This window comes from Dreissena polymorpha, chromosome 16, assembly GCF_020536995.1.
Source record: "Dreissena polymorpha isolate Duluth1 chromosome 16, UMN_Dpol_1.0, whole genome shotgun sequence".
In the NCBI taxonomy this organism is placed as follows: Eukaryota; Metazoa; Mollusca; class Bivalvia; order Myida; family Dreissenidae; genus Dreissena; species Dreissena polymorpha.
This window is the reverse complement of record NC_068370.1, coordinates 48,099,548-48,227,925: the sequence shown is the minus strand read 5'-3', so window position 1 is coordinate 48,227,925 and position 128,378 is coordinate 48,099,548. Positions and strand designations below refer to the sequence as shown.

The 128,378-nt window shown below is 34.5% G+C and overlaps 4 protein-coding genes across 12 annotated transcripts in view; 2 read left to right on the top strand and 2 right to left on the bottom strand.

Moving 5' to 3' along the window:
* Window positions 1-10,865: 10,865 nt before the first annotated feature.
* Window positions 10,866-12,222, bottom strand: LOC127861580 (uncharacterized). The gene is made up of 3 exons (XM_052400191.1): window positions 12,064-12,222; window positions 11,546-11,637; window positions 10,866-11,130 (listed from the first exon to the last, which is right to left on the bottom strand). The coding sequence occupies exons 1-3, from the start codon at window positions 12,160-12,162 to the stop codon at window positions 10,917-10,919; spliced, it is 405 nt and encodes a 134-aa protein (XP_052256151.1). The 5' UTR covers window positions 12,163-12,222; the 3' UTR covers window positions 10,866-10,916.
* An 8,131-nt stretch (window positions 12,223-20,353) lies between these two features.
* Window positions 20,354-55,465, bottom strand: LOC127861579 (ceramide kinase-like). 7 transcript variants are annotated; one of them, XM_052400186.1, is made up of 14 exons: window positions 55,342-55,408; window positions 53,026-53,081; window positions 49,950-50,040; window positions 49,583-49,658; window positions 47,792-47,992; window positions 45,706-45,834; window positions 27,101-27,164; window positions 26,490-26,635; window positions 26,220-26,294; window positions 25,593-25,739; window positions 24,913-25,132; window positions 24,482-24,689; window positions 23,951-24,111; window positions 20,354-22,639 (listed from the first exon to the last, which is right to left on the bottom strand). In XM_052400186.1, the coding sequence occupies exons 3-14, from the start codon at window positions 50,019-50,021 to the stop codon at window positions 22,579-22,581; spliced, it is 1,560 nt and encodes a 519-aa protein (XP_052256146.1). In that variant the 5' UTR covers window positions 50,022-50,040; window positions 53,026-53,081; window positions 55,342-55,408; the 3' UTR covers window positions 20,354-22,578. The 7 variants fall into 7 exon arrangements, 6 of the variants coding, with proteins under 6 accessions (XP_052256146.1, XP_052256144.1, XP_052256147.1 ...); XR_008040274.1 differs by lacking the exons at window positions 20,354-22,639; window positions 23,951-24,111; window positions 24,482-24,689; ... (3 more) ...; window positions 26,490-26,635; window positions 53,026-53,081 and adding exons at window positions 31,143-31,265; window positions 31,654-31,814; window positions 32,455-32,653; ... (3 more) ...; window positions 34,201-34,346; window positions 34,821-34,884 and having other exon boundaries at window positions 27,146-27,164; window positions 55,342-55,465; XM_052400184.1 differs by lacking the exon at window positions 53,026-53,081 and having other exon boundaries at window positions 55,342-55,465.
* A 61,109-nt stretch (window positions 55,466-116,574) lies between these two features.
* Window positions 116,575-123,363, top strand: LOC127862881 (uncharacterized). Of its 2 annotated transcripts, none has more exons than XM_052402133.1 (6): window positions 116,575-116,734; window positions 120,114-120,278; window positions 121,036-121,095; window positions 121,759-121,862; window positions 122,325-122,435; window positions 122,925-123,363. In XM_052402133.1, exons 2-5 carry the CDS (start codon window positions 120,114-120,116, stop codon window positions 122,329-122,331), a joined length of 336 nt encoding a protein of 111 aa, XP_052258093.1. In that variant the 5' UTR covers window positions 116,575-116,734; the 3' UTR covers window positions 122,332-122,435; window positions 122,925-123,363. The 2 variants fall into 2 exon arrangements, with proteins under 2 accessions (XP_052258093.1, XP_052258092.1); XM_052402132.1 differs by having other exon boundaries at window positions 121,759-121,884.
* A 2,834-nt stretch (window positions 123,364-126,197) lies between these two features.
* LOC127862882 (uncharacterized) overlaps window positions 126,198-128,378 on the top strand; it is a 5,698-nt gene continuing 3,517 nt past the window's right edge. The window contains exon 1 of one of the 2 annotated variants that reach the window (XM_052402134.1): window positions 126,198-126,382. The gene's annotated coding sequence lies outside the window, so the exon portion shown is untranslated. The remainder of the gene's footprint in view (window positions 126,383-128,378) is intronic. The other variant, XM_052402135.1, reaches the window with a different exon arrangement.

Genomic DNA, 128,378 nt, shown 5'->3' with positions numbered 1-128,378 from the left:
CAGGTCTGTGAAATCCTGCATCGCACTGTTGTGCTCGGATGTTGCAGATAGGGCCCAAGGGGTTTGCATTTCCCCAGTCATTCCACTGCCGCGAGTTAGACCACATGTGCTATATAAAAACATCATCAATGTTTGCTCAATAACAAGATCAAGTCCTAGCCCAGCCCAGCACTGATGGCTCCTACAAACAATGTGAAAACCAATACCGAACTTTCGATAAACGCCCGGGTGCGTTTACTCTAGGTTGATTATTTGCTGCAGATATATGTAGTAATACGCAGATTGCAGGTAATGTATCCAGCAGCAGCAAAAATGGATAGCAAATTAGGCACAAAAAGTTTAACTATTGTTTTTTTTAACTTGTAAGTCGCATATTCACCGCATGAAATGTGTGTTATCATTGTCAAACCACACATTAGTATAAGTGAATAAACATTATACTGCGGGAGTGCACATCATATGTGTCCTCACATGCTTTATTATGTATATTTCTTCACTATCCAAATACAATGTATATCGAATGTTAATATATGATTTAAACGCAGTTTTCTTTCGAAACATTTAAATCACACTTTCATAGCCGCGTTATGCGAAAATGGGTCTCATGCGTTTCGGCAGCGTATCTTGAACCCAACATGTACATTTGCGCAGTCTGGTCAGAGGCGATGCTGTTCGCTATAAAATGACTCAATGTGTTATGGTCTAAGTATGTATCTCCTGACCAGACTGAGAGATGCTCAGGCTGAGTGGGCTATATATATAATGTGCGCATATGGAATAAGACCCATTTTCGCATGTCGAGGGTCATACAAAATCTCATTGCGAAATGTAAATGGCACAATGCTCTTCGATTCGATTCAAAATTGAATGGAAAATAGCAAACTTGTAAATAAGGGCAGCCTATCCATGTGTTCAGGAACGATTTTCAGACGAGCTGACCGAGTACGACAAACATTGTGGTTGGATAATTAAACAATTGTCCTCTTAATGTGACACTATACTATTTCGGTAATGTTTATTTTCTCACATTGAAAGCAAAATTGTGTTTATCGAGAGTTAATTAATTATTACCCGGGCGATTTTGTGAACGAGTACTTACCCTGAAATTCTGTGAGATGGATTTTAACGCGTAATTGTAACCGGGCCACAATTTGTGTAGTTTGAATATACAGAGAGTAGTCCGGAATTCCTTACACTGAACAGTGCTACATCCTTTGCGCTGAGCACAGACACAGTGATGTAGCCAAAGTTCAGAGGTTTCATCTCGAAATAACCTATGAAATATTCGAAAATATTCATGCGTGTCTGCTGGCGTTATGTTAAAGTCATTTACGGTGAAAAAGTGGGTTAAACAGCTGCGCCGAAAACGCGCATTAGTGCTCTATACCTATGTTAAGATCAGAGTTGTTAGCACCGTGTGAACTACTAGGGTAACAAGTAATGCATAAAGTACGGGTCAACAGGGCTGTCTTTATGACTAAATAATTCGTGTGTAAAAAGTATTGCTCGCATATTTATTGTTTATTTATTTTCATCAATTATCTTATTGTAAATTTTGAATTTGTGTATGGTGTCAAAAATTAAAAGTGTGTACAGGGAATTTTAATCATGAAATTATATTTCTAGTGAGATAGGTATTTGATATTCCAACAATATTCATTTAATATTATGGTGATTGCAAATTGTCCTCATATGCAGTTCTAATTACCATTTTCATCATACTTTCTATGCTTTCAGAACGTCCAAAAAGGGCCATGTTGTTGTTATTTTGTCTAAGTTATCTCATGAAATAAATAGGATGATAAAAAGTGCACAAAAATCTCGACCCGTGCGCTATGACACACTCTTTATAAATTTGAATGGCGTGTGTTTATTTCAAACTTGCGATTTATTGTGAAAAATGAGTTGCGTCTTAAATTGTGCAAAAGCAAAGCGAACAACTCCAGTGCCTTCAGCGCTTTGTTCTTTTGTTTGATTGTATTATATAAAAATTACGCAACAGAAGAGTATTTTGAACATGTCATTGTATAAGATTTGCAAATGCGGATTTGTTCTTACGATTGGTTTCAACTAAAATCTTAATTACAGTCAAATAGAGCTCTAAATCTAGTACGTTATATAGTGCATAACATAGCTGAATACGGCATACTGGTAAGCTGAATAAGTCGACTATTGTAAACATGTAATATCGAGCACATTAACTGCATACGCTCTCTTGCACATCCAACAAACATATCATATCGCCCCGATATGGGGATGTACGGCCCGACATAACCACCGCCATACTGCCGTCGTTCCAGTGCAATTTTAATCCATGATTCAAAAAGCTCGGCCAGATATCGCGCCAGTGTAAGCCCAATATAGGAGGTTTACATTGGCATGGGATTTGACCTGCAACACGGCCCGATATCGGCAAGACATCGACATCTGCTTTATTGTCAGAGATTTAATAAGCTCGACCTGACATCGCGCCGATGTAAGCTGTACATCGGCCTTATACATGAGGTTTTCATCGGCATGAGATCGACCCTGCAACACGGTGCGATGTCGGCCCGACTACGACACCGGCATACTTCCAATTATTCGAAAGCAATCATCCCGAGATTCACTATCTCGACCCTAAATCCTAATCATAGTCCGATTATAAACTGTAAAATGGCCAACTTTCAACAAATTGTTAACTTGTTCTTGTCTTTCCCTGATTGTGCATTCATCGTATCAGTTCAAAGATTATCCTCCATCGACAATTCGAGAAAAGGTATGCAATGATACTTTTAAGAAAATCCCTTTCGCCTTAATTTAGACACCCGCAGAAAACAGGGTTTCGACAGTGAAACGTCGACAAAAGCCCAGTGCCTTAATAATCGCAACACAAAACGTTCATCTTTCAACATAGTCCCAAAGGATATGCTCTGAAATGGTTCAGGCACACATGGGATACTGGGGGAAAAAAAATCAAAAGACTTGTTTGCGATTTCTAAACTAGTTTTATACAAGAAGAGAAAAAGGGACTGCCACGGAGAGATATACAGTTATTCATCGGAATGTGTCTTAAAGATTATATATTAACTGCCAACAATAATACACTGTTTTTAACAATATAGAGTCTTGCAAGTGATAACAACTGACGATAGAATTTGACAGTTTAAACTTTGGCCATCATAACCCTCGACAAATAGATGCAAATGGATTATGATCAAATTGAGGATATTCATTATTTTCGGTTTGTTATCGTTTTCAATTCACGAGTTTTCAGAAATGCGCCTATTTTTCACGAATACAAGATTATCATTTTGTTATATAAAATAATACGTGTAGTAAATACATCGTTTCTCGCGTAACTTGTTTTTGAGGTAATGGTAATTAGTTTATATTCCTTTTCAACTAAGCCCCAGTAATGAGTATCTCGATTGACGCCGCGCATATCATTAACAGTTGATAACATCATAATAGTCGCATAAATTAAGTATGTTCAATGATTGCATTATAACAAAACACATATTGTAATGACGAATGTTGACAAATTCCTTCGGTTGTTCACTTTAACCAAGCGCATGGAAATGAAGCATGTTTGCTTTACTTTAATTTACTCAAATCGATTTCACAGGGAATACTACGGTGGCATAGAGGGACATTCACTCCTCTTTTTTTTAAATTGCACTCGTTTTTATTTCTATCTCGCGTCCATGACTTACTATCTCGCGACCACGAGTTAGCTATGTCGTGGACTCATGTAACTAAGTCGAGGCCACGAGATACAAAAACGAGGAGTGCACAACTATATGAAAGAGGAGTGCAATTAAAAAAAGAGCGATGCAGTAAGTAAAGAAGGGTGCATTAAACAAAAAAGGAGAGAACTTTAGCTATCTCGTGGCCACGAGTTAGTCAGCCAATCAAATTTTGCGTAACATGTGCAAATATTCTGTACGCATATATATAGCTGGCCAACGCGGGCTTTTACTGTGATGAATACTTCCTTTTGTATAAAGATCACCGTGAACGACCATATGGAACAATTTGATTAGCTGACTAACTCGTGGCCACGAGTTAGCAAAGTCGGGATCTCGAGTTAGCTCAAATTCTCTCATCTTTTGTTGATGATTACTTCCTTTTGTATAAAGATCACCATGAACAACCATGTGGAACAATTTGATTGGCTGACTTACTCGTGACCACGAGTAAGCTAAGTCGGGATCCCGAGATAGATAAAACTATCTCCACTTTTATTTAATGTACCTCTTCCTATATTTACTGCACCGCTCTTTTTTTAATTGCACTACTCTTATTTAGTTTTGAATTCCTCTTATTTTCTATCTCTTGGTCACGAGATAGCAAACTCGTGGCCACGAGTTAGTAAGTCGTTGCCTCAAATTAGTAAGTGAGGCCACGAGAAAGAAAACAGATGAGTGCAATTTAAAAAAAAGAGTGAATGTCACCTCTATTCCACCGTAATGTACACTTATATATATATATAGTTATAGTATGAGAAGTCCTCGCTTAAAACAAGTCTCCAAAAGTTATCATGGTTTGAGAAAAATAACGCAATTGCATAGGTAGGACATTTTTCCTTTTTTTCGGTAATTATGTCTTCAAGCTCGAGATACAACAACCATTGAATTGGAAAAGTATTTAGAGATTTCTAGCGTGAAAAATCAATCACGAACATAATGTAGGGCCGTATCAAATAATAAGTAATAGAGTGAATATCGCGTTTTTAAATGGGTTGATAATTTATGTTTCTGTACATTTTTTAAATGAATTTATAATCACTGAATCGCACTACACTGTCCGATTTTGGAAGTAATACGAAATACAAATGTATGTTGAAAACAGCATATAATACCTAAACACCCTGTAAAATAATCCATGAAATTTCAAAACATCCGGGCCTGAGCGCCACCTCGGAAGTTGCATTTGCTCATGTATTAGTGTCTCAAAAAAGAGGTGGCGCGCGAGAAGTTGAGTTTTATGAAAATTGTAATAAGTTTAAGCCAGTTATACATAGAGGATAATCTAAAGATACAATAAAATGATACAATAATAAATTCTATTTTGAAAGATTTGCAATAGTTAATCGCCACTTTTACTGACATGAAAGCACGAGATATCAATAAATTGTGTAATGCACTTCATTATGAGTGCACTATTGCTAGTCGTGATAGCTCGTAGACAAAAAAAAAACAGAAACAAAAATGGCGATGCGTCAATTTGCATGTTGGGCTGTCATAGTTATATCGGGACCCGCGTAGCTTTCATGTCGTTCATTGTATTTATGTTGTAATTGCACTGACGGTGTTATCAATTATCACTTGAAGAAAAATAAACTGATATATTAACAAGGCATACGAGTTTGTCAACATTTCCGACAATCCCAATTGTTCGTGGTGAAACACACACGCTTATCTGGCCACGAATTGAAAAAAAGTGTTATCTTTCAAAACTGAAGCGTGAGGACATAAATATTTGTCTTTAATTATGTCGAAATAGCTGAAACTAAATATAAATGTATGTTGAATATCTTCATACTAAACGATTGCTTATCATATTTTTATGTCAACAGTTTTGCCAATTTCATCCATATTATCATGATACAAAGTCTCAAAATAATATATATGTAGATCATTAAAGAAACACAAACACTAAAAATGTTTTAGTATTTAATTTATTATACAAGTACATGTGCATATAAAACACTGCATTCATGCTTATTTTCTTTCTGCCATTATTAAAAAGTATTTCAGCCATATCTCGGCGGTCATTTTACAAATTGTTTTTGGTAAGCTGGTACCCGACAATTGTTCTACGTAAATCAGAGGAAGGGGGACCATGACCATAGACTTTTTTTATGACCAATCCCCACATATTACCTCCAATAAAAATGGCTTAGATACCCACACAAAACATACAAATGTACGGTCGGTCTTATTTGTTGAAAGAAACTACTTTTTGACGAGCATCGTCCAAGGTATCATAATCATGATTTTTTTTCACAATGGCGACCTATGTAAAAGACCGAGCCAGTCCGATTGAGATAATTCGATTTTTCTGTTACTTCCCTTTTGAAGGATAAATTCTCGATGTGAATGAAGGACTTTCTGGAATGTAACAGCTTGACACGGCAAAACTGGCATACTGGTATTTTTAGTTATCAATATAAGTCACATTGTGCTTTATAAATTGTATTCGAGCATTTTGCGACTTATTGAATGACTATGATACCCGATATCAACATTTCATCGGGTATTTGCAGATCACCAAGCCGTCATGAAATTCAACATTGATTTCAAACTTTTTACTGGTTTGTATACTCTTTCTTAGTGTTAGTACTTTTTATCATTTTAAAGTTAAATGAACTGTATCACAGTAAAAGAGACATTAAGGCGATTGTGGCCAGTTTGGATCTAGATCAGACTGCAGTCGCTTGAAAGCTGTTTGCTTAAAAGCGTTTTTCTGACAATAACAAATAATTTAATTGGATACTGATTTGACTGCGCTTTTCCTGTGACCTGGCTCAAATAATAGAATTGTCATTAATCAAATTATTTATTTCGAACATTAATCACTTGTTTTTCTTGTCCCTCGGGATCAATGACTCCAGCACTTTCCTGTTGAGAATGGAATACTGCTAAAGGCGATGCTAGGGGGCGTGAGAGATGTTGCACCTTCCAGTATCGCTCGATTGTTCATTGTCGGTTCGGGTACTACGTACATGTACCCGGGGTACTCTTAAGTATACTTACATGTATCCCGGGTATGGTAAATATACTAAAATGTACCCGGGAAATTTAACCCTAAATCAGTCGTTGTCGACTATTTTTTGTAATAATTATATATACACATCAGGGCTTAACACTAACTTTTTTCAACTAGCCCATTCGGGCTAGTAAATGCAGAACCTACTAGCCCTGACCAATCTTTTATGTGCCCTGACCCAAGTATTATAAAAACCTTTATATTTATCATTCAACTTGTATTTTCTTGTGCTTGGAGATGCGCAATTATGATTAAATCATTCTTATTAGCTTGCCTTACTAATGCTATTGAATTCAATATTCATCTATTTAAGACATCTATTTGTATTCTTCACGCCATTTCTGGAGAATTTTTCTTGCTTTTTTATTTCCTCATACTTTCTCTTACTTTCCTCCTTCCCTTTTCTTTTCGTATCCGAGGAACCCCCATCCCCACCCGTAAAGCCAAACTTAAACAACGACATGAACGTTAAAACCTTTTCTACATAGATTGCCGGGTTACCGTCTTACAAGAAATGGTAAGTGAATCTTAGCAAAATAACGTGTTACGGTAGTTGTAACAATTGTACAGGGTTAACTCTCTACTAAAAGCCGGGATCGACCATTAATATTAGTTTTGCTAATTGAATTGCGTAAAAAATATTGTCAAAACACTTCTAATCTAAATAAAGTCTCTATCTTCCTCTAAATGGATTTATTAATCGTCTTAGGGATGGAATAACTTTTCCATAATGACAACAAATTAAAATTATTTAAAATTGATAAATAACTATTAATTTTATAGTTAATTTGTGTTTATGTCGAGTTTTATACCTGCATCATTCCGGACGATCCTGGGCGATCCCGGCTTTTAGTTTCAAACGTATTTTCATTGAGAAAACACGTCACTTCGAGGAAACCAATCAAAAACCGTGTCTAGCGGCATTCCGTTTAAAAATAGGTACTGACGTGTTTTACCAGGAAAACCGCCGGGGATTTTCTGAATTGTCGGCCTCTTTTTTATTGCAATCAGGGGGTTCCGAATCTATTTCGAGATACAATCCGTTTGTTGTCTCCGAACTCACTCTGGGATTTAATTGTCATCTGATCGTACTGTATTAAGATTTTTGCATCTTTGAAAAGCTTATTTAAAACGCAGTTTATTGATATAGAACATATAATCCCGCCCAAAATACACACGACCGGTCGGGCATGTTCCTGGGACATTGGCTAGCCCGGACCAAGGTACAGGCAGTAAATGTCCTTCGGACGTGCCTTAGTGTTAAGCCCTGCACATTTATGTCAATTTTCTGTAGAATGGCCTCTATATTATCGGAACACATACTCAAAAAGCATGTTGATGCAGTGTTTTTTGAAGAGAAATGTGCTTAAGATAATCGGTTGGCGCGTTTTACGACATCGGATTTTGGGCGCGAATACAACTCGGGTACAGTCTAATATGGACCGAGTACAATTACGTTTATTTACCGTACCTGGGGTACATGTAAGTATACTTAGAGTACCCAGGGTACATGTAAGTATACTTAAGAGTACCCGGGGTACATCTTAGTAGTACCAGAGCCGACAATGACCAATCCAGCTCCATTATCTCTCATGAACCGACTCAAAAAACCGAGTCGGCAATATTTGACTTAATTTTTGGTTTGGTTGCTCTTGAGGGATCGAAAATTTCAGAATCTTCCTAAAAGCCCTACGGGTTTGATCCCCAGAAGCGACATTGAAAACTAGCATACTTTGTTATCTAAAAGGCTGCTAAACCTGATATACAATGATAATGTGAATTTTCTCTCACATGATGTTCATCAGTCATATTATATAAAAACTTACAGCATTAGTAAACAACTGGACAATAATTAATGAACGCATCTTTCATTTGTCTTTGACACTTTGATTTTGACATGGCCTAGATTTAAATATGTACCTGGACTTTACCAGCACTCTTGTAACAAAGCTAAAGTTTAAATGTACCATTGAAGATCACCTAAATCCAGACTTGTTATTATAGACGTGTGGAAAAATTTACGGGTGTGACAAGTAGGCAAAAATTGGTCATTACCCAGAGGCCACAACTGATCTATGACTGTATTAAAACAAGAAAAATCAGTGCTTGATTTAGATTTCCTTAGATAGTTCAATAAAAACTAATTTCATAAGCCTGGTAACAGTTTAACGGTAATGCTACCAATGTGTCACACCAGGGCCTTGAATTTGAAATCTAGGACATGCATGGTCATTTCTTCATGAAATCAGGACACAAAATTGTATTTTAAGTCCTTAATTGACCTGGCTATAGTTCTCAGATTATTATAAGCTCAATCAGTATATTTATATCATGATTTATGCTTTGTGTATTGTAAACATATACACAATCATGCAGTTACATGATAGCAATAAATAATATCAAAGCTACCCATACTATAAAGGTCATTGACAAAGCCTATGGTCCAAATGTGAACACATTGAGTGTAATCGCCCTCTCGTGCCAGCAAAAACAACACGTTGACAGGTTGTCATTTTTGACAGTTCTACTTTCACTTTCATTTTGTGATATCAAACAATTAACAATTATGTGGCTGAGAAAAATATCGCCATTGCTTTTTATGCCCCCGGTAGGGTGGCCTATATCAGTTGAACTGTCAGTCAGTCAGTCAGTGTGTCAGTCTGTCCGTCCGTCCGAAAATTTTAATGGCCATAACTTTTTTAATATTGAACATAGCAACTTGATATTTGGCATACATGTGCATCTCATGGAGCTGCACATTTTCAGTTGTGAAAGGTGAAGGTGAAGGTCATCCTTCAAGGTCAAATGTCAAATATAAAGCGTCTGTCTGTCTGTCCAAAAACTTTAACATTGGCCATAACTTTTTCAATATTGGCGTGCATGCGTATCTCATAGAGCTTCACATATTGATTGGTGAAAGGTCAAGGTCATCCTTCAAGGTTAAGGTCAAAGGTCAAATTTTGCAATATTGAAGATAGCAACTCCATATTCGACATGCATGTGTATGTCATGGAGCTGCACATTTTGAGTGGTGAAAGGTTAAGGTCATCCTTCAAGGTCAAAGGTAAAATATATGGATTCAAAGCTGCGCAGCAGGAGGCATTGTGTTTCACAAACACAGCTCTTGTTTAATATATTTTCTGCACATTTCTTCAAAAAACTTACATCAATACACGATTTTCTTCGTTAATTCAATCATTCCTGACAGACTTGTATACATATTTCGCTTACATTTTGACGCGCGTAGGTAGGACCGCATTACCGCTTCCGAAATGTGTATTCATACTATTGCCTTCGAGGAACTTATCTGATGTTTGACGGAAAGGGCCGAAAATGTGCGAGTGTGGGTCAAGTTCCCCACAGGTACTACTTTCCCGTTCCCCCAATTTTTTTCCGTACCTAAAATTTTTCGTACCCAATTTTTTTTTCGTACCCAATTTTTTTTTCATCCCCAATTTTTTGTTCGTACCCAAATTTTTTTCGGTCCCAATTTTTTTGTTCCCAAATATTTTTTCGTACCCAAATTTGTTTTCATACCCATTTTTTTTCGCAAAATTTTTGTACCAAATTTTCTTTTCGTACCAACATACACAATTGTGGTGATTGTGGTAATGTAGATAAACTTAACTTGATGCTTTTATATCCATCCTCTCAAAAGCATCGTCACACAAGTACTGTCAGTACTTTGATTAAGCATAATGTCTAGTTATTGTTTCCTAAAATGATTTCTGCATTACAAACTTGTTACGGTGGTCATGAACGTATTTTTGTTGTATAAAGATTTAGATTGTGTAGCAAAGGCTGACGTTTATTTTAAGATTTCTATTATATGGTAGGAACGTTGGGATGATTTTCGAAAATGACTGCATTATGTCATACGCTGTTATCTATACAATTAAGTTTCTACTGGTCTGTACTAGTTTAAAACATGAAAGTAAGCCATAATTCCGAAGATCCACAAAAGCAGCAGAAACACACGACATATGTTCATTCTTTCATGTTGAATTTTAACGTCTTGTGCACGCGAACATCATAATTATAAAGTCTATATATGACTGTGTGATTTCCACGTACACGCTGGTAATAACCAGTCGCATACAAGTGATCTACAATATTTCGAGTAAGAAACTTAATGAAGCATATATATCGACAAATACAAGTTATCAATTCTTCAACTTTGTGACAAAGGCCATAACAACGAGAGCTGTAAAAATCACGACGCTGCTGCTGGTTGCTATGGGAACACCGGAAGTTTGTTTTGACATCACGGCGCAGGTCTTCAGTGTGGTAGGAGATGCATTCGGAATGGTTGCGTCAAGGATAAAATCGCTGAACACGTTCGTCCAGAAGTTCTCCAGGTTTCTGGCGAGGGGAGCTCTGCAACAGACTTACAAGTTATTTTCAAAGCTATCGCTTAAAGTAATACTCCATTTTTACGGAACGGGCAATTTAATGATTCCACAGAACTCTCAGTTTCGTTACTATTTTACGCAGTTTATTGGTCGGTAAAGATTTATACAGTTTACACAAATATGCACTTCGATTTAATGCACATTGGAGTTTGATTATTAACATGAAGCTGAGATGATTATGATTAAAATGATGATGGTGGTGGTGGTGGTGGCGGCAGCAGCGTTGGCGGCGGCAGCGTTGGCGGCGGCGGCGGTGGTGGTAATGTCGAAGGAGAAAGTCGGCAGTGACGGTTGCGACGATTATGATTCTAAAAATCAAACAAGGGTTTAGAGGTTTCATAATATTTATTATACGGTTTTGTTCGAAGTATGAACTCTACCTGAGATAAAGATGGCCGCTGGCTGTAGATGGCGCTGTCCAATAGAAAGTGCGTTCGTGGATATGCTCGTTCGAGTAATGCGCTATGGCGCTCTGCAATCAATTATTCGATGTTTTCACAAAAGTACATTATACATTAACGTTACTTTAAATGCATTTTTTTATTGAAAACTTAATTTAATCGTAACTATGTCATCAGGTAGATTGGCCTCTTCTACATTTCCCATGAAATATTTCAAAAGGTGTATACCATTATAACGAACATTGACATGTCACGTTCTTTTACCAGATAACATGTTGAAAAGACAAGTCGAACGAGGCCATGATATATTTCTAATGTTTTCATGCAATTTGATGTGCAGTAAAACAATTAAAACATAGACGTTTTTACTTACTTTGTTTAATCACTCAGCAAATTGAGATCAACGCTCAACTCTAACAAGCAGTCTCATGTCAATACTAATAATTTCAATAAGACTTATTTTGATATTTGAACTTTTTTGTATTGATTAAACGTACCGCGGGTTTAGCGAAGCAGTCCATTGTTTTGAGGAAGTTGTCCCTCGTCGCAATAGAGAACGTTCCGACGGAAGTGTTCGCGCACGTGACGGGTCTCATCTGCACGAACAAGCCTTCCAGGAAGTAGTGCCCGTAGATCTCAGACGTGTTAAGGATCACTGGAATGAGGATCAAAGTAGTTGTAACACACGACAGTCAAAACGTGTCCGTTATTTAACGGGATGATATTAATTGACTGCACACTTCTAAATTATATAAGGCTCCGCCAAAAAGTTTTTAATCAATTGTCGCAGTTATTGAATAAGCTGGCACGCACAATAGGACACATATTAACAAATATATACTAGATTTGCACTGTCAGGGGGCATGCGTTTACGGGGGCCTACCGGGTTAAAGTGAGGTTAGTTGGAACTTACTTCCAAGATGGCGTCGTTTTCGGATTGTTCGTGAAGGAGTAGCGGATAGTTTCACCCGGTAAGCCACTTTATATTTATATTTCTATGATATGATTACGCCCTTTTGGCTCTATAGTGTGTGCGGTCCATCGCTTTTTTTTGCTTCAAGATCGTAGACATCGGGTTAAAAAGTTATTATGGAAAACCGTCCACAAATCGGTTGTCTACTTACGTTCGAGACATTTGATGTATAAATATCATCTTATCTTATAATACACAGTACTGACGCACGTTTCATCTCTTATAACTTATTTATTGCCAAAAATATTTTTTAACCCCCCTGTTTGGAACTGAATTCCTTTTAAGCACGTTTGTGGACATGACTTACGAATGACAAACAGCTCTTTCCTATGTTAAAGCGGGTATATACGATTTTTTATATGTGTTTAATTGTAATATATTGATAAAATATGTTACAATAACACAAAATAGGCAAGAAATATTATACATTAAAGCCGAATTTCATAAAATGCAGCAAAGACAAATTAGCGCCCCGAGCCGATAGTGACGTACATATTTTCCTACAATAACCGAAGCATTCGTCTTTGTATTATAAACCGTTAAACTACGAGGGGTGTTCCAGAAGTTCGTGGATTTTCGCTATGACGTATTAGTTTGCTGGTAAAAGTCAATGAAATTTACATATTGTACAAACCAATTATCACGGACTTTATATATAAGCTAAAAATGCATGAATTCCATAAAACGCGTTTGAAACGCGTTGCCATAGAGACCTCAGTAACGACATGCGGCGCACGCGTGTATTTTATTATAAGTATGAACGTTACGCGAATTTAAATTTGGTTTAAATGTCGTTGATAAACAGAATTTACGGCAAATTTCACGTAACAGCGCCTAAGTCCTCCTTACAGCCCGGATTTGGCCCCTATGGACTTCCGCGTCTTCCCAGAAGTTAAATCACAGTTGCGCGGTATTCGCTTTGCAAGTAAACAGGAACTTACAGTTGCAGCAAAGCGAATCGTGTCGTCTTTTGACGATGACTTGTATAGTAACACTTTTGAAAAGTGGATTTCCCGACACATAAAGTGCATTCGCGTTGGAGGTGATTATGTGGAAAAGATTTGACAGTTGTTAACTTCATAACGTCATTGACGTTGAAGAGAAACGTTACACGTGCGTCGGTGTGCGCATTGTGCACATGTTTAAATCTCTGATATATATTTATTGTTTTATGTATTTCCATGATATTTGGAGAGTATATTTGGAAAGGACGAAATATTCTTAACATGCTATTTGTTTGTCCATTTATGTTACCAAATGAAAGTTATAGCGAAAATCCACGAACTTCTGGAACACCCCTCGTAAGTTTATATGCACATCGTACATGTATGGTATACATGCTGGCGAATTCGGCTGTACAGCCGTTTTCAATTTCAGAATTAAATATCTGGCTTATTTCGCATATTTCGACACATGTTCTTCTTAACTTTTATTTTAATTTATATTGAAATATATATATAATAAGTTTTTTACACAGTTTATATAAATTCATAAATATTTGACAAAATCGTATATACCCGCTTTAAAAAGCTTGACACGAAATACCTAAAAATAATACTCGTAATTTTAGTTAGTGCACATCCGCTAATCCTTCACGTAAAACACGAATATCACGCCATCTTGGAAGTAAGTTCAAACTTATCTCACTTAAACCCGATAAGCTCCCGTTACACCCCCCCATACTGAAGGTCTCTATTTTAACATATCGTAGTTTTCATAGCAACCAAACTATGAACATTTTGAAGCCCGTTCTTAGAGTATTCTTAAACGTCCGCCAAATTTGAATCCAAGCTTGAATATACACATATTTACGATTGGAAAAAAGCTAAAATGTATGTTTAATGCTGCTTTAACATCATCGGTGGCATAAAACATCATAACGACAAAATAACGACGTCATTTCGCATCATAGCAGTAAAAATTATCGAAACCCAATGACATATTTCAGCTTATTAAGTGTATAATCACCGATATGTGCATACAACGCACATTAAAGCATAAAATAAAATATCGCAACAAGTACCTTTAATGACGTCACCCGGAGAATATCACGTAGCGTTGATGGTCATGGTGAACGGGGACGAGTCATTTCGGGCATCAGCTACGTGATCTAAAGGAAACATCTCCACGCAGGCCTCGATGGGCGGGCCCAGTGCGTAACCATGACAACAGACGAGCACCAACGCAAGCAAAATCAGCAACCGTTGCATCTTGTGTATCATGTCAGGTTTTGGTCTGAAATATAAAAATTAGCGGTTCAGAAAAGCAATACTGTGTCCTTAAGTCATTTCAATCAGGCAATCTATTTCTTGAAGCCAGAACAACAAAACCCCATTTTGCAAAACTTTTCAAGAGAGCAAAAAAAACGAGTACATTTTACCGACACTTTGATAATCAAAATCCTTTTTTATCGGTTGATGGTACATTGACTGTTCTATAAATATTTGGATGACTTGCTCAAAATCATGTGCAGATTGAAAGGTTTGTTTTACATGGTCTGGACCTTATGCTACTTCTTTTTTAGATTTCAGATTTTAATAATCAAAAGCTTTTGAAATGCCAAACCCACGTATCTAGATGTGTCGCACTAAGTTTGGTGTAAGAAAGGGGTTGTGAGCATGGTTTGCTTTCGTTATCAACGAGTTGTAGTTTTATATAAGATCCACGTATAATGATGAGTCTTATTCAAATTCAATGGTGACGCAACAAGAAAAGATCCCAACATGAAACATTTGAAAATGAATACAGAAACCACAGACGAAACAAGTAAAAATGCAATTTTCCAAGTAATACAAAGTAACAGAATGTCTAAGGAATAAGAGTAACATCAGTATTTTGTTAAGTGCAATTTTTCCCTGTAAAATCGCTTGCGTACATTTTTGACCCGTATTGTTCGTGCGGTATACAATCCGTTTGATAATGATACTGCGTATCGTTTGATTGGACTTTACCATCTTAATATATCAGCATGATGTATGAAGTTGAAATCTTGAACTCCTTCTTGTTATGATATACTATAAATATTTCTCCAGCTAACAGATGTTCATCCGCAAAAACGTGACCAGAAAATAGTGCTGTTTACTTTCCCAGATTTCATAGCGATCGGAATTCTGAAAAATCAGGTCATGTATTTACGTATCAACTCGCATGACGTTTAAAATTGTCTTTCTTACGGTGAGATAAGTTACGCAAAACTTTGTACAAAATGCAAAATACAAAATAATTAAATTCAGCGACCTTTATTCATAATCTTGCCGACTGAAGTAAATCCAGTATATACGTATATAAATAGATTTCAACTAAAATCTTAACCGGTCAAGGGATTGATGATGATAATGATGTTCTTTAAGTTCATATATGTATGTATGAAATATTTTCGTGTACATGTTGTAAACTTCTGATATTTGTGTTGTATAATTTTAAAAATATATGCGTTTTCTAAGCGTTCATATTTTTATGCAATATTTCCATATGTATGTTGTTAAATTTCATACAAATGTTCTAAAATTTGCATTAAATGAAATATTTTAAATGGGTATGACTAAAAGGCAAAGAAGGCTAATATCCGCACAAAGGGCTTTAAGTGGAAGGAAGGGTTCTCACAAATATAATAGCTGAACATTCTGTCATATAAGTCATTTATTTACATACTAATTACATAACTGTTGTTTCAATTCGAAAATATGCATACAAAAACATATGAAGCCATTTCCGTTTATACTAAATCCTGGGGAAATAAGGAACGTTTGTTATCTGATATATAACACATGTATGCCTTACTTATGTGACATTTGGTATTCTAGTATACTATAAACTATATGGTATACTTTATGCTCAACTTCGATTATATTTGGCATTATCGCTGGACAAAGCGCCCAACTGATAAATGGGTATTAAAAAGTAATTGAAGTTAAATAAAATAGACGTTTTTCAAACATAAACGTTTTAAATACATAACAGTAAATTTAGCTGCGAATGCTCTTTCTTATATTGCAAAAAAGTAATGTGTGCTGTATGTTCTCAAACGATACCAATCAGAACGGCACACAATTGTTAATTGTCTATAAAAACGAAAAATTAACAAATAATTATATTCTTAATAGATTTTACACATAGTTTTAAATGTAAAGATAAGTTTGTTTTGTAACACCACACTGGAGACGGAAAAAACTTGGTTAATAAACACTGGTAAATGTGTTTTGTCAATGAAGTAATCAATCACCTTCGAGTAAGAATCGAAATTTGAACCGCGCGACAGCCGTAGCCAGGGTTCCGAGTTCTTTATTCGAACTATGCATATTATATGAAGATTAGCAAAATAAAGCTAACATCTGTGATGCATGTTCTGCAATAAAACATGCAATGCTGATGTTGCAAAGACAAATTATTTCATTTCAGGTAATGAATGCATGTTCAAAATTTACATCTCTAAAATAACTTAGATATGAAACAACATGACATGATTAAACAAGAATGCACCCCCGCCCTACATTAGTTCATTTTAAACAAACATATCTCATTACAGTCGGGACGATATCTGCCAATCATCAAAAACCACCACAAGACAACGCCATCCTCTAGCCGACATCGGATTGATATAGGCATGTTTGCTGGGGTCGGACTGACGGACAAGAGCAAATCCATCTCTGAAAGTCTAAGCATAAAACCCCCACCACTGCCATGTTGTACTCAACATCACATTGACACAATATAAAAATATTGTATTCAAGTTATTAAATTTCTTTATAATTACACCTATTACTTAGACTTAAATAATACATTCGGTGACGTCGTATGACTATTCCGAAGAGCTGTGTGAAGTTACAATTGAATATCTGTAGTTTTACTGAGAATGTTCTTGTTAAATGCAAACGTAAACCTGAATTTCACCATGCAAGAAATCTTTCACCAGACCATAACCAGAGATGAAGCGGCCGCCGACATTTGAGTGAGTAGTATAGCCTGGACTATTCGATTAAGACTCGAGTTAATTGAGCTAATATAAGATGTATAATACAGTCTTTCCGATTTTAACGTAATTATAGGTTATTAGACGTTTCACTGTACAATACGGAGATATATTTGGACGAGCACACAGTTTGACGTCATATTGGACTCGCCTAACGGATCGTCCAATATGACTTCAAACTGTGTGCGAGTACGTATTGTACAGTTTAAAGTCTAATAAGCTTTTTATTCTGTATCCCTTTCTTCAGCTCTTTGTTTCATTTTAATTTTGATTTAAAAATGCTTTTATTGCATCTATGCTATTTTCAAGACAAGCGCCCGTGTGAGTCGATTATATTACATTTGGATACTTTTTCTCGATAACGGCTTTTATCGTTATAAAACAATTGCTTAGTGCACTTGTACTCAACTGTCCAATATGGAAAAAATACAGACTTTTTGGGTCCAATACCGGAATATATTGGACGCTCACGTGGTACATATGAAGAATGCCGATTGGATGAATTTATTGGATATAGAATAATGACTTTTATTTAACATCATTAAACATAAATATAATAATTGAATTTCAGAAAGTATTAATAGATGCTTAATTATAAAGAATATAATGTTGTAATAAAATAATAGAAATTCGTAGCAAATTATAATGTATAAATAAGGTAATTTTGGAAATTATAAATACATCTTTTACCATAATGTAACGTGATAAATATTATGGGTTGCTGCTATAGATAAATTATAATTATATATAAATACCCATTGAATATTAACAGAATACTTAAATGTTAGAAAATATTCTCCCAGAATATATACAACTATTATTACAAAATTAAGATAATTAAACAAAAGTGACGTACAATGGACAAACAAATGTTAGCGTGTGACTTACAATACCGGTAAATAAAATTGCTCCCGTCTCCATTTTATAACATAATTCTCATGAAAATATAAGAGTGAGCAATGAAATGTTAAGTGTTTGGGGGGGGGGCGGCGTTTTCCACCTCTTCTTCTCGTATAACGTACATTTATGAGTTTATGAACAGTCGTTGAAAAGTAAAAATTGTTAAGTAACAACAAATCTATCCTGTGCGAAGATGCAACTATTGGATGTTTGTATAATAAATAAATTGAAATCATACCTCTTTGTCAAATCCTACAACGGTGTTTGAAACAAATGTTAACGACGAGTCTTCATGTATTAAAACAAGCGATCAATAGCGAACACTTTCACCCACGAATAAATATCAGAGTCAACTGAACATTGGTGTTAGGAGAGGCGTTATTTTTTCCAGTGCACTTCTTTATTCATTTGATTTAAATCATCCCCCGTAGCAATACAGATTGCGTATACTGATGTACACAAATATTTAAAGGGACTTAAATGATATCAAAATGACTTTTTTCAAACTTTCTGCAACTGATTAAACAAAAAGAAAAACTGCACACAAGGGAGTGAAATTACACTAACGGCTCAGAATCACAATAATAAATCAGTTTTGTTTAAGAAATAATCGACGGGTAACCGTTGGTTATTGCAGTAATAACCAACGGTATAGAGTTCCGATGCGTAGGAATTAAACCACGAGGGCGTAGCCCGAGTGGTTTGATAATAAGCATCGGAACGACATACCGTTGGTTATTACCGCAATAACCAACGCTTACACGTCGATTATTTCGATTCTAACACGATTTCGTTAATAACTTATCCGCGATTAAAAGGTTATAAATGAGAATTATATTGACCGAACGTCCTCCACTTTTCCGCGAAAAGTGACGCCACCACAATAATGCCAATCAAATGACGTCGTCTTCATTCATAAACATTCGCGGTCAATCAAAATGACGTCATACTTATTTCTGTTGGTATATCGGGGTAATAACCCACGGTAGTTTTCCTTCTTTGTATATTGAAAACAAGACACGTGCCGTGGTAGAATTAAGAAATAATCCACGGGTAACCGTTGGTCATTGCGGTAATAACCAACGGTATGGAGTTCCGATGCGTAGGAATTAAACCACGAGGGCGTAGCCCGAGTGTTTTGATAACAAGCGTCGGAGCGACATACCGTTGGTTATTACCGCAATAATCAATGGTTAACCGTGGATTATTTCGATTCTAACACGTTTTCATTAAGAAGTTTTCCGCGATTTAAAGGTTATAAATGAGAATTATATTAACCGAACGTCCTCCACTTTTCCGCGAAAACGTGACGTCACCACAACAATTACAATCAAATGACGTCGTCTTCATTCATAAAATGTGCGCGGACAATTAAAGTGACGTCATTTTAAACAACCGTTGGTATATCGGGGTAATAACCAACAGTAGTTTTTCTTCTTTGTATATAGAAAACAAGTCACGTGCCGTGGTAGAATTAAGAAATGATCGACGGGCAACCGTTGGTTATTGCGGTTATAACCAACGGTATGGAGTTCCGATGCGTAGGAATTAAACCACGAGGGCGTAGCCCGAGTGGTTTGATAACAAGCATCGGAACGACATACCGTTGGTTATTACCGCAATAACCAACGGTTACCCGTCGATTATTTCGATTCTAACACGATTTCATTTATAAGTAATCCGCGATTTAAAGTTTATAAATAAGAATTATATTAACCGAATGTCCTCCACTTTTCCGCGAAAACGTGACGTCACCACAACAAATAAAATCAAATGACGTCGTCTTCATTCATAAATAGTGCGCGGACAATCAAAATGACGTCATTTTAAACAACCGTTGGTATATCGGGGTAATAACTAACAGTAGTTTTCCTTCTTTGTATATAGAAAACAAGTCACGTGCCGTGGTAGAATTATGATTAATAGGCGTTTGAAATTGATAAAATTATACAGAGTTGAAATAGCGAAGTGATTGAATGATTCTGAATATTTCTGTTTTGTTCGTTAAATTTTGTGAAAGCATGTGTATAAGCTGGATGAAGTATTAAAAACTAGTTTTCTTTCAGCCTTTAAATAGAAAATACATCGGCTACACAGTTTATTGATTAAATAATAAAATAAGGCATTAAAGGACACATTTCAAAAATTTCCAAAGCAGCGATTAAGTCACTTCAAGATCGGTCCCGGAACAATACATTAATTAAAATCGTTCGCAAGCTTTTGTGAAGAAACCTTTTCGCAGATTTGCAAGTTAACCAAGTTAACCATTTTCGTCATATGTACTTAATTCGTCATAGCGATGTATGTACTCCGCCATAGCATCGTTGCTAACCGCCATAGCGTCGTTTGTATTTCGTCATATTGTCGTAACTACCCCAATCCTACTTCGCCATAGCTTCGTTTGTACTTCGCCATAGCTTCGTTTATACTTCGTAATTGTGTCGTTTGCACTACGCCATACCGTCGCTGTACTCCGCAATAGCGTCGTTTGTACTACGCTATAGCGTCGCTAAACTCTGCATTAGTCGTTTGTATTTAGTCATAGTGTCGTTTGTACTTCGTCATAGCCTCGTTTGTACTACGCCATAGCGTCGCTGTACTATGCAATATCGTCGTTTGTACTACGCCATAGCGTCGCTGTACTCCGCAATAGTCGTTTGTAGTTAGTCATAGTGTCGTTTGTACTTCGTCATAGCGTAGTTTGTACTACGCCATAGCGTCGCTGTACCCCGCAATAGCGTCGTTTGTACTACGCAACAGTGTCGCTGTACTCCGCAAATGCGTCGTTTGTACTTCGAGATATCGTCGTAACTACTCTGCCATAGCGTCATTACTACTTTGTTATTGTGTCGTTAATACTCTGTAATAACGTCGTTGCTAAACCGTTTGAGCGTCGATACTACAACGTCATAGTGTAGTTACTAATCCGTCATTGTCCTCACTACTTTGTCACAACGTCGTGACTATTTTGTCATAGCGTCGTTTGTACTCCGCCTAAGCGTTGTAATTTGTTCAGCATAGCTTCGTTACTACTCTGTCATAGCGTCGTTGCTACCTCGTAATAGCATCGTTTGTATTGCGTCTAGGCATCTTTACTTCTTCAACAAAGCGTCGTCACTTCTCCGTAATAGCGGCGTTACTAGTTCGTCATAGCGTGGTTACTACTAAGACATAGCTTCGTTACTACTTCGTCTAAGCGTCGTTACTACTTCTTCATACCGTCGTTGCTACTTCGTCATAGCTTCGTCGTTTGTACTCTGTCATAGTGTCGCTACTACTCCGTCAAAGTTTCGTTTCTACTTCGACATAGCGTCGCCTGTACTCCGCAATAGCGTCGTTTAAATTCCGTCATCACGTCATTGCTACTCGGTCGTTACAACGTTTTAACTCCGTCATAACGTCGTTTGTAATCAGCCATATATAAACTGCAATACACTACATTAAAGCAGAAGAACAATTATTTTATATCTCAATTTTAGCAGAAAATAAATACTATTTAAGACTATACAGTTTTTTAAAATGGAAACGTTAATATCATTTAGGTAAAATTAAGCAAAATTAAACTTACGTGAAACATAGTAATCAGTAGAAAATTGCGAAATGGCTGTTCACTACATTGTTGTCTAAAAGCGATTTAAGAAACCGTGAAAAAGTGGACTAATTATTTACAAAAATAGTTTATGTATACAAAATTAGTTTTCTACTCTTAAAATGTAAGAGTAAAATGTATGGAAAACATTTGCTTGATGTAACTTAAATGTATACTTACAATAAAACACATATTTTGCATTACAACAGAGGAATTGGGTTACATCGCAGTATTTAAATGTATTGTCCAAAAGTTCCAAATTATATACGGCATTTGTTCTTTATATCTTCCTTCAAAGTATAAATAAAAACCTACACTTTATTAAGTGAGAAAAACATGCCTTTATATTCAATTAGGTAACTGTCAAAAAATAGTTATTTATGCTAAAATATACGTTTTGTATACTAATTTAGTAGTGTTAAAATGATTTGTAGAGGAAAGGTGCTTTTAATGAGAACCTAAACAGTTTAATTTAACATTTGTTAGATTAACCATCATGGTAGAACGGTGAAACATATAGACATCCCTTGATTTAATGTATACAACAACGGTAGTTTTAGTAATACACAGTAGTTTCAGTATCATGATCTTCCGGTGAAAGCCGGAATGTTGCAAAACATCGGGATCAGCTCTGGGATCAGTCTGCAATTACAAGACGAATAAAATCCTAAAACAAATAGATATACACATGTGAAGATTAATAAGAAAAATAAGACCACGATTTCTGAATATGTTTTTTTTTGTATTTTCCAACATACATTGTGTGTGCTGTGCGAAACAACTTGGTTCTACAACTTATACTTTTGGTTCTTATGCAACCCTTGTGCTTGTCAACAATGGTAGTTAAATACGTAGCATTCAATCTATTGCGAATTTTAGATGTATTGATATATATAAAGCTACTTAAAACCAAAAGCAAGAGGAATACCATAGAAAACATCCCAAAACAAGAGCTCCGCGGACCGATACAGAGGCCCCCCCCCCCAAAAAAAAGGGCCTTGACACAATTGTTTTTTTGCAACAAATCTGGCCATAAGAGTTAATCTTATCATATAAGTGTGACTCATTGATCGGAAACGATTTTCACTCTTATTGTGTGTATCAAGCCAATTGGTCAATCCGTTCACAAGTTATTGATCGGAAACGAGCTGGTCTACCGATAGACCGACCGACCAACCGACATCCAGAAAAAAAAAACAAACCCCCTCTTCTTCAAAGGGTGGCATGATAACCTTAAATAACAACGGCATGTTAAATTATTTAGATTGAAACCTTTGCCATTGTTAAAAGTATAAATAAAAATAACAAGCCATTAAAGAGATATCTGTCATATAATTCCAATATTTACAAAATATCATAGCAAGAGCACCGCATAACGGGTGCCACGCTCGGCTGCGGGTGCAGTTTTGAATAAATGAAAGATTGTCATTTTTTAGAGGTCACAGTGACCTTGACATTTGACCTAGTGATCCAAAAATGGGTGTGACATGTAGAACTCATCAAGGTGCAGCTTCATATGAAGTGTCAAAGTTGTAGGTTGAAGCATTTTGATTTTAGAGCCAATTTTCAAAACCTGAAGAAAATGCTAAGGTTTTAGCATTGCAGACGACACGACGGCGGACACAGACGAGATTGCTGTGACAATAACTCGGGTTTTCTCCGAAAACAGCCGAGCTATAAATCTGGTCCTGATACCTCCTAGTTTAATTTTGGCATCAAATGCATCGTTTATTTACTGTTTTCATTCATTGGACATGTTCTTGTCTGGTCACTCATAACTTATGCAATGAACTGCACCGCTTTTTTCAATAGTGTAATGTCTCTATGATAATTCTGAACAGTAACACATACCCCACACACGTTACCACATATTGTTTATTCATACGGAATTTATTTAACCTGAATTTCATTCGAATATTATCATACGTATGGAATGCACCTGTCATTACTTACTTAACATGAAACTCCGTCCGTTCGAGTAAGTGAATGTCCCCATCAATGTTCAGTATCCTCTCCTTTCTGCCTTGGTCCGATATTTCATCATGTGGGTCCATAAGTCGTATCTTCAACTCGTCAGCAGTCAACACAGTTAAGCAGGCAGGTATGTTACTTTCCTAATTAGGCAGTTCATACGTTAAACATGTGAAAAACTAATGCCTTTATACAAGACACTTTACTCAAAACACACATATAGAGTAAAACAGTTGGTATGATTTTGAAAAGAAGTTAAACGGTTCAAAGAGTACATCAATGATGTAGCGGTCTTTCAAAACATTAAGTCGGTAAAAATTTTAATAAACTATTGCAATGGTCACGGCGTTTATCCGAATCATGCAGAGCAGTGCGTTACGTTCTACCAAAATGTAAGACCTTGAAAAGAGACGAAATAATTTAATAAACGGAGTTCTGCAGCTTCAAGTAAAATATTTTTGACCGTAGAAAACTGGAAGGTTCAAAACTTCGAAATTTTCGATTTATACTCACTATTTCGGAATCCCGACTGTACATTTTGTAAAGAAGCTTCAAATACTGTAATTTTCCGCCTGGTTTGGATAAAAACACATGCGAGACATTAGTCACGCGGTCTTGTTCGTGAGGTTTTGACGGGTTACAGCTTAATGACATCATCTCTGCGAGCATTACGACGCCAGTAAATCTTCCTTCGATAGTACAGAACCCTGCCCTAAAAACACTTTAAACTTGATATCCTGTACGTTTACAAACGAAAGACAGAAAAATAAAATGTCATCACCATCAAAAGCATTAACCAAGACCATTAAGCAATAACAAGTGATGGCTAAATTTATTCTTCTAAAAATAATGATCAGTCTTACCAATAATTTAAGAACAAATCACATGCAGTTTTGTAATTTAAGCATTTTCAAATAAAAAAAACATTCATAAAATATATTTACTTGTAATTTTTGGTAGACTCGGAGTCAGCAACATTTGTCACGCTCCCAATATTGTCGACATCAGTTTCCTGGCCTTGTGGAGACTTGTTTTGTGTATTGGTGAGTTCTTTAATCCTGGCTAAATTAGCTGAATTACGTTGTGTAAATTCAGAAGGGGCCTTTATCTCTACGTTGAGACTTCGAGTCCGGGAAAGCATTAACATCATTGACATCACGGATGCTTGAAAGAAATGCTCGCACTGATAATTATTTCGCGTCACTCCAAAAGATAAATATTAAACGTTAGTCTTTATTGTTCACGTTGACATTCAATATAACGCTTTAATGACAACGAACATTATTGTAAACGTTATTTTATATATCATTTAAATAACTTAGCAAAATAATCTGATTTCGTTAAAACTTCACCACAATGGTGTTACATTTAACTTGAGACCATGCTTGCGACTTTTTTGACGTAACTTGTATGTGTCGCCTCTAGCTGCATCAATTTTACAAAAGCTCCAAACGGATAATTTCATGTAATTAAAAGGAGCATATCGGTAACATAAATTTGTGTTTTTAAGTTTATTATAACAAACAAATGTACGGGAAAGTGTGATATTCTGATACAACCACTTACTGCTTTCGGTGCCAATAAAGTTGCATTAAATTTTACTTTTATTTTTGTAGCGACCTACCTGGGTATCTCATAACACCCCAGTGCCTTCTTGTTTCGGACGTATAGATTATGTCACCCCATAAACCATAGCCGACGAGAAGAATGGAATAGGAAATGAGTTTCCCATTCGAGAATACACGGCTTATGTTCTTCTTAGAGCGAAATCCTGATAAATGAATCGAAGAAGTAACAAGAAGGGTGATTATTGTGCCACAAACATGTCATGTTTTCAACTCTACAAATCACACGGTTGTAGACAAATCTTTACATTACGGTGTATATACACGTACAGTGTTTTTTTAAACCAACAATACAATAGGATTATACGCCACAAACTGCATTTTGGTATGGTCGTTTTCGTTCCGAAAGTGGACATTTAGCTTGAAACAAGAGGTTATTAGCGTGTGGTAATGTAAATCAAACGCAAAAAAGATTCATATATGTGAGCACATATTGGAAAATGAACAGTTTAGCTAGAATTATCTGGTTAATAAACACGAACGAATTAATTGATGAATAGATCATTTAGTAAACAAGTGAATAAGGATTATCATGGTTATTTAGATGAAAACTGTATAGAACTAAAAGAAACATAACGAAAAAAGTATGTGATTTTATCAATGCATCATATTTACTGTTTGCTTACCCAGAACAGCTGCGTACACTGCAGTAGCGATGTCAAAGTTCCCCATTTGTTCCCTTGCAATTCCATTGCCAGTTCCTGTATAATTCAGTGTGCATTTATTCGAATAATATTAACAACGCGGTTATTTAATCATTGCAGAGAACGTCCATTCGTTAATTTATTTGTATGATTTGTATTTGTATATTCCCCTCCCCTGTGCTTTTAAGTTTGTGTTACATACATATGTAAAAAATATTGAGTAAATTATTTAAGAAATGCACTTCAACATACCACAGGGAATGATAGCGATTGGAACCGGAAACTCGTGGGGCCAAAAGTCGGGATCATTAACGTCGCTACCTGTATCAGCCGCCATTCGTCGAACCAAACCATTGGCAGCTTCGTGGTAAAGGCCGTCACCACCAACAATAGCGATCCTTTTTTTAACAAATAAACATTAAATTGTTGGTAAAATAATATTTGAACCGTAAACAGAGAAGTTTTTTGAAATGTTGGCAAAACATTTGGCACAACATTCATGTAGTCCATTGGCTTATAAACACAATCATATATCACAGAGACAACAGAAGGATGGAATTTTTCATAAGAATCCTTTAGTTCAGGTAAGAGACAAATTTTATGTACAGGAGTTGATAGTGTATTACTGTATATGGCAAAACAGCACACAACATAAACATGATTGAACTATGGTCTGGAAAAGCGCAAATACATCAACGAAATCAATTCCTTTAAAACTAACAGCTACCATTGATGACATGGATGAGGTTGATTTGTGTTGATATAACCGATAAGCTACGTTACATCGATTGTAAATTATCACAAAATACTTGTAAAAGTTTAAACAACGTCAATTGCTTGAAACAACGACTAAACCGACAAACCCGTCGATAGAGCTTAGGTCATATATGGCCAGGATTTCTTCGGTGTGATGTGCCCTAGACGTTACTGAAAGAAAAGCAATAAGATAATTATATTTTTGGCCTTTTTATAGTTTAAACTCATCTCCAGCAATAGTCTGAGGAGTAACGTTCAATTCGTTATAAAGCACACACACTTCAACGTTCACATCCTCTTTATGTGAAATATTAAAACCCTCAAACAGCTAATATTCCAGTGCAATTATTAGACGAAATAGTTGTGGAAAAGTTTTGGCTTTACCAAATGCATTCACAAACCACCCACAAGTTTTTAAAGCTGCTTCCGTTTTGATGAACTGTTTTGCATCCATGTACACAGGTCTACATTTTTATGAAGGAAAGAAATATAATCGTACGTTTTAAGAAACTAATTAAAACGCGTTTTTGAAAGTAATGGTGCTAAATGAATCAATATAAACCGTGTGACCTCGAAGGTTGTGGTGAGCCTGTATCCCAGAGGCATGATTTGCGAATACTTAATGATGTTACATATCGAATATACCACATGTGCACTTTGTGGTTTGAGAACAGTTATTTTACTTATAATGTAATTTAATATTAAAAGTTGAGGATACCAGTATAAAACAATTAACAACGTACTGGGGATATAAATAACATTTTTTAAGGTCTTATAAACACATGAGCGCCTGTCGGAATCATGGAATCTCAGTATATTGGTTACGATTTGACTAAGTTTGAGTTACTAAATTATGTCCACGTTTTAAAAAAAATTTATGCATGAGTAAAGCTGGTCGCATTATTTACTCATTTGATTCCCCGTGACTTTAACCTGTATTTACTTAACACTAGATATGTACTCGTTCGGGGCATTCAATGCTAAAAATGTTATTAAGGTTGTAAACTGGCAGATTTATGTAAGCTTTATACTCTTGGCAGCTTACTGTGCTATTTATGAAGATAACTTGAAGTAATAAACTCATGTGCTTAATTGAAGATATATTGCAAAGTGTAGTACTCATTTGGTCATGCCGTACATAATTTTTTAATGTAGTAAACTGTGCCGCGTTTTGCGCTATCTATTTCATTATTTCCTTAATTTGATGTGAGCCGGTCTCAGTGAAAACCGGGATAAATGTATTTGCGTTTAGAATTGTCCCAAACTAGCCAGTGCAGTTCGAACAATTTTATCTGGAACAACACACTCCACCTAGGCTGGGTTTTCGTTAATTGAATGTTTCTTTGAATAAAAAATGTATTAATTTTTAAGCATGCGCGGCCTTTAAGACTAATATGGGGGCAATGCTTTACGTAAATGCATTAAGTCCGGTTTTCTCAGCGTCTGGCTTACAAAAGCTTAAATTAGGTTAACCAATTAATGTATGCTTCAATCAACCTGACCGATTTATGTGTTCACCAACTGTCTTTAAAAATATATTAGTGCGGAAGATGATCAGATTTTATGCTCATCAATCATAGAGTGGTTAAAGTCTCCGACGGAAATTTGACGGATTGCGAGCGTACATCGTAACCATTCCCAACGTAGATCGTAACCATTCCCAACGTAGATCGTAACCATTCCCAACGTAGATCGTAACCATTCCCAACAACCATAGATCGTAGATCGTAACCATTCCCAACAACGTAATGATGGTCTATTGAAATAGTATTGTTACGTACACTTTTTAAATCGTATTTCTTTTAAATAAATAAGCTCTCTTTTCGGATTTTGATTAATAATTATCTGTTAACAACCCCATATATGTTTTACTTTTTCAACGTAAGGAGTGTTGTTTTGCTTGTTTGAATATAAGTATTCCTTCTGTTTTGAATCTATAACTTTTTGTTCGGAAAACAATCATTTCTTCAAAACTGTGAACACGACTGTTAAAGATCTATAGGTGACCCACACTTCTTTAGATTTACATATCAAAGGGATTGTTCAAACATATTCAACAAACGATGAGCGTGGACTTTTTTTAAAAAGAACTTGCCCGTGTATTGTTCATTATACATGGTTAATTTCTACAAATGTAAGGTAATAGTTCTGTGTGAAGACTATAGAGAATAAGTTGGTTCCTCGTTCTTTGCTACTTATTCAAATAAGTTAATGAACAGTTCCGTATTCCTTAATTCGTAGCAAACTTGAAATAAGGTTTTGAATAAACATAATACATACACTTCTTACGTAAAACAAAACAAAGTAACTAGACTACAGTTACTTTATGTTTTACGATACATGTTCATGTTTATTCTGCGCAGTTGCAAGTGATTTCTTGTTTAAACCGACTTCGAATAATAACTCAACGTCAACCGACTTAAAACCGACACAATTATTGTACATGTATGTAATTCAAAAATTCAGAGTTGTACCATGTATTCTCCTTATAAACCTTATATAATATAATATATTTTATGACCAAAAAGGAATTGTTCCTTATTTCTTATTGTAATAAGTAATTAAGAAAAAGGAATCAACTTACTCTTTAGGGATAGACGATTTAAGCTTTAAATGTTCTTAATAAATATGCGTCGGTAAAAATCATTGTATACTGGGACAAACCAACAGTCTTTCTGCTTGACAGTACCATTTCGCATACTTTTATAATACAGCAACCAAACGCATCATACTGGTGTTTTCTGTGTATATGAATCATGTGGATGGATGTTTTGTCCTTCCCGAAAACAACTATAATTGCATTCGTTTTGTTTTTACCAATTTGAAAATGCGCAACTATTAATAGCAGTCTATATTTTTAATACGAAATTGCACATGACAACTAGAATAGTATGACATTCAAATTTTATGTTCACCATAATAATACAACATTGTACTTGGAAAATAACACACGCCATTAACAAACATTAATAATTAGATGAAATATAAATATGTCGTGCTTAACAGAGTAAACGTGAATAGTACAAAAACTTCTTATCGTAATATGGCACATATGCTATTCTTATATTATCTATGGACTAAAATGTACCTTAACAATAAACACTAATACACAAATAAAACAAATACAAACAAGATAAACGAGGATAAATTGCTTAAACTGTTACTATTTTGTTTACATAACAAAAACTATGGCTTCCATACTACAGATCAAAAGATAGCCAAAATACAGTTTAAATCCATTCCGTAATACCCCATTTAAATACTTGTAATAATGAACGTTCTTAACACCACAACATTGTGTAAAGTTTCATGTATATCTTTAAAAATTAGTATTGTTGTGTTGTGTACTCAAGTTAGTGAACAATGCATGACAAAATATGTTCCGAATAAATATACAATAAATACATCCGGCTTTGATCTCGTACTCTAGCGAACTAAAAAGGTTAATAAAATGATCAAGTGATCCCTTTTTAAGACAAACCGTTGCATATTTCAGTGCACAACTTTAGTTAAAACAAAATGAAATTTCAGCTGCATCAAAATAAAGCAAAATATTGTGTCAAAACATAATAAATTCCAATTGATAAACACTAAATACACAAATACTTCATTATTAAAATAAGTGCGCACATGAAATGCGTGAAATGCTTTAACATAATTATATATGGTTATACTGTGGTTATAAATTATAACCTTTCTATGATTTGAATAATATGCTTATACCCTATAATAAAGGTCATTAACACTAGTGTTGCGATGCAAAGTGACTCCGTATTTTCTTCCCCATCAGGCATTACAATGAAATATGAATATGAAAATGAAATATTTCATGATTATTACACCATTTTCTCGGCATATGACACGAAAATGCCATTAATTATCAAGTACACTTACTCTGAAACACTAGTAGTGCGATGCAAAGTAACTCCGTATTTTTTTTCCCATCAGGCATTACATAAACATGTAATCGTGTATGATTATGACACTACTTTATCGGCATTTGACACGAAAATGTCATTTATTATAAAGTACACATACTATGAAATCAATTAATTTCCTTGAGGAGAAAAAATACAGTGAAAAAGCAACCACAACAACAACAACACATTTTATTATTATTTTAAAGAATATATAACTTTGAAACACAACCTCATGTTTGCTCCAAATAACAAGAATCACCCGTCAACGAATCTTCATTTTTGTCTTCCACTTTAATATCTACCAACGATGGCAGGGATATTGCAAAAAAGCGGGATTCGCTGTGGGAACATCCTGCAAATATGTACCATTAAGTTATCTACATGCAATCTTGAAAGAAGTTGGTAAAAAAGCTGCCATCTTTGAGCTTTGTAAGAACTTGAGACAGGTATAACGATTGCTAAAATATTTGTGCTCAATCTCAAAGATAAGTCCGACTTAAAACTAATGTATGTTTCGTGCTCAGCAACTTGAGAACGGTGTTAACACTCATCTAAAAATGAGCAAAAACTCCAAGTAGATTGAAAATATCGACTCCAATATGTTCGTGATACTAGGCCAAAGACACCTGATTAAATAAATCTGCCCAGAAGTAAAAAAAATCCACCCCTCCATATCAAATTATACCATAATAAGATAAATCTGTTAAAAATTGAGTACTCTCGTAATTCACTCAACTTACTTGATATGAATCTCTGATTGCTCAAGTCTGGTTATTTCTCCGTCAATATTTAAAATCAATTCCTTTCTCCCAGATTCGGATGTTGCCTCTTGCGGGTCCAATAATCTGAGTTTAAGCTCGTTGAAAAATATTTCCAAAAAGGGTTCTGCCGGTTTGTTGACCTGCAATTTCCATTCAAACCATTCAAACAAGTTACTGTTACTCTGTCGTAAAACGATGCATCCATTTTTAAACAAAGGTGACAACACGATAAGACTGATATAAAACCATTTTAAGAGCTTTATGTTATAACACTGAGTAATTTAGTGCATATTATCAAAACGGTGCATTTAAGCACAGGAGGGTAGCCCATATTATTGTTAATTTTTCCTGATATTTTTTAATTAGCTTTCGAAAACAACCGGTGTGTAGTTGATTCGTTAAAATGTGTTCGAGTTACAAGATTTATAGTAAAGATTGTGTAGTTTTACGGCAAATGAAGTTGCACTCCTTGTTTCTATTATAGCATTATATATATAATATGTATATAATACTATGGGCTTCCCTCCTGTGCATTTAAGTGGTATCGATTCATTTGTGTCAACACACAATAATCAAGATCTGACGACAACTAGTGTCGCTATGCAAACATAATGTAAAGCAGAACTCAGTTTAAATAAAGTCAATCATAAACAGCTTAAAATATTACTGAGATAATTTGTAAAAATTATGGACGTTTTAAGTACACCTGTTTACATGTTAAATAGTAAAGTCATCTCAATGCCGACATGCGCATGGAAAGAAAATAAAGCGATGACATACGATTTCCGATTTCAAGTCCAGAAGTTGAAAAGTAGATTTGAAGAACTTGAATTTTCTGCATGGTTTGGACATATAGATTTGTGTCACGTTTGTAACAGCTTCTTGTGTTGGATTTATGAACATGTTCACGAATGAGGAAAGCGGTTCAACAAACACAATAGCCCCGGTGAAATACCCTTCGTATGAAGTAAAGTTAGATCTGAAAACCAAAACGATATAAGATGTAAAGAGCAATCTAAACACCTTGTATAGACATGTTTAGATCTTGGTCGTATTAAAACGCCTACTCTATCCGATTAATGGCCCCTTGATACTGGTTAAATACAGAATAGGGCGGCTTTGCGTTGAAAAAACGACCAATTACGACTAACTAATACAATAGAACGTTAATTGCGTAACAAAAAACAAGATTTTTTTACTGTATTTAGTAGTAGTTAAATTAAGTTTCAAACAAAAAAACGGATGTCATCATCATCCTACCCTTGTTCAGACTCGTCCCTTTTCTTCGGCTCCGGTTCAGAGTCCTGACCAGGAGTGTCTATATCGGTCTCCTTGCCGTTATAATTAATACCAGACGCAGTGGGTTGTTCCAAACACGCCATAGTTGCTGAATTGCGCTCTAGAAACTCCAGTGGAGCTTTTATATCGATCTTTAGTTTGAGAGTTCGAAACCTCCCAAACAGCAACGACAAAAAGGATGCTGCAAATACATTAATATGTGGGAAAAGCATACGGAACGTTTTCTTTCCTGTTTTACGATTTTGGTAATTATTTTTACTTTAATGTCATAAAAGTGTGCCATTATCATCAAACGCATCGTTGATATAACACAAAACAAAAGAATCATACCTGGATATCGCAAAACTCCCAAATGTCTTTTTGTTTCAGCAGCATATATGATGTCGCCCCATACACCGTACCCGACTAGAAGAACGGAGTAAGAAAGCAATCTGCCCTCCGAGAACACGCTGCATATATTTGCCTTAGAACGAAACCCTGTGGGTATAAACAACAGTAATTTACCACGTATAGCTGTGTAAAATTGAACATTAAACGTAACTCACCGACAAATAAATATTCTAAAGATTCATCAGTCAAATTTTAATTTAAAAATGAATCGTACTTAACATGCCTTCTATAATATTAAATATTCATAAAACGAGAATTAAATTATGTTGAATAATATTATACGTATACAGATTCACTTTTCATGACTTTCACATAAAATAAATACTGGACAAATTGGACTGTTTATACATGTGATTCAAGTTGAATATGCCTGTGGCCATTCTTTTATTGTTGACAGATAATTATAGGTAAAAACTCATTACAACGTAACAAAGAGAAAAAAAAACGTTCGCATGTCTTTACCAATTACAATCGCATATGCAGCAGTTGAGATGTCATAGTTTCCAAGAAATTGCTTTGCGACTCCATTACCAGTTCCTGTTAAATATATTGAAATAACTATATTACAAAAATAAAATAGTGAAAAGCACAACACCGAAAAGTTATTAAACTTTTTTTTAAACTGTTGTATCATTTTTTTTTCAATCCTTGTAAACCTGAATAATAATATAAAATTAAATCAAAATTGAAGTTTTCAAACTGTCTAAAATATATGTATTGGCAAGTATTGTTTGGAAAAAATATTCCATTTTATGTAGCATGTGAACCAAACGAATATTTCGATCACAGACGTAAAAAAAAACAACGAAACTGACACATATATTAAGGATATTTTACCACAAGGAATCAAAGCCATTGGAATCGTAAATTCCATTGGTGAGAATTCGAGGTTCTTTATGTCGCTTCCGGTTTCAGCCGCCATACGCCTGACAATCCCATTCGCTGCCTCGTGGAACAGGCCGTCTCCGCCAACCAAGGTTATACTGTTTTGAAAAAAAGTATTATAATAAAAAAGAGGATATGCATTATTATTCTTTAACAGTGATATTCTTGTTTTTAAGACATTTAAATTTAGGAAAAATAAGAAAATTAAATAAGAGGTTTCCATACTAGGATTACAACGCATGGACCAGTCGCCTAAATTCATACTTAATTGATAGATTAAAATATAAGAAGGTTCAACGTATCTTGGTCAAAGGACGCTCATTATTATCATTTTATAAGGTTAAATCCCTAAAAGAAACGTCGCTTTATAGGAAAATCGGGATGTGATCAAACAATGGCAAATAATGAGCAACTCTTAAAAGAAGGAAATTTTGTACAGCAAATACAGTTTGATAAAGTCGATGGGACACAATATGTCGTTAAATAATACATTAATTAAAAATAGTGTTAATCCAACGGAACAACGAAGAATTGATTTGTATAAGCAAGTGAATGGTAAAAAAACAATCTACCCATCAATGGAGCTGAGGTCATAAGTAGACAGAATGTCTTCTGTGTGATGTGCTCTAGCGGTTACTGAAACAGAATCGCTATTTATCACATGCCATACCCTGTTTCCCATGTAATATAAGTTACTGATTTTTGTAACCTCTTGCATCCCTAAATATAACCATATATTTTATCTTACACATGTGTAATATACTCTTTAAGCGTTTTCATTGGCTTAGTTTTCGTTTATTGACCAATCGCATTTTGTAATTTTGCTGAAATGCCGCTGCAACGTCAAATGATGTCACGAAATGTAAACAGCATTCGGGATTTAATATTATGTTTGCATAAATATTTATTTAATTTGCTCATTTAAAAGCATGTCATAAAAAAGATTAGACACTCGTTGTCATATCATACCATATATTATCAAACTCGTCCAGGAAATTCGTTAGTAAGCTCTCCAAAAGCTCGCTTACTAACAAAATTCCTGAACTCGTTTAATAAAATATGGTATGATATGACAACTCGTGCCTGATCCTATATATATCCAGCTTACCAGTTACCATGGCCATTATTTCAATACATCAGCTGTTGCTTATTTTTTCGAAAGTGATTGTTTTTCTTTCTCATGTATATGTTGTACTTCAATGGCACCACAAACGTCTGATCTATGGGATAGCATGTTAATCTAAATAAGCGCCGTTTTTGGCAATTCATTTCTTTCGTAATCACATCGAGGCATCAAAATGCTAGGCGTGAATCGTCACCTCAAAACAAGATGACAGTGAATTTATGCCTTGAATAGTATAAATCAATTTGGGGATCGTTTCGAACATGATCTATTGCGTTCGATATCCGAATCATGTTTAAGCATATGAGGTCATTGTGATCCTACGACCTACGAGCTAGTAATGAGTCAATAAACGTAGAATGTAATTTGTATTTTCGGACACAAATCTTGCAAACTTGCCTGCATTTGATCACATATATGAAAATTCATTAATACATGACATGAAACAGTTTCCATCTTACAAATGCAAACTTAAATGGCAAGATCTCAATGTGAATCCGCACATATGCTTCACTTTAATTATCGTGATTATTCAGTCAAATGGCCGAAGAATAACACGCTCAATATATATGACGAAGGTGTGTGTGTGTGGATTTTCAGTTGTGACTACAATTTCAAGAAATCAGTCTGTTTCACGTAATTAATGTTCAGTTATCGTATATAAGCTTGTCGTATAGTAATATAATATTCATTGAATATTATGAACGAGCGAACGCACTGACTTATAGAAAGCACAGGCAAATGCGCTCCAAATTAAAAGATAACAAGATTTCCGATCCATAACCACTGTTAAGAATTTCCCCGCAAACACTTTCATTTATGCACGCTCTCCTTTTTCCCTTGCTGAATCGCTTAGAGCAGGACATCCTCGATTGAGCTCTGCTAGTTAATAGCATAATCATTATTAATGAGAACAGCGTCGTGCTTCCGACGCTGCCCGAAGCCAATCTCGCGTTTGCTCGTAAATGTTCGGATATCTTCGCGAACAATACAAATTGAATATATTGTCCCACAAAAAACAAACGAGCATTATGTATCTCGTTAGTATATATGCTACTAGACCATATCTAGCGTCGAAATATTTATCTTTGCTATAAGAAACACTGATTTATATATGTTTTAACTTGATTTCACTAAATGTTCGTTGATTTTGAGTGTTCATGTGGCTTTAAAGTAGAACTTGCGGTAAAATTTGCCTAAAGGATGTAAATATTGATAGGTTTTATTAAGTGAACGTTTACGTAGCCATAAGCATTATAAGTAAGGTGTTGTATGGTTTTGTATATACGTGCTGGATAAATTATAAAGCTAAGATGTTGTTGCGTAGCGTTTCACGTCTTAAAAATACACGCGAATGTACAACACTTTTGTATAATTTGCTGCAAAATGAAACATATGAAAACTATTACAATACGACTGGTAGATAGACTTCAAGGTGTCACATGTTTATAACGTATTGAGCTATATAGTCGTCAAAGTACTATGGCGAAAAAGTACACATCGTAATTCAGACTTGCTGCACATATGTATAGAATAATCAAGATTGACAAAAATAATACTACAAAGACGCACTATTATTTTATTTTTTAATCAAGTTTTGACCTTGCATTTAAAGATAACCCATGAAAGTGCAAGTATTTATATCCAATGGGGTCCTTTGGTTTTGCTGGAGAGGCAGCATGCAGATGAGACAGTATTGAGATACAAGGTATCCGGGTGCGATACCCTAGCTCTTTGCGCATAGATCCCTTGGTTCGTCTACGTGCTCAGGGTATAGCACCGATACACGCGAGAATCACCTGGGTTTCATACGATTACATCTCTAGATAGAAGGAAAACACTTGAAGCATTTCTGAAATTTCCAATGCCCCGGCCAGGCATTGAACCGGGGACCTCTGGAATGGTGTTCAGTATTCAACAGCACATTAGTCAACTGGCTTAAAGGCACACACCTTGAAATGACATACATGACATAGTATATTTCAGTATAAATAAGAAACATATTTTATCTATACCAATTAGAATATATCTGGTGGTTACTAGGTATAAATCTGCCTCTTTTGCAATTTACAACTTAACAAAAATCGAGTTTGTCGAAAATGGACGGATACGTCTAGAAATCCTACTTTCGGTTTTAAAAGCGGTACCGTTTAGAAAATAATAAATTACTTGCTAAGTAGGCTATAGATTTAATTTCATCTATCTCAATTAGAATATATCTGGTGGTTACAAGGTAGAAATCCGTCTTTTTTGCGCTTTAAAACTTAAATATAATCACGTTTGTCAAAATGGATGTTTACATATAGAAATCCCACTTTCGGTTTTAAAATTAAAAAAAAACATTACTTGCTTACTAGGATATAGATTTTATGACAATTTTGCACACTTTCAAATTGGATATATATGTATTGATTAACATGTACTTCATTTCAAGGTGTGTGTGACTTTAAATAAAATAAGGTGTGTGGCTTATATAAAATAAACGCCAAAGTGTTCAAAAGCGTGTAAAAAAGCTTGGATAAAAATCAAGTAGAAAAATCTACGTAAACGCAACAGCTATACCGATTACAACGAAAAACATCAACAGTTTGTATGTATATGTAGCAAGTAATTACACAAATAACATAATACAACGTGTACAGATGTAGAATCCATATTGTTACGAAAACATGAATAACATACTAGTATAAATCAGAGAAATATAACAAACGTGTTGATGGGATTTCAGTTACATGTTTAAAGTGCTACACACACTGCATGATGAGCAATTGCAACTTGTCAATCCAATACAGGAACTTTTATGTGTACAATATCGTTATTTTCATGTACGTTTATATATGGGGCCATTTATTCCCACAATCTATATATCACATAGCCTGGAGCGGAATAAAGTATACACTTCAGCCGACTCTTCCTGTCACGCCAGGGATGTTGCAAAAGATTGGAACTTTTCCGGGGTAATAACTGAAATAAACAGCAATATATGTACAATGTACACTCACTACGTTAAGTAACTATGCAAACAATGATTCATATTTAAATAAAATATGATACAAATATCCACTCTGAAAATCATATTTTGTACAACATAGCTGTATTTAATTTTACATAAAATAAAGATAAGTGAATGAAGAATGCATACAAAAACAGTTTCGTTACACCTTTATTGATGTCTACACCTACCGGGCGGTGAATTCTGGCTCCTTCAGGGTGAACATTTCTCCATCTATGGACAATGTTCGTTCGAGACGTCCCAAATAAGATTCAGCGTCGTTAGGGTTGTTGACATGGACTGAGAACTCGTTAACAAACAAGGACAAAGCGTACTCTGGCGGTTCGTCAGCCTACAATTTGATTAAGCCGTAAATTGTGCAAATGTACATTATTGTTCAAATGAAATTAAGTTTACACGACCTTCATCCCGGACCCGGCAACATGACTTGATTGTTGATTGGTCATCAGACCATATCTTCGGTCAGTCACCCTCTACCTCTGCGCCGAGTTTGGACGTTGTTATTTACTGCTATAGGTATGTACCAGCCTTTGTACTGGTAACCGGCTATCCCAAGAAAATGTGGCACAAAATCCAAACAAACACACAAACAAACCAACTTACTTAACATTTACTCGGTGCTTCACAATACGACTTAATATGGCACGCAAAAATGACTAGATAAAGAATTTGTATTAAACTAAATTCCAAGGCACAGAGATCCAAAGACAAGAGATGTGTGTAAAACAGGTATGCCCCTTTGTATATAGTTAAGAAAAATCATGGTATTAGTATTAGATTTATACTCATTAACTCAAAATGTTAAACAGCTAAAATCTTCTCTTTTATCGTTCAAATTTAGGTGTTTGTACTCATTTATACTAACATAATTTATTTAAAACAGCATGGATTTTGATTTAACTTGTTTCATGTGATATACTGGGCCAATATAAATTTGTTTGAGGCTTAATTGAAACACTTTCAATCCAAGATAAGTTGTTCTTAAGTTCTAAAGGGAGCTAATTAAAAGATGGCAAATGTGATTTGCCACTCAATAAGTATACGTTAAGTGACGTAAAATTCAATAGACGTCTTCCTTTTTCCCTCAAATGAACGTGCAGATCTATAATTTGTGTTATTTGGTTTCGTGCTCATAACAATGGTCTATTGAAATTATTAAAATAACATACAAATTGGCTTGTATTCAAGGCCATATTCCACATAGTTTTCAGCATCTCCCATTTGCTGCACGGCTTGTGAATTACGAGCTGTGAGGCGTCGCTTATCGGCTTATAATTGGGCATATGGAACGTGTCAACTAATGATGACACCATGACGTCCAGGTCAACAAGAGCAACAAAGGGTCCCCGAACCACTGTCAATGTTGCACTGGAAAACAAAGATGTATTTTCACCGACAGTCATAGTTCAAGAGCATAACACTTTTTATTTTTACAAAAACTTATTCGGGTATTTCTTATATTTGTAACGGCGAAAAGGTCATTATAATACACTAAATTTTACGGCTTCAAAATAATTGGTACCTATTATACTACAATTAATAAATTTCATGCCATAAATGGCCATTTTAAAGACACTTGAACTAAATAAAATAAACATTACAGTATCTATAAGATATAGTAAGACTAAAGAAAATAAGCGCCAACAGTCTGAAATATAAGATTAACAACATAGTTCAAACTTTAAACTTAGGAACCACACAAATAAATATCAGTAGACACGCTTATTCTACGTCGTTTTCATGCTTTGAGTGTCACCTATATATTCTCTCAAAATGTGCACATGACAAGAGCCAAACAAGACACATATTGTACACTTATTTTTATTTATTATCTCAAATCAATTTATTTTGTATGACATATCTCAAATATTTGCCAATTATGGTTTGTTAGTATTAATATTAAAATATCTTTTCGGAAATAAGCGTACCGTTTCATGCCATTACCAATGAATACGTTCATCTAAGATTTGAGAGTAATTGACAAAACAAATATAATAAATTAAGAAAGTTAAAGAATTTTAATTAAAAGGTGCTTCATACATACGCACACACATACGCATTAACTTACCTCTCCTGAGTGTTACTATCACTAGCCTCTTTTTCAGTATTTCTTGTGTACCGATGATCTCGCAAGAACCTTTGTAATGCCGTTTCATTCCGATCAGAAAAATCTTCCGCGGCTTTAAATTTTAAGGTTAAGTCTGCCACTCTCTGACTCTTGATTAAGAACTGCTGGATCGCCGACACTGAATATAATTCCAATTGTCTGTTTACAGTAAATAATGGTCAGTTATAATATCACATGCGTTAAACGTACGATACCAAATACAAACATGCTAAAATGTAAGGGAAAATGCTTGTAAATTAATCACAATCATTGAAAGCACTGATATAATGAGATGAGCATATTTGTAATCGCCACACAAATGGTACTCTTTATAATCATCTTTTTAGCCCAGAAACAACCCAAATTGATCCAATAGCATTATATTTTATTATTCATATTCATGCATTTTGACCTGTTTTTACTTTCTTTCAGGTGTGTGTTGCGCAAATTCTTATTTTATTATGTCATTTTTACACCTAAACATAAATGAAAGGTTCATAAATGATTTAACACAATGATTTTAATTTTTATACAAATAACGGTATAATGTTATTTAAGGTGTAATGCAAATACATGCTCAATGCGTAATCTTCTTACATGGTATTCTAATTTGACCCATGCTTCGCCGTCCTTCGCTGAGTGTCAGCAAGTCTGACCATATTCCACTGACCAACATGAATGCATACGCAATAAACTCATTGCCCGAATACACACTGAAAATATTATTCTTTGTTTTGAACCCTGCAACATAAGGCATAAAGTTAATATATCTTTTTTATAAAAATCTTTCATTTAAGTTAACAGAAGACCAGTAATGAAATTGATTATTCAAAATATTTACTTTTTCTACATTATAGTAGTAAAGTATATAATGTGTTTTATATAATAACGAAATCATATTGCACTGAGTGTATACACTTATGTGTATGACTAAATGTAAACAAAGAATACAACTGTTGGTTACCCAAAACTATAGCATATACTGCAGTTGCTACGTCAAAACATCCATTAGCTCCAAAAGCTATTCTGTTTCCACTGCCTTAAACAAAAATGAAAACATGGTTGTTATGACGTTTTCTTGGCTTATATTTTCGTTTTCGTAATTTAATAAGTCAACTGGTGATGTATATGAATTACTGGATTTCCATTAAATACAATATTGTCATCGAACTGCACAACACGTGAAAAATAGGAACTTAATTAACCTGTTTGAAAACATGTATCCCACTGTAAACTGTCAATAAACTGAATTATGCATTTAATTTACTTTTCGCAGTAATATATATTTAGTGGAAATATAATGTTCAGACACTTTTCTGGAACTAGGGAAGAATAATGTGCACTGCTATAAAATTCAACATAACATTAAACAAGGGACAAAATTGTCACAAAACCAGGTTTTCAGTGTGAAAAAAAATCTGATAAAGGGAGACAACTCAAACTGAACTTTTGAAATGAACAAACAAAATTAACCCCCTTTGTAAGTTTGTTTTAAAATAAATCTATTTTTAGTCGTGGCGACCTTGACATTGGAGATATTGACGTGATTCTTTCGTGCGACACACCGTCCCATGATGGTGAACAAATGTGCCAAATGATTTTAAAATATCATAATGAATGACATAGTTATAGCCCAGACAAGCTCATTTATGGCTATTTTTTACCTTTGAACTCAAAGTGTGACCTTGACCTTGGAGATATTGACGTAATTTTTTCGCGCGACACACCGTCTAATGATGGTTAACAAATGTGCAAAATGATTTTAAAATCTCACAATGAACGACAAAGTTATGGCCCAGACAAGCTTGTTCCGCCCGCCCGCCAGCCCGCCAGCCCGCCAGCCAGCCAGCCAGCCAGCCAGCCAGCCAGCCCGCCCGCATTCGCCAATCTAATAACCAGTTTTTTCCTTTGGAAAACCTGGTTAAAAATAATGTGCAAATAATCAATATCAATACTGTTATATTTAGCCTAAAAATTTCGTATTATGAGGGCATATAAGAAATTAACGGTTACCACATGGAATATGTCCAACAGACACAGTTAACTCTGGCGGTTCATAGTTTGGATCATTTAAATCCTTGCCCAATTCCATTGCCATTCTTTTGAAGAGGGCATTTAACAAGGTGTGGTACATACCATCGCCGCTAACAAAGATGATGCTGAAACAAATGACAATAATGTTATTAAAGTAAACAAGAGTTCCGCGGTCGGAGACACATTCTCCCCAAACAGGGCTTTGAACAAGTGACCCCAATTTCAAAAGCATAATTGTAACGCCTTGATGGCCTTATATTTAGCACACGGCCAAGACTTATTATTTGATCAGATTTCTTCAAGATTACCATTCTGACCAAGACCATCAAGATTGAGTCACAAATATGGTCTCTAGAGAGGTTATAAAGTTTTTCTAAGAGTGTATATAGTTTGTGGACGCCTTCCTCTTTGTAAGAAGACGCACATGACCCAGATCCGTTGTTTGTGAAGATTTTTTAAAGTAATCATTCTTACCTAGTTTAATCAAAATTGAGTAATAAATATGGCCTATTGAGTTATTACAACGATTTTTTTAAGTTTTAAACATGTGGCCTAGCTTTTTGGCAGACGTTGCACTGATTCCAACGAACAATAATCATTTTCCCAAGTTTCATCAATACTGAGTTATCAAGGAAACCTTTAGAATGGCACCAAGATGTTTTGTTTTATTTTACCTTGTTTTGGGATGCGCGTTACCCAGATTCGAACTTGGTCCGGATAAATATGTGACAAAGTTTCCTCTAGATCCGATGCAAAATTAGTCATCTTGAGCGATAACATGTCTACTTTAAACTTTTAACTGTACCCTTACACGAAAAATAAAACACTATCTAAATACTAAAGTTGGGCTAATAGGGAAAAACAGGTAGGACAAATCAACGTGAGCAATTTTGGAAGCATTGCAAATTTGATTCGTGTCGCAGACACAGAACCCAAATTACCAATCTACGAACTCACGTTAAATTCTGATCAGATAAATACAGCTACAGCACTAACAAGCCTTCAGTGTAGGTTACATAAACCCATATACTTTTTGATGGCTTTGTTTAAACAAGTGTACACATTATAACTTTCAGAAAGCATGTAACATGACGTTCTAGAGGTTTAACAATTACACGGTGTTTGCATTCCCGAAATAAAGAAAATTTGCTTCATTGCATTGGCGTACCAATAATTATCGCATGAAATCTAGGCCAAAAGTAGACTTAGACAAGTACGCCGAAATAACGGCTTTTTACGACAAACTTGGTTATGTCCAAAGTTCAAATGCCAGACATCACAGACAAAAAGACAGTTTGTGTGAACAATAATACTTTAACATACTTTATAAACCATTAAAACTAACCCGTTAATTGTCTGAAGATTATACCCATTGATGGCTTCCTTTGTGTGCCCAGCGCTCTGTGTGACTACAAGATTTGAAGATACATATATTACCGGTACATACTGTAAGTCAATAACATAAAAATACACATAAAAAAATACATGTTTAGTAAAATATTTTCTGACAAGACAGGTTAACTTGACTGATGGTAAAATTATTTTTGTCAGACAGGTCAAGGACTATTTCAATTTTTAAGTCAATTACATTACATATTTTTACAACTGAAATCAACATAATGTAATTATTCTGATAAAATAATCAATCCAAGTAGAAAATTTTAATTTGAAATCTCACCTTTACGTTTAATCAGTATTTTGTAGAAGCGAAGCTATAAGCTTTTAGAAAACAAAATAATCCGTAGACAAAAACAGTTTTACCTTTTTAAACATCATCAAGACGTCAATGGCAAAATAACGGCCAGTCGGACAAACTTTCCATACTGAAATCTTAAGCAAGGCGTATGACACAATGAGGTCATTTTATTCAATAAAATGACCTCATTGTATTTTAAATCAAATTTCAAGCATTCTCCGTCAGCATAGTCTTGAAACAAATACTCGAAATTAATAAACGGACATATTAAGGGCATCACGAAACCTGCCGCCATGTCAGCCAGTTTTGGAGCGAAAACAACTTTTTTTATTTTAAGATGCGCTGATGAGTATTATTTTGCGTAACTTCATGACGGTTTTGGTTTGATATGATTTGGATTTTAAGTTTTCAAGTGCTATGGACTTAACATAGGAACAAATAAAAGTTAAACGCGATGATTTCAATTATCTGCCAAACACACATTGTCTTCAATTTAAATTTCCGCCGTGATAACAGATTTCGCCATGGTACTGCTTTGCTACATGTTGAAGGCAATTAACAGTTGTGTTAAGCGCTTAACTTAAATTAGCCCATTCTGTTAAATGCATAGAAAATTGGGTTGGTGATGCTTAATAAAACTGTATTGAGTATGGCTTGAAAAACATATCCAGCTAAGAAAGTTTGAATTTAACAAATAGGTGTGTCTTAAAACATTAGTGTTTTCAAATAAATTAAAACTATTAAATTGCCAACAAAACATATGTAGCAACTTTTTCCATTAGTTTGTTTCCAAACTGGTTTTTGTTTAAAATACATTATCTTTTCTTGGAACAATATGTTCTACAAATATAAACTATATTTATATGCAACAATTCATAAATAGATAAGTGGATCGAAAGGGAAATACATTTCAGTATCTTCTTATCTGCACCCATCTTTATCAAAGGTAATTGGATGACAATGTAAACTCACTTGAGTGTCTCAGCAAGTTTGTGATAATTTGCCAAAAACATATGTGGCCTTTAGACCGAAATAAAACAAAGAAAGCTGGAGGAAAGACATTCAAAAGGCCTATATTGAGCTAAGTCGAGCTAAACTTATATGTTTACAAATAACTGTTCGCACAAAAATCTATCAGGTCAAATGATGTTTTATTAAATGGGCCATTACCAATATGGAAAAATATCTAAGAAATCTCCTTTACAAAATAACAACAATCATTGTTTAAAGAGTTGTATTAAAATTAATAACATATTTATACCTTTTCCCTGAATTTTAGTCTATTATTTGGTCGCAGGCTTACCACCAAGACTGTTGTTTTTTTTCAATTATATTAATATTGACTGCACAGGACTTAATTTAGTTGATTTCTCTATACCAACGCATGCCATGGTATGTTCACTGTATTCGAGTGAACAATATATATTTTAATGTATCTATAGAAATAAAAATATTAACATTGACAAAAATAGAACGGCACATACCTATGACATCAGTTTGAATGCCGGCTTCCTCAAAAATAGGGGCGCAAATGTTTTTGTAATTCTTCTCTCCTCTTGAAAACCCGGAGATAGGATTGATCAATACAAGGAGACGCTTTGGCCTGTCAGCACCTGGTTATGGAATATGGGTATCGAGGGTTAAGTTGGACACTATCCTATTTTATTCACAAATATTGTAATATGGGAATAACAGAAATATTATCAGGGAAGAAATTCCTTCCGGCAGTCTTTAGTTTAAGGCTAATGACAAATTGTTCATATACATAAGTATCATGCAATGCACTATGTATACTAGAATGTTAAACAAGTTGTGTCTAGCTCTAAGTCAGATGTCTTTCAAACTGACCAAATTTTATCAAGAATGAGTCATAAATGTGGCCCCCAGAGCGGTTGCAAGATTTTTCGAATTTTGACCTAGTGAGCTAGTTCCTGGACACGCCTGACCCAGATCCAAACTTAACCTTGATAGTGTTAAGATAAACATTATGATCAAGTTTCATAAAGCTTTAGTCAAACAGTTTACACAAAAATGGTAGAATGTTTTTAACCTGTTCATCTACTTTCTAAATGCAAATAACTCAGATTCAAATCATGGCTAATTAAGATTGAGTCACATGAGAATAACATATTTAGCTGCATCTTGGTCGAAAAAGATGTATTTGTTACTTGTTTCCCAAACATTTGGTATGAAAATTTTCATGTATAACTCAAAATAAATAAGCAAAATGTTAAAGCTGAAAGGAAATAAAATACAACCATTAATATTTAGATTGACATCTGCTACTTTCATATAACATAATTTAAGGAGGGGTTTATTTGATAAGTTCATGTTTAGTTAACGATATTTGACCTCAGTCTCAATAGTAACTAATTATATCAATATAAAATCAACCAGAAATATGTCCCTATGACACGAATGACGCGAATGTCTCCACTTAATGTCACTGAACACATTAATGAGTGTTTTGTGGCAGACATAATGTGAACAGTCAACACAGCTCGTGTGTACAAAAGTATTTGCAACTGCTACACATAAGGCCTTTGCCACTATTGTTGACAGTGACCTTTTAGCTAGCACTCTGACCTTAACAATACATATCACTATTATAAGGAGTATGCACAAACCTTACTTGTCCGATGTTACCTTGAAGCGAGCAACATGTTTTTTGCATGCTACAAGTCCTCTTGATATTTAATCATTTGGCCAATTATTTTAAAATCGCAAAGTCATGCATGTCAAAGTTATGGCTTGGACACGAGCATGCATTTACAGTTGTAAATGCAAAAGAAGCCCACTGCGACATTTACCTTGAAGCAAGCGTCAAGGTTGTTGCATGTGACATGTCTATTTATGAAAATCATTTTTGCGAATTTACTTTGAAATTCCATGAAGAATGACCAAGTAATTGACCGGACGCAAACATTTTTTTTGACTACAGCCATGGGGAATCTGCACTAACTCAAAATATCACCTTTGGATTACCAACATGGCTTTTGCATGCGGCATTTTGTCATGATATGATAACCCTTTGTGCAAATATATTTAGAAATTCCATCATGCAAACAAAATTTATGAGCTGGTCATTAACATCTACGAGTACATCCACTACATTCAATATAATAGATATGCAAAAACTACAAGTATCCACTGTGACCTTGATCTTGTAATGAGCAACATGGTTTTGAAAGCGACATGTCGTCTTGATACGATAATAATTGGGCAAATTGTAATTGAAATCTTATAATGCACACAAAAGTTATGCGCTGAATACGAAATGACAGACAAACACTATATGATCTTCCGCAATTTAATAAACAATGGCGGGGGCATAAAAACCTCTCAATATATATTGAGTGGTCTTCTAACATAATTATTGTTTTAGCATAATAAATAATTGATATGAATTATGTTGACAATACCTTTTTTTGTGATTCTTCATATCAGTTTTAACATACTAATCTCAGCGCCGTTTTGAGACAAATAACATAAATGCATTCTTATTACTTAATTGATTTAACATAAAAATATTGTCTCAATCAATCTAAGAACTGTGAATAAAATTCTCACATTGGTTAATTCCATCCTGGAGGGTTTTCGCCACTGCCAAGCACACGCTATTACTGCCACTAAATGACTCTTCACAGCGTTTCAAAACAAAATCCTTTTGCTGTTTCACGTAAACAACCGTCAAGACTGTAGAGTCTTTATTCTTCACATCCTCTTTTGTTTTGACTGCCACCAGGTCCCGACGACGTACAGAAAATGTACCTGATTGAATATAAAGATTGCATTGAACATAAATTACATTAAATGGACACCAACACATTCTTAGACTAACGTCAGAGAATAAAGCGTATTCTTAAAACTGTAATACATCTATTCAAACTCTAAAGTTCAATTTCTTGGGTCTTTGTGTATTATCTTAAGTATTAATTCTAAAAATGGATTGGTGAATAAGACCGTGTTGTGCTCTTTGTAAAGGTTTTTGTAATAACTGCTCTTTAAAGACGTCAACAAATACACATTTGAGATCTGCTTCTCAACAACCAATTAATTAAGGATTGTACCTTAATTATACTTAGTGTAAAGAAACAATAATGATATTAAACTAAAAGTATAACTTTGATGGTTAAACAAGAGATGAAGATACGAAAAAAAAGTGGTTATTTCAAACTTTGTACACTTCCATAAGTCAGCGATTTTGTTTTTGACCGATTGTGGAAAAAAGTTGTACCGCTCCGAAATGGGTAAAAATAAGCACAAAGCCCCTGAAAAACTTGCCGAACCAATGGGTCAAAATGTTCATAATTATAACTTGCTTAATACTACTACATGCAGCATAGGGGGATATTCTTCATTCAAGTGACAAGTTAGATATATGCCTGTATTTGTATAGTAAATTTGATCACATACAGCATTTTTAACACTAGGTATAAATCCGCAGGTCTTGTTAGATAGTGCTTGTTTGTTCCTCAAGTTGCATCCCTTTGTTAACTGTATTTAAGTTAGGTCGGTAAATGAGGGAAAGACCCCCGATAATATTGAAAAACTTCAGGTCTTACCCTTTTTCCATTACGCATGTATGGACCAATGTAAATATGTATACAATATCATTATTTGGAAATAAAATTTGTTTAAAGTAAAGTAAATAAGGTGTTTGTACATCATGTATTTGGTTACGTTTTATTTTTATCCTATTCAAAATTGCACTGCTCAAGACTGTACTATGTTCGGGTTTCTTCCATTAGCAATAAGGCATCTTTCAATTTTTTTCACAGGCAGTTGGTTTGGACGAACTGTGTGCGCATATTATGCAGCGCGATCTTAAAACTAACTTCAGAGGGGACTTCAAGCAGTTTATGTCAGCTTACAAACAGCAAAACATATGTTAGTATTTCTAAAGACAGTAACAAAACTTTCTATTAAATCAATGTGAATGTTTTGCATTGTTCCTCGATATTTCGTATTCAGACACAATGTTTGCTCGATGTAACACCATACTTGTTGAGACAAATATCCATGTGATCAATGGCGAAATATATTAGAACAAAACCACCCTTAAATAAAGACAAGTAAAAACAATGCCACCGGTACGCAGTCTTTCCGCTTTCATGTTTGAACTGCAATAACGGTTTATGAACGGCGCTTAGACTATCTGGCTACACTCTGTATTCTAAAAAACTCATAACATACACTAAACTAAAAAGAATTCATTTGAATTTCAAAAAAGTTTCAACATACAGACTTTTTTGTATTGTGTTTTTTGTAGGAATGCTTATACATTTCATTACTATATCATGCAAGGCAGGTCTGTGTCCTAAAAAATAATTAGTACGAAGCTGTTCAGTTAGCTTTTACCATTTTTCTTCTGGTCTTTAATTGTCCACGACAGTTCAGTTTGTGTCACTGTCAACTCACAGTCCTTCTGCTTCACCTAAAGAAAAAAAAAATGTACAGGGTAACTAACAAAAGGGGTGCAAGGATGTGGACAGCCAGACCAGTCTGATAACATTCTGTAATGTGATAAGCGAATTCAGTGATTTTCTACATCCAAGGAATGCTTACGTCTAATGCTGTTTTCTAGAGGTTGAAATATATTTTTTTCATTTCCTTCAAAATGTTAAAATTCTGAAACAAATTACAATGTATATATTTTGTGTTGACGTGGGGACAAGAAACTAGCATGATACAATAGCCATTTATTTCAGTCGAAGTCTGTCCGTACCTTAAGTTTCACCACTTCTGAATCAACAGATGACTCCCGTGTCGTGTTTATGCTTGAGCCACCTTCAGCCATATGTCATATATGCAGGGCTCTACAAAAAACGGAGAGTGTGTGTTTTGGTTGGCTGCTCTGTGACAGTTGTTGGGCTTCTTTTTCAGATTCTCTAAATTTTGTTTAAAAGATTCAATTTTACAGTATTGGATCTGAAAATATTCAAAATATGGAATTGAATATTGATTTTAACAGCAATATGTAAAATTGATAATATATTGTTTTTTAGTGCGTGTCCCTGTAAATTTTACCTTTATCTCCAAATCAAGAGGGGTCTCCTTCCCATATGCTTATCATTACACTACTAATTATTATTCCTTTGCTGTAGGTTGAATGTTAAGACGCAAAACGATCTTTGAAGAAAACATGTTTTATTTATTAGACTCTGTGATAATGACCGTTTATCTGTTAACCAATTTTATAAATGCAAGATAATATTGACATAACTATCACAAATAACATGTTAGACATGTTATAACTAGTCTATTCACGGCCGTTAATCACGCGCGCCACCTCTTTTTGAGATGCAATAATTAATGAGCCAATGCAACTTCCGAGGTGGCGCTCAGGCCCGGATGTTTTGAAATGTCATGGACAATTTAACAGAATGATTAGGTTTTATATCTTTTTTCAACATAATTCGCATTATTTTTAAAATCGGACAATGTAGTGCGATTCAGGGAAGATTGATTCGTCCAAAAAAGTACATTTTAAAATGTGAGAACCTTTATAAGATTTGGCATGGTGGATTTTTAAAAAGCATTTCGGTGAGTTTTTCCTGTGTGACGAGAAAATGTCCACCCAATTAAATCGCTAACGGCATCAAACGATTGAATACAACTTACATTACATGCTGCATGCACAGAAATATTGGCTTCTTGCCGACGTAGTAGATAATTTTGCATTTTTCCAAAAGAGATGGAGCCAATGCTTATGAGATGGCGCTAATGATAGGGGGTGGCGCCAATGCAGGATGTTTCAATTAACAGTCTCGCAATGACATTATCACATGACGTAGATTTAATAGATTATGTTATTTGTTATATTAAACTTATTTTTCAACTTTCATACGAAGTCTCAAATTTTTACAGAACATAAACACAATCTTTAATAAATAAGATGTAGTTTTTTAAATATATAAGTGATCAACTCAATTGAGAAGTCACCAACATGAATAAAACATATGGTACGATGTATATCGAAAATTTGTAATACTCAATCAAACCATTTACTAAATGTTCCACATTGACAAAATAATTCATCGACATCAATGTTTGTATACAGTATGGTAATTCACGTAGTAAGTATAAGATAACACTTCTTCTTGAAACTATGATTTGTGGCCGTTAATCCAAATGCTTAATTTACTAAAAGGCCAAGGTCAACGAATCTTAAATAGGCTCATTTATGTTGTTTTTCCCACTATCAACTCCAAAAAAAAAAGAAAATAGCTCGGTCTTTTTCCCTTAACATTTTTGTATAATACATGTTAAATGTTGTAATCTTACAAATACGAACGTTTAAATCCATCAATATATTATTAGAAAACTACTTTTTTCTTATTGAAAACGCACGCGACTCAAATGTGCTGAAGTAGACAACTTACAAAAAATAATGTAAGTCCTGTAAAAATAATAGAAACCATAACATAAAATATTATACTTTAACATGTGCATTGGCGCTACCTCCTAATCTGAGCGCCACCTCATTGGCATTGGCTCCATCTCTTTTTGAAAAATTCAAATTTATCTATTAGATCGGCTAGAAGCCGATGTTTTTGTGAACGCATGCACTTGTACAGGTTCAAAGCAATCGTTTTATGTAATTAGCGAGTTAATTTGCAAGGGATTTGCTCGTCACACAGGCAAAATACATCGATCTGCTTTTACGAATTCTAGCATGCCACAACTTATAAAGGTCCTCACATTTCCAAATGGGTTGTGAAAGTATGTTTCTGTACATTTTTAGATGAATTTATAATCGCTGAATCGCACTACATTGGACGATTTTTTTTTAATATTGCAAAATGTGTTAAAAAACATATTAAACATAATCACCCTGTAAAAGTATCCGTTAAATTTCAAAACATCCGGGCCTGAGCGCCACCTCGGAAGATGCATTGAATCATTTATTAATGCATCTCAAAAAAGAGGTGGCTCGCGTGATTAACGGCCGTGCTATTGTTTAAGTAAGATATGTTGATAAATCACGTACTTGTTGAAAATATTATGAACAGTTAAACATTTAGATTCTAACCAGAACATTCTGCGCCTAAAGCGTCTCATTTATAAGACTACCGCGGCGGGAGGTACACGTTCTTTCGTATCTTAGTTGGTTTGTTTGGATTGATAGCTATGATGACCTACTTGCACATTCCCAATGCACGTTAACCCGATCTATGAGGTAAACCATAAATGAAAATACGGAACGAATAAACGTGTGCAAGCAAAATGGAATAGCACACGTGATTAAAAGTTACCGAGCACTACTTGCATTCTCTCTGTAACAAATAAGAGACAAAATCAAATTCCCAATTATACTGTAGAGGATGGATACGTTAGCGATTGGATGCAACCGCAATTTTATTTCTCAGTTGCAGACAAACCAAGAGAAATAGAAATACTGGAAAACATGACTCATCAAGAGCGGTGTTTCGGATCAGTTCAATGTTTACTAGATCACATGAAAATATGCACCATTCATACCGTAGGGACATATTTTTAAGCATTTTTGTGTTGTTTTTTTCAATTGTTGAATTACAGCAATACTGAATTATGATGATAAACATAACAACTTTTTGGTCGAATTGAGAAATAAAAACAATAAAAGCATATATAAATATAACAAATATGACAATCAGAAATCAAATAACCATAGAGCATGCAGGTGATGTGAAATTATCCAATTAATATTAGGAGTTTATATATATTTATGTAACAATTTTGCTATTTCACAACCCAAAACCATATTTTGCGGAAAGAAAGTACGCATCATCATCCATTAAACAAACACCAATTTACAGTACCTTTCGCTTTTTGTTGCAAATTGACCAATTATCTCGAGTCTGGTTTCCTAAAATATCTCAGAATAAAAGAAAGTGCACTTAGAAAATTGAAAACTGTAAAAATGACACAAAGTGGTAACATGTTAGCTTGACATTTCATAATAACACTTATAAAGGAATAATTAAAGACGAAGAAGGCATTTTAATTTTAGAAATCAACAAATATGGTATGTGTAATTTATGTTTGTGATCTAAAACGATCCATAATCTGAAAGCCCTTAAATGCCTGTAAGCAGTCATTAAAAACTGCCATTTGAATCAGGAGCATAGAGAATCAAAACAAGATAGGCATTCAAATAATATCAAATAAGGTCTATGAAATTTATTAAAAAATAATGAAGTATCACTTAATTGGTCTAATATAAGAGCAGGATTTTATGGTGTCATGAAGAAAGCAATGTAACGAAGAGATGCAATTAGCCTTGGAAGGGATATATACAACTGCTACTACTGTTATATCGCGGTTCGCCGGCTCTGCAGATCCCGATCGCAATATATCCGACAGTCGATAAAACGGTTCAGGTCATTCACAAAAAACAGGAGTCAATGAACCCTTGATTGAAATTTGAGGAGTCAATTTGAAAATGCTTGGATCAATTTTGAATTGCAGAAATAGGTGTACTGAATTGTGTTTTTTGCAATAGTTTGGCAATATTCAAAAAGAATTTCCTAGTTTAAATCTAAACGAAAGATGATACAATTTTGCAAATAAATAAACAGTCCTGGTGAATTTCATGTAAATCCTTCTGACTGATTTAACCATGCAAACATTTGACCTCATAGAATATCAGTCTTCTACGGAATCCGGATTGTGCCATCTATAATCTCACCCTTCTTTCATCAAGGGCGACACTCGACACGTGAAACGAGACATGCTATTTTGCGCGACACATCAAGCGACACACGATATTTTGGGCGATACACAGAGCGACGCGCAAGAATGTACCACGAAATATCGCCCTTGCGTAGGTAGCCCAAAAGGTGATATATCGTGGTAAATATCACGAGTCACTTCGTGTATCGCGCAAAATATCGTGTGTTGGTTCGTGTATCGCGCAAAATATCGTGTGTCGATTTGAGCATTGCGCAAAATATCGTGTCTCGCGTACAAAGGCCGACACACGAAACACGAAGGGGAACACAATCGATACACGATATTTTATTATTCAAATATCGCCCATATTATCCGAATCTCGTGAATTGTAGTCTAATATCAGACCTTGACACACGACTCACAAAGCAATACTCGATATTTTGCACGATATAGGAAGCGACACGCGATATTTGTACTGTTCAAATATCGCTGTAATAATATCGCATTATCCCTTACTTTCATAGTATCGACCCTTCTCATATTATCTTGCTTTTAACGAAAAACCTTCAAGAAATGCGGGGAAAAAAATGTGTTTTTTTTCAATTTTTAGCAGTTGTAATTTATTTGATATGGTTATCCATGACTATTACTATTATTCTCACGATTTCCGGTGTTCATTGGAAAGTAGGTCGCGTTTATTCCAGGGTGATGCTATGATTTTTTAATTATGTAACACACACGTAGTTTGTTGATGGATTAATAGTAGCTTTATCAAATGTGTCATATGCCGCTTATTTTTCAATAAAATATAAAAATATTTTGAAAACAAAATTAGCAAGAGTTTTGTTTTTCCATTAAGATAATATTTTTAGAACAAGCACGTGCGCATAGTAACAAATCTTAACAACCAATCAGACAGGCCGATACTATGAGACAAGGTGTACATGAAACAGATTACTAAAGTAAGCTAAGTCTAGCCAGTATTGTGTCAAATCATTGCCGATTTGAATGTAGTTTTCATTGTTATGTTTAAGAATACACATTAAGTTATATATTGACATACAACACATGCCTGTTTTGTATTCGTTCACTTCCAAAGTTCGAATGTTTTCATTAAGAGGACTGATACTACGGAAAGACATGCTATTAGTTAAAGGCTATTTAAAGCCTGAACATCTTGAAGTTGGAACAGCCAATCAAACCATGCCTCAAGAAAGACCTTACTTTCAAGATGGCGGTTCGACACTATCAACACATTCGTTTATGTTGATGCTTAAAGACGTTAAATATTTGAAAAAGCACAAAATTTAAAAACGAAATGATCTCAAAAAAGTAGGGCCACGCCCATTCCGTCTGAAAAATACAACAGAAATATTTGTCGGCAAATAATTTTTTCATAAAGATCCTTTTGTGGGTGTGATGCAAATAATTACAAAAAAAAGAAAGTTTCAACACAGATTTACCTATTGCAAGCAGAAAGCTACAGAACGTCAATTCTCTATTGTTTACATAGGACTTTTTACTATGTATTTACAGTGTACTCGCACCGTTCATTTAAGCGGAACGTCGAATCATGGCTAAGTAAAATAATCTACCGGTATTTTTAGGCTACATACCACCCTTTTATAACAACCAATGCCAAATGGCCATAGAGAAGTTAAGAAATCGTTGTGCAAATGAGCACCACTTTGAGTGTTTAAATAATAGCGATATTAAAATTGAGTGTTTGTACAATTCAGGTATGATGCGCATGGCAACTAGACTTTTTAGGCTATTGTGAAAAAGTATAGCCTTGTGTGTTTCAGGTTAGCGACCATCATCACCGTAATAACCATGTCATCATAGGCAAATACTAGCTAGAGATACAAATATTGTATAAAATGTACTAAAGAGATATATTTTTACGAGGTATACTAGTGAGTTCGAAAAAAGTGATAAAATGAAATACATTCTTGAATTAGCGCGCCGGTAAAACAAGCAAGCTTTGTGTTGTTCTTTTGTACAGGCGCATGTTAAGCGTAATGCTTCGACATGTCTTAACAATATGGCAACAAATACCCTATTAATCATATCGAGGCGCTTTTAGCACAAAATAAATCTAATTTATTTATCAATTATGTGACTTTGATCTCAAATGTTTATGTGTAATATCCTAGGCATAAACATAACCCTCGAAACCGAACGAACGATATAACGAAAATTTGGGAAGGTGTGTTCTATCTGCTTAAAAAAATAGTGAATATTTAAAAAAAAATAGAATGAATATAGGCACATACAAGAATATATAATTATATTGTATTGACAAAGGCGAATACTAAAATCGGTTGATATGTTTGTTAAAATATTTTTAAAAAAGAAGACAAGATTAACAATAATAAGCCATGCTATTAATGCAAATATATACTTCGCATCGGCCGGACATCAACAACTAAAATAGTTATCGTTTTTCACTTTCGTATTGCAACACATGCGATGATTTGTTATAATGTATCATTTGTAACGATTTGCAATGTGAACGACCTTACAATATGCTAAAATTTAGTTTAGTAACGACGTTGAATATTAAATTGTCGTGAACAGGTTATGATTGAGGTATGTCTTAAAATGTAACAGCAAGTTCCGATCTTCTGTGGAATTGTATAATTTTCTTAAGTGCCTCTGTCTACAAAAAAAACAAAGTAAAATATTGACAGTATACAATCATTTTAGAACCAGAACAAGGAATTGTATACATGTTTATCTCCTCAATATGCGAAAATGTTTATTTAAATAAAGCATAAGTATAAAAGAACACACCAAAGGGACTAAATAAAGAAAAGTCTAGCTGTTCAAAGGAAAATAAAGATACAAAAACCCATCATTCTATAATTATAGTAATAAAGCTTTAAACTAGAACACATACTTGCTGTTAAAAATCTACTCCACTTTTCTACCCGATGCAGTCATTTTCGTGTATAAAGAAATAATATAAACGCAATTAAAAAATAATTTCGAAGTTTTCAACAATGAAGTTTTTTTTATTCATCATAATAAAGAAAAAAATCAAGACTGTCTAATTTTATCCTTTGATTTGTAAAACGGCGGTTTATTTGCTTTTTAAACAGCAATACTAATCATGATTGCACGAGGAATCACGAATCAAAAGCCTGGAATTCTCTTAAGGGACAGTCGAAAATAATAAGATACATGAAAATATATGGGCACAATACAACTTTCGCGGCATACATATTCATAAATAGCGAAATTTTCTTTTGAAAATTTATTTCTTCTGTTCTAAGATTAAAGTATACACAGAAACATTACATAAACGCTTATAAACCAGTTCCATTCTTTACACAGCTGTGTACTCGCACAGGACTTAGAAAATGTCGTGAAATTATAATTACCACAAATTGCAATCAAGGGAAAAACTAATGGGCCAATGATGAACTTAAAAAAAACTTATAATTATACTAATACATAAATGACAGCTACTGTTCAGTAATATTGTTTTCGTTCTGCATAAAGATAATTTTAAAAGTTGCACAAAAGCTTTGAATATAAGCACATTTGGAAAAAGCAATTATTGGACAAAATTTTACTATTTATGATATGTTTTATCTAGTCAACATCAGAACAATAATTCTCCGGGAATACTGTTATTTAAGATTTCTTTGTCACATTTCTATTTCACTCGCCAACTTAAAATTCAGTCTAGACGTTATTTATTTTCATTTAAACTAATTTTATGTAACCATCAAAACCGAAGGTATTTAAGTACATAAACAATCAAGTAGGAGATTTCCAGGAATTGTATTGAAATTAACAAATATCATATAAACTTATATTTTAATTGAGCACAATGACACAACATTGATATTTAAAAAATAAAGAAAGTCGTCCTAATTTGCATTAAATCACATGTGTATGTTTTTTTTTAAATCATTTTGACTAATCTTGATCAAAGCAGTTAAAGCAGTTACACTAGATTCATGTACATGCATTATATGATAAATAAACAATAAACACTTCAATGTTATTCGGTTATTATATCGAGGCATGAACGCAAGAACAATTCAATAATGTTTAGTAATCTAATTATTAAGTTACAATAAAAAAATCATCTTACGTATTGTTTGATGTATGATGAATTAATATAAAGTCTAACAACTACCACGCATATAAAAATATGAGATACTACATATGTATGTTCAAGAACACAGGCTCACATGAATATACAAATATAAAGAAAGTTAGTACTTCTCACAAGTCAAGTCAATTTTATTGGCAAATACATGTGTACATAGCCAAAAGGAAAACATAAATGTACATGTAATGACGGTGTAGAAAAAAAGACATAAATACTACAATTGTTGAGATGAAAAGTATGGTATATCATGGTTATGAATTAATACTAAAACGAAAAGACGGGATACAATCAGATAATAACTATGTTTTTTCTTTTCTTACTTTAAACGTTGCGTAAAAAACCAATAAAAACAACAACAACAACCTCATTGAATTAGCGAACCACAGCTAACATGTTTGCATTAAAAATACATATGGAGAAAAATATAGCAAAATACAAAGAGAGAATGTGGGAAGAAAGAAACAAAAACATCTTTGACGTCTGTTGTTTCCACATCTTTGCAGCCTACCGTGAGCGATTATGTGAAAATATGACCTTGTATTAATCTTTCAAATCAGTTATAGCTCGTTATACACACGAGCTTTGAATGCTGTAATTTGTGTTCCCCTCCTTTCAATCGCCTATTCGAAACGAAATCATAGACGATATCAGGGGAAATAATTACTAACATGAGCATACATGTACATACACAGGCTAAGCACAAGTGAGAAACACTGAAAGACATGTATGTACAAACTGTTTAGAGCTATGCACATTTTTGTCTTGAAAATACAATATATATACACATATATGTAACATTTCCAACACGTTGCTATAATTAAAGAATCTAATACTTGCAATATACGATAACTTAAACAAGGACTGTAAGCAGTTATGCACTAAAAGAAAAATGACAACATTATAATTATAAACAACAAATTAACACAATGCTAACTTATCCAACTGGCAGTTCATACAATCGTCAAAAAATAAAGCCGACAATCTTTTAAATGAACATTGGAATTTGAAAAATGAAAGTTGAACATTTCTTTAGATGAAACTAATCCCTACTAGCTCTTAAATCGAAGGCTAATCTGGTAAATTTAGCAAGGTTTTTGGTCGTCTTTCTTTTAAAAGAGGACAATAATTGTTTGAACTTAAACGTGGAAGGCCACCGAAGGAAATATTTTGGAAAATACGCTTTTCACAGACCTCTATACAATGAACAGATAAGCAGAAAATGATATTCGTTTTCAATAACTCCCATATTGCATCTAGTACATATTCTTTCATTACTAGGGATATTTCTAAACCTGCCTTCTTCAATTAAGAATCGTTGCGCCGAACACCGTAGTCTTGTTAAACAAATTCTATCTCTCTCATTTACTGCAATGTATTAATATTTATCAAATTCAAGATTTGATTTAAAAATGCGATAACTGTCAAGCTTAGGCAGACTATCGATGTCATTTAGCCATTTTTGTAAAGGTACGTCCCGATATGCTGAAATATACAGTTAACATCCATAATTGATAAATTATCCTTATGATACATATTAGTTAGTCCTAAATCTTGAAGCATTCTTTAACATTATTTCTCCAGTTAGTTATATGCATGTTAACATTATCAAAATTTAGCAAAAACCTACTTAGTAGGGAATCATGATTCTGTTTTATTCTATACCAGAACTTTATTATACGCATTTTCCTTATTGTGTCTAGAGGGAAGCGACCAAGTTCTCCATAAACTGCCGCGGAAGTAGTTTGTGGCCTCACAGATAATAGCTGCTTAAGAAATTTAAGATGAACTTTCTCAATGTCGGGAAAGGGATGAAATTCCCACACCTCGGTACCGTAAGTCAAAATTGGCAAAATAATTGTATCAAAAAGACGTAATTTATCAACAATGCTAGTGATTTTAGAAAAAAGAGTATTAAGTGCGAACATTGCTCTAGATGCTTGTTTGGACAAATCTTCCTGAGCTTAAAAAAATACAGTTAGAAGACAATGTAACACCAAGGTAAGTAACCTTGTTTACAACTTCAAGTTTATAATCATTATATTTAATATCGATATTTATAATTCGGTTACTTCTATTAAAAACCATGACTACAGTTTTGCTGGTACTCACAGAAATGCCCTATTCAGTGCAATAATCATGTAATTAATCTAATAGCCGCTAAAGTCCTTCTGCAGAATAAAAGAACAACGCTGTGTCATCAGCAAATAACAACATGAACAACTTAACGTTATCAAAATACACACAATCTATGGCATCATGATACAAATAATTGTAAATATCGTTTACGAAAAGTATAAATAATAGCGGAGACAAAGGTTTGCCCTGTTTAACACCAGTATAAGTATCAAATAAATCTGATAGATGATATGCCGAATTGTAAATTGTGCTGTTATGTAAGTGATTTGCACCATATGCATTTTTGTGATGCATCGGAACTATTTCCTTCCCTGTTCGTCTTGACACACGTCTTAACACAGCTATAGATTGATTGGATCATTGTAACAAATTTGGATGATACGTTGTTCAGCAAAAGTTTATACAAAATGCCATTTCTGTAAACAAGATCAAATGCCTTCTTAAAATCTACAAAGGCACAACACAGCTGGCGCTTTTCTTGATACACTTCCCGGTTTATCAAAGAATTCAATACAAAAATGCAGTCTGTTGTATACTTTTTATTCCGGAAACCGAATTGACACTCACTGAGAACATTATTATTTTCCAGCCATTTTCGTAATCTACTGTCCAGCATGAGTGAGACAATTTTCGAAAATATACTTGTAAGGATTATCCCCCTGTAGTTGTTTACATCATTCTTATCCCCCTTTTTAGAAACCGGAACTTTGATGCCCAAAGACCATGACTATGGATAAGAGCTTGTGGAATAAATGTAATGAAATAATGAACATAATAAAGGAGAAAATATTTCCTTACATTCGATAAACATTTCAGGAATAAGTTGGTCGAATCCTCCACGTTTTCCCCTCTTTAGGTCCCCTCTTGCTTTCTTAACTTCATCGATTGTAGAATACCCACTGATAAAAACAATCTTGTTACATGAATTAAACAATATATGAATATACATTTAACCTTCGAACTATTCTTCAATGAATATTCTTATTTAAGTACACGCAACATACTTTAAAGCAAACATAAACAAAAAATTTGCAGTATTCGTAAATATTATGAATGCATAATATAAAACCTCTGGACGTTAACAAAGCTGTACGGTTGTCCATCGAACGATTAGTATAAAATAATTTTTTAGTCCGTCTATAACTCTTGCGCGCAGCCTCGCATTGGCCGTCAAACCATGGACTTTTATATTTACGCACGGGTTTATTACCATATGTATCAAATTCATAGCCATACAACAATTTGGCAAAGTTGTCACACCTATATCGACATTCGTATTACCACAGGTAATGTCATTTACAATATTTTCAAATTATTGTAAATTAGTTTGCATTATTTGAATATACGCGTCACGCTTATCATTATCGTTACACCAACTTTCTGATTGATACATTTTCGCTTCCATTAAACAAGTTATTAATATTAAAATTTAAGGATATATGGATTGGCGCATGCGGAGAAAATAAAAACAATTCATGCACTTCGAAATTACTAATAAAGGGAAACACAAGAAAAAATATTCATAATAGAATACCCACTGATAAAAATAATCGTGTTACATGAATTAAACACTATATGATTATACATTTAAACTGCGAACATGTTATTCAATGAATATTCTTATATAAGTACACGCAACATACTTTAAAGCAAACATAAACATAAATTGTAATGTATTCGTAAATATTATGAATGCATAAGATAAAACCCCGACACGAAATAAAGTTTGTATTAGAACTAACACAGACATTTGTCCGTCTGTCTGTCGGTCCATCTATATGTCCGTTAGTCCGTCTGTTCAAACAAGGGTTGTCAATTGCCGTTGTTCTCAACTTTTCCATTTATAACATTGCAACAATTGGTCCATATAATTATTTGCATCCTACATTAAAGGTGCCTTTTCACAGATGTTGGCATGCATTGAAATTTGTCATTTAATGTTTTATATTGATAAATGTTAACATTGGATTTAAAACTAAAAAACTCCAGTAAAAACATAAGAATCAAATTAAAGAAAGAAAAAACAATCTCAACTGGGCTCAAACCACAGACCCTGGAGTAAAAGTTTATCGCATAGACCACTCAGACATCCGTGCTCATACAATGCGTAATTTGTATTTTATACTTTATATAAGCAATCATCGTAGTATCACAAACTATAACACAAACAGAACTGTCAAAATTATTAAATCGTTTCGCGTTGCAACGCTTTATAATTTTCAGGTTTTTAAATCGTTAAAAGATACATATGATGGAGCGTGGCAAATGTTCAGTATAACGGTTTCCTCACAATTTTCATAACTACAACACACATTTGCGAATCTGAAACAATTTTCTTTAATTTTGTCACTTTAGAAAACACGAAAAGACCCCTTCAAATATTACAACAGTTATGCTTCTATTTAGGTATTATATAACATAATTGCTGCTATTTCTCATATAACTTTTCTCAGAAAACACGGTTCTTTTATGTTGTACTTTTTATGTTAGATTGTGAAGTAATCTTATACCAAGTTTCCTAAAATAATTCCGCTTGAGTTAAATAAGTAAATACAACTGCTCTTAATGTCTGTTACGCAGCATACAAGTATTTCAACTGTGTCTGTAGTTCTTCAAGTTTTTTAATAACTGTATCCCTCCACATATTGCCTCGGGTTGCCAGTCGTATTGTACAGTCTGCAGTTGTCTGAAAAACATTCGACATACACCAATGAATTAGTGTTGGAAGTATCTAGTAACATTGGTTAAGATCAGATTGTTTAGAAAATAGTTCCTTGCCATAAATAAATAAATACATGCATTGAAAACATGTATCTTCTGCTGAAACAGCAGTAGGGCCACTTTGTTTATAATAACATATATGTAACAACGATATGGAAGAATAATACGCACACGCTGATAGTTACTCGCAAAACACGTTTTCCGGTTACTCAAACTAGACTGATAAATTTATATTCTAGAACGTAATATTGTGATTTTCGTAATATTTACTTTGCTTTCATATAAAATTATCGAGTGTTTTTGCCCGCTTTGTATTACTATCTATTAATCTAATAGACCTATTCTAGTGCTAAAAAACAAACATAATTTCTATGGTTTTACGCATAATTAACCATAACAGACCTTAAACGGTCAATGCAAAGCGGGACATCGGAAACCCCATTCTTCTTATTTAAGTATGACATCGTTATATACCTCACTTTATATACTGTTGCAGTTAATAGCAATACAAATAGTTAGAACCAGCAGTTATTGAGAGGATGCTTTTGCAATTGAAAATCGTCAATGTTTAAGCCACAAACGTGTTGAAATTTCTAAGCATTACCTATGGTCAGTTATGAGCTTCTTTAAAGCTTTATTTTACGAACTTATCACGTTGCATTTTAAACAACACATGCTGTAATATTTTGTTTTCATACATTACTTAGAATGCTTGTATTTTAACGCAATACTAACGGTTAGCGATACAATTTTGGACGAAGTAACATTTTATTGTAATCAAAATGTTTTCAAACATCACCAAATACTTTAAATATCACATACTTTAACACTAAGTATATGAACAGGTGGGATAGTTTGTCAAACATCCGCGCACACCATTGACGCCATTGTCAAAATATAAAAGAAAATGATAAGACCTTTCATTATGCATATAATACTTAGACAAAAAAATAAAATCCTTACAGCTATGCAAGGATTTTCTTGTGATGGCAGTGTTTACCACTAGTAGCCGTGGTGAGGTTATCGCTGCAAGGAGTTTGATTTTTGGCATCAAATTCTTTTCAAACAATGCAAAACACACTTCAATGAGTAGCTACTGTTAGAGCCAAAGCACTTGAAGAGGTTACACTTCTGAAAAAGAACAGCCCTATCGGTCGTATAACACCAAGGGTACCCTTTTCGGACACATCCCGGCAGTAGTTGTGCGCCACAGACAAGCTGCTGTCCTCAATCCAGTAGCGAATCCATATATGTGGATGGGGATCCTGGCTATCCCAGCGCTGGCATACTCTATTTCCGTTAGTCACCGAAACGTTTCCCGTGTATTGCCAGATTTCCGAAGTGTTGTAGCAGTACCGCGTCGGTAATTCTAAACATTAAATATAAATGCAATAATTAAACTCTATAGTCGCCACAGTAGTGACGAACACATCTGAAATATTTACTTTATAGATATGTTAATTGTTAGGATATCATAAACTAAGAGGTTCAAAGTACATCGCTGGTTTTATCTTAACTTAAAACGAAATTCTTTTTAATTTTCACTTTAACGATACAGATGTTATCACGAACGAGACATATCAAAAACTGTTTGCAAACTGTACTTGTCAAAATCATTGTGGAATCTCAACTCGTTGTGTTTAATACCACATGGCCAATATGACTTAAACAAACAATAATAAAAATAGACAAAATAATTGATTTTTGTTTTCCATAAAAATTCTAAAAATGCATGCTGACGGGCATAGTTTGATCACACTTACCAGAATGTTAAGAAATCCACCACAACTTCTTTGTGTGCACATAATGGCACACTCATAGTTGTTTTTCGTGTGTAGCTCGTCAATGGTCGACCCGATGTCCTTCTCATAAAGACGGGCAGGCAGGTCTCCTTTCGTAAATGTGAATGTTCGTTTTGCCGCCATCGAAGGCACTGCCTTTGTACAAACCACAGCCAATACCACTAACTTTATAACCAGTGCATGTGCCATTTTGGAAATAGTCGGCACGTGTTTCGGAATAAATATATATATATTGACTAGCCTGTAGATGTAAAATATTTTCACCAACCAAATTAAAGGATCAAGACAGCTTTCTAAATGAAAAATTACATGTTCAATGCAAAGTGCTTTTCTTTTTCCTTATAGTTTATTTGACACTTCCAATATTAAACGTTTCATTCAAATCGTCAATTTGTCAAAATGTATTTTCTTATTATAATCCTAGTGACGAATAGTTTCTTATAATAAATTCAACAAGTATATAATCGAAATTATTCAAACGCATTTCTGAAGCAAGAATCCATGAAATTGAACTGTTAAAAATACCCCTTTTCCCTTATTATATAGACCTTTAATACTCAAATATAGGATCTGGCACTAGTTGTCATATCATACCATATTTCATTAAACGAGTTCAGTAATTAACAAGTTTCCTGGACGAGTTTAATAAAATATGGTATGAAATGACAACGAGTGTCAGATCTTTTTATCACATGATTTTAAATGAGCAAATTAAATAAATATTTACGCAATCATAATGATAAATCCCGAATGTTGTTGACATTTCGTGCCGTTATTTGACGTTGGTTTAAAGTCCCTATAACGCTCAAAATCAAGGAAAATTTCGTTATGTATTTCGTAAAATAAAGTTAACACCTTAACAATCAGTGTTCCTTATAGCAATAGACAAAATTTCAACGCTAGATGTGGTATGATTACATAGATTTTTGTAGATACAAAATGCTCGTTTTTATTTATTTGTGGCCACAATTAATTCCCCCGAATATATCTATTCATACGACACACGAACACAATTGAAGTGTTCATGTGTCGTATGAAAAGATATGCAAAACAATAATAAAAATGTGCATTTTGTATCTACAAACATCTATTTTACCAGACCACATCTGACGTTGAAATTTAAGTATTTGCCATAAGGAACACTGATTTTTAATTGGTTAAGATTATTTTACGAACAATTGTGCGAAATTTTCGTGATTTTCAATAGTAATGTTACTATTACTATTTATTTAGTTCAATGAAAAGTACATATAAGCAATACAATACAAACATACATATTATTTTCGAACAATACACAAGGCCGGAAGAAATTGTATTTTTGCTTAATATAAAGACTGTAGGATATAATTAGACAGAATTGAGAAAAAAGCTCGAGGCTTATTCTATATCTCTCTTCTGTCAGTTAGAAGCGATGCTGTTATGGTGTAAACAACCAAACGTGTGAAAACAACGTATAAAAATGACAAAATTATGAAAAGTATAGTTCAGTGATTGGTATTTGAATACCGTTTAGAAAATGGAAAAAAATATGTTATAATACAAATCATATAACAGGGTAGTATAGATAGCAAAAAAATCTAATAAGTTGAGAAGGAAAGGGCAGGAAGTGTAAGAGTAGAGTTCGAGTAAAAGAAGTTGCGATAGGAAAAGAAGTAGTTGCGGGACGGGCATCGTTAAAACGTCATTTCAGCAAAATAACAAAATGCGATTGGTCAATCGAACGAAAATAAGCCAATGAAAACGCTTAAAAAGTATATTTCACATGTGTAAGATAAAAATATTCGTAATGGTTATATTACATGGGAAACAGGGTATGGCGTGTGATAATATATTTTACATGCTCGACTAAGGAATAACTGTAGCGATTTGAAATTGCACTTGTTCATCAATCACTTAGAACCTTCACCTTTATGCGTATGTGGAGAAGTTGAATCAGTGTATCATTTCTTTTTTATTTGTCCACGCTTTTCTGAACAACGTTCTACTCTTTTTGAAACCCTACACGCAATTGAACAAATAAATTGCAATACAATGCTTTTTGGTAATGACATGTTAGATAATGACACCAACTGCTTCATATTTAAAAATGTTCAGATATTTATTAAGACGACAAAGCGTTTTTCATAATGTTGTTGTAGCGCATAGTTATGTTTATTCTTCTGGACAGGACTTCACAATCTCAAGGTTGTACTGTATGTTTTATTTCCAATGCTTTACAAACCATGATTTTCTTTTGTATTTTACTTGCGCACTTGTATTTTGCTCTCTTAATACAAATGTAATCTTGACCATGTAACTTACAGCTTTACAAAATCACGCTATCGTCACGAATATATGCAATGTAAATAACACAACAGGGAAAGACCACCAATAATGTTGTTAGAACTTTAGGTCCTACCCTTTTTTTCAAAACAGTTGTATTTCTATATATGTTCTGTAGTTGTGTAACTATTTTGGAAATAAAATATGTTTAAATCATAATATATATTCTTAAATGATTAACAGTGACAAAGACCACAACTTGCATTGTAAAAGTACTCGTACACTTTACAGAAAGATGTTACAAACCTGAGAACAGAAAAATAAAAGCTCAAGTGATTTAAATTACTTAAATCATGTGAGAAACAAAATAACGTATTTATTATTGTTATTTATCTGTGAATGAACAAAACTGTATCATCTCGTGTTCTGATTCCTTAACATGATAATTCAGAGATATTGTTTATTAACAGTAACCGAATGTAAAAAATATGTCTTTAGTAAACAAACAAATAAAATAAATGCAAATGTGATTTTATTTAATTCAATAGTGCAATAAATTTAACGTTTTCGACGAATCGTTATAGCATAAAACCCATACATAGTTTAGATTACTGAAATATTTGAATTGTCAACTTTATGTCATACACGTTACTTATATATTAAATATTAATCATCCGTCATGCAAGTTACCTATATGTTTCCATGTATATTGTAAGGCATTGTACAATACTGAGAACATATTTGTGGAACATACTTTATGATAAATACAATGATTAAGTTACGAATAACATTCATATGTTTCAATCAATCTATATGGCTATCGCATTGTGTGTACCTTGGTACAATTTTCTTTGAAAATGTATACAATTCACCTCTTAATTTAGCAAGAGTTATTTTGAACTAGAGCTTATTCATGGATGTCTCTTCTATGTCAAAAGTAACATAGAGGAAATTAATAGGTAATTTTAGGTTATATAAGGATGATAATACATTTGTGATGACTTCGTTAAAGCCTTCGTACAAATAAAGTAGAAAAGCTTTTACAAGTTTGTTACAATATTTAAGCAATTGTAACGTTAGTTTTTTTTCAAAGATTCCAAAGTGTTAGTGGGATAGAGACCAGAATATATAGAGAATACTAGGTTAGCGTTGAATACAGAGAAGTTTATGTTGAGAGGCTTAGAACGCCGGGAGGGCGAGCCTTTCTTACTTAATAGACGTTCTTTGATAAAATAACAAATACAAAGTTTATTCATCAAAGAAAATACCCTTACGTTAACTTACATCCATAAGCAAAACAATTCGAATAGACTACTGACCCAAAATACACACCCATCAGTATACTCTACACACACAATTTTACATCCAAATAGGCACGCACATTCTGAAAATCAATAACACGAATAAGCTAGATCTACATGAAGATCTCTAAATCCTTCGTCCCACCGGTTCCATCCGAGGTAAGTAGTCCATAGAATATGCACTTTTTCATAATAAAATTCACGATACATTGACACGAAAAAATGCGCGTCTTCGATGTTTTATTTCCATACATCGCATACTACTAGTATTACTAGTTTCGTGTTTCAATCAGCTGATTCATTATACGGATGGCGAAAAATGATGTCCTTAGACTAGATCTAAAGGTTGAAGGACATTAGGTCGTATAATTTTAAAGCTAAAGTTTTCTCGATTCTAGAGATTTCTTATGAAAAATCAATCAGTGGTGGAATAAAAAGTTGTCCGTGCACACGACAGGTATATTCAACAAGGTGGGAGACAGGCTAGTTTATTCCATAAGGTGTTATACCGTCAATGTCGGTATAAAAATGGGATAAAAAATGCATTATACTAATGATTCTACAAAATTAACTACCGGTATACACAACTTGTATGGATTTACAAAAGGCAACACCTTCACCCAAAACCGAATATACCGGTGTCTAAGCATCCATTACGGCAGTTTATACACACATTAAATCTGGTCTACACGACAAGAGTTGGAATAAAAGTGGCAAAACAAAAAAAAAATCATTTTTTATATAAAGCAGAATGAAGCATGCTAGCTACTTCAAATATGTGCACGTTTGCATGATAAAATCTTAACTATAGTAATATATATTAAACAATATATCACAGTTTGTTAATCAAATGACTTCTATAAAAGTAACTTCATAATACACATAATAAGCTTTAAAAAGCATTCAAAATATAATAACGAAGACGGTTTATAATGATTGGAAAGCTATGGAATCATGAAAAATACAATGTTCAAAATATAACATATGAATCATTATTATTCTTGACAATATTTTGTAAAAACAAATATATAGAGAATACTAGGTTAGCGTTGAATACAGAGAAGTTTATGTTGCTCGGCTTAGAACGCCGGGAGCGCGAGCCTTTGCGAGCGCTTTCGGTGTTCGAGCCGAGCAACATAAACTTCTCTGTATTCAACGCTAATCCTAGTATTCTATTTATCCCATTTGATTTTTTTCAACGTGACATTTAACATAAATAGATCTCATAACCTTAACAATAAATTTAATTCAGTCTTAAAAGTGATTAAAATCTAACGAATGTAACCATGCGTAGTGATATAAATGTATTTGTTCTGGTACGCAAAATAGTCTTAAAAAAATTCACACACACACTGTAAAACAACTAAAAATATCACCATATGCCTCGATTCAATTTTACGCAGTATCCGAATTGTAACACATTACGACCGGAAAAAGAAGATTTTACTTTACTATAATTCATTTTATTTTCGAAAGAAAATGATCAAAATCCAATATGGCGGCGATTGCCTCCTGACAAAATGATGTCGATGTCAACATACATGTACATCGTCGACGACCTTGACAATTTCGACGAGTAAACAGACAATTGCAGCGACTGACACTTTATTTGACCTAATATACAGGGCAATACGTTTTCCGACTTCGGACGACGAATTTAAGTACGCGCAGAACGTGTTTTTATATAATGTTATGGGTATGCCGTGTGTGATCAGATGCTTCAATGGCGCCCATGTTAAAATCATTTTCCCGAGAACAGGGAACGACAAAAGTACAAAAAAAGCAAAACACGTTCGAACTAGTATCTTACCTTTAATTATCCTTTAAAATCCATCTAATAATCCATTTATGTCAATAATTGACGATTTTGCATCTAGGGTCTTTAATAATTATTTTAGCATAGTTTAATAAAGACCCTTATGCCATCCTATCACTATATGCAAATGAGTTTACGAACTCAATAAACTTTCTTCTTCGTTACACGCTACGTCATGTACTCTACATTACTGCTGTTTAAATGAACCGGAGCAGTTTATCAAATAATAGCCGTTGGTAAACTCGGTTGCATTTGCATATTTCTGCATACAAACATAATTATGTTTAAACTTGCACAATTTTTTTGTCTATGGTAAATGCGCTTATTGTACAAGAAAATAATTTAATATATAAATACACAAAGAATGAAAACATTCCATTACACAACAAATAAATTAGTGGATAATACCCGTGTACAAAATTCCAGTGTGGTGCTATTTTTACCATCTTATACTTTACACAGCTCAATGCCTAACTTGAATTAAATCGGAAAGCAAATATTGCAGATTATTTATAATTTGTGCGATATTTGTATGGCTTGTTGTACATTCTTAAATGTCAGAAGTATATGCATGAATTATAAACAATGCACATTACACGAAATAAGGAAAATGTGATTAATTGACAATTCAAATACCGTATGTCGATATACAGTACATGTACATGTGAAATAAGTCGCGTTTATAATAAATCGTCAATTTTTTGGGGGGAAAATGACGCAGTGTCATTTTATGACGACATCAATCAGCTGATTCATTATACGGATGGCGAAAAATTATGTCATATGGCTATATGTAAAGGTTGAAGGTCGTATAATTTTGAAGCTAAAGTGTTCTCGACTTTATGAATTATGAAAAATCATTCAGTGGTAAAGTAAAAAGTAGTCCGTGCACGTGACAGGTATATCCCACAGTGTTGAATACAGGTTAGTATATTCCATAAGGTGTTATACCGTCAATGTCGCGTTGAAAATGGGATAAATTGTTATCACAAATACTGACATCAAATAAATATGGTAACATTTATTACTAAACTCAAACATAATACATGAAAATATTGTGCCGAAAAGAGAAACATGATATAAGCACTTAAAATACGAACATTCAACTGAAATTGCAAGTTCTAAAGAATTTGAAATAGGAACACATATAGATTCTATTGCAACTAATCGAAAATTAAAAATACAGAAACGAATAGTTCAATACAGCCTAGTAAATTAAGTAAGCAAAATTAAAAGTATATTATTGAAACAAATTTCCATGCAAATGGTACATCAAGAAATCACGAGATATAAATTCAATTAAACAAAATACTGGCCAGAATTTTATAATCAGAAGAACACCTATAATTTAAAATCATATGAAATATCGTTAAGTGAGTTAAATGGTTAAAAACACGGAGTTAAAATGATTTTATGGTTTATAATTGCTGAAACAACTTTGTAGATCCCGATTAAACATAAGAAAACCAGATATGTGCTTGTAGGCATAATATATGCCCCCTAGAAGACTACGCATGTGCCTGTAAGACACAGATGTTCCATCATAAAAAACTTATTTTGGAATCCAAAATGAACCAAACCATAGAGGTGCACAAGTTGACATGATGGTTTATATGTTTGTAACGTTCTGACCCTCTTGCATCAATACTTTTTGAGTTACACGACACAAAAGTTTAAAAGGTTATTTTTCTATGCACAAAATTTATCCTTACTTCGGTTGAGTAGAAGATAATCAAAAACCAAAATGTGAAGGTGCATATCTTCACAATCGGTTTAATGTGTTTGTTAAGTTATAGCTATCAAGCAGCTATACGATTTTAGTTACGCTTGACACAAAAGAAAAAAACAGACTTTTTCAAAGTTGTAAAATTCCTGTTGTGCCCTCAAGCATCAACACTACATGGGATTTTGCTCGACACAAAAAGTGAAACAGGATGGAAATATAGAAAGACGGAAGGTGATACGGGCGGAAGGAGGTACGGACAAGCGTACATCTATATCTTCTCATACGGTTGGGGCATAAAAAGAGAAAAGTGCTCCATAATATCAACAGCATAACAATAGGTAAATTATGTTTTGTGTTTAAGCTATAGTGTACAAGGTGATACATTACATATAAAGTAACATAACTTTGTTCTGAAACTATATGACTGAACATTTTGGAAGTTCTAAATTGCTAAATCATGTTTCTTTGAGTATACACTTACTACGTCAAATAAGCATTAGTAAAGTTGTTGTTGTTTCTTCAATTACCAGTAAACACTTACGTTACTTCTAGTTTGATTTTTTTAATATACAATAATATTTATACAAGCATACAATAACATTTCGTCACATAATTAAGAATCCACAAACATATCTTTAAGTCAACACTAAAATTATGTCGAATATAATGTAACGATTTTCAATGCACTTATGAATTAAAGAAGACACCAAAATGTCCTCAAGCTTATTGATTATAGATCACATCGAGTAAGCACCTTTATCATTTGCTAGGCAGTATGATCATAAAATGCGTGATGACGTTTCTCTTTTTAATTTCTCCATCAAATAGTAGTCCTCATTAACTCAAACAGACGAGTCATCAACCAAAAGGCATTAAATGTTCTTCCAGTTTGGCATAATCATTATTAAGAAGGCTATTTTTATAAAGTCGTGGTTTAAGTTTTTTTCAAATAAGCATTATCACAATCAAATTCGTGTCATCGTTTCTTCAAGTAAGTGTCATCAGAATCATCATCATTATTATAATCACTATCAGCTTCATACTTAGCCATCATCATCATTATCACATCAGCATCAACGTTTCTTCAAGTAGAAACCACGAAACGAGGGCATCAGAGGTGTATTGTAGAGAGAAGACATGTAGTTGCGGTAATTCTTCAGGTACACTTCACAGCGTGTGTACTTATTGCGAAGTAAAAGCTTCATCTCTTTGCGGAAATCGTCCTCTGAGCTATGATACTTGTTCTCCTCAATAGCTGCCTCGATCTGGTCCATGTATTTGTCAGGTTTATTAGAATGGAACTTCTCTATCAGGCTCCTATAATGGAAATAGTGCGTATATTTAAATATGCAATCAACATAGTTTACTAGGCTTGTTCCACCAAGAGAGATATATGAATATACCTGTAGCTAGATCTGCCAAGACAAATATCTCAATATACCTGTACCTAGATCTGTCACGGCAAATACTTGAATACACATGTACCTAGTTCCGTCAAGAAAGATATCTGAATACATATGTACCTTATTCTGCCATGATACAGGCGCGTAGCTGTGCGTAGGCAGTGTAGGCACGTGCCTGCATATCATTTTGAAAGGGCGCAAAAATAAAACGCCCGAAAATGCAAAAAAAAATCAAAGAATATGGGGTGTTACGCAAAAAGAATTCGATCATCAAATATTTTGGCCATAAATCGTGTACGACGAGTTCATATTCAAAACTAAGAAATGAAGCGTAGCCTTTTTACTCTATTCAAATGCACCCAAATTATGAATAGATAGCTTATTTTTAATAATATTATGTAACCTCACATGCGTATATTGTTAAGAACGTCTGATCGAGTTACTCAGAGTTTCATGTGCATGTGTATAGCGGTAAACACAGTTTTTATTTACTGTGGCGCGAGTATTTCAAACCAATGAATTCCTGTAATATTCCACCGTCATATCCAATTCCATGTTGTTCGGTTGAAACGTTGTCAGATGATGACCGACGTCGTATCCTTTTCTATCGATGGTACAGTCTGTCACAGATAAAAACAAACCAGCCGTGTACAAATGCTATGCAGCGGACCACCAGTGTGAACCTCAACAGCTGGACCGAAAGGTCAATCGATTGAAGGTCCGATGGAGTCTTATGGATGCAGACAAAAGACCCAAAACCCTGCTTGATGCACTGAACGCTTGTGGAGGCGGTTACCCACTTTTTCAGCTGATACTCACAGAATTGCTCAGCATGCCTGTAACATCAGCATCCTGCGAGCGGTCCTTCATCGTATTAAAACATACATTCGCTCTACCATTGGCGCTGATCGCCTTACAGCTCTTGCAGTGCTCCACCTCCACCGGGAGACATTCAAAAAGTGATCAACCTTTTGCCTCTACCATGAGTCGGAACATGCATTTTCTCTAACCAAACTTCCGATATGCGAGTGAATTGCCATCGGTTGCCAAAACTATATATATGTTACAAATGTTTTTAATGAAACGAATAATTTAATTTTAAAACCTATAATGAGAATAATCGCGTATGCGCCCACTTCTGGCCTTTCTTCCCGGGGTCGGGGGATGGATGCCCCCGGACCACCTAAAATGTGCCTGCACATCCATGGAGGGCTCGCTACGCCCCTGAGTTATAAATCTGAATACACCCGTTACTAGTTCTGTGAAGAAATATATCAAAATACAACTGTATCTTGTTTTGTTAAGACATATATCTGAATACACTTGCATCTAGTTCTGCCAAAACAGACATCTCAATACATTTGTGCACATTTTTGTCCAGACAAGTATCTAAATACAACTGTAGTTAGGTCGGCCAAGACAGGTATCTGAATACACATGTAGCTAGTTCGGCCAAGACAGATATCCGAAAACACCCGTTCCGAGTTATGTGAAGACAGATACCTAAATACCTGTTTAGCAAGTTCTGCTCATACAAATATCTGAATACAACAGTATCTAGTTCCATCAAGATGGATGCACCTATTTATGAACAAACAGCTTTCTCTCATGATAATATTTCATGAAATTCTTTTCCGATGGTGTTGTTAGTTTGCCAATTGCCAAATTAAGTAATAAGTATCAAGTAAACATGATTTCATTTTGAGGTTAATACCTATAATAGACTACTTACATATAATATTGCTCTGCCGCCTTAAGATAATCAGCATTACTCTTCGACATTTTCACTTAAAGGAAAACACAAGCACATAACTTCATATAACTCCAAAGGCAGAAACAGGTCCAGAGTCACAGCATAACAAAACAAGAAATTTGACAATGCAAAGAAGAATCCAGGTTTTAAGCAACTTAAAAAATATCAATTTATTAAATCCTTGTCTAGATTTGACAGCTACCTCAGTACACAATTTTGCACAATACCTCCATCAAAACCAAAGTTATTCCACGGAAACAATATTTTTTATTTTTAGAAACAATAACCTTAAACTTGATATAACTGGCCCCAAATGCCTTCCAAAGCTAGGTATGTAAATACCTACAAACTATTTTTCAAAGTTATATGTGTAACTAAATCAAAATTTGCGTAATTAACAGGAAACCACCTGTTTGATTTAGACAATACGCCTTTCTATAGTCCCTTTCGGTAACATGATGTCTCTCCCTTGAAAAGTATACACAAGAGTTGTCTTTACTTTTTCGTCTACTTCCGGTGAGCAAAATTATTATTCCGGAGTAGAGATCGATTAGTCATAGTGTAAACAAATTGGCGTCTAACAAAGAAGTCGTTGATCCGTGTTCTTTTGACAAGCAATCAGTGCGTGAATTGAGATCATTTTTAAGAGATAGGGGCGCACACGTGTCGGGAAATCGACCTAACGGGCTAAAGAATTGTTAAAATTAGAAACGAGGACGTTACGTGAAATCCAAGTAGAAGACAATAAGCAGAAGACATTAAGACACGAGGAAAAATTCTATACGCCGCTCGGTGAGAAAATACCAGAGCCAAAGGAGTTAAACGGTGTTTGGGACAGTGATTTGTCGAGGGTTCCGTTCTTTCGCACCCAGGATCTGTATAATATTTGGTGTTAAATAGGTCAAGGACGTTTGATTCGAAAAATATGAATGCAAAAAAACAGTTGAAAGCGAAGGTTTTTTATGAAGATGGACATGTTCATTCTGCCAGTTATCACCATATTACTGGAACCTGTTCCCCTTTTTACTTTAAAGCAAAAGTGATTCCATCCTTGCCAAAGGAGACGAAGAAAAAAGCTGACTATGACACATGGGCACGCCGTCCAAAGTCTCTGGAAATGTTCATGCAGCTGGGTGTTCTTGTGATGCCGGGTATGAATATATTTATATGGGTGCTGGAGGTTTCGGTAAATGACAAGTTCGGTAAATTGATTTATATAGTAAATGCCGTGGAGGGTTCGGTAAATTGGTTTTTATAGAGGTGGTATACCTACAACGGGGTGTTAAAGACACCTATTATTGGCTTACAATAACATCAGGGGCATTTATTTGCAAACTGTGGATTAATTTTGAGTTGAGTAATTAATGCTATGCCTACGGAAAAGAATTAAGGGGAATGAATGAGCTACCTCTGAAAAACGAATTCTGTTAGGAAATTGTAGGTAAATTTACGATTTTAATAACGCAATACTGTTGTTTTTTTTAAATAATTGGTGCTTTTATTTAAATAACATAATGGTAATAATAAATAATGATTTATGGCGGAATCAATGTAAGGTCTTCAATTAAGTTTAATGCTATTTAAAAAAGTTTCTTGTAAAATATTGTTGACATGATTTAATAAAAATGATTTCAGTTTAAATATAAAGCGCAATAGTATTTTAGACCACCTATAAACACTCAATTTCTCAATATATAAACATGAGGTAGTTTGCCAACATAATGAATATGTTACCCAGCTCTTGCCACGTGGAGGCCACCTCTTGTAAGAGCCAAATGTTGAATTTTATATTACATGTTTTAGTATTTCTTTCTGGTTGAGAAAACACAAGAAAAGAACAATATATAAAATCTAATACGTGTACGTAATTAATAAAAAGTAATATAATGATACGCGTTATGTTTTATTATTATAATTTTGTTAAATGCGCGTGCCATTTAACGTTGAGTTAAGCGAAGAGATACACATAATTGAAAACTTATAAAAATTACATCTAACACAACGCCAGCAGAATGAATACACTGTGTAATAGCAAGCTTATGTGATGATCACTATCTTATCAGCTTAATACACAGGCACCTGGCTACTGTACTGGAAAAATGGGTTTTACGGCCAAATAAACTGATATCATTTTTTTCGCATGAACAAATCTCTTGAATAAAAAAATAATAACTGATTGACTCAGTAATACGTTTTATTTACCATATATTATAAATAAGCAACAAGTAAAACATGGATGCAATATTTATATATAGGACATATTTGAATATTTCATGTCATTTAAAAAAAATGAGGGCGTAGTCACATATTAATAAGATACATTTATGACACAGTACAATATTAATACGACACATTAGTATCATTGAGAGTTTCCGCATGCCGATTTAATTTAATTTCATTTCAAATAAAATGAGATACATTTATGACACAGTACAATTTAATGTGACATTTCAACAATATCAGTCATTCACATCGTTCAAAACTCGTCGTCGTCGAGCATGTGGTGGACCGCCATGGATGGTCCCAGGGCATTGATATGGCTGATGATCCTCAGTAGATCAGTGGTTGTCAGCTTCTCCTCTTCGTAGTCATCCCATGCTTGATGTAGTCTGCCGTGTATCGCAACATATTTCTTCCGTCTGATCCTGATCTTCGTGAGAAGGTGCTGGCTCACCAGCCGTATCTGAAGATCAACTGTCTCAGATTCCTCTCTCTGAAGGTAGGCCAACTTGTACAGACCAAGGTATGCGGAACACGCTCGTGCGTTGATGCGTCTATGCCATCCTGTCATTATAATAAACACATATTTGTATACTTAATAACATGATTATGTCATTTTTTATCAGTTTTTAATTACAGTATTATGAAACAAATGCTTACTACCGATATTGTTTACTATGAAAGTATGATATTAATATACGAATATTATCCAATGTGAAATTGTGAATTGTTTTTTACTTATATATTAATAATGCTAATTATATTATAGTTACCTTCCAAGTCGTTGTTCGTGCGAACCTCCTCTCTAAACACGCACCAATGGAGAGGTCGCCATACACTGCCGTGGATCCATGTACGGGAAATGTACTCACATACCCGCAGCACGGGACCCCCGACTCCTTCAGCAACCTCCATCAGCCTGTTGAATGCCGGTTCAATTTGTTCAACTGGTAGATAAGGAGGGGACATTATCTTCCTAAAGAACTCGAACTTGTCACCATGTTGCTGATACGCGGTACTCAGTCCCTCGGTGTTGATCTTCCTGTATATCCGCTGTGAAAAGTGGAAGAAAGTACATGGATGTTCAGCCTTGATTGTATGATACAGTCTGACTAATGGTGTTGTTTACCCTCGGGACTTCGGTTAATAAACCATTGCCCGAGCACACTGCTTAACATAAAACTCTGCATAAAAAGGTCGAAAACGGCCATAAAATTAACAGCCCGATTTTACTGGGCTGTACCATTGATATAAATAGAAACCTTTGCCCTGACTAATGGGATTGTTTACCCTCGGGACTTCGGTTAATAAACCATTGCCCGAGCACACTGCTTAACATTAAAACTCTGCATTTAAAAGGTCGAAAACGGCCATAAAATGGACAGCCCGATTTTACTGGGCTGTACCATTGATACAAATATAAAACTTTGCAGTGTTGGTGCGGTGCTTCAATAAAAATCTAGTAGTTTAAAAATTAGCTTTACACTGGCTGAGCCTAACACTGTTAAAAAGCGGCGTTTTTATTAGTTAATAGACTTTTAAAACGATGGCGCTGATTGGCCGAAATTTCTTATTAAGAATTACAAGTAGGTCAATCCGTTTAAAAATAGAAATTTTCCCACGGCGGACGACCTTGATATTGCACTGTACAAAAAGTAAACAGTAATATTTTCTATGTAGGCAGGGTTCGCCAAAACCGTCGGTCCGCCGGTCCTGACCGGCAAATTTTTCTAAGGACCGACAAGTGATTTAAGATAATCGGTCCGACTGACCGACACAATCGGATGAAAAATGGTTTCAAAAAGATCACTCAAAGTGTATAATATGCTATTGGATTAATAGAAGGTAAATGCTTTTTGTTCAACTTCTGTCAAAATCCTTTTTTTCTTACCTTCATTTTGATGTTTTGATGTTTAAAGTTGGATTAGAATTGACTATCACATGCGAGTTCAAAATTAACGGTCTCTGTTAAAAACAAAGCAACCGAGTGCGTCCGCCATTTTATTTGTTCCATTTAATTTCTCCAAAACAAACACCGCATGAAAACTTGTTTCAAAAGGCACTTGTGAGCATTTCTGTTAAATAGTTTCATTAATATATTGTTCTGGGAAGGATATATTTTAATTTACACACCAAAAATTTCTAAAATCAAAATTAGATTTTTCACCCGATGTACTATATTTCGGATATTTTAAAATTCGGACATAGGGATATTTATGTTTTGATTTGTTGTTGATAGTTTGTTGCAATATGTTTTGTGTTATTTCAGACAACAAGAATGGATGGTGGTAATTATCATGGGCCTTTCTATCAAGAAATAGGTGTTAAAGACATTCATTTAATGTAACCTGGAAATGAACAGCCTCAGCTAAGAGAAAATATTTTAACAATAGGTGTGTAAGTTTTAGAACTTGTGAAATCGGCTAATAAACAGAAATTGAAGTCATCAAAAGTAGTGTGAATGGGTGTGTGCAATTAAGTCAAACTTGATTGGATGTCACCCTAACTTTTCAAGAACACGGATTTGTAGAGCTGTGGAGGCTAAAAACAGTTTGACATGTCTTTGGTAAATATGTGGTTTATTATTAATATAATAATTGTTTAATTATATCGACTTTGGACATGTTTTCATTGTATTTTAATGTGATCAAAACCAATAAACATCAAAAGGTAATCTCTTTTGTTGTGTTTTGCTGTTATAGTTTAGTCGGACAGTGGGACTGACAGAAACTGATTCGGACTGACAAAAATTTCAAGTCTGTCAGTCCGAATTTTGGCGAACCCTGATGTAGGAAATATAAAAATGAAAAAAAAGGATGAATAAATCCAAAAGAACTTGGACTTGTTTTATAGTTATAAATTACTATGTTTATGTTATGTTACTGTACTTCTTATTAATTATTATTATTAATATGATGTTGTTAGTGTATGTTATTGTTTGTTTTTTTAAGAAGGAGAGAGAGAAAGAATAGCCCACTTTTTATAAGTAAAGATGGTGAAAACACACATACTGTTGTATGTGGCATCATCATTACTAGACCCACTGTTCAGTATATACTGCAATGGGTTTGTTGGAGTCTTTAGACTTTGTGATCTGTGGTTTTATTGTTAAAATTAACATAATAATACTTTTAATTTAATGTTTCTAGGGATAGGAAAGATTACACGAAAGTGTGATATGTATAATATATGTAAAAATTATTAATATTTTAGTTTTTTTCAGATCACAAAGTGGTTGAACATTGCCACTATATATCTACAAACATAATAAAGGGAGCTCTAAGCGATTGTAAGATATAGAGATTTGTAAACCTTCATTAATAGGGAAAGGTAGAGCCTGTTTTAATAGCTCTCATAAGAAAAAAAAGAAGGGGATTTGTATGTTAACATGCAATTAAATAGTTTCTAACAAACAATTGAGATTGGTAATGCATTATAGTTATAAATTATTTTCAGTTTAAAGATTAGCATGTATTTGTAAGTGTGGCACAATGTTGAACGCTTGCAGACAGGGAATATAGCCGTGATGCTCCAACCTAAGACCCTGTCTGTATGGAACTTATAGAGGATTGGGCTATGAAAGAAGGACGTCCCCCCAGAGTGGCGTTAAGACAATATTTAGAAATTTAATGATAATATGTATATATTTACAAATAATAGCTTGCGTGTCGCCAAACGGTTACCTCTTTAGGGCCACATAAAAAACAATGGTAAAACAATGTACTTTATAGTTAAAAATTAGACAAAGCAAACAAAGTTTATACAAGAAGGCAAATTATGTACAGAATGTACAATATTATATGCACTTATTGATAGGTAAAAAACAAGTTGCCACCCTGGGGGGTTAAAAGAAGGAGTTTGGAAGTGTAGGTAGGTGTGGTGGGGTAGGGGGTTTCCAGCAGGGGCAAATCAACTTGGGTTTATGTAGGGGAGGTAATTTTGTATGGAGAAATATTGATGGTTTTGTCCCCTAGACCAGAGGGAGTGCACGGTAAATGGAACAAGGAGGATTACACATGGTAATTAGTAAATAGAAAAGAAGGAAAAAATACACTCTAATGTTTAATATACTGAAATATAATAGTAATATGTGGGATTGGTAAACCAATTCATACAACAATGCAGGAAATAACCCACACAAAGCTATCATCCATACTATAGAAATTAATATATAGGGGATGATGCAAGTTAAAAGAAAAGGTACAAGAACACCTTATTTACTTACTATACAAAATTAGTAAGTTTCTCAAGATTAAGATAAAAATTGTACAACAGTACTTTATTTGTTATGATTGTTGATATACCGCTTATAGGGAGAGTTACAATAATCCCATAAATTGAGAATACCCTTAAAGGATAATATGGTATTGCAATGTGTACGTGACCCTGCACCGTGCACTCCTGTCTGACATGGCTCTTCGAGTTTGAAGGAGAAGGGGGAGTCAGAGGGGAAGGGAGGGGTGCAATGCAGCCAACATACGCAGGTTTCTGGTCAGCCTCGTCCTTTCTTTTAAATAAAAACTGCCATAAAATATGTATATATTAAGAATTGAATAATTTAAATGGTGGACTAACGTCATACTCTCATAAAAATGTATTAAAATAAAGAAGACCAGGTCAATACCATTGGCCTGATTTAGAAAGGGCGGGGTAAAACAATAAACCCATTAAAAACTAAAATAAAAGTTGTGTAAAGGAGACACAAATCCAACACAATTTCTAGATTACGTCAGTTTTGTGCAAAGATTACACAGTTTAAAGGAGAAACAGTCACAAGACTGAATAAATGAGTGGGTGTTGGCTGCTCTCCCTCCCCCAATGACCTAGATTTTGTCAGTTATCTGACAATCCAGAAGGTATTTGGCGAAGGTAGAGATGACCGGACCCCCAGCTGCTCCCTTGGGGTCTAGCACGTTGGAAAGGTTTAAAACTAGTCCATGGGAGTGCAATGCAGCTTCGAGGTGGTCCCTCTGCGCCTTATGGTTAGGACAGTGCAGCAGCATGTGGGGCGCAGTGAGGGGTTCCTGACACCTAGGACATTCGGGATCTATACCGAGGACATACTTTCCCGCGCCACCGGGTAATAGGGTGGTTCCCATCCTCAGGCGCGTGATGGCTCTGTCAAGCACAATGCTTGCTGAGTATCTGTTTCTTTGTCAGGGAGTAGATCTCAGTAGGTGCCAGGGGTTCCCCAGAATCTACGGCCCCTCTCAAGAGGCTCTCCTTGGCCCACTTGTCGGCCTGCTCATTCCCACTGATGTTGACATGTGCTAGACACCTTACTAATGTGACCTTTAAAGATTTTTCTAGGCACCGTTGATGAAGTTCCAAAATGCTAGCTAAAATATCAGGCCTAGATCTGCTATTTCTGTTTTTTATAGACTCAAGAGATGACATTGAGTCTGATAAAATAGCAGTTTTAGTAAGTGTATTGACCAATATCCAGCACAGAGAGTATTTAATTGCCAAAAGTTCTGCAGTAAAAATAGAGATATTGTTGCTGAGCCTGTGCGTGTTGGTAATATTTTTTTAAGGAATTACAAACGAGTTGGCTACCAAACCAGAGTTAGGGCATTTGGAGCCGTCAGTGTAGATTTTTAGATGCTCAGCATACATATTATCTATAAGAGAGAGAGCTTCTGAATTGATGAGTTGTGGCAAGTCAGTTTTCGTTAATTTATTAGAGAGTGATAGGTCAACATCAATAGGTCCAAGCGTCCAGGGGGGGTCTTGGAGGGCCTCAGGTCTGCTACAGGTACCTTGTCGAGGCCGGCATCTTCAACAAGGGTCCTAATACTCGCACCAAAAGGTAGGACGACATGCTTACGCTTAAGTATTTTCCCCTTGATGAAGGTGCCAGTCCCGACAAGTTTGTTAACGGGGTTTGAGCCATGCCGAGACTTAGCCCTGGCCCAGAAGTTAAGGGACTGTTGTTTTCTACGCAAGTCAAGAGGCAGCACACCGGCCTCCTCCTCAAGCAGTGCACCAGGTGTACAGTTCAGGGCTCTCAGAGCTATCCTAAGGGCCTTGTGTTGAATGGCATCAACCATTTTTAGGGCGTTTGGCTTTGCACATGCATAGATCTGGGCTCCATAATCTAGCTTTGGACGTATAAGGGACTTGAAGAGAGTTAAGAGGCTATTTTTATCTGATCCAAAACCTGTGCCTCTTAACATTCTCATTAAATTTAGGTCCCTTTCGCACCTTTCTGCCAAATATTTAAATTAAGTGGTGAGTAAAAGTTAACTGTTTATCTAGGTACATACCTAGAAATTTCACCACTTTTTCAAAGATAATTTTGGTGCCGCCTAAATTTAAGTCCAAAGAGTGCTGAATTTGGTCGCCAAGTAGTACTTCTACTGTTTTGGTTGGAGAAATTTTGAATCCCCATTCAATTGCCGATTTCCATATGGAGTCTAAGCCTGCTTGAGCCCTCTTTTGCAGGCGTAACATGTTAGACCCCTTTAACCAAGTGCCTGAGTCATCGGCAAACTGGGAGATAACCATTCCTGAGTCTTTTACGGCATCAGGTAGACCGTTTACGATGAGGGAGAACAGAGTCGGGGATAATACGGACCCCTGGGGGGTTCCGCGGTCAGTTATGGCTACCTCTGATAACTCCCCATCGACCCTGACCTGGATTTTACGGCCCTCTAGGAAAGCTCTGAGGTAGTGAAAACAGTATCCAGTGATTCCATAGTCAGCTAGCTTTTGTAATATGCCAAAGGTCCGTGTTTAATCAAAGGCGGCATGAAGGTCCAAATAAATTGCTAATACTGATTTCCCTTGATTTTTTGCAGAAAGAATATCATGTTGTATTCTAGCTAGCTGATTAAGAGTGGATCGCCCCTTCCTAAAGCCAGACTGGAAGGGGTTTAGTATGTTATTTGATTCCAATAAGTGTTCTAATCTATTTTTGACCATTATTTCTAATAATTTACCTGCATGTGATGTTAAACTTATTGGATGATATGAATTTGGATCATTTTTGTCTTTACCGGGTCTAGGAATTGGAATCACTGTGGCCTGCTTCCACTCGGTTGGTATCCTGCCTGTCCTATACACCTGATTGAATAGGTTAAGCCAAATTTTCAGAGTTATGGCTGGCATATTTTTAAACATTAAATATGCTATTTTGTCAGGCCCCGTGGCGGTGTTGCTCCTGGTGTTAATGGCATTTAATAATTCTGTTATAGTAAATGGTAAATTAAGAGGCGTGCTGTTGTCCCCAGGCTCATTTAAAATATTTTGTGCTCAGTCTCAAACCGCTTTTAATAATTCAAAGTTTCAACGGGAAGGTTTGAGTCACTGGAGACATATTGGAAGTGTCGTACCAAAAATTGAGCCTTTTCCCTTGGGGTAGTGGCAATTTCGCCTTAATATTTAAGTAGCGGTACAGGGGTAAACGAATTTCCTTTCTATCTGTGAAATTTTTGCCAAAAATCCCTAGTATATTTCTTATTAATGATAGCTGAATCACAGAATTCTTTTCAATTTTGAGTTTTTGCGTCCAAAATAACCCGCTTCACCTGATTTTCGAGGGACCTATAATTAAGAAGATTATGCTCGGCGGGGTTCTTTTTAAGAATTTTTACTCATTTTTACGGGCCTGTACCGCATTTGAGCACGCCTCATTCCACCACGGGACCCTATTTCTGGCCTTAACCTTGCCGGAGGAGACCGGTATGCTACATTCCGCTATGGACAGTATCTTGCTAGTTAAGTTGTTACAAAACAGGTTTGGGGCCTGGGAGTGAACATCTGCAAGGGAGAGATCTGAGCAGAGGTCCCTAAACTGAGCCCAATTAGCTTTTTCCAATAAAAACGTTTGCTCTTCTGAGCATTGAGCCTCAGTTCCCTGTGCAATATAGTTGAGCAGGGTAACCTGTTGTGGGAGGTGATCAGATCCCATGGTATCATTAACGGTTGCCCATGCAGACGCACTTGCTATCCTGGCATTAACAGCAGTAAGGTCAATGTGGGAGTTTAAACCAGTGGGGTTAAGTCTGGTTGGAGAACCGTCATTGAGCAGTATAAGATCTTGCTCGTCCAACCATTCTATTACCGCCCGACCTTCTGCATCTGAATTGATGGAACCCCAAGCAGGGTGATGTGCATTAAAGTTGCCTGTGAATATTACATCAAAGGGTCCTGTAATGGTCCTTAATTCCTTAAAGAGGACGTTCAGAGTTTCAAGATCACATCCTCTTGAATATAAATTGACCAGGATAAGAGGCCGGTTCTTCTCAATAACCAATTTAATTGCTTATGCCTCAATAGCAGTGCTACTATCAGATTTAAATTGGTTGTTCACTCCCAGGTGTTCATAATTAATTGAGTTTTTAATATATATGGCAATGCCACCGGCAATATTATGGTTTAAATTAACAAAAAATTTAAATTCACAGTTATACCCAGGTATATGTTTTACAGTACTATTGGAAAATTTGGTTTCCTGTAAGCAAAGGATATGGGTACTAGGGTTACAGTCAATAAAATACTTTAACTCTGCAAGTTTGTTGGCGGTAAGACCACCAACATTGAATGAAATGATTTACAGGTTACTGTCCATAGTGGTGTGAAATTAACTTGCGTTTAAACTGATTCATTTTATGATGTGGAGATTTAACTCCTAGTTTATGGCCAGCACAGGCCCCTTTGAGTTTCGCGGGGGTCCTGGCAAGCCGAACAGGTTTCTTATTTACGCTGGCCGGGGGGGGGCATCCTGGATCTGCTAATTTTGGAGGATCCCCAGTTCCAGAATGGATTTTATTAGTTAGGGAGTTGTCAGGGGGGGGGGGGAAGACCTTTGTTAGTGATTCTCTGCAATTTTTGAACCGAGAATAAGTTTTGTTATAAATGTAGGAGATAACACGACTCCCAGTGGGCCTTTTCTGGTCCTTTATTATCTCAGCAACCAGATCCGCCAGCTCGCTGAGATATATTTACCTATATGTGGGACCTGTTGCTGGCGGATCCTTGATTTTGATGAATGAGTCCCCAGCAAACGAGTTACGTCTGCTGCTGTTGTCGGTAGGGGAGCTCATTGGGGATGTCTGGGAGTCGACCATTCTGGGACGGTTAGGAGGGACACTTACTCGGGGCTCCTCCTCTATTTCGCAGACACCAGAGATAGTAAGATTCTCCAATATACTAGAGTGCACCGAGAGTCTCTCCCCGTCACATCAAACATGGAGTGGTCCGACAGTGTAGGGCCACTACAGGTGGTGTCGCTAGCACCGTCGGTCAACGTGGTTGACGGGGAGGACCCTCTTGTAGCCACAGGAGGGCGTCTCTGTGTGGGCGAATCCCCCTGGATAGGCGATACAGGGTGGTGGTGTGTAAATCAGGTGTATGATTGAGTACCGGTTCCACAAAAGTAACCTTTGGGAGGGTTCCCTATTAATAGGTTAAAGGGGGGTACTCTTACTCGCTAGCCCCTCAACTATGGTGCATGTCCTCCCGGCTTGGGGCGAGATAGTACCGGGAGAGGAATGTTTAGGTGAAAAAGCGGAACCGGTTGTGATGGTGGTGTTTTGGGCGCCCACGCTGTGGCTCACAGTGTCAGGTGCAAGTAGCCTGCTCTCCGCCTCGGACCAGGTGACCCCATAAAAACTGGCAAAGGTGGCTATATGGATAGCCCTCTTATAGGAGGGGCACCCCTGGTGGAATGCGGAGTGCTGGCCGCCACAGTTGGCGCACAAACGAAATTTGTTTGTGCACCTTCTTTGGCAAGTAGCGCCGGCGCAGCGACAGCAAGAGGTGATATTAGGGCATTTACTCCTGCTGGCTATATGTCTAAAGCCCTGGCAATTGAAAATTCGGGCAGGTGTGACTGGGCAGGGGGCGAATGTCGAGGGCTATACTAGTGTCCTTGCCAATTTTTTTATTTGGGACTGAAATTGACGTTAAGAAAGAGATTTTGACCAGTCTCGGAAAGCCAGGTGGGGCAGGGCGATAAGGTTCAACCCTTTCCAAATTGGTGATAATAATATCAGAAACAGGAATCGCAGGTTTGAAAGAAAGAGATGTCTGAAGTTCCATCAATTCCTGGCTTTCCGGGATCCCTGCTATGTGACCGTGAACCGACCTCATGTTCGACGGGGATAAGGCCCGGACCGCGACTTTACCAAGGAAAACAGTACCCCTAGAAAGAAGGGTGGCAAGCGCTTGAGCGGACTTGAGCTGCAAATGTACGCAAACAGTCGCCAAGGGCACCGTCCGCTCAACTAGTCCGGGGAGTACCCCTGCCAAACATGAGGCCAGTTGGAAAATGGTGAGGAATGACATGATGGGGACTACACTTCCGGCTGACTGGAGGAGGCACTTAAAGGGCATGGTATTGTGGGATAGGTGATGCCTATCCGACCTTGAAAGTGCCTCCCCCAGTAAAGGGGTCAGGTTTTGACTCTGCCCCTTGGATGGTTTGTTGCAAGACGACATTTTGAGTGGATTAGACAAACTTGGTTAAAAAGAAATGAAAAGAAAGGAATAATGATGGTTTAGGTGGCAATCCTACATGTAATGTGTGAATATCACAGTAATTTTGATAAGTACAGTTCAAAGTACATGTAAAGCATTAATTGTAAGCACCGCACCGGTAAACAACCCAATTTAGTATATTTAAGTAAATAAAGATGGTTAATTAGGTCATTTGGTAATTTTATTTGAAATGATGAAAAGAGCCAAAATAATTCCGAATACCAAATGACGTCCGAAATACTACAAGTTTTTAGAAAATTACGAAAAGACAGAAAAGGAACAATGGACGGGCAAGGAACAATACAGCGTGGTGAATAGATGGTGGTACGGTGGTAAGACCCTTCTTTTCGTCTGTTTTCTTTGTTTTCTTTTGATACTGCGGGTATATCTTTGTTTACAATTTTTCTTTACGTTAATGGCGAACGGAAGCTACAAGATGATGCTTTCACTGAGTCTTTGGTATGATATAGTAAAAAAATCACCTGCATATATACACACTTTAACAATTGAGCAACAACACTTACCTTAATTTCTCGATAACCCGTAAAAACCTTCTCTTCATCCTCTCTTTGATTTCTTATTTGAAATTGACCATGAAAATTTTATAATTACCCAATTACATAATAATTTTATTTTTACCACAAATAAACTTCCTTTGATGTCACCACCAGTATTTTTTTGTAAACATGATTAAAGAAGGAAAACGTTTGTTTATTTCACAGTTTGAAAGTTACTGGCCGTGTCTGTAAAAACTCGGCCACCAGTGTTAAAGCATGTTCACGATCTAAACATACATATCTAGATTATTTTAAGAATAATACCTTATGTGCTGACCTGATTGTAGGAAAAAGAAGCAAGAAATTTATTTATATAAGAAACAAACATATTTGATATTAGTATTTTAAACCACCGAAAATTTCTCATTATATAAACATGAGGTAGTTTGCCAACATAATGAATATGTTGCCCAGCTCTTGCCACGTGGAGGCCACCTCTTGTAAGAGCCACATTATTAAAAAAAATTATCTGATACGCTTTAATTTAGGTTTTTTCAACTAATTGTTTAAAAACATATATAAAAAAACAAAACAATCATGACCTAAAGATAAACTTTTAAAATATAATTCATCTCCCTTGATGAGAATATTAATAGGTTGCAAGCCTGGATAATTAATATTAACACTTTGCAAACATCTCTAAATTGATCTGACCGATTGTATTAATTTTATCATTACAATTTTTAACTTCTACTACATATTTAGAGACTGCTAAACTACAGTGAAAATGTTCTGACAGAAAAGTTTTTAAGTTGTGTAAACTTCCAAGTCCGAATCTGTCTGAATAATCAATTGCTAAGTGACTATCAGTCTGTGTAAATAAATTAAAAAGTAATGCACTTTTTGCATTGTGTCTTGTCTTTTTCGTTTTAATGGTATTAAAATCAGATCATTGATTTCATTTAATGAATATTTTACTTTTATTTTAATGAAATAAGATCACAGGTTGAGTTAATTATGACAAAATATATAAGAATAGCTAATCAAGATCTATCATACATATTTTTCTTTTGTAATAAATATTTTTTTCCTTTTCTTCAGGGAAGGAGAGTCGTGTGACCATGTTGCCGCCTTGCTATATGCCCTAGTTGATATTACAAGTAAGCAAAAGGATGGTTTAACAGCGCCAACATCTACAAAGTGCAAATGGAACCAGCCTCGGAAAAGAAAGCAAAGTCCAAAAAAATCTCAAAATCTTGTGTTCAAGAAGCTTAGATATGATGAAACACCACCTTCAGCTCCGAAAATAAATGAGCATAAACAATCAGATTGGAGCAAAGTGAATCCATTGGATATTAAATCATTTGGAACTAAATTGAAGTCTTGTGCACCTCATGCCGCTTTACTTTTGAGTGACAGTGACTTCTTACCAATGCCATTACCTGAATCAAATGAAAAGGAATTACCTTCGTTACGTAATGTACTATTTATGTATGCAGATAATGATGATCTTAGTTAAGCGGATTGTCAAGAGCAGATTTCCAAGTATTTTGATTCACTTAAATGTAGTGAGGTGGAGTGTTCGGAAATAGAGGCTTGCTCAAAGTCCCAGTCTAAATGTGACAACTGGAAAAAGGCACGTGAAGGAAGACTCACAAGTTCATCGTTCGGAACAATTTATAAACAGAAGGAAGATACTCGGCCAGACTCGATACTAAAATCAGTTTTGGGTTATACTACATTTGATACTGCCGCTACTAAGTGGGGACGAAGTCATGAGCCTGCTGCTAGAAGAGTTTATTCACAAACAATTCAGACCACACATCCTTATTTGAAAGTTTTCAGCAGTGGCCTGATCGTCTCAAAAAAGTATCCATATTTTGGGACAAGTCCCGATGGACTTGTTCAGTGCTGCGAAAGGTGTAGTGACAGACATGGCTTACTTGAGATCAAATGCCCCTTTAAATTCAGAGAAGTCCCACCCCAAAGAAGCATGTAGAGACAAAACTTTTTGTTGTGAAATGATTGGAAATGAGATGCAATTGAAACGGAATCATTCCTACTTCTTTCAAATTCAAGGACAAATGGGGTTAAGTGGTAGAAAGTGGTGTGATTTCTTTGTGTGGACATTGAAAGGACATTCTGTAGAAAGGATTTACTTTGATGAAGCGGTATGGACTCAAATGGTTGTTAAATTGTTGTCATTTTACAAGTCGAGTGTGATTCCAGAATTATTCTCTGAGCGTGTACTTCGTGGCAAGGTTTTATTTTCATGAACAGCCAGTTAGCTGTCAGTAACTTAAAACAACATTAAGGTCAATAATAAAGACAATAATTATACCTATCATTACAATGGAGCTTTGCTCTTAATAACAGTACAAGTGTGTAAATTATTATACTAAATATTAAATGAATGAAATGTATAATGTTACGTATTATATTATAGAGCTGTTTCACATTTAAGAAGTTTCAACTGTGAACATTATTTATTAACTGGAGTCTGAAGTGAAAAGGTCCACTTCAAGCATACTATGGTCATTGCAATGTTTTTTGACAAATACGGACATAATATAAATTATTAATACATGTATATTTAAAATCAAAGTTGATTAATGTGCATTAATATCACAGTTGGTTGTCAAGTTGTACATGACAATTTGTTTGTATCATAAACTGTATATTTGTAAATATTAAACTTGTATCAACTGGTTATATAAAAAATACAACCTTCAATTATTCACTTCTTTCATTTTGTACAATGCCGGTCAACTTGTTTGCAAGTAAGCAAGTAGTTAAACCTCAGTATGCATGAACCTTGCATGAAATGTTTTAATAATCATAAATAAACAGAAGAATGAATTGATATATCCCACAGAATAAGCTGTAAACAGTATTAAATTTTGGTCAGACTGTAACAAAAGATTTGTGTCCTATATTAAAATCACTTTACTGCGTGATCAACATTTAAAGTGCTGTTTACAAATTCCATAAGTCATGACCAGGGTTGGTACGAAAAACCCGCCCCGGGAAAACCCGTTTTTTTTCCCGCCCCGGGCAATACTCTGAAAGTGGGCGATACTGGGCAATACTATTTTTCTTCATTAAACATGCAGTTGTGATTGTTTTTATCATCCTTACTTCTCTGCTAGCCTCTATGTAAAGAAAAAAGAGTTAGCAAATGCTGTAGAATTGTTTGCAATAATATTGAAATAGATGTAACATACATTGTCACTGTATGAGCCTTATTTCCTTCTGTGATTTTAGTAAATAGGATCTCTAGGTTTCATGTTTGTGCAGATTACAAAAGAATTATAAGAACAGTCATTAAACTGTAGTCAGAATTGATAATGAGGGATCATTGAAGAAATACTTTTTTTATATTGAAACACAATTAACAGGAATCTGTCACTTACTGTAGCAATCAAAGCATGTTTTCACCGTTTATGGCATGGCCCTAATTGGCACTAATCTGTGTATCTTTTATGGCCCCTAATAAACAGTAAGAGGGCCATTGTCTGGCCCTAATAGAGCCCTTATGTGGCCCAAATGATTAATTATTAGTTGATACTCTTGAACAGGCCAGGGGATGTACATTGTAATCTGATTGATAAATCAACTAAAAATAAAGATGCTGATTTTTCAAATTTAATATCAAAAGAGAACAAAAACAATTCAATATTTACAGACAACATAAATTTATTAAGAAATATTCATATGGAACAACAAGTATCATATCTAATCCCAATGACTGATCATTTTAGTTTATTCCACATGCCTACTGAGATAACATTAATATTCATTAATCTGATAAGTAATTCATTAATTTATCCCTTTTTAGCATATGTGCAAGCCAACCAATTAAGAAAACTTTTATCCCTTTGTAGCATGTGTACAAACCAACCAATTAAGAAAACTAACACTTCACATACAATTTGTTAAATTGTTAAAAATGTGTCCCTTGCTGAGAACAAGATTAGACCAGGGAAGTTGTATTGGAATATTAACAATACAATATAATATGCTTACGGTATTGTACATGGATCATAATTATTAGTATTGATTTCATTCATGATCAATGAACACCTTGGCATTTCTTTGTTATCATGTTTGAATTCAATATTACAAAGGTCACAAAGGGGATTGCTTTCTTATTTTCTTAACTGTCACAAATATCTATGGAAACCAGCTAAGGAAATCTCAAATTGACACCAGTTCTGTGTATTTCTCCACAGAGATATGCCATGTCTGTCATGCACTTTATGGCTATTAGGGTGGTGAAGTGTGTCTTATCTCAAGTTGATTATGGCAAACCCAGTATGGGGCCAGATAAGACCCCCCCCCCTTTAAATAAAAGTTGCATCATAGACATATATCACTATGAGTTTTGTTAAAAAGCATGAAATGTTAAATTAAAAAAATGCTTATTCCATTAGGTGAATAATTGCCATTAACAGAAATATGGCAATATTATATCCATTGAAAAATTGATACGCATTTTGACATGTGTGTAGTCCCTTAGAAAATCAAATGAAATTGAAGGCCTTTCTTACTAGATTCTAGATTTAAAGGCTTCATTTTAACCCTAATATACTGATGAGCAGCAAACAGCATAAAACCTGTATAGCCTGCAAGTTACTCGCAGGCTGTTCTGGTTTTATGCTTGTTGCAAAAGCCGTTTTTCTCTTTACTTCTGAGGGGGAAAGCGTTAACTGGTGAAAGATTAAGGATAATAGTTTTGAAATTTTGCAGATCAAAATAGATCGTTTTACTATTTAACAAAAATAAAACATTAGCTAAATTAATATATTTTAACTTTAATGATATCTACCTGATCTAGATATATCAGATATATACAGTCATGTAATCTACATGTATTTAATTAAGAAATGAATGTTTTCAAGCTGTTAACAATCATAGTTTTGTTGTACATTTTATATATCTTGTTGCTATTCACTGTTCTTGTTCATTAATAAAGTTGACCAATGTGACTTGCTTTATTGTTTAATTTTCTAACTTTGCTACTTATCGAGTTTCAGCCCACCAATAAGGAAAGATGATTTTAGCTAACCCCGGGGTACCGTTTCACAAAGCTATTTACGCAATTCGTAGACTTAGGCACATATTTTATATTCAGTATAGTTTTTTAATTCTTGCTATATTAACATTTGGTTTGTTTGAAATGAAACAATGTTACATTCTAAGTAAATAAGTAATGTGCCTCAATCTGAAATAAATGAAATTCAATTATTTCAATCATTTTAAAATATGTGCGTAAGTCTAAGACTTGCAAAAGGACGCAAACTAGTGAAATTTAGTTCACCAAATTTATTTTAATACATATACATGCATTATGAAACAGAACTTCCATTTAAAGAACTTCCATTTTGACAGAAATACTGAATATACATTTAAACCCACTTGTTCACATTAATTCTATTCAATTATATTTGCGTGTTCTGAGAAAATGGGCATAATGCACGTGTGTAAAGTGTCGTCCCAGATTAGCCTGTGCAGTTCGCACAGGCTAATCCGGGACGACACTTTCCGCCTAAACTGGATTTTCGCTAAGAAGAGATATCATTTAACGAAAAATTCCATAAAAGCTGAAATTGTCGTCCCTGATTAGCCTATGCGGACTGCACAGGCTTATCTTGGATGACAGTTAATGCACAAGCATTATGCCCAGTTTTCATAGAACACGACACATATACTCTACATAATAAGGAAAGCATTCAATGACCAGTAATGGTATAAATTATAGATCACATTGATGATTAAATATATGGAAATTATAATATTTGACATTTTGATCATTTATATTACTAGACTTGCGACACCTTAAGGGTTTCGCGGGATGGAATGAGTGGTGAGATCATATACAATTTTCAGCTTCCGGACGCAAGGACCCTCTGGACGTGAAACACCAGCTTTCCAACACTATATGATTCCAGTTCCAAAGCACATATTGCATTTGTTCAAGGAGAAGAACATAAAACGGCATATTCACAAATCTCTGGAAAACAAACAGTGCTAAAAAATATTTTAAGTAGTCATTTACTCTTTAATTGATTATGTCCTCTGATTGTTGCATTTTTAATTTAAATACATATGTGTTCCTATATGCATTTATTGTTGTATTGACTAAAAAAACTAAAATGGATGCCCATTCTTAGTTTGCTGTCTTAGTCTACCCTAAAATTATACATGTTTTTTTGCATAATTGAATTATCAAAAACTGCATACTTTTAAAGGCATTGTCAGAGTTAATTGGTTAAGTTAGAGACAAAGTAAAGCAAATATATTCATTTTTCTTAAAATGAATCATCCTCTGAAGCCCCCACTGGGATTCAAACCCAGATCTCTTTCCTCTGGGAAGGAAAGTATTCTATCTTGAAATACAAGGGCAAGTAAGAGGACAATTTGCAATTTTAAACCTATAAACATATAAACTTAATTTTTCACATGACCTTAGAAATAAAACAGACATCTCTGAATCTGAAATACATTACAGTTACAATTCAGGTTTTTAGTATTGTGCATTGTACATGAATGTTAAAGTATTGTATTTATCCTTGGTACACAGAACTGCCTAAAGATGCGTAAAATACCAGTATTCAAATCTGAAAATATCCCATGTGTTTGTTTTACTCTGTAAGTATCCCTATTTTATTTCAATAAAGCAGTTTTTTCCTTCTCCTGAAAATTTAACTAAATGTCAGTTATGCTACTTTTTACATTTAGCAAATGACATGTGTCCGTAATGTCAATTTTGAAAATTTGGTAAAAACATTATTATTACCAAAAAGGTAGACTTAATATTATTAAACAGTTGATGTATGTCACCTTAATAAAAACACAAAAATGGGAAAGAAATAAAATGTATAAAAATGTCATTTACATGACTTATAACATTAAGTAGACGATATAGCTTTGATACTTTAGGATAAAAGTAGACCTTAACACATATAGGATAAGAGTAGACCTGAACACAAAATTTACCCAAATTTTCAATTTTCTAACTATAAAAGGGGGCATTATTCTGTCAAAAAACAGAAAAAAATGGGTACGAAAAAAATGTGTGTACGAAAACAATTGGGTAAGAAAAATTTATGCCGAAAACAATATATGCTACAATAGCTTGGGGTCTTGACCACCAAAACGGCTTGGATTTTAATTATGCTGAAATAACTCGGGGTCATGACCACCAAACTGGCTTAGAATTAAATTATGCTGAAATAGCTCAGGATCTTGACCACCAACCTGGCTTGGATTTTTATTATGCTGAAAAAGCTAGGGGTCTTGACCACCAAACTGGCTTGGATTTTAATTATGCTGAAATAGCTCGGGATCTTTACCATCAAACTGGCTTGGATTTGAATTATGCTCATAGTTCGGGTTCTTGACCACCACACTGGCTTGCATTTTAATTATGCTGAAATAGCTCAGGATCTTGACCACCAAACTGGCTTGGATTTTAATTATGCCAAAATAGTTCAGGATCTTTACCACTAAACTGGCTTGGATTTTAAATATGCGGAAATAGCTCGAGGTCTCAGCGATGAAACTGGCTAGGGTTTTAATTATGCTGAAAAAGCTCGGGTTCTTGACCACCAAACTGGCCTTGAATTTAATTATACCGAATTATACCTGACTTTGATTTTAAATATGCTGAAATAGCTCAGGGTCTCCCCCACGAAACTGGCTAGGATTTTAATTATGCTGAAAAAGCTTGGGGTCTTGACCACCAAACTGGCCTGGATTTTAATTATACCGAAATACTTCAGGATCTTGAACACTAAACTGACTTGGATTTTTATTATGCTGAAATAGCTCGGGGTCTCCGCCACCAAACTGGCTTGGATTTTAATTATGGTTAGAAAGCTCGGGGTCTTTACCACAAAAATGGCTTGAATTTTAATTATGCTAAAAAAGCTCGGTGTCTTGACCACCAAACTGGCTTGGATTTTAATATACCGAAATAGTCCAGGATCTTGACCACTAAACTGACTTGGATTTTAATTATGCTGAAATAGCTCGGGGTCTCTGCCAACAAACTGGCTTGGATTTTAATTATGGTGAGAAAGCTCGGGTCTTGACCACAAAAATGGCTTGGATTTTAATTATGCTGAAATAGCTTGGAATCTTTACCACCAAAGTGGGCGGGGCCCTGGGGTGGGTAATGTGAACATGGATGGTCGAGATAGACTGTGTTGTCATAAGAAATCTTAAGTATTAATTTGAAGTCAATTGGTGAAAAATGGTGCGGCAGAGGCCGACGGGAATTCCCACGCCGCATGTTTGACCCAGGGGGCGCCCCAGGGTTGGTAATGCGGCCATGCATGGTTGAGATTGACCGTATTGTCATAAGAGATTTTGAGTGCTTGACAGGTTAATGTAAGCCATTATGGAGAGGAGGGGTTTATGTGGGTTGGTGGTAATTTAAAAGATGAACTTTCAAAAATAATTATAAAAAAAAAATTGGGGGGGGGGTTCTGGGGTGGGGCATGGGGGATAGTTTGGGTGCAGTGCATTGTGGTATGTCAGGTAAGTGTTGTTTTGTCAAAGTATGAATCAAATGTGATCATAAATAAAGAAGTTATGGCAATTTAAGCAAAATGTTCAATTATCTAAGTATAAAAGGGGCAATAATTCTGTCAAATGCTTGATACAGTTGTCTGTTCGTGTTTATAGATTGGGATCATGTTGGTAAAGAAGTATGCTAAATATGAAAGCAATATGTCAAAGGACATAGAAAATATTTGAGGTGGTATGCAAATTTAAACATAGATTTATCAATTATATATGCATATTCTAAGTATAAAAGGGCAAAAATTATGTCAAAATGCTTGATAAAGTTGTCTGCTCTTGTTTATAGATTGGGATCATGTTGGTTATGAAGTATGCAAAATATGAAAGCAATATGTCAAAGGACAAAGAAAATATTTGAGGTGGTATGCAAACTTTAATATAGATTTATCAATAATATGCATATTCTAAGTATAAAAGGGGCAATAATTCCGACGAAATGCTTGATACAGTTGTCTGCTCTTGTTTATAGATTAGGGTCATGTTGGTAAAGAAGTACATGTATGAACTAGCAGGCTTCCTGAAAAGTCCAAAAAGGTGCCTGTCAACAGGACAGGCTGCTGGAAAAGTTTGCCTGTCTGGACAAAAATTCACCTGTCCGAACAGCGCAAGTTTATAACTGAAGAATTTAGTAAAGCCTATGTCTTTCACTTGCCTGTAACATTTTTAATGGCATTGCCTGCTTGGGATTTGGTTTTTTCTAGTGGTGACATCTCCTTTGCCTTCTTGGCTGTTACGGCGTGGCTGTGTGGGATTGATTTTTCATGGTCAATTATCGCTGATATCCTAAAATTACAACATCCGACAACGAATGGATTTGTTGACTTGCACGACGCATTTGATCATGTTTACATTTGTCACAATACATTTTGTTACTTGACTCTTCATAATGAAGCCAACTTCGGTCGGTCATCCACTTAGTTTGAAAAGTTCTGTTAACTCGCTTGGCTTCATAATCTTTCAATTTTTTTTTTCTTCATTAGTAAGTTTTCTTTTATGGCCAGGTTGAGCACCATCGAAGTACGTTAGCAACAACATTTTGTTCATGTGTAGTTTTTGTTACAACCTTTGTAAATGGATAGATGGTAATAATCGGACCAATCAAATTGACGTTCTCAAAAAAACAAAACAAAGGGAGAGCACTCCTAAGAACTAGTGACGCGATAGTGTTCTTAATTACAAAAAGGCTCGAAACTAACGAAAAGAGTTATTCTAATTGGGTGTTATCGTTCTTTTGGCTAGTATGACTTTTCGGTATTAAGTCATTTTTTTGCCTGTCACAAGGACCGGCGATATTAGAAACTTCGCCGGACCGTAAAGAATTTTTCCGGACAAGACCGGAGGACCGGCCTTTTCAGGAAGCCTGAACTAGTGACCTCAAAATCAATAGGGGTAATCTGCGAGTCATGATCAATGTACCTATCAAGTTTCATGATCCTAGGCATAAGCGTTATTGAATTATCATCCGGAAACCATTTTACTATTTTGGGTTACCGTGACCTTAATCTTTGACCTAGTGACCTGAAAATCTACAGAGGTCATCTGCGAGTCATGATCAATCTACCTTTCAAGTTTCATGATCCTAGGCATAAGCGTTCTTGAATTATCATCCGGAAACCATTTTACTATTTTGGGTCACAGTGACCTTGACCTTCGACCTAGTGACCTATAAATCAATAGAGGTCATCTGCGAGTCATGATCAATGTACCTATGAAGTTTCATGATCCTAGGCCTAAGCGTTCTTTAGTTATCATCCGGAAACCACCTGGTGGACGGACCGACCGACATGTGCAAAGCAATATACCCCCTCTTCTTCTAAGGGGGGGGGGCATAAAAATATAAAAATAATTTGTTAAAGTAAAAAGAAAATATTTGGGGTAGTACACAAACTTTAACATGTGCACGCTAACGGTAACGCCGACGTGATCAGGATAGCTCCATTATATATATTTCATATATAATAGTCGAGCTAAAAATGAGTGAAAATCTCTGTTCCGTCCCCACCCCAACCCCTATAACTTTTGACCCAGGGGTCAGATCAAAATTCCAAATAGTGCAGGGTCGCACATAATGCTCATAGCTACCATGTGTTTAAGTTTTAAGGTTCTAGTGCTTATGGTGTCAGCGATTTTCCTTGTCCAATTGGGAAAAGTACCCGTACCGGTCCAATTGGGAAAAATTGAGTCGTGAAAACCTCAAAATTGGGAAAAATCGAGTCGTGAAATCCTTAAATTGGGAAAATTGCGTCGTGAAGTTTGGGTCTTATTGAATACATCATACAGTTCAAACTTAATTGAACATACCCATTAAAATAATCATTTGCAGGCATGCCTTAATGTCCATTACTAAAAGTAATAAAGTTGATATAAATAACAAAATATTATATAGAAGACACAAAATCAATTACTAGTTGTTTTAATCTCTTATAAAGCAATGTCTCTCTGTTTCATTTTTTTTTTAAATTACAACAATCTTTGATGTTTGATCATCACTCAGTTGCTGGCATCCCTCTCTGCACAGCATCATTAGAGCTGTCAATGTGTCCTGTGATAGACGGTTCCGATTGGTTGTGCAAAGATTGTTCATTAGACTGAACAACCTTTCCACAGAGGCAGTGCTGGAGGGCATTTCAAACTACGATAAGGTTTCAAACCGACGTCAAACAGTACGCTGGCTGCCTGACAAAAGAACCGCAAACAGTAACGACTCTATTGATTGAACGCGCTGAATAATAAAACCCGATATTAATCGAGCGCGTGGTTACACACAACTATACGATTTTCTTTGTTCGCTCGCCGAAAGTTGGGTTTTGTTACGAAACTTTCGATCGTTTTGAGAAAAAATTCGGACGCCGATTGGGATTTTTTCAGATGCCGATTGGGAATTTGGGAATTTTCGCTAGATTGGGAAAGTACCGTTTACCGGTACTTTATAAAGAAGGAGGAAAATCGCTGGGTGTAAGAGATAGTGGCTAGGACAGACGGACAGACTGATGGTGGAGATAACCACAATGAACCTGTTAACAGCCAACTAACGCTGCCAACAAAGCACAAGCTTTACGTGTCAGGATGTGGCACTATCTATACAAACTGCATAAGGAATAACAAGACGCTTAGGTTTTGAGGGACACCAAACCTGATTATGAGTCTTCCACACCTTAAGCATCTTAACCCTTTGCATGCTGGGAAATTTGTCGTCTGCTAAAATGTCGTCTGCTGAATTTCTAAAATTAGCATTTTCTTGAATTTTTTTTCAAAGAATACTATCAGAATAGCAAACAGTTTGGATCCTGATGAGACGCCACATTCTGTGGCATCTCATCTGGATCCAAACTGTTTTCAAAGACCTTTAAAATTCGGTTCCTGCACTGAAAGGGTTAAATATACTTATTTGCTTGTGTACATGTACCTGATAATAAATTATTATTATTACCTGTTTTGGCATCAACAACTTTATCAATTGGCCCTCAAATTTTGCACATAAACGCTACACGATCAACCAATATGCCTTTTCATTTCAAGATGGAAAGCAATTTAGCCCTTATTTGGCCATAATAGGGTGGAGGATCGATTTAAAATACAACTATTCCAAATACAAAAATATTAATTCATTTATTTAATGCACTTATTTTCTTCTCTTTTGCTACGAAATGATCAGTCATATTTTGCACTAGCAGATGATATTTCTTTTTTTACGTCACATATGAAAGGTAAAAAGAAATTCAAGCAGCATTTTATAATATAAATTTAAAAATGCACTAAATCATGCACTTAAAAACAATATTATTGTGATTCTGTTATTTATAATCATATTAATAATGCCTCATTTTTCTCCATTTTATGGTTTACTATCTATTTTTCCCAATTTTATGGTTTATCTTGCTTATTTTCTGAATTCAAAAGGCACTGGCTTAAAAAAACTGTCTATGCATGTAACTGTTTATTGAAATCTCTTTATGAGTGATTATAAATGCATGATAAAATTCTAACATGTTATGTTATAGATAAATCTATATTGTTTGTATTTTTCCTAAACATTATTAGCCACCATTGTGGTCAAACATATTTTTTTGTTTTATTAATGACGTTGTTTCACAGATTACTGTAACAGAGCTACAGATAAGGTGCGCATTTGTGTAAATACCCAATGTAAAATTGCCGATTACGCATAGAAAAATAAAACCATGCGTTCCGAAACCCAATTGAAATTGTCGATTACGCATATCATATTTTTCCTTTGCATAAGGAGTAAATCTGTCCCGGTAATACCCTGGTCCGAAATAACCGGATTCTTTCCGCTTTGTCCAAGCGCTTTCAGTATACGTGTTATTGTTGTGAAAATGTCGAAACCGCGAGGCATAAAAAATGGAAACATCGTATCCCAAGCACTAACAAACTCAATTTTAAGATATTCAACCGCAGGCAACACAAAATCAGAAGCGGAAAATATAGTGAAACTAATTTTTGACGATATTGTGTCGGAGGCAATCCGCTGTCAGTGCTTACATTGTAAGAAAACTGGTGGAAAAAATCGTTGAACTTTTTTAAAAAATCAAGACTGTATAATATGGATACATCTACATAATTACACAAAATCTCTGAAACTAATCAATTAAGAGTGGAACTTCAACCAGCTTATTCAGGTAAGCAGGTGAGAATTTAAGACAGTTAGACAATGAACAAACCCAATTTTAAAACAAAAGTACCCAATTGTCAATTTAAGTAGTGGGTACCAACTTTTTTGTACCCAATTGAATATGAAAATACCCAATTGAACTCAAAAGAAGTGGGTATTTACCCAATTACTCAGAAAAGTTATCTGGAGCTCTGCTGTAACGTACAATCTTTATACAGAATGAAGGAGTTTTTATTTACAAGTACACTTTTTGTATTCTTTTGATAGTCTACTTAATTTTTTTTTACTGCTAAATAAAATAACGCGTCAGACTAATGTCGTTAAAATCTAGAGTTTAAATGAAATTATGTCACACGATATACGTATTAAAATATTTAACAACTGCATGTCCGACTTGTCGTCATTACATTCAAGTCGTCATTAAATTCAAGATTTTAAATGAAAATACGTCACAAGATATATGTATTTCATACCATACGAGTTTTTTGGGATATTTTCAGATCTGAATACTGGTATTTTACATGTCTTAAACTTTAACTGTAATGTATCGCAGATTCAGAGATGTATGTTTTGTTGTAAAGGTCATTTAACCCAACAGATCCCAGACACAAAGAGTGTCCAAATTTGTGCAAACAATTTAATTACAACTTAGACATTTATCGATTGTCATTACCTGCTGTATAATTTATTTGTGTACTGACATATATTCAATTGTGGAGAAATCAACCGGGATCACCTTTGTGAGAATCTAGTGGAAAAATCACTGCACTAACCTGAGACATCAGTCTGTCATGATTGATATTGATCAGTTATACATATTTTTCTAATTCTGGCTACCATAACTTTAAATGTCGCTTTTTATGATTTTTGACTGGCGCGACTTAATTGTTATGGACCAACCCCATTAGGAAAGTCAACCAGAAAATCCCGAAAAGTTGACAGTTAACAAAGACCGGTCCAAAACAGGTTTTAAATGCAGTTATTGGCCCAAATCAATCACTTAATTGGAAAGATTGACATTTTTCACATTTAACCGATACATTCTTTCACAAAATACTATCTTAAACATTTAAAATTTATCTATTCTGCTCTTTCATATCGAGAAAAACAGCGATGTGACAGACTTTCTTGAAATGCGAATCTCCCGAGATTTCACGGTATTTCTACTTTTAGTAACATACCATATGTCGGTCAATAGCGATACATCGCTAATGTTATACTTGTTATGTACAAACTGACTTAAAATAAAATTTGTACTTGTATATTTGTATACCATGTGCTCAAGTGTTTTCAAATTCAGAATGACATTTCCCGGTATTTTAGAATATTCTGGCTTGTTTTGTTAACAAATTGTAGTGTAAATACAAACTCAAAGTAAATATTTAAAACTACCCGATTCACACTGAAATCAGTTTTATAATCCACCAGACGTATGTTGTTAAACACAAATAATCGATTTCAGAAAACAAAGGTAATGTTTACAATATCAGCAAAAGATGTCAAGGATGATCCGACAGTATCCAAATGAAAACTAGTCTTGGACAAAGCGACAATGGCTTCAAAATTGTGAATTTCAGACTGATGAGAGTTATTTTCATCTATTGTTAGACGCATTTGAAACGTTTAAACCTTAAAATATTCCTTGATGCAGTAATTTATATTCATTCACCAATATATGTAGAAATGTATCCAAGAAAATGAGTATTCTTTGATTTATAGCGTGACATAAATATGTTACGACTCTGGTTGACTTTCGATACAGAGTTGGCTTCAGAGTACAGGTATGTCAATACCATATAAATTGTACGCTGAAGTTTCTTTAGCTAATATTTTTCTAATGTTGACAGACCATTGACATTGCTGGGGTTTGTTGATTTAAAGACTTATTATCATCACGGGCAGAAAAACATTATAGACATTAAACAGCGCGTCATTAAGTAGACAACAGCTGCACAACTGTATGGTAAAAGGTAAATATGTATCTTTATAATTATGTTGACAACTAGCTTACGTAGCAACGTCCGAAAATATGAAATATCCGACATGTATTTCAATATTTAAAATTCAAGATATAATGACGACTGAACTGTTTTACTTTAAGGAAAAAACGGTAAAACTATGTTGAAAATGAAACACAACAAACTAAATACTTATCTGTTACGGCTAAACGACTAATTATCCCAATATAACACTGTCATTGAATCGCACATTTCAATTATAATTATTTCCCTTGAAAGTTAATGCATATTGATATAACGAATTCATCAAACGTTATCAAACATTAGTAATTTGAATTGCATCGGATTCGCACAATATTATGTGGATGTAAATCCGATCCGGTTGTTGTTTATGTGTCAAGCTCATTTTGTCAGTGACTGAGTGAGATATAATATATTTCTTCCGTAGTAAAATCTACTGTAAAGTACACAATGATACTTACGTAATTCTGTCGTATCCGTCTGAATAAACATCCGCTGCACAAAATATAGACATTTGTATTAATGATAATTAAACACAATCATATTTTCTGTGTTTATTGAATTAATAACACTGAGTTTCTTTGTCGCGTTACAAGATGGCGGATGTCTAACGCTGTTTGTGAAGTGACGTCACAATGTTTATCTGTGCGCGTGCCCTTTCCCATAAAAGTATTTAAACACAAAATACTCGAAAACTTGATTTTTGCCAGGTATAACGCCTGCGCCAACAGGTAGATCGCATTCTGGTCCATATACATGTCAAATTTCAGCAAAAGTAACCGACCAGTTTTCAAGCGCCTCAAATCGCAGTGATTTGCCCCAGCTTAACGAAACTTAGCCCCCTTTATCATTCGTTCGAATGAACGTCATCAATGATGACGTCCAATACATCACTCATTCCATACCAGAGTTGCGACACCTTAAGGGTTTCGCGGGATGGAATGAGTGGGGAGATCAAATCAAATTGAAAACCGATTATTTCGACCAAAAAATTGGGTACGAAAAACATTTGGGTACGAAAAAAATAAATGGGTAAGAATATACAAATGTGGGTACGAAAACGTTTGGATACGAAAAAAAATTGGGTACGAAAAAAATGGGAACCAAAAAATAATTGGGTATGAAAAAATTTGGGTACGAAAAATTTGGGTAGTAAAAAAATGGGAACGAAAAAAATTTGGGTACGAAAAAAATTGGGTACGAAAAATTTTGGGTTAAAAAAAAAGAGTGGGTACGAAAAAGAGTGGGTACGAAAAAGTTTGGGTACAAAAAAAAGGGTATGAAAAAAAATTTGGGTACGAAAACATGTGGGTACGAAAAAAAATTGGGTACGAAAAAAATTTGGGTACGAAATAAATGGGTACGAAAAAAAAAATTGGGTACGAAAAAATTTGGGTACGAAAAAAATGGGTACGAAAAAAAAATTTGGTAGGAAAAAAATGGGTACAAAAAAAATTTGGGTACGAAAAACATTTAAAAATTTGATTACGAAAAATATTTGGGTACGAAAAAAATGGGTACGAAAAAATATGTGGGTACAATGGGTTCATGTTAAGGTTTTAGCATGGCGGACGCCGGATGGCGAAAGACACTTCATGACACAATGAGCTTGCTATGACAAAACCTCAGGTTTTGTTCGAAAACAGCCAAGCTCATATGCATAAATCAGTGAGTAATAGTACTTATACTCAATAAAAGCTAGGCACAGCGTATAAAATCAGAACCACTGGGCTGAATCTGCTGAAACTTGGTCGCATTATACATTATGGTCCAAACATGCTACAGAATGAGCGCTTCTGGACCTGACAGCGTAAAACATTAACCGATAATAAACAGCACAAAATGGGTTATTTTGTACAAAAAAAAAGTAAACTTCAAGTGGCATTTGATGACTTTTAGACATCAGAAAGTTGCAAATGTTTAATATTCTGCACACTTCGACTTGTTTTTTGTTTTTTTTACAAATTTAGAAGCATTTATCCTTGGGGTGTATATAAACCCTGTTATACAATGTCAAAAATAGCTAAGCAGCAATTCCCCTTTAACATTATTCCTTATATTTAATGGTATTGTTTAAAAAGATAACTGTGTATATTTAATCATAATGGCTCCGTATTTCACACTTGATAGGCCACTGGTGGGGCTTGAACCCAGAACTCATCTCACATTGTAAGATGCATTTTTCAATTAAACTACAATGACTGTATCGTGTGAAGTGGAGCCAACATACACCCACATAAGTGAAAAAATCATTACGTCGATATATTTGTCCTGGGCGTTTCCCAACATGTCGCATAACTGTTTACAACAAAAGATGTATACATATAGATAAATATACATACATGTAAATGGGAAAAAATGAACCATCTATTTTTAATTTTTGCTTCATATATACACATTTCCTAGCCATGATTTATAATTATATCATGTAGAAATCATTTTTAGACAGAATATTACTGAAACTGCAATAAACAATAAGATGGATAGATATAATGTTTACTTTTATCTAGTACAATGAACAAATGTTCTTCCGATGCCATTTTCACTAAGGTATAGGTATTGAATCCTGATATATATACGACTAAAAATGAACATCTAATGAACATCTAAACAGCAGTATTTTACATGAAGAGTACTCACAAAACCACAACAATAATAATCAATGAATGGGCTGTCCGAAATCCGATATATGTACACTACAATAACAAGACGTTAATACAAAATATGCACGTTAACATTATTCAAGATATGAAAGCTAGGGCTGCAACAATATACCGGTATATCGGTATATATCGCAATACGCAATCCGCATATTGTATTGCGATATGATTTTCATCATACCGGTACGAAAATTTTACAAAAATTCATTCACATTTCGTCCAGAAAAGCCATCCGAAATAATGATAAAAAGGTAAACAAAACAAAGCAGTGTTAATTATTTTTTACGTAAAAATAGCATTCTAAAAAGTGTATTATACGGAGTAGCGTTGTTACATGGGAGCATTCATTCGATGCTTTTGAACAGATTATCGTTGAATTAATTGCGCACAGCTGTAAATGTTTCGTTCGATTCTGATTTGAGCATTATTTGTAATCCGAATTTTGGAAACACGCTTCAAAATTTGAATGCTAACGCGACAATAAAAAATTATAGCGTCAAATAAAAAGTGCTTTATCCTTTGTCTCAATAAAAAGCGCGCGAAAATTATACAGACATGTAGAACGTCGCATGGAAAGTATGGGTGTATTTTGTGTTGTATAAAAACGGGAACATCACGTCAGCTGAATTACGCGTGTTCAGTGGGGAAAATGCCCCGGTTGGACGTTATTTCATCACATCTTTTAATAGTAACAATTGCAAAAATGTATTTGATACTTAAGAAAATTTGCGAATGTTTGTGTTTCTTATTATTCTTGAGCACATTTATAGTAAATATTTACCAGAATTTGCTTTAAACTTGGAATTTATGGGATTATCGGGTAATTGGCAAGTTATAATTTTGGTACAAGTTAGCAATATATTGTGATATATTGCAATACGGGTTTTTGAACTGACAATATATTGCAATACGGTTTTTGGCGTATTGTTGCAGCACTAATGAAAGCAATATATCAAGGGATATAGGAAATATTTGGGGTGGTACGCACACTTTAACAAAGAGTCAGTGTGCGAATTTCACATTTGAAACCACTAGCCCGTTCGGGCTACCAGATGGAATTTTTCACTAGCCCGAACCAAAGTTTACTAACCCGAACTGTTTATCACAAGTTTTTAAAATAAGTTTATATTTTTGCGGTTCTGGGTAGATTTTATTGCAGGTAGGGTGTAATTGATGAGGATTGCAACTAACAGTTGATCCCAATTAACTGGAAATGTTATTATAATATTTCATTTTCAATGACACAATACGATTATAATATTTATGTATGACGATATTCGTCAATCAATACCTTACATGCAGTCAAGATGCAAAGGTTTATATCCAGTCTGTAAATAATTTTAGATGTCAATTGTCCCAAATTTGAAATCCGAAACATTTAGCCGAAAGTCTTAGGCCGTATGATAAAGCGAATAGAGGGCAGTGTCTCCTCCCCCTAGCTTACTGTTTTTTTTTATAGTCTTTCTAGGTCCAATTCTGGTGAGTACAATGTGAAAAATTATCAACCAGACCATCCGTAACATCGCATGTGTATTCATCATTCTAGATATTTTTTTATCAAGAATGTCGAAAATAAATTAAAATCGACAGATAATACCGTATCCGGAAACAACTGTCCAAAAACAATCAATGTAAGTCCTTGCACGTGAAATAAAATATGCATAACGTTTGACTGCCAAAACTGAAAACCAGTAAAAAGTAACCAAGCAACTACGCTATCAATATATAATTTGGTTGACATATTCTATTAAAATATGATTCATCAATAGATCATTACAAATCCAAGATGGCGGACATTTAAAACATTTGTAGACTTGTATGGTTTTCTGAAAGTACAGCAAATTGAACAACCTGGGTAGATCCGCATTTTATTTGCACGGTATCAAAAAAAAATTGTCATTCAAACTCTCGTCATGTCAACATAATCGGAAGGGTGAGGAAACGCGATACGAAGCTAAATAAACCCTCTAAGGTATGGTTCAAACGATGGATGAAAATAATATTTTTGAGCATTTTTAATTTCAAAAGTTCGAAAAATCAATAGCCCAATCGGGCTAGTACCCATTGAAATTCAGTAGCCCGAAACAAGATCAACTAGCTCCGGGCTAGTGCGAATTTCGAACATTGTAGAGTTATCAATAATATGCATATTCTACATGGAAAAAGTGTCATAATTCTTATAAAATGCAAGTGATACAGTTGTCTGCTCTTGTATTTAGGTTGGGGTCATGTTGGTTAAGAAATATGCAAAATATGGAAGCAATATGTCAAGGGACATAGGAAATATTTGGGGTGGTACGCAAACTATAACATTTGCACGCTAACGCCAATGCCGGGGTGAGTAGGATAGCTCCACTTTATATATTTCATATATAATAGTCGAGCTAAAAAGTAAATATACTATATTATTAACAACAAGCTTACCTCAATCACAACTTTAATGCAATGCTTATAACAATAAAGTTACAATGATATTTCATTGATTAAAACTAACTTATTACTATTGGTTGCCTGCACTGGCAACCATCTTTAGTATTTTGGTTGCCCAGATAAAGAATAACGAGCCCAGAAATATGTACATGTGTATATTATACTTTCTTTTAATAAAATAATAGATAATTAAATAAATTTGCTGACATTGCAATACTCAATGTTTGATGTTTTATTATGAGCCTGAATTTAATTATTTCCTATTCCTAAATAATGAATGTTATTTAACTAGTATTGATCCATGGTGGTCAATTGTTATTCAATTTTTATTGCACTGAATTGTTTTAAGCTTTAAAAAAAAAACAAGTTGCCCGGCCGGACTATCAACTTTGGAAATTGAGTTGCCCAGGCCAAAACTACTTGTCCTGGGCTCACGGGAAACCACTAATTTTCATCCCTGTATACCCTTTCATTTTCTGTTCTTCCATCCTATTCTCAAAATGAATTTTAAACCACAATACTTTATAATAACATTTGTATTGAATGCTAACCATATTATGACCCAAAAAACAATTTTACAAACCCGTAATCCAGTTGCAGCGAGTTTTTTTTATTTAGTTTACCATTATCAGTGTTCTCTGTAAGACCGGCAGCGGGCCATTTCGCCGGTTACATTTACTCTAGACGCCAACTACTTTCCCCAAGTATATCAAGTAAAATGTCACAAATGCTTTAGTTTTACTGCATTGTTGCTGGCCATATAACTGGCTACTCAATTTTTTTTGGAAAACACTGAATTATGCATGACAAACACACAAAACTTAAAATCTTAGATTTGTTTTTAAAATAAATTGACACTTACAGCTTGTCGCCATTAAAATCCCAAGATTCAAATAATGTTCCACGAGATACGTCAACAATTGCTTAATCAAATGAATGAAAAATAAAAGTAAAGAAAGCCGGATTTTACATAAATTCCAGGTTGATAAACACAACAAGGTAAAGGTACCTTGTAGTCGGTGAGATATAATAATAATACAGTTAGTAAGGCTCGTACCCTGGGTACGGTAAATATACTAAAATGTACCCGGGAATTTTAACACTTAATCGGTTGTTGTCGGCTATTTTGTACAAATATTAATATATGGTCACATTTATGTCAATTTTCTGTTCAATGGCATTTATATTATCAAAACTCATTGTTAAATCATTAATGTGATTTAATTTTAAATCTTAAATTGTTAAAAGTCGCATCATTGTATGACGTCGTCAAGTATAATATTTTCCGCGACGTTGCACATTAACTTTTTACCGCCATAGATTTTTTTAAAGAAACATTATTTGGTTTGCGAGGTCAGGGGTCAGATCAAAATTCCAAATAGTGCAGGGTCGCACATAATGCTCATAGCTACCATGTGTTTAAGTTTCATGGTTCTAGTGCTTATGGTGTAAGAGATAGTGGCTAGGACAGACGGACAGACTGATGGTGGAGATAACCACAATGAACCTGTTAACAGCCAACTAACGCTGCCAACAAAGCACAAGCTTTACGTGTCAGGATGTGGCACTATCTATACAAACTGCATAAGAAATAACAAGACGCTTAGGGTTTGAGGGACACCAAACCTGATTATGAGTCATCCACACCTTAAGCATCTTAACCCTTTGCATGCTGGGAAATTTGTCGTCTGCTAAAATGTCGTCTGCTGAATTTCTAAAATTAGCATTTTCTTCGATTTTTTTTCAAAGAATACTATCAGAATAGCAAACAGTTTGGATCCTGATGAGACGCCACGTTGTGTGGCGTCTCATCTGGATCCAAACTGTTTTCAAAGGCCTTTAAAATTCGGTTCCCGCACTGAAAGGGTTAAATATACTTATTTGCTTGTGTACATGTACCTGATAATAAATTATTATTATTACCTGTTTTGGCATCAACAAGCTTTATCAATTGGCCCTTAAATTTTGCACATAAACGCTACACGATCAACCAATATGCCTTTTCATTTCAAGTTGGAAAGCAATTTAGCCCTTATTCGGCCATAATAGGGTGGAGGATCAATTTAAAATACAACTATTCCAGATACAAAAATATTAATTCATTTATTTAATGCACTTATTTTCTTCTCTTTTGCTACGAAATGACCAGTCATATTTTGCACTAGCAGATGATATTTCTTTTTTTACATATGAAAGGTAAAAAGAAATTCAAGCAGCATTTTATAATATAAATTTAAAAATGCACTAAATCATGCACTTAAAAACAATATTATTGTGATTCTGTTATTTATAATCATATTAATAATGCCTCATTTTTCTCCATTTTATGGTTTACTATCTATTTTTCCCAATTTTATGGTTTATCTTGCTTATTTTCTGAATTCAAAAGGCACTGGCTTAAAAAAGCTGTCTATGCATGTAACTGTATATTGAAATCTCATTATGAGTGATTATAAATGCATGATAAAATTCTAACATGTTATGTTATAGATAAATCTATATTGTTTGTAATTTTTCCTAAACATTATTAGCCACCGTTGTGGTCAAACATATTTTTTTGTTTTATTAATGACGTTGTTTCACAGATTACTGTAACAGAGCTACAAATTAGGTGCGCATTTGTGTAAATACCCAATGTAAAATTGCCGATTACGCATAGAAAAATAAAACCATGCGTTCCGAAACCCAATTGAAATTGTCGATTAGGCATATCATATTTTTCCTTTGCATATTGAGTAAATCTGTCCCGGAAATACCCTGGTCCGAAATACCCGGATTCTTTCCGCTTTGTCCAAGCGCTTTCAGTATACGTGTTATTGTTGTGAAAATGTAGATGTTAATGTTATACTTGTTATGTACAAACTGACTTAAAATAAAATTTGTATTTGTATATTTGTATACCATGTGCTCAAGTGTTTTCAAATTCAGAATGACATTTCCCGGTATTTTAGAATATTCTGGCTTGTGTTGTTAACAAATTGTAGTGTAAATACAAACTCAAAGTAAATATTTAAAACTACCTGATTCACACTGAAATCAGTTTTATAATCCACCAGACGTATGTTGTTAATCACAAATAATAGATTTCAGAAAACAAAGGTAATGTTTACAATATCAGCAAAAGATGTCTAGGATGATCCAACAGTATCCAAATGAAAACTAGTCTTGGACAAAGCGACAATGGCTTCAAAATTGTGAATTTCAGACTGATGAGAGTTATTTTCATCTATTGTTAAATGCATTTGAAACATTTAAACCTTAAAATATTCCTCGATGCAGTAATTTATATTCATTCACCAATATATGTAGAAATGTATCCAAGAAAATGAGTATTCTTTGATTTATAGCGTGACATAAATATGTTACGACTCTGGTTGAATTTCGATACAGAGTTGGCTTCAGAGTACAGGTATGTCAATACCATATAAATTGTACGCTTAAGTTTCTTTAGCTAATATTTTTCTAATGTTGACAGACCATTGACATTGCTGGGGTTTGTTGATTTAAAGACTTATTATCATCACGGGCAGAAAAACATTATAGACATTAAACAGCGCGTCATTAAGAAGACAACAGCTGCACAACTGTATGGTAAAAGGTAAATATGTATCTTAATAATTATGTTGACAACTAGCTTACGTAGCAACGTCCGAAAATATGAAATATCCGACATGTATTTCAATATTTAAAATTCAAGATATAATGACGACTGAACTGTTTTACTTTTAGGAAAAAACGGTAAAACTATGTTGAAAATGAAACACAACAAACTAAATACTTATCTGTTACGGCTAAACGACTAATTATCCCAATATAACACTGTCATTGAATCGATTTCCAGTCGTTACACCCCCTGGACGTTACACCCCTAGTCATTACACCCACTAAGCCTGGACACTACACCCACCAACATGTAAACATAATTGATTAGGTTACTAAGGTGTGATCATACCTACCATGGGGCACACTTCACTTGATTAATGATGTTTCTGCTGTAATGTGTGTCCAATGGGGGTCTGTCCAAGTGTATTTTATTGTTTGTTTGTCTGTATGTCTGTCTTATTGATGTGCAGTGTTAATTGGGAAATAACAATTTTTTGGTGTGAAAAACATTTTTCTTTGATCTTTTCAAATAATTTGTTAATTATCAAAGTGTAATAATAACACCTGAAATTAAAGGAGTTTGTTCACACCATTATTATTAAAATTCATAAGAAGATGTTGTAGTTTGATTTTATTAATTCTAAAGAATATTGCATCTTTATGTCGTGGCAAAAGAATATCAAAACATCAAAGGTAACAAAGTTAATAAGACAAATACTCAATGCAAATTGTTTTTACTCATTGTCCCCATATATACCAGAACAATTTTAGAGAATATCATACTATAGGTATACATTGTTACTCTGTCAAAATGCCCCCAAAACAAATATTTTGCTGTATTGATTCAAATTGTAAAAAAAGCGTGTTAATAGTTCTGATTTTGCTGTTTCATGTGATAATTGTGGATTATGGCAGCATATTAGATGTGGTGATACCGGTAAGTCATTTTCTTCCTATTATAAACATTGTAGATCCATATAATTTGAGCACCATGACATCATGCGATTTTGGACCTTAGGGCATTTTCCGTTGTTATCAAATGGCCTTGTAACTGATAAATAATTGAAAACACCAACTTGGTTTAAGCGTATTAGCTGCTCCATTCTTGACCAATTTATTTTTGTAAATACTCATTTATAAACTTTAACCTACACAATTATATAACTTATATAATTATTAGTCTCTATAAAAACATATCCATTAATTATTAATAATTAGAAACTATTTGTTACATTTTAACCAACTACATCATGTGGAAAGTTTGGAATCCTAATAATACTTTCTTATTTTTACATAAATGAAATTCAATATAATGGTCTTATGATTTACATGTTATTAACAAAAATATTATTTTTCTATAAATATGAAATGATATGTAACAGAATGGTATTTATGCAGGAAAAGGGAAATGGGTGGAGACATGAGGGATTATACATGTAATATATATTTTTGTTATCATTCAAATAATTAAGTTGATTTATGTTGCATTAAGACTCATGCCCTAATTTAGTGTTTTAAATCATTGACACAGTTTTGTGTCATCATTTATGAAACACAGTAACAGTAACAGTAACAGTTACTAACAGTAACACTGGGCCACTTAGATAAACATTGGACCTATTTGGGCCACATTAGGGCCAGACAAAGACCCTCTAACTGTTTATTAGGGGCCATAAAAGATACACAGACTAGTGCCAATTGGGGCCCTCCCATAAACTGTGAAAACATGCTTTGATTGCTACAGTAAGTGACAGATTCCTGTTAATTGTGTTTCAATATAAAAAAGTACGTCGGGACTCTTGAGATTAGTGAGTACGTTGTACGTGCGGCTGAATATAAAGTATAGAAATTGTCTAGAATTGTGAAAACTCACTAGCAGGAAGTGTATATACTGTTCAAAGTGAAATGGGATTTCTTGGCAATATTATTTTAGTTGTTTTTAATCAATCATAATTTGTATTTTATTTTCAAGTTATTTCTGTCTGTATATTCCTGAAAAAAAGTATTAATGATTTAGATGCATATTATTACATTTTGGTGAAATAAAAAGAAATGTTTAAATTTAAGATTGTGTTTTGTTTATTCTAAATAGTTTTTTTTATTTATCATTATTTTTATTTTATTTTCAAAGTTTTTTCTGTCTGTATATTCTTGAAAAAAGTATTTATAATTTATATGCATATAATAACATTATGGTGCAATAAAAATAAATGTATATGAATTAAGATTGTGTTTTGTTCATTCTAAATATTTTTTTTATTTATCATTATTTTATTTTGTTTTCAAAGTTTTTTCTGTCTGTATTATTTATGACTTAGATGCATATTATTACATTATGGTGAAATAAAAATAAATGTATATTTATTAAGATTGTGTTTTGTTTATTCTAAATATTTATTTTATTTATCTTTATTTTTATTTCTTCAAGTTTTTTCTGTCTGTATATTATGGAAAAAAGTATTTATAATTTATATGCATATAATAACATTATGGTGCAATAAAAATAAATGTATATGAATTAAGATTGTGTTTTGTTCATTCTAAATATTTTTTTTATTTATCATTATTTTATTTTGTTTTCAAAGTTTTTTCTGTCTGTATTATTTATGACTTAGATGCATATTATTACATTATGGTGAAATAAAAATAAATGTATATGAATTAAGATTGTGTTTTGTTTATTCTAAATATTTATTTTATTTATCTTTATTTTTATTTCTTCAAGTTTTTTCTGTCTGTATATTCTGGAAAAAAAGTATTTATTATTTAGATGCATATTGTTACAGTCATTCTGGTGAAATAAAAATTAATGTTTTAAATGATGGCTGCTCAATTAAATAATTTGAGCAACCATTCATCTCATCAGTGTCATCTTACATGACAAATCCAATTAGTGGTTCAGAAGTTGATTACACCTTTCTAATCTAATCAATATCTTGGTGGGTGTAATGTCCAGGCTTAGAGGGTGTAATGACCAGGGGTGTAACGTCCAGGGGGTGTAATGACTGGACACCATTGAATCGCACATTTCAATTATAATTATTCCCCTTGAAAGTTAATGCATATTGATATAACGAATTCATCAAACGTTATCAAACATTAGTAATTTGAATTGCATCGGATTCGCACAATATTATGTGGATGTAAATCCGATCCGGTTGTTTTTTATGTGTCAAGCTCATTTTGTCAGTGACTGAGTGAGATATAATAAATTTCTTCCGTAGTAAAATCTACTGTAAAGTACACAATGATACTTACGTAATTCTGTCGTATCCGTCTGAATAAACATCCGCTGCACAAAATATAGACATTTGTATTAATGATAATTAAACACAATCATATTTTCTGTGTTTATTGAATTAATAACACTGAGTTTCTTTGTCGCGTTACAAGATGGCGGATGTCTAACGCTGTTTGTGAAGTGACGTCACAATGTTTATCTGTGCGCGTGCCCTTTCCCATAAAAGTATTTAAACACAAAATACTCGAAAACTTGATTTTTGCCAGGTATAACGCCTATGCCAACAGGTAGATCGCATTCTTGTCCATATACATGTCAAATTTCAGCAAACGTGTTCGGCCAGTTTTCAAGGCGCTCAAATCGCGGCTATATGCCTCAACTTAACGAAACTTAGCCCCCTTTATCATTCGTTCGAATGAACGTCATCAATGATGACGTCCAATACATCACTCATTCCATAAACAATGGTATAATTTCCATGTATTTTATATTAGTTAGCAATTTCAAAATACTTATGTAGGCTTTAAAAAAAATTCTCAAAACAATAAAAAAAAACAAGTACTATTCAATTATCTAGGCAAGCTTGTTCAACAATATTAAGCTGCACTATACTAGTGATAAGCCATCCCGTCACAAGGGTTTGATTTTTCCTCCTTTTAGCTGATTTCCTCCCTTACACCCCTGCGTCTTCATCAAGAACAAGAGGTGGCTGTAAGTTTGAAAGTCCTCCACAAAGTTTAAATATTTTGCCTATTGTAACCTTATAACATAACATTAAACGAAACACATTTAGATATGTTATTTCTGGTTTGATTAATTTATAAAAAAAATAGGTTGATTCCACACATATACATGTAGTTTACAAGTCTCAAAGCTGTGCAGTTGCCTGTGACCAGAAATTATTAGTAAAATTGCAATGCAATGGTGTTTTAAAAATGCCTACTATTAGTTAAATATTCATATTTTATTTCCTTATTTTTCCTCCTATTTTAAGAATATTCTTCCGATTTAGTTCCTACTTTTTAAAGATAAAACAATTTACAGCATGCAGACCAAATCTAACGTTGACATTGTGGGTATTGGTATAAGGAACATTGGTGTATTGTGTTTTAACTTTATTTTTCGAAATATTGTACGAACTATTCGTTGATTTTGAGTGGGCTACGAAATATTTTGCGACATGTTCGTTGTTTTTGACTATTTATGTAACTTTAAATGTGGTTCAGTACTGTGGCATTGGCTGAAAATGAACTCCAATTGTGTGATATATACGAAGGCATTAAATGAGAGTGTTATAAAGCGCACCACCCGTGTACTGTACAAAGCTAATCGAATTTGGTGTATACTGTATACTTGTGTTAGGATTTGGATGGTGTAAGGTTATATATAATATTGATACGTGCTTAATGTAACATAAGCGACATTTATCGACAAAAGTCCAATAAAATATTGTATTTGGTTAAAGCATATAAGGTAAGTGTTGATTTAATTCGCTTTATGCGTACAAGTAGTTATTTTTGTGTTGCTTAATTAACAATGTTTGTTCACATGTATTTCAAAAACACATCGAATCAAAATTCGTAAATATTCAGTGAATTGGAACTTAAGAGACAAAGGTATAACTATCGTTAAAAATACGAAGAATAATAACACAATGAAATATTAAACAATAATCATTCAACTTTGTTCTGTGTTTATTTTTGACCGAGTGTAAGTGTATTAAATAAATATGGATAGGCCTACATTTGTTTTAAAGTATTATATCAGCATTTTTGTAAAAATTTTATTCTGCATTATTAAATATTTCAGTTATCTGCATTGTTTCATTGATTACCATAGATAATAAACGTTTAACGCCAAATACAAACGTTATTGATTAAATGTTATCATGATACCGGTGTTCTTTTTTATACATTATTTTACCCTTCGGTTGCTGAAAGCAATCCAGATAAATGAATTTTGCGAATATATTTACTATTTATAAATTGATGTTTTAATTGTTGTTTTAAATTCTGTAAACACCGTGGACTCACGAAATAAGAACAATACAATAAAACGTGTCTTGTTCTGAGAAAATTGGGCTTAATGCATGTGCGTAAAGTTTTGTCCCAGATTAGCGTGTGCAGTCCGGAAAGTGTCGTCCCTGATTAGCCTGTGCGGACTGCACAGGCTAATCAGGGACGACACTTTCCGCTTTTATGGTATTTTTCGTTTTAAGGAAGTCCCTTCTTACCGAAAATCTTGTATAGGCGGAAAGTATCGTCCCTGATACGGAACAACGTGACATAAACATTAACTGTAATCACATCTTCATGTATATTCACTTCATGATAATTGCGTAAGAGAACATAGGCAACGTCACAGCGTGGCAATTCGACTTGGCGTAACCCATTTATGCCGAGTGGACTCTCCCATCCTTCTAAATTGGATCAATTTATTTCCAAAAGTAGGGATGTGTGGTACATTTATTTCTTTTTTTAGAATATTTCTTAAAGAATTTCCTTTAAGAAAACAGCGCAGACCCTGATGAGACGCCGCGTGATGGGTCTACGCTGTTTGCTAAGGCCTTTTTACTAGACGCTAGGCATAAGTGGGTTAAAACCACACCTTACTTATTTCAAGTTATTTGTACCACTGTTTCACACACATATTGGTTTATTAGGCAAGTCTTAAAAAAACAGAACCACTGACATTAGTTCACATTTGATTGAAACCCATCATCTTCGTGTCTTTATTTTAAGAACAATAGCATTTCAGATTTGAAACACGAATGACACACAATTTAACAACATAAACTCCATTATGACGGGTTCGTTTATTTTATTCACTCGTGAGGGAATCACTCCACAATTACCTCTTATGACAACTTTGGGTTTGTCGGCCACTGCGGGCACATGGCGAAGGAGTAGTTTTCGTTCAGTGCGGTTCGCTAAGTCAGGGACGACACTTTCCGCATAAACTGGTTTTCGCTAAAAAAATCATTTTTATCGGAAAAAAAGCCATTAACCCATTTATGCCTAGCGTCTAGAAAAAAAGGCCTTGGCAAACAACGTAGACCCAGATGAGACGCCGCATGATTGGAATATTTGGTCTTTCCACTAATATTGCTTTATTTTAATTATGTATTTTTTCTAATATCATTGTATAAAGAACATTCAAACAAAAAATGAAATTCATCCTCCAAGACATTGCAATGTTGACATTTTCTTTCCTGGACTGGTATAGATTCTGGTTTATGCCATCTGCCTGACTCTATTTCTAATCTATGAGAGGATACTCTTAGTCGGCACAGACTAAACCTAACCTTATCAATAGTAACATCATTTAAATAAGGCTGGAATTCAAATTTACAAAAAAGATTATAACTTACTGCTCTTGATGAATTACTCAGTTCAGACATCCTATTTTGTATAAAAGCATAATTTAATCTGGATTTAACAAGAGATAAAAAACACTTATCATCACCTACTCCTTGGTTAATCCATGCATAATGTAATCCCAAGGACTGCAACAAGTTAATAACAGCTTTTGCCCATGTGTGCATATTTGGTTTACTTATCAAAATGTTACACATATGTACATATATACACTTAACATATTTATGGTTTTCTAACTGGGTAACTTTAAGCCAATACCTTATTACATTAACTGCACGTCTCACGATTAAGGATGTTCTACCAAGTTCTCCATACACAAAATTATTTTGAGTTTGAATTTTCACACCTTATAATTTTTTACAGAAACTTAAATGTACTCTCTCAAGTGTCATGGATTCATTTAAGCCCCATATTTCTGAGCCATAATTTAAAATGGGTAAAACAAGTGTATCAAATAGCTGTAATTTGGTCTGAATATTGATTGAAGGAAAATTAAGTAAATATGAATTTAATTTAAAAACCGCTTTAAATTAGCTTAAAAAAGCTTGTCCAGCAAGAGTTTCAAAAGTACTTGTAAATGATCCTACGGTGGTAAATACAATTCCTAAATATGTAAATAAAAAATACAGTTTCTATAACCTCGCCTTTTAATGCAAAATTCATATTTCTCCTTAATTGTCCCCCTTTTTTAAAAATCATAACTTTAGTTTAATTTGAATTTACACAAAGTTTCCACCTATCACAGTATTCTTCCAACAAGCACAAACCTTTATTAAGTTCTTCCTCCGATTCAGCCATAATAACAATATCATCTGCATATAGTAACAGAAATAATTTCAACATTCCAATATCAATCCCATTAAAACCATTTAACATAAAATGTTCCTCAATATCATTCAAATAAATAGAAAAAAGGAATTGTGATAAAGATTCACCCTGTCTTACTCCTGATAAACAAGAGAAGTCTTCATTACTTATTATATACCTAATTTGATTCTTGATTTCACATTTACATACATAGATTTAATAATATTTATCATTTTTCCTCGAACTCCTAGTTTCAAAAGTTTATACCAGATAATATCTCGAACCAAATAATCGAACGCTTTAGAAAAAGCCACAAATACAGCATACAATCTCTTTTTTTCATTTAGTAAAAAATTAATAACACCATGTAATACAAAAATATTATCGATAGTACCCATGTTTTGTCTAAAACCTGCCTGCGATTCTATATATATACATGATAATTTTCTGCCCAATTATTTTTGTCATAAATACTTTTCTTTTTTCTAATTGTACTCGTATAAATACGTCTTGATTTCACCATTTTTTTCTATTTTCATTTGTATGAAAGTTTCTGTATGCATTCAGGATTCTAAAATAACTCTGTTTTAAAAATTTACATTCATCATCAATATATGCTGCATCCTTATTGTTTCCAAAACATGTTTTGTCAGTACAATGCCTTTTAGATGAGCGAACCGATAAGTAAGAAGACCCTTTCGGAGCTAGCGGAGAGTGTGGTAACTATCGATAAGGATCGATTGATGGCTATGAACAGTTTCGCTGGCAACATGCCCGATCCTATGTATGACACTATGACGGCAGCGTTGCTTCTGCTAGGCGAGGAAGACCCGGTAAGACATTACACTCACGGAACACATTGTTTTAAATGCATTTTGCTATACCTTGGCCTATTATGTGTGACGCGTTCTGAGAAAACTGGGCATAAAGCATGTGCGTAAAGTGTCGTCCAAGATTAGCCTGTGCAATATGCACAAGCTAATCGGGGACGACATTTTCCTCTGTTATGGTTTTTTTAGTATCAAGGAAGTCCCTCCTTACCGAAAATCAAGTTAAGGCGAAAAGTGTCGTCCCTGATAAGCCTGTACGGACTACACAGGCTAATCTGGGATGACACTTTACGCACATGCATTAAGCCCAGTAATCTCACAACAAGGTTATGTAATGAATGTCGTGACAGCGCATGGAAAATGCATATAAATCTGTAGAGCATAGTTAAAGTTATTTTATAATCATAAGACCTAATAGCGTTTTTAGTTATTATCTATCAAACTAGCACACGTTTTTATTATTGGCCACTGGCGTAACGAGAGTTGTTATATACTTGTATTATTCGGTAACCACTTATTACTGCGGTCAAAACTCTCATCCATCACGTCTGACAAGATTACTGACAAGATTACTTATTGTTGATTTTTTTTGTACTTTATGCGTATCTAAACGAACATGACCTGTTTAGCTATTTCCAAATGTATCAATATCAACATGATAACAGATTTTCTGATATGGATACGGGCCAATAAAAATGGAATCTTACGTCAAAATAAAACTTGTAATTGGAAAGTATATTGCGTGTGTTGTCAATTTCAGGACTTGGGTGGAATATATTACAGCGTGACAAGAAATGACGGCAAAGGCTTTACCGACTTGGTAAACGTGTTATTACGCCTTACACAATTTCAATGTTATACGAAGCTATAATAAATATCATCAAAGGAAACAGTATCTAACTAGCAAAAAAACCCAAATTGTCCAACGTTCCCTAGGCGTTTGACATAGGTGAAAACCATGGTTAGACAGCTACGCCGAAAAAAACACATAGATGTTCTAAAGTTAGCATGTACGTACTTATTTCACTCTTTTGATGCAGAGTAATCCGATCCTAACAAAAACTCCTCCTTATCCTACCCTAACGCAAACTCCTCCACTTTACACATATTTTAAAGTGATATTATGGGCATTTTTCACTGTTGAATTGAGCTGAAAATAATTAGCAGGTCAAAAGAGTTAGTTAAAAATGTATGTATTGATCAAATGAAATTATTCCATTCAGCCTAAAAATAGGACATAACGACTTTTAATTGTTTCATGTCAGTATTGATATTGTACTAGTATCTATTATTTTATCTGAAGGTAATATAAAATGCAAAGGGCATTAACTTGTGTGGGGCTCATTAATATTTGGTTTTGGCTACCAAATACTATGGATGGTTGTTCGAACAATTTTTAATGTTAGTTTCTGTCCCTGATTGTGGTCTGTGAGTGTATATGTGTAATGTTGCCTCATAACCCAATGTGGAGTCATTTTTCCAGGTGGTAGACTACGACCCCGGCGACGTTTCAGACGCAACGAAGGCGAAGGCCAAAGAGTTGTTGTCGAAATTTACACTGCAATACGTCGAAAGAGTTAATACCATGTGCGCTATTGTGTTTGAATGGGTTTGTAATTTTCTCCTTTCTCGTTTATGTGGACGTGTTACGAAGCCCTTATGTTATTTAACATATTACTTAAATATCATATCACACATGCGGAATTCTAATTTGAAAAACAGTGTTAAAGATTGCAAATTTAAGGTGTCTAAATCGTCGGTATCTAACATGCTTCAATACGTACATGAATGCCGCTCTATAGATATACTAAAAGCAGAAACGCAAAATAGATGTACATGTATCACAATGTATTTTAATTTAAACATCAATATATAACATAAATACAGTAAACCAACCTTTTAACGATTAAGCAGAAGTAAACCAGCAATATTATTACATGTTTTGTAGAATCGTGAAGTTATGTGCAGCATAGATTGCTAGTTTCTAATCTAGTTTTCTAATGCTAGAAAAATGTAAATAACAACAACAAATTATTACTTTTTTCTCAGGCTGTAGCCGCAGCAAACGCTTAGGCCGGGAAGCATAACGCATTTGATGTCCGTCAGAACGCCAGGCTGGATATGGTCGATGGACGGTTTTGGAGAGTTTACAATTTTTAAAGCGGGTATATACGATTTTAATATGTGCTGAATTGTAAAATATTGATACAAATATGTTATAATAACACACAATATGCAAGAAAAATGATACATTTAAGACGAATTTCATAAAATACAGCAAATACAAATTAGCGCCCTGAGCCGATTGTGACGAAGATAATTCGTAATTATTTTCCTACAATAACCGATGCATTCGTCTTTTAAGTAAGTGTTCGTGTGTCGTATGAATCGATATCACTGCAGGAATTTCAAATGAACCGTTAAACTAAATTTAGACTCACATCGTACATGCATGATATACATGCTGGCGAATTCGGCTGTACAGCCTTTTTCGATTTCAGAATTAAATATCTGGCTTATTTAGCATTTTTCGACACATGTTCTTCTTAACTTTTATTTTAGTTTATATTGAAATATATGTATAATAAGTTTTTACACATTTTATATTAATAAATAAATATTTGACAAGATCGTATATACCCGCTTTAATAACGATCGCTGTGATTTTTAACACGTGGAAGTAACGGACTGTGTGACAATCATTTAACAAGGCTACACATCAGGATCTGAGAAATATCTGACAACGAGTCCGTGGAAAATCAAAGCTTTGGCTACATGGTTTTAAAAGTGAAAATTAAATTAGATAAAATGAACTTGCAACTGTGTTCATCATTGAGATGTTCGCCGAAAACAACTATTGAAATATATAGCTAGACATAACTATTGTATGCAATATTTCTTTGCTATGATCTATTTTAGAACAGAATATGTTTAGTTGTAAAGGACATAATATCAATACTTTTCGAATGTAGAAATCATTTGGGTGAGTAATTAATGGCTTGATTTTTTTTTCGAAAACCAGACATTCATTTATTTGTCTAACGTTCTGTTTGTAAGAATTGGAAATTAAAGACACAGCATTTACAAAGGACTTCTGTCATAATTATGTATGTTTTACGTTGTATTAGTTGTGTTCGTTTTCCGATCACTTTTATGTTGATATCATAAAATGACAACATGGTTGTTTATTCAATAAAAATCGATTTATTGGTAGAAATTTACCAATATTATACGTTAAATTTCTGAAGCTGTGGAATCAAAAGCTATACAAAAAAATACAACGCCGATGTTTATCGCCCGATAACCAGAGGTTTAAAAAAAGAACTAAACATAATCGTGTATATCAGGTACGGTGGAAGACTTCGGACAGGGTCAGATTTTTACAAGGAAATGCACTGCAAACTGTTTCTTTAAACCACAAATTATCTAACGTTTCTAACTTTCGTTTTCGCATTTTTGTCCTAGATTTATGATGGTTTACATAAGTTACTCTTACTGTATAAGAAAGCATTGTTTATCATATTTGAAAGCAGAAGTACTGTTCTGAGGCAGTAGTCTTAATGAAAAAGCGAACATCTGAAGACGAAAATATCAATAATTAAAAGTTTAATTGACTCCGTTACCATTCTTAAGACTATAACTTGACGAGTTTTGAATTTCAAAACACTTTGCAATCAGATTTGAAAATCATGCTAAAACATAGTGAATCAGATCTTAAACCGAAAAAAAGTATATTAAACTGCATTTTTAGGAAAAGAAACTGTCCGATTGCAAATGTAAGCAACAGACCTGTATGTTAACGCCAAATACTAGGTACGTAACCGCAGAAACGTAAGTAAGCGCAATGTACCGGTATGCGTTGACTTGCAGCGCTAAGCCCTGCCGTATATTATCAGCGAATGTTTTTGTGTCGTTAACCCATTCATGCCTAGCGTATAGAAAAAATGCCTTGGCAAACAGCGTAGACCCAGATGAGACGCCGCATCATGCGGCGTCTCATTAGGGTCTGCGCTGGTTGCTTAAAGAATATCTGTTAGAAATATTCTAAATATAGAAATAAATATACTAGACATCCCTAATTTTGGAAATAAATTGATCCATTTTAGAAGGATGAGAGAGTCCACTAGGCATAAATGGGTTTAAAGCCGCATAAATGTTTCAAAGCGTTTCTGAACGGCATGAACGCTTATGTGTATGAGTGGAATAGGATATTCGGCGCTAAACTTGTATGGTTTCCGTTTCGTGGATGCACTGTAAGGTGTTAACTTATTATTTCGTATTAATATTTGCTCTATATCTTGACCTTACTCGCTGCACAATTTCTTAGCGGGTCACAATAAAACAGCTCCCGCTAAAAAAATCGCAGCGTGTTTAAGCGAGATTATACGATTTTGTTTATGTGTTAAATTGTAATATATTGATAAATATGTTACAATAACAAAAAATAGACAAGAAAAATAATACATTGAAGACGAAATTCAAAAAATGCAGCAAAGACGAATTAGCGCCCCGAGTCGATTGTGACGAAGATATTTCGTACAGATTTTCCTACAATAACCGAAGCATTCGTCTTTTTAGTTGGTGTTCGTGTGTCGTATGAATAGATATCGTTGCAGGAATTTAAAATGAACCGTTAAACTAAATTTAGATTCACATCGTACATGCATGATTTACATGCTGGCGAATTCGACTGTACAAACATTTTCGATTTCAGAATTAAATATGTGGCTTATTTCGCATTTTTCGACACATGTTCTTCTTAGTTTTTGTTTTAATTTATATTGAAATATATGTTTAATACGTTTTTTTACTCATTTTATATAAATTAATAAATATTTGACAAAATCGTATAATCTCGCTTTAAAATGTGGTAACTGACCAATTATCTGCAACTCATCTTGCTACCAGTTGTTCATAAAAAATATATTTTATATTCGATATTTTACATGACTAAGCCGAGCGGAACTATCTTTTTATTAGGATCGGAGTAAGTGTTCTAGTGTCGTATGAACGAATCTGCACTAAAAACTAAATTAAGATTCACATTGTTCATGCATGATCAGTTGTCAAACGAAAGTACGGTTACTATTCAAATGCATTATTTTGCTCTTTCCGTGATACTGTTTTATTATGTTGATGCTGTATTAACAAATATAAGTGTATATGAAGTGAAAACACCAAAAAAATAAACAACGGTTGCGATAGACACCTATAAACATAGCATATACTGTTGGATGCGCATAATATCACTTTAAGTCGAGATAAAGAGCGAATATTAATACGCAAAAAACGCTTATCATTTTCTAGCTTACATGGCTGGAGAGCGAGAAGCATTTAAACAATCAATACAAGTTATAAAGGTTATAAAACGACGAAAATACCTGTCTCGGCATGACGGTGCCAACTTGTTTGTCATGTGATTTCTCCCTCTGATACAAATGTAAGTCGGAAAATATTAGAGATCGTTAACCCATTTATGCCTAGCGTCTAGAAGAAAAAGCCTTGGCAAAAAGCGTCTCATCAGGGTCTGCGCTGTTTGCTTTGATGAATTTCTATAAGAAATATTCTAAATAGAGAAATAAATATGCTAGACATCCCTAATTTTGGAAATAAATTGATCCTAGTTTGAAGGATGGGAGAGTCCACTCGGCATAAATGGGTTAATTCCGTACATTTTGCTCAAGCCTCTTTTCTCACTTAAACTTCCGTTAAATCATGTTCGTGCTGGGCTTTGAGTCTGACCACGTTCTAAAGGTCGGATAGTGGTTCATTATTGAAACTTACTGGTGACTCTGGTTTGACTCTTTAAATGCATATCAACAGTGCACATTTGCAGATTACTGTCTCAGATAACTATCTCATATCGTGTGATTTGTACAAAGTAAGAGTGTAATAAAGCGCACCACCCGTGTGCAATACAATGTTAATCGATACCACATGTACACTTTAAAATTGGTGTATTAATGACCGGTCCCCCGCGTAGTCTTGGGATTAAGTTTGTGTATGTTTATGTTTAGTATTGGTACGTGCTTGCTGTGACTTAAACGACCTTTATCCACAGGAAACCATTATACTATTTTATTTGATTATTTGTAACACCATTTAAGGTAAGTTTTGAGTTAATTCGATTTGAACGTACACATTGTTATTTTATTTTGCGTAATTAATAATGTTTGCATACATGTATAATTATTGTATTTCAAAATCACATCGATTCAAAATTCGTAAATATTCAGTGCGTCGGAACTTAAGTGGCAAGTTAATTATTCTCGTTACAATTGTGAAGAATACCACAATCCAATTTTAAAAATCCTTAATGTTGTTGTTTGATTGTTTTTGACTGAGTATAAGCGTAATCAATAGATATCGGTAGGCAAATATTTGTTTTAAGGTATTGTATCAGTATTCTTCTAATTTTTATTCTGCATTTTTGTACTATGTTCGTAATCTGCAACGTTTAATTGATTGGTATATCAAATAAAAATGGATTAAACGTCAAACAAAAAGTTCATACTCGAATAGTAATCAAGAAACCGATATACTTTTATGATATACAATACTTGACCCCTAGGTTTCTAAAAGTAACACAAATCAGTCAACTTTGCGAATGGATTTTTTTTGTATTTGAAACTATGTAAACACTGTCAAATTACACAACAAGAGCATTACAGTTGTAAGTCGGTATAGGATACATGCATTTGAAACAATAACTTCTTTTTTATGTGTTACATATTAATACATAAAATGATATTTAAACAGTTGAAAAAGTTGTTTGTCCGTACATAATGCAAATAAATGCGTATAATTTCATTTAGGTTTGAAACAATTGCTGTTGATTTATCTTGCGTTGTCATAGTTATGTTTCAAGAATTGCGTTTTTGTCGTACAGGAAAATATAGTCCATATACACATACTCCCAGAGCCTTTGATAAGTTTTGCTATGGCGGCTCTGGGAGTCAATATGCACCCCTTATTAGACTCAAGAGCAAATCTGCGCACAGATTTCGTGCGCATCACTGAACAGACGTCGTGTGTTACCAATAAAGGAAAGCGATGAATTAACTCCATAAACACATTAGGTTTACTTGAATTGCAGCCTACGGACGTTATCAATTGCATTCAACCTAAAAAAACACAAGGTTATTTCAACACACTATTTTTGCTGTCACTTTCATTTTGAAATTTCGGACAGTGTAAATATTCGACGACTCAAAACATTGTTATCGACTTAACGGGTACATAAAATATCACAATTTGGAAAATATTGGTGTAATGCGACCTAACCGATAGTGACATGTTTTGTCGCCAACATTACAACAGATCCCAAATATGGTTGATAGAGCGTACGAAAGAATAACAACGTAAATAAAAAGCAATGATTTCTTGGTTTAATGGTACCATTTGCATACGTTTGTTCGTTAGACAGGTGAACGTTGATAAGTTTTTTGCAGTATCAGTGTTCCTAAGCCTTTGCAGTGGTGATGAAATTGTGCACCTTTGGACAATAGACAGCGCATTGCAACTCTCAGCACCCCTTTGGGTTATAAAGCTGAGAGTTGAATTATTGCAACTAAGGAAAATAACACATTTTGGACAAGTTTTCAAATTTTTAACATGTCAGTCAATCTCATTTTAGTTGTGCACAAATATTATAAAAAAAAGTCTTTTTCTGGGAAACTTACAGTTTCAAGTGTAGAAATTTCATGGTTTATTCATTTTTACCAGATAGCATACTGCAAGTTGAATTTGTTAATATATGATAAATATAATACCAAGTAATCACAGGGTGGTCGTCTGTTATATATACATGTAATACTAATTAAAAATTATAACAACATTATACATGTTCCGGACAATGAACACTAAATCCTAACGCATTGTAAACACAAGAATATGGCCTACCAGTGATTATTATGTAAGGCATGTTAAGATTTATTACTACGGATGTTTCAGTTATTTCTAAATAAAATAACAATACTGTGGTGTTCTACTTAAAGACTGCCTTATTTTCATTTACAGCTATCATTCCTGAATCAAACTAAATTTTCGTTTAATACTATTCGTAGAAACATAATACTTCATAAACCATTAAAATAAGACCCG

Excerpts from the sequence above, each read along its gene's own strand:
- LOC127861580 (XM_052400191.1), bottom strand. The coding sequence starts at position 12,162 with ATGAGACCCGTCACGTGCGCGAACACTTCCGTCGGAACGTTCTCTATT. Across the intron at positions 11,638-12,063 it reads ACTGCTTCGCTAAACCCGCG|AGCGCCATAGCGCATTACTC; the intron begins GTACGTTTAATC and ends AATTGATTGCAG. Across the intron at positions 11,131-11,545 it reads AGCGGCCATCTTTATCTCAG|AGCTCCCCTCGCCAGAAACC; the intron begins GTAGAGTTCATA and ends AGTCTGTTGCAG.
- LOC127861579 (XM_052400184.1), bottom strand. The coding sequence starts at position 50,021 with ATGGCTGAAGGTGGCTCAAGCATAAACACGACACGGGAGTCATCTGTT. Across the intron at positions 45,835-47,791 it reads CCAGGATGGAATTAACCAAT|GTGCTGACAGGCCAAAGCGT; the intron begins GTGAGAATTTTA and ends TTCCATAACCAG. Across the intron at positions 22,640-23,950 it reads CGGACGGAGTTTCATGTTAA|ACTGATCCCAGAGCTGATCC; the intron begins GTAAGTAATGAC and ends TTGTAATTGCAG.
- LOC127862881 (XM_052402132.1), top strand. The coding sequence starts at position 120,114 with ATGAGCGAACCGATAAGTAAGAAGACCCTTTCGGAGCTAGCGGAGAGT. Across the intron at positions 120,279-121,035 it reads TGCTAGGCGAGGAAGACCCG|GACTTGGGTGGAATATATTA; the intron begins GTAAGACATTAC and ends TGTCAATTTCAG. Across the intron at positions 121,096-121,758 it reads GCAAAGGCTTTACCGACTTG|GTGGTAGACTACGACCCCGG; the intron begins GTAAACGTGTTA and ends TCATTTTTCCAG.